The sequence below is a fragment of the Trachypithecus francoisi genome, unplaced genomic scaffold (assembly GCF_009764315.1).
Source record: "Trachypithecus francoisi isolate TF-2019V2 unplaced genomic scaffold, Tfra_2.0 Lachesis_group2, whole genome shotgun sequence".
Classification (NCBI taxonomy): Eukaryota; Metazoa; Chordata; class Mammalia; order Primates; family Cercopithecidae; genus Trachypithecus; species Trachypithecus francoisi.
In genome coordinates this window covers 35,274,731-35,418,909 of record NW_022681465.1, presented here as the reverse complement: position 1 = coordinate 35,418,909, position 144,179 = coordinate 35,274,731, and the positions used below count along the sequence as shown (strand labels likewise).

The 144,179-nt window shown below is 35.4% G+C and overlaps 1 protein-coding gene across 1 annotated transcript; it reads right to left on the bottom strand.

The window, feature by feature from the left end:
• Positions 1 to 26,891: 26,891 nt before the first annotated feature.
• Positions 26,892 to 130,608, bottom strand: ST8SIA4 (ST8 alpha-N-acetyl-neuraminide alpha-2,8-sialyltransferase 4). The gene is given in 6 exon segments (XM_033179027.1): positions 26,892 to 31,839; positions 77,887 to 78,180; positions 113,491 to 113,748; positions 122,898 to 123,029; positions 130,125 to 130,408; positions 130,410 to 130,608. Coding segments are annotated over 6 exon segments (1,365 nt in total). The 5' UTR covers positions 130,524 to 130,608; the 3' UTR covers positions 26,892 to 31,556.
• Between the last annotated feature and the right edge of the window lie 13,571 nt (positions 130,609 to 144,179).

The following is a 144,179-nucleotide window of genomic DNA, read 5'->3' as shown; positions in this document are numbered from 1 at the left end:
ATATTTAGGAGGTATTAAAAGTTTTAATGAATGATATTTCATTATCTGTAAGGACTGAAGAAAATAGATGGCTCTATATTTCGGTTGGGTGGATGATTATGCCATTTAAGATGGAAGCATTAAAAGAGGGAAAGGGATAGAAATGGGGTAAAATATTTAGCTTTGAATATGTTAAATTTGCCAATAGGCAGTTGTTCCTAGAGTCTTCAGTGAGGAGACTGGTTTGCGCTGAAAAACAGATTGTAAAGGTATAGGTATAAAGAGGCCACCACTAAAACCACACAAATGGAAGAGATTGCCCATAGAGAATATATAGCATGAGAAGAGGTGAAAGAGAGTAGCTTACCTGGATATAGTGCCTAGCAGTGAATCCTGTATGTGGTTGATATTCATCAAGTCAAAAATTAAACTTTGATAAAAAATGAATAAATCTTTTCGATTTTAGGGGTCTTCTCAGAGCAAAGATGGAGTTTTGTATACTAAAATGCTTAGTTTGGTGTCAGCATCTGATCTGATTTGGTCTATACCTGCAGTGTAGCAATTGGCTCATGATGGCCTGTCTCCTTGCGATGGCTTTAAGGGAAGGGCACTGTGAGACGTTCCTTATAAATTGGGCCACAAGATTCTGACAACAGAGACCACTAGAAGTTGTCACTCAGAGAAAAAAATGTCCTGTTAAAAATATAGACTTACCTTGGAGATGTTGCAGGTTTGGCTTCAAATCACCACAATAAAATGAGTCACACAAATTTTCTGATTTTCTAGTGCATATAAAAGTTATGTGTACACTACTTTTACTTAATAGACTATCCTGTTGTCTGGGGTGCCCCAACCCCTGGGCCTCGGACTGGTATCGGTCAGTGGCCTGTTAGGAACTGGGCTGCACATCAGGAGGTGAGCAGCAGGCAAGCAAGGATTATCATCTGGGCTCTGCCTCCTGTCAGATCAGTAACAGCATTAGATTCTCATAGGAGCATAAACCTATTGTGAACTGTGCATTCGAGGGATCTAGGTTGTTCGCTCCTTATGATATTCCAATGCCTCATATTCTGAGGTGAAACAGTTTCGTCACCACCCTACCATCAACCAATCCCCACCCCGTGCATGAAAATATTTTCTTACATGAAACTAGTCCCTGGTGCCAAAAAGGTTGGAGACCACTGCTGTAGTCTATTATGTGTGAAATAGCATTATGTCTTTAAAAATGTGTATACCTTACTTTAAAAATACTGTACTAAAAATGCTAATGATTATCTGAGCCTTCTGCGAGTCCTAATCTTTTACTTAGTGTGGGGTCCAGGGGAGGTCTTTTCTCTGTGTTAATGACTTCTGGTTAATCAGGATGATGGGTCCTGAAGGTTGGTGTGGCTGTGGCGATTTCTTAAAATAAGGTGACAATAAAGCCACATTTGACTCTTCCTTTCATGAAATATTTCTCATTAGCATGTTATTTTGCTTGATAGCATGCTATCCAATAGAAGAACTTCTAAATTTGAAATTTAGAGAATATCCTCTCTAAACCTGCCACTGCTTTATTGGTTACATTTAAATGATAATCCAAATCCTTTGTTGTCATTTCAACAATGTTCCCAGCATCTTCACTGGGAGTAGACTGCATCTTTGCTTTCTTTGCTCATCCATAAGCAACAACTTCTCTTCTGTTAACATATTATCAGGAGATTGTAGCAATTCAGTCATATCTTCAGGCCCCACTTTTAGTTCTATTTCTCTTGCTATTTTCATCACATTTGCACTTACTTCCTCCACTGAAGTCTTGAACCCCTCAAAATTATTCATGAAAGTTTAAATCAACTTCTTTCAAACCCCTATTAATGCTGATAATTTGACTTCCTATGAATCATGAGTGTTCTTAATGACATCTAGAATGGTGAATCCTTTCCAGAAAGTTTTCAATTTGCTCTGCCCAAAGCCATTAGAGGAGTCACTGTCTATGGAAGCTATAGGTTTACAAAATGTATTTCTTAACTAATAAAACTTGAAAGTCAAAATTACCATTTGATTCACAGGCTGTGGAACAGTGGTTGTGTTGGCAGCATAAAAACATTAATCTTATATATCTCCATCAGAGCTCTTTGATGACAAGATGAATTTTTAACAAGCAGTAATATGTATGATTTTTGAGACAAGGTCTTGCTCTGCTGCCCAGGTTGGAGTACGACATGATCACAACTTATTCCAGCCTTGAACTCCTGAGTTCAACCCATCCTCCTGTCTCATCCTGCCAAGTAGTTGGGACTACAGGCATGTGCCCCCATGCCTGGCTAATTTTTTAAATTTTTCTTCTAGGGAAGGAGTCTTATTATGTTGCTCAGGCTGATCTCGGACTCCTGGGCTCAAATGATCCTCCCAGTCAGCCTCCTAAAATGCTAGGATTACAGGTATAAGCAGTGGTATTTTTAAATAATTTTCTCCCTGAGCAGTAGGTCTCAATAGTGGGCTAAAAAATTGGTAGTAAACCAAATCCAGCAGTATATCAAAAAGCTTACCCAACATGATCAAATGGGCTTCATCCCAGGGACGCAAGACTGGTTCCACATACACAAATCAATAAACGTAATCCATCACATAAACAGAACCAACGACAAAAACCACACGATTATCTCAATAGATACAGAAAAGGTCTTTGACAAAATTCAACACTCCTTCATGCTCAAAACTCTCAATAAACTAGGTATTGATGGAACGTATCTCAAAATAATAAGAGCTATTTATGACAAACCCACAGCCAATATTATACTGAATGAGCAAAAACTGGAAGCATTCTCTTTGAAAACTGGCACAAGACAGGGATGCCCTGACTCACCACTCCTATTCAATATAGTATTGGAAGTTCTGGCCAGGGCGATCAGGCAAGAGAAAGAAATAAAGGGTATTCAAATAGGAAGAGAGGAAGTCAAATTGTCTCTGTTTGCAGATGACATGATTGTATATTTAGAAAACCCATCATCTCAGCCCAAAATCTCCTTAAGCTGATAAGCAACTTCAGCAAAGTCTCAGGATACAAAATCAATGTGAGAAAATCACAAGCATTTCTATAAACCAATAATAGAGAGTCAAATCATGAGGGAACTCCCATTCACAATTGCTACAAAGAGAAAAAGATACCTAGGAATCCAACTTACAAGGGATGTGAAGGACCTCTTCAAGGAGAACTACAAAGCACTGCTCAAGGAAATAAGAGAGGACAGAAACAAATGGAAAAACATTCCATGTTCATGGATAGGAAGACTCAATATTGTGAAAATGGCCATACTGCCCAAAGTAATTTATAGATTCAGTGCTATCCCCATCAAGCTACTGTTGACTTTCTTCACAGAATTAGAAAAAAACTTCTTTAAATTTCATATGGAGCCAAAAAAGAGCCCACATCACCAAGACAATCCTAAGCAAAAATAACAAAGCTGGATGCATCACACTACCTGACTTCAAACTATACTACAAAGCTATAGTAACCAAAACAGTACTGGTACAACACAGATATATAGACCAATGGAACAGAACAGAGGCCTCAGGAAAAACACTACACATCTGCAACCATCTGACCTTTGACAAACCTGACAAAAACAAGAAATGGGGAAATGCTTCCCTTTTTAATAAATGGTATTGGGAAAACAGGCTAGTCATGCACAGAAAACTGAAACTGGTCCCCTTCCTTATACCTTACATAAAAATTAACTCACGATGGATTACAGACTTAAATGTAAGAGCTAAACTCCCAAGAAGAAAACCAAGGCAAGACCATTCAGGACATAGGCATGGCCAAAGACTTCATGACTAAAACACAAAAAGCAATGGCAACAAAAGCCAAAATTGACAAATGGGATCTAATTAAACTACAGAGCTTCTTCACAGCAAAAGAAACTATCATCAGAGTGAACAAGCAACTTACAGCATGGGAGAACATTTTTGCAATCTATCCATCTGACAAAGGGCTAATAACTAGCATCTACGAGGAACTTAAACAAATTTACAAGAAAAAAACAAACAACCCTATCAAAAAGTGGGCGAAGGATATGAACAGACACTTCTCAAAAGAAGACATTTATGCGGCCAACAAACATATGAAAAAAAGCTCATCATCACTGGTCATAACAGAAATGCAAATTAAAGCCACAATGAGATACCTTCTGATGCCAGCTAGAATGGCAATCATTAAAAAGTCAGGAAACAACAGATGTGGAAAAATAGGAACACTTTTATACTGTTAGTGGGAGTGTCAATTAGTTCAACCATTGTGGAAGACAGTGTGGTGATTCCTCAAGGATCTAGAACCAGAAATATCATTTGGCCCAGCAATCCCATTACTGGGTATACACCCAAAGAATTATAAATCATTCTACTATAAAGACACATGCACACGTATATTTATTGCAGCACTGTTCACAATAGCAAAGACTTGGAACCAATCCAAATGCCCATGAATGATAGAGTGGGTAAAGAAAATGTGGCACCTGTATACCATGGAGCACTATGCAGTCATAAAAAAGGATGCATTCATGTCCATTGTAGGGAGATGGATGAAGCTGGAAACCATCATTCTCAGCAAACTAACACAAGAATAGAAAACCAAATACTGCATGTTCTCACTCATAAGTGGAAGTTGAACAATGAGAACACATGGACATAGAGAGGTGAACATCACATATCAGGACTGGTCGGGGGGTCGGGGGCTAGGGAAAGGATAGCGTTAGGAGAAATACCTAACGCAGGTGACGGGTTGATGGGTGCAGCAAACCACCATGGCACGTGTATACCTGTATAACAAACGTGCATGTTCTCTACATGTATCCCAGAAGTTAAAGTATAATAAAAATTAAAAAAAAAAATATTTAGCAAACTGGCTGGGCACAGTGGCTCATACCTGTAATCCCAGTCCTTTGGGAAAAGGCCGAGGCAGGCAGATTGCTTGAGCCCAGGAGTTCGAGCCTGGGCAACATGGTAAAACCTCATTTCTACAAAAAAATATAAAAATTAGCTGAGTATGGTGACATGTGACTGTAGTCCCAGCTATTCTGAAGGCTGAGGTAGGAGGATTGCTTGAGCCTGGGACACAGAGGTTGCAGTGAGTCAATTTTACACCTGGGCTGGGCAACAGAGCAAGACCTTGTCTCAAAAAAAAAAAAAAAAAAAAGAAAGAAACAAAAAAAAAAAAGAAAAAGGAATTAGTGAACCATGCTGTAAACAGATGTGCTGGCAACCAGACTTCAGTGCTCCATTTATAGAGCACAGGCAGAGTAGATTTAGCATCATTCTCAAGGGCTGTAGGATTTTTAGAATGGTAAATGAGTACTGGCTTCAACTTTAAGTCACCAGCTGTATTTGATCCTAACAAGAAAGCCTGTTTTTTCAAATCTTAAAGCCAGGCATTGATTTCTCCTCTCTAGCGATTGAAGTTCTAGATAGCAACTTCTATCAATAGAATACTATTATATCTACATTGTAAAGCTGTTGTTTAGTATAGCTACCTTCATCAATTATCTTAGTAAGAGCTTCTGGATAACTTGCTGCAGCTTATATGTCTGTACTTGTTACTTCATCTTGCACTTGTGTATTATAGAGATGGCTTTTTTCCTAAACCAACCTCTGCTATCTTCCATCTTTCCTTCTGCAACTTCCTCACATCTTTTATAGAGTTGAAGACAGTTAGGACCTTGGGTTGGATCAGGCTTTGACTTAAGAGAATGTTGTGGCTGGTTTGATCTATCCAGACCACACAAACTTTCTCCCTATACTCAATAAAGCTGTTTTGCTTTCTTATCATTTATGTGTTCACTGGAGTAGCACTTTTAATTTCCTTCACTAACTTTTCCTTTGCATTCACAACTTGGCTAATTGTTTGGTGTGTGAGACATAGCTTTCAGCTTATCTTGGCTTTTGACATGCCTTCCTCACTCAGTTTAATCATTTGTGGCTTTTGACTTAGAGTGAAACATCTGAAACTCTTCTTTTCACTTCAACACTCAGAAGTCATTGTAGGGTTATTATTTATTTATTTATTTATTTTTTTGAGATGGAGTCTCGCTGTGTCGCCCAAGCTGGAGTGCAGTGGCACAATCTCGGCTCACTGCAAACTCTTCTTCCTGGGTTCACGCCATTCTTCTGCCTCAGTCTCCTGAGTAGCTGGGACTACAGGCACCTGCCACCTCCCCCTGCTAGTTTTTTGTATTTTTTAGTAGAGACGGGGTTTCACTGTGTTAGCCAGGATGGTCTCAATCTCCTGACCTCGTGATCTTCCCGCCTTGGCCTCCCAAAGTGTTGGGATTACAGGCGTGAGCCAGCCACCGTGCCTGGCCTATTGTAGGGATATTAATTGACCTAATTTCAATATTGTTGTGGCTCAGGGAATAGTGAAGCCAGAGGAGAGAGAGAAAAGCTGGGGAACAACCATTAAGTGGAGCAGTAAGAATATATACTGCATCACAACATTTATCAACTAAACTTGCTTTCTTACATGGTGCAGTTTTTGGTGCCCCAAAACAATTATAATAGTTACATCGAAGATCACTGATCACAAATCACCATAACAAATATAATGATAAGTTTGAAATATTGCAAGAATTGCCAAAATTTGACATAGAAACATGAAGTGAGCATATGCTGTTGGAAAAATGGTGCCCACGGTTTCATTCCATATAGGGTTGTCACCCACCTTCAATTTGTAAAATAATTCAGTATCACACAATGCAATAAAATGAAGTGCAACAAAATCAGATATGCCTGTAATAAGCTTATAATTGACTTATTATAAACCTTTATAGGAGTTTAAGGAACATATGGATGCATGAGAAAACATATTTTTTGAATACCAGAATTCGTATAGAAGAAAAGTAGAAAGAAGAAATAATTCAAAAATTCATGAAAATAGAAGAACATTAAATTACGTGAGACAGAGATGAAAAGGTAAACGGTCCCTTAGACCTGAAATAAATGTTAATGATTGCATTTGAGGCTATTCATCTTCTAGTGTTATTGATACCATTATCATAACAACAAATCTTTCTTTAGTTCAAATCCAGTGCTTTATCGTACAATAATTTTAATCACAATTGTATTTCCTACAGATTAAAGTATTTAAAAATATTATAAATTAATCCATTTTAAAATGCTGTCACGTTTTATATGTCATTCCATGAAATATGTGGCCTCTTGGTTATCCCATCAGGGATAATCGCACCTTTCCTATGACTATATCTTTTCTGACTTGACTCCATGCAGCAGAAGACCTGCAAGAAACACTCTAACCCTAGAGCATGGATAAGCAGTGCGTTCTAAGACACATTGCCCACCGAAGGCAATCACTAAAATCACCTCGTCAGTATCTCTCAGACTCTCAGGTGCTCTGAAGTATAGTTTTGAAATAGTAGGTGACATGCTGCTGCTCATTGTGTTTTCACACAATGCAACCCTCGATCATGTTGTCACTTCACACAAACGGACTCAGATGGAGAGTATGATGACTTTTGCTGTGTTCTCAGAAATGAACAAAGACACTCACTCTGGGAGAGTCAGATCTTGAATTTTCTAACCTGTTTGAGCAATATTTCAGCTGGCTGCAAAGCTACCACATTCTACACACTTTCCAATTGCCTTTAGACTTGCTAAATGCATTTATAGAGTAGATCGAGCAGCAGAAAAAATATGGTAGATGAAGTGAAGTCTTTTTTACACTGACCCTTTTATGATTGTATTATAAAAAACCCAGTGTCAAAATAGATTGAGGGAGATTTATCTTTTAATGAAAATCGCCAGGAGGTTTGAAGTCAGATATTCTTATCTTATTCTCGTGCTCCAGTGCAGGACTCCTGTGCAGAGCTGACCTTGCAGTGCCATCCTAGAGGGAGCTATAATGATTACTATGGACTGACTTCCTTCACTTCAAAAGGGACACTTAAAAGAGACAATGAAGTCAGCATGCCTCCTTTAAGGTGCCATTGTCCAAGGTTGTGCCTGTCAGCTTTTCCGCAGAGGAAAGGACAGAAAAGTTCAGGGGGATTGTCTGCAGCAGAAAAGAGCAAGCTCTCAGGACATTATTAGAAAGGTGACCTTAACTGCTCCAGGGGCCACCCGTAGCACTTAGGTAGTGGCTTTAGAGGTTATGTTAACTGAAGGTTAGAGGTTGGGTTGGTCTGTCTGTATCTGAGACCTCAGACCACATTCCAGCTGCCAGGGCACTGAACAGAACCCTGATGCTGCAGCTGCCAGGGCTCAGTATTACAGAGCACTGCGAATGCTTCTTCCTGCTGTTGCTGCAGCCTCCCCACATCTGAAATGGGCTCTCAGAAACCTATTTAGTATGAGAATAATTTTGCCAATTGTTTCTTGTCTTTGTTTTTCTTTTTACATAAACCAGTGGGGAAATAATACTTGTATGCTTCTTTTCGTTTTTAGTTCTTTCCTACAGAAATTTCAAAGGTCAGTGATGATGCGTAATTTTTCATGTGTCTGTTGGCTGCGTCAGAGAAATGCAAATCAAAACCACAATGAGACACCATCTCACACCAGTTAGAATGGTGATCATTAAAAAGTCAGGAAACAAGTGCTGGAGAGGATGTGGAGAAATAGGAACACTTTTACGTTGTTGGTGAGACTGTAAACTAGCTCAACCATTGTGGAAGACAGTGTGACGATTCCTTATGGATCTAGAACTAGAAATACCATTTGACCCAGCCATCCCATTACTGGGTATATACCCAAAGGATTATAAATCATGCTGCTGTAAAGACACATACACATGTATGTTTACTGCGGCACTATTCACAATAGCAAAGACTTGGAACCAACCCAAATGTCCATCAATGATAGATTGAATTAAGAAAATGTGGCACATATACACCATGGAATACTATGCAGCCATAAAAAAGGATGAGTTTGTGTCCTTTGTAGGGACGTGGATGAAGCTGGAAATCATCATTCTGAGCAAACTATCGCAAGAACAGAAAAACCAAACACTGCATGTTCTCACTCATAGGTGAGAATTGAACAATGAGAATACTTGGACACAGGAAGGGGAACATCACACACTGGGGCCTGTCGTGGGGTTGGGGGAGGGGGGAGGGATAGCATTAGGAGATATGCCTAATGTAAATGACGAGTTAATGGGTATAGCACACCAACATGGCACATGTATACATATGTAACAAACTTGCACGTTGTGCACATGTACCCTAGAACTTAAAGTATAATTTTAAAAAAAGAAATTTCAAAGGTCATAACAGATAAGAGGGTGGAGTTAGTGTTGGGAGGAATGAATATTGAGGTAAGAAAAAAAAGTAGACAAGGGAATAGTATTTAACAAAAGATTGTTGTCAGTCAGCATTTCCACAAATACCTGTAAAAAGATCACACAAGGGATACAGTAATGAGAATTTAATGTCAAAATAATTGTAATTTTATGCCTAAATGGAGTCAACATGACAGAAGATTCTCTTAATCTTCATTAGAAATAGATGGGGGCATTTCAGTTTTTTCCCCCAAGCTGCATAGCTCCTGGCATAATCACTTTCCAAAACAATAGATAATAGAAAGACATGACTGCTGCATCATATGTTGTGGAGAACATAAACAGCATTCAACTGATTTCTTAACCTCCTGAACTAGAGCAGCATCTCAGTCTAGCTGGTAGTAATTAAAATTCCATCTACCTGAATGGAAGGTTTTACTTTTTATGTGTATCATTGTATAATCACCTTACTGTGAATGAATTCCATGTGCAAATGGAAAAGTAAGCTTAAAGAACTGATTTGTATAAATGCTTTTTATCCATATTCTTTTTTTTTTTTTTTTCTGAGACAGAGTCTCACTCTGTCACCCGGCCTGGAGGGCAGTGGTGGGATGAACTCTGCTCACTGCAAGCTCCATCTCCTGGGTTCACGCCATTCTCAGCCTCCCGAGTAGCTGAGACTACAGGTGCCGGCCACCATGCCCAGCTAATTTTTGTGTTTTTAGTAGAGACGGGATTTCACCGTGTTAGCCAGGATGGTGTTGATCTCCTGACCTCGTGATCCACCCGCCTCGGCCTCCCAAAGTGATGGGATTACAGACATGAGCCACCGCTCCCGGCCACTTTTTATCCATACTCTTAAGTGAAAGTCTTAATGAAATTGTATGCTGCTTAGCTTTTTAAAGATTTTTGTAAATTGGTGAAACAAATATATCTGCAATATAGATATGCTTATCTAGCACTTACTTATTATACTAAACTCTACCCACTGTCTCTACTGCTGCCTTCCTTCTTTTAATGATTTACACAACCACTTAGAATCCAGTCAGGGATGCCTGAATACGCTTGATTAAATTTTAACTGTTCTTCACTCACTGGAAACTTTGTCAGACCCTCCCTCAAAACCTACTGGAGCCTCCCTGAAAGTGAATCCTGTCTGAACAAAAAGTTTCTCAGAAAACCTTAAAAAGAAATTTTCATTTATCTTTCTTACCTTTTATTTTTCCTTACTCCAAGACACCACTCTAACTTAAATTCGGTTGTGCTATGGAGATTATGTTCATAACTGGACCTGATTGAAAATGTTTACATGTATCCATGTTACTTGAAAACACAGGGAGAGCTTCAATAGTAAAAACTTAAGAATCATAATAATATAATTAAAGTTAGAAAAGGAACTAGCCAAAACCATCAGTGTGGACACTGGCTTGGATACATGTGTAAGCTGTGAAGCACAGCACACTTTCTGTCAGTCTGAGAAACATACTTCTCTTCTATCCTTTAGTAGAATGCCTGGTAAAAAAGCTAGAAGACTCCTATGTTGAAAAGGTCCTTAGAGAAGCATATCTGACAATATGAAAGAAGGCAAAACAGACTTGCTCAAAAGGTAACCAAAATTCATTTGTCTTATTTGTGTGCTGAAGTTCTGGAACCTAAGACCAGAAAGTCTGTAGTTGTTGTTTATTGTTTTGTTTGCTAAGGTGACTCATGATAAGTCAAACTGACTAGTTGGTACCATGAGGCCATTAAGAATCTTTAACACAGGCCGGGTGCGGTGGCTCAAGCCTGTAATCCCAGCACTTTGGGAGGCCGAGACGGGCGGATCACGAGGTCAGGAGATCGAGACCATCCTGGCTAACACAGTGAAACCCCGTCTCTACTAAAAAAAAATACAAAGAACTAGCCGGGCGAGGTGGCGGATGCCTGTAGTCCTAGCTACGCGGGAGGCTGAGGCAGGAGAATGGCGTGAACCCGGGAGGCGGAGTTTGCAGTGAGCTGAGATCCAGCCACTGCACTCCAGCCTGGGTGACAGAGCAAGACTCCGTCTCAAAAAACAAAAACAAAAACAAAAAACAAAAAACAACAACAACAAAAAAGAATCTTTGACACAGATGAGCCATTTTTAACCTTACATTAAAAGAATGAATAAGTGAATAAATGAATGATTCTTTGAATTTAATTTATGGTTGTGATCACAGTGTCAGACATTTTTGAAAATACAATGGATTAATCCAACATGTTTAAATTGAAAGCCTTAGATACTTTTGGAATGAATGTTGCCCTGAATTTCAATGTATAAAATTAATAAGTTTAGTCATGGAGAATGGGCTTGTTTAATTAGACATGTTTTCCACTTTAATCCCTTTATCAACTATCAAAATTATGGACCTGAATATCATGCTTGTCCTGAGTCTTCAAATGTTTTGAAAATCTTTCTTTCTCTCAAAAACTAGTTTTTGAGCACCTATTATATATCAGATAATGTTTAAAATGCCAAGGATAATGCAGAGACTAAGATCAAGACTTCCTGCTTTCTCAAAGCTAACATTCTAGTAAAGGAAAATAGCCAATGAATAAGAAGTAAGTAATGTATAGATACCCAATAGTGATGAGTGTTAGGAGAAAAAATCAAGCAAGAAAGGGAGGTGTATTTAACTTTAATATAATGTAGCTAGGAAAGCCCACTGAGAATGTGAAGTATCAGGGAGGAAGATGAAGAAGAAGTGAGCCCTGAGATATCCACGAGTAGAAGGAACACTGAGGAGAGAGTTCATCAGAACAAAGGCTCTGAGGCAGAACCATGACTGACATGTCACAACAGCAGGGAAGCCAGTGGACTGGAGGGGAAGGAGAAAAAGCAGCATGTGAGTGCGTCAGCGTGCTGCAAATTCTGTTGGGCCACTCTTAGGACTGAATTTATGTCTGAGTGAGATAACAAAGGGGGTATATTACCTTCAAAATTTTCACTACTTTGATATATATATTTTCTCTTAATATTAAGATTCATTTGACAGCTACTCTTTTGAGCTTTTCAAAACAAGTCTAATCCCTGTAACTTCAGCTTCCTCCCCGCACCAAGAAAGAGGGGTTTTATTGTATTTTGTCACATAACTGTCCATATTGTCAAAATGCATTGAGGAGTATGAACATGTCGTGAAGAGCATGTGAATGAAAACAATGTACGTGAGGTCTAAATTGGACTCAGAAGACCTAGATGTTTTTCTCACCTTGACAATCATTTTGAAAATCTCAAAGTGGGCTAATTTGTGCAGTAGGCTGATAACAAGAGTAGGGTAAAGCGGAGTGTGAAGGCCAATATCTATGTGACCATCCAGGTATTTTTTTCCCACAGCCAGAACTGGGGTTCGCCAACTGGAGTCTGACCCTTGAGGAAAATCTAGAGACCAAGGAGAGGGAGTACTAACTTAGCAGCAACAGCTCAGAACAAGAAGACCAGCACTTCCTGCCTTCTGATCCCTAGAAGTCTGGATTTTATAACTAGGCACTGCTGGGGCCTCTGTGTACTGATGCAGTTACAAGGTTCGTATAGACAAGTGATGGCGGCGGCCCCTCAGGAGCAGCCAGTTGCAGTAGGAGAGTCACAGTCAGGGCTGTGTGTTCCATGGAGTCAATGGGGCAGGAGCCTCGCCCCCTACTGAGTTGGTGGGGTGGTAGCTCTACATTTCCTAGTGCAGCTGCAGCCACCCAGAGGCAGCTCTGGACCTGGGCATCCCTGCACTTTTGGGGTTCTGGGAAGCCCTACTTCCCCAATCGTCTTGGAAGTGCCTGCTCCCACTCCTCCCTCCTCCTGCTCCAATTTCAGAGCAAAGTGGAGGCTGAGCCCAGGTGCTGTCGCAGCCTGGCCAGATGCGTGCCCTGACACATTCAGGGTGCCCTGACACTCAATGGCCCTGATGCTTCAACTTGCTCTGGACTTTGGGTGCCAATGAGCACAGAAGGGAGGCCAAGGGGACACTGAGGGCAGCTTGGCATGGGCCTATAGGCACCTCTTGTCATGAACAGCCTGGGCACTATAGATGGCGTGTTGATAGCAGCAGGAGGAAGACAGTATCCTGGGCTGAAAGGGATGGGTCCCTGATGAAACTCCATGGTCAAGCCAGGGATGACCCAAAGCCTGGGGGCCAGGCTATCAGTTGTGGGTGGTGTCCACCACGGCCCAGAGTGAGAACTTGTGGTGTTTTTCCAGGCCCACACATGGCTGCCCATAGAACAATCAGCAGGCACTTCTTCCTTTCTGAGCCCATAAAAACCCCAGACTCAGCCAGACTCCAACAAATGTTGGGACTATCAGCTGTGAGAAAAAGCTACCCACTTCAGGTCTCCTGGACTCATCAGGATGACCTGCCTGTAGAAAGGTGCTACCCGGTGTGGGTCTTCTGAGAGCTGTTCTGTTGCTCAATAAAGCTCCTCTCTACCTTGCTCATCCTGCAGGTGTCCACATACTTAATTTTTCCTAGACATAGGATAAGGATTTGGGACCCACCTAATGGTGGGACTGAAAGAGCTGTAACACAAACAGGGCGGAAACACCCCCTCCTACCCTGATTTTCTATGCTTCAGGCAATGAAAAGGAGAGAAGAGCTGAGCCCATAATTCTGGGATCCCCGACCTAAGTCTGTGACACAGTGTAACACCCTCTTTGGGGCTCTGCATTTCCTGGCATCTCTGAGATTTCGGGCACCATTGTGTTCCCTTTAACCAGATGCTGGTGCCCACAACAGAAGCCTCTTGTGTATGCTTGTGTAGAGTATGTCTACTCTAGCTTTGGTCTTGCACAGAACCAACAGCTGTGCCAGCACCTGGAGCTGCCTGCCCCACCACAGCCAGTGTGCCTGGCTGTGCACAGTGGCCAGATCCTGCATTCGTTCACCCACCCCTCACCACTCTGCACCTGGCTAGCCCTTGGCAGGTGTGGGGTCCAGGCTGATAGTGCAAGCCAAGTGCAGCCTGCAAGACCAAGTGGGTGGGATGAGTCCAGTGGGCCTGAGCAAAACTTGGGCATAGGAACCACGGGCCAGAGAAGTTTTCCACCTGGAAAAGTGATGCCCTAAGGATCCTGAGACACAAGCAGCACTCTGATTTCAGAGATGTTAAAATATTGTGCTTTGAAATTGATTAAAACACAGTAATTAAATAATTCATTCATTTAATACTACAAAGGACCTACTATGTGCTAGGTACTGTGAGAGGCCTCTATTAATAACAGGTTGAACTGATAAAATAAAATTTGTCTCTATTATTTTAATAATTTTATGAAATCAATAGACAAACAAGTAATAATAACAAAATTTGGATGGTGCTGTGATGGGGGAATGTAGATTGATGACTGAACTGAGAACCAAGTGATATAGATACCACCCAGATAATATGTAGTGAAAATGGGATATCATATACTCAACTGAAAGTAATAAACCAGAGATAATAGAAAATGGACAATGCACATAGGAAACTAACAAAATGTAGTATGGCTAGAATACACTCTTTAGCCTTGATGGGGCCCAGGGCATACTACCCCAAACTATGGCATATTGGTACTTGACAATATAGAAGCAGAAGGAAGGTCACTGTCACCTTCCCCTCGTACTTCTTCCCTGCAGCTGACCACAAAATCTAGGAAGACCATTCCGTGACTTTCTCTTACCATTTTCCCTGTGGCAGGTTACAAAACCCTTATTTAAAAGGTACCCTCCTATACCTAGAAATAAGGAACATTCTTATGTCTGAAGACACAGAAAAACACAGATAAGGATCCAAACAGGTCTTTCTAAAATCCCCCCAGTTTAATACTATTGGTTCATACCCCATTTGTCCAATCATAGTTCCCTGTCACTGCTTTATCAAGCCCAAGCATAAAAACATACAAGTTTCCCTGTTTCTTTCTGGCTTCATTTTCTTATGAAGCCTCCTGTGTCATGTGGAAAGTATATTAAAGAAGTTAATATGCTTTTCCCTTATTTGTTTGCCTTTTGTTAAAGGGGTCTCAGCCATGACCTAATAATGGGTGAGAAAAATAATTCTTTCTTTTCCCTACAGCCTATGAAGTTTAAGCATCAAGAAATGTGATTAAAGAGACAAAAAAAAAGAAGTTCTTGAAGCGTTGATGAGCAAAGATTAACAGAAAAGTACATTTAGATCCATAATAGCTATCATTTAATACACTAAGAGTCCAAATCACCCTGAGTGCACCTTCTCCTTGTGATACCCTCTTTCCTTTGGAGAAAATGGAATTACATGTTTGTGGTGAGAGAAAATGTTTACCTAGAGAATCAACCTGTAATTAACTGAACTTTTTGACTTGAGACATACAGGTGTGCACTGGGAATGCATCTTGACACATGCAGAGAAACTGACTTTACATCTGGAAAGCTGAGGGCAGGATATTGTCTAATGATTCTTTCATTTAAGTATCCCAACCAAAATAATTTTAAAATTTATATTCATAAAATGAAATACAAAATAGTAGTGAAAAAGTATCAAATAGTGCTACTTGTATCAACACCAATATGGCCTACAAACATCCACTTTTGTTGAGCTTAAAGCCATGCAAAATGAGCTGCATATCATTTAATAATGTAAACATGTGGTAAAATTATTACGGAAAACCAAGGATTATGTATTCTATTTGTTATGAATAAATGTTAATGTATATGTCAAGTTTTCTGTATTCTATTTGTTATGAGAAACTAGTTCCTTTACACCATTCCCAATATCTAGTCCACTCAGCACATCACACAATTCTTCTCACTGCTAAGATTATTTTCTATTAATCATGGTATCTTATCATATCTAAGTGTCAATATGAGGGCATTATTACTCTCTCCAGGTAACAGATGATGAAAATCAGAAATTTCACAGCAAATGAGTAAAGGAGCTAGGACCAGACCAGGCCTGTAGCCCTGGGGCTCTTTCCCATATAGATGTAACCTGATTGTTGACTGTGAAGGTCCCTCCACAATTTATCAAAGAAGGAATGTTTTAGGCTGTCCTGTCCAAGTCAATAGTCATTAGTCTTCTGTTGCTCTTGAACACATTAAATGTGGCTCAGGAGAATCCAGGAACTCAATAAGTTGAGAAGCATCAGCCCATGTGTCAGACTCATATTTTTTTTTCCCAACCAGGGTCCTGATTTTGACATAACAAGCTCCTTTGGTTAAGGATTTTACCTTCTTTGGAGGTGGACTACTCTGTCATTCTTACAATTAGGTTTTAGTCCTGGTCCTCAGCTGTCTATATCTTCCCACTGCAGAAGAACGTGTTTGTGTGAGCTCTCAAAGAACCCTTTTATCATTCCTATGACTTTTAAACTACCTATTAATTGGAAGTATCTTTTCCTAGAGCATCAATTATTGTGCTTAACAAGAGTCATTCAATCCTATTGTTCTTATAATCACCATTTTCCCTGTACCTGTTACATGACACCACTAGTATCATCTAAATTCACTGGATGAGAGTTGTAACAATTAAACATCAATGCATGCAAGTAGATACCTGTGCTCTACCTACCAACAGTGATGAAATGAATTCCTAATTTTCAACTAGGTGGCATCTCATTGCTTGATTCCTCTGCCACCTCTAACACCAAGTGTCACAGGTTGAATTCTCTTGGAGCAGACATTGAAATGCAGTTTTGTAAGTTGCGTATTTATCAGGTGTGAATATCTGTGAACTAGGGAGAGAGAAAGAATGTTTTGACAAGGTAAAAAGTCAAACTGTACTGCAGACCCTCAGAGAGCCCCAGAAGCATGGGGGCAGGGACCCTAGAATGTGTAGAGTTCCTCATCGATTATGTTTGTTTTCATTGTCTGTTTCCTCAGACATAGAAAGAGGCATATTACTCAGAGGGCCACTGGATTTTGAAGGCAGCCTACAATGGACTTAGAAAAATTACTCTGACTCATATGACAGAAGACAGAAGATTCTGTGGCAGGTCTAGGCTGCAGTAGAAGCTGACCCTACCGCTTTGGCCTTATGATTAGATAAGATGATGCTTGACATTTTTGTAGTAATTAGGTATTCTGTGTCGATTTTCTGAAATACTCCAGTTGGAATGTCCCACCATAAATCCCTAGTGTTTTGGAGTCAGAGTTGTGTCTTATTGGGGAGATAACGACTTGCAGTTTGAGAAGCAACTCTGGGAATACTGATGGACTTTGGTAAAGACTGAATGGCTGTGCTTGGGATTTCAAGGGATTATGCAGCTAATACTGCCCACCATGAGCTGGGGACTATCAGATACTCTGAGTAATAAGATCATACAACAGCAATCGTATGTAGGATGAAAACCAGTATAGAATCCCTGTTAGTCAATTTGGGTTGTTGTAACAAAATGCCATAAACTCAGTAGCTTATGAAAAAGAGAAATTTATTTCTCACAGTTCTGAGACTCAGAAGTCCAAGATTACGGTGCTAGTAAAATTGGTGTGGTAAGAGCCCACTTACTGGTTCATGGACAGCCTCTTTTTGCTATGTACTCATAAGAAGTTAACAAACCCTCTTTGGCTTCTTTTTTAAGGGCACTGATCCCATTTATGTCCATTGCCCTCATAACCCAAATACTTCCAAAATAGCCCACCTTATAATAACATCACCTGAAAGGTTAGAATTTTTAAACTATGATTTTTGAGGAACACAAATACTCAGATTATAGCAGGACCTTATTTCATCTAGGGTATATAACTAAGTTATACAAATAGGTGGCCTAAAATCCAATGTAAACTACTTCTAGTGAATCATTGTTTATCTTAGTTCACTTCTATGGCCTTCTAGGGAGCTCCCTATGACCAAGTGGTAGAGATGGAAAATTCGGGTCTAGTTCTCAGAGGGGTCAGCTCAATAGATGATGTGACCTAAATATGTACTGCTACTGTACTTAAGCCCATCCCAGGTGTGTTCCTATAGGACAGCGGTGAGGGGATATCCTTCCAGGATGCAGAGTTAGGAGTAATATCTTTGATCATTCGCTTTGGTATCAAAATGGCAAATGATTTCTACTAGTTGAATTGGGACCTAAACATACAGAAAATGGGAATAAAAGGAAGTTGGGAATATTATAAGCAGTTGATTATGGGGAGAGGGTTCAAAGTTTGTGAATTACTGTGTGTTTCATTGATACCTAAAAGAGAGCTTCTATCACAGAGGAGAATCTCAACCAGTAGGTGAATAGAATGGCTTGTCCTGCCGATGTCATTTGACTTGTTTCTCAGCTGCCATGGTGTTTGTACTATGGGCCATTTATGGTGGCAGAAATGGAACTATGTAGGTGCCCAACAGTATGGGTTCCTTCTCACTAAGGCTGATTAGCTACTGCCATTGCTGATTGGACAACATGTCAAAGACAGTAACCAATGTGGACCCCTAAAATGCTACCAGCTCAAGTTGAATAATTTGGAGGCATGTTGAAATGAGACAAGTGCAATTCTATTGCACTCTTTAAACCCTGGAGAAGGCAGTAATTTAGTCTTATTAAATTGATATAATTAAGTCTGGATATGGATTTGCTTTCTTATATACAGTACTTCTTCCAACCTTGTCATCCAGGCTCTTACAAAATCACTAATTCATTGGAATGGGATGCTGAACAATTTTTTTTTTTTTCAGACTAACAATTTCCTAGCAAACAAGGTAAGGCATTAAGTGCATTACCATGGAATCCACTTCTCTCAGTACATAGCTTATTACCACAAAGCGCCAACATAATACAATGGAATGACCTGTCAACTGTTTTGCAGAATGACAGGTCAGGGGCAAGACACCATGCAGGTTTGGGAGGCTGTCCTCTAAAATGGGTTATACACATTAAACTAATAGCTAATATATGATGCAGTGTCCCCAATATCTAGAATCCCAGTTCCATAACCAAGAGGTAAAAGTACAATTACTCCTGTTAATCCACTTTGGAACTTTGAATTTTCTTTATTCATAATTCAGGAAGTGGTACATCAGAAGTTCTGGTTTCTAATGGAGGAATGTTTCTTCCAAGAGACACAATGAAGTTTCCACTCAACTTGAAGCTAAACAACTACTTTATTAAATTGGGCTCCTCATCACAGTGAACCAATAGACAAGGAAAAGGGTTACTATGCTGGTAGGAGTGATTGACATTGGTTATGACAAAGAGTTAGAGTTTATGCTATACAACGCAAGTAAAGGAGGCTAAGTTTGGGACCAGAAAAGTCATCAAGTGTCTTTTGGTGCTTCAATGCCTAGAAATAAATCTGAATGGACAATTTCAGCAATCAAGTTCACCACATAAAAGTCAATTAAGTGCTCACACTCCTTGGAGTAAAAGTTTGGGTCGTCCCTTAGTTAACAAACCCACATTAGCTGAAGTGAGGGGGCCCTAAAATGAGTAATGGGAGGAGTTGATAAATATCAATCCTCCTGGAATGATTTACAGATAGAGGGGCTACAGTTTCCAAACTAACCCTTTTATATAAAGTCTTCCACAAATTTGGCAGCCTTCTAACAATTTGGAGAGTTGGCTATGAACTAGAGTTAATGGAGTACATGAGCCTATGCAAGAGACGCACTAGAAAGACTGTGTTAAACATCTAACACACTATCTCACTTCCTCTCTGCTTCACCCATGATTCCAGTCATGAATTCAGCAAAGAATATTTTGCATACAATGCCTCATGTTAAGCACTACCTTTCTTGATACTGCAAGTGCTTTTCTGGCATATGCTATGAGTAACTTGTGGGAGCTAGCTTAGAATTCACAAGCACATCCCAGGAGTTCAGGGAGTTAATGACTCACAGGGAAACTCTGCGTAGCAAATGGGGTCTGATGGAGAATAACTTCTTTCTTTCACCTCTTGAATCCTGAGACTCTTACCTTAAGGCCCCTCAGATAGTTCAAGTGAGATTGAGCTCCCATTATTCACAGAAACGGCCGATCTGAAACATATCTTTATACAGGCTTTCACTCCTTTTCTGTCATACTTTTCTTGATTCTTCGCTTCTGCTTCCTAGGAACATTTGCCCAATAAACTATTTGCGTTAAAATTCCCTTGAGCCATGTTTTAAGGGGACCTAGACTAAGACATGCATATGCACGTTGTTGTATGACTAGACTCCTTGTTTTTATTATTATCTCCAGGGTGTCCCTACATCTTTCAAAAGCATCAGAATAGATACGACCTCTAGAGGTGTGGAGATTTAAAAAACAAGGCTAAAATATCTTCCCCCAAACATAGTATTTTAGAGGAGGACATAATAGAGGAGCCTATGGAGGAGCCTAGTCATTGAGTGAAAAGTAATATTAAAAGTTTCAAATTGTATATCATGAAAATTTTGGCAGGTGGATTTTCAGATTCTGAGATCACTCAAAAATCAAACTTTAAAATTAGGATAATTTGGAAACATATATTAAAGTAACTAAAATCACTTTTAATTCATTATTTAGAATCAAGTCGGAGACATTTTCTTTTATGATGCATTCACTCAAGCTGGAAACATAGAGAAAGTATTAAGAGTAATATTTGCAAGTGAAGGATTTCATAAAGTAAATAATTTCAGGAAGTCTGCAGTTACTTGGCATTGGTAGTAAGTGCATGCTTTATGGTATGCTTTAATTTTATTTAAATTTGTAGTTCAAAAGTTAACCTGGAGAAGTATGATCAGGATGTGGGGAGCTCAGAGAATTTTATAACTTCCATATGCAGGTATTGTTAGGTATTTCAATTTTCTAGGACAATAGTTAGCTTCTATCAAACTCTACTGTTTAGATTACTAAAAACAAACAAACAAGAAAAGTAGCTGCCTTTTGTTATTTTGGTGTTCTGTCTTAAATGAATATTGTTTATTTTATTAATTAAATATCCCTTGTCTTGATTTTACCACTGACTACAAACCATGTCCAACTCTGCCCATGTCCTGTGCTCAGGACATTTGAAGTTTGCAGAGGATGTGCAAGGACAATTTATTTAAAAAGAGTGGTGTTCTGGCCGGGCGCGGTGGCTCAAGCCTGTAATCCCAGCACTTTGGGAGGCCGAGGCGGGCGGATCACGAGGTCAGGAGATCGAGACCATCCTGGCTAACACGGTGAAACCCCGTCTCTATTAAAAAATACAAAAAACTAGCCGGGCGAGGTGGCGGGTGCCTGTAGTCCCAGCTACTCGGGAGGCTGAGGCAGGAGAATGGCGTAAACCCGGGAGGCGGAGCTTGCAGTGAGCTGAGATCCGGCCACTGGACTCCAGCCTGGGCGACAGAGCGAGACTCTGTCTCAAAAAAAAAAAAAAAAAAAGAGTGGTGTTCTTCCACCAGGCTCCATTCTTTCCTGAAATTCTTCTGCTCCATGTCCTGCCTAATCAACTGCTGCTCTCATAGATGATCAGAGTTCCTGTGTTGCTTGTCGTATTAGTGTGTTCTCATACTGCTATAAGGACATACCTGAGACTGGGTAACTTATAAAGGAGAGAGATTTGATTCATGGTTCAGCATGTCCAGGGAGGGGGACCCCTCAAGAAACTTATAGTCATTGGTGGAAGGGGAAGCAGACATGTCCTTCTTCACATGGCAGCAGCAAGGAGACATATGGGAGCTGAGCAAGGGGGAAAGGTTCTTATAAAAGCATCATAACTTGTGAGAACTTAATCACTATCATGAGAATGGCATGGGGAAAACCACCCCCTTAATTCAATTATCTCCCACCAGGTCCCTCCGACGACACGTGGGGATTTTCGGAACTACAATTCAAGATGAGATTCAGGTGCAGGCACAGCCAAACCATATGACTTGTCATTCAAATAACTGATATAAAGCTGCACAGATGTAAAAATTGCTAGCTCTTCACAGGTGCACATTGTCAACACTGAAAAACGGTTGTCAAACTGAATGAAAGATGTTCTTTAAAACTCAGTTTAATAGCCACTGGTCAGAAGACGCTTTCTTGATGATCCATTTCTATAGGCCAAGATCAATGTCCCTCATCCACAAACCTCCTTGAGGCTCCCCTATCTCTTTGGGCATACTATGAGTAGAATACTTGACAACAAATGATATCATTTATTTTCTTCTGTGCTGATTCTGTTTAAATCTTGATAACCATGGAGAAAGGTATTCCTCCATGTTTAACAGAGTGACAAGTAGTTACTATTACTTTATAAATGCTGAATAAATGTAACCATCTTATACGATGAAGTATTTCGAGATTTTTATATGCCATCAAGATTTACAAATGCATACATATTAAATGAGTTTATAAACTCATATAAAAATGTGCTTTTAAGATCTACAGTATTAAATAAATTTACCACAAATAAATGCTGAGTCTTTCAATAAAAAAGCAGGACTAGAGCAATTAATGCAGATAATGATGAGAACAGCACAAGAGAACACTAAATCAAATTATACCAATGAGCATAGAAAAGCAGAAAGGATGTTTATTTTTCTTGCTCTAAACTTTATATTTTACTGTTGAAGAGCTCAGTAAATGAGATCTTAAAGTAAAATAAGTCCCATTTATATAAGAAGAAAAATCTTGACCCATTAGGAGAGCCTTTAAGAACATTTCTATGTATATGAACATGGTAAATATAAAACAGTTGAGCCTTCATCTACTGTGTTATTGCTCTATACCTGGGAGACAAATGATCTATTTGAACAGAATAGCCTTATATCCAACCATAAAGATCAGCTAACAAAATCCAAAGCAGAACAACTCCAGTGGTAGTGATCTTTCCTGGAAAACATCTGCTGCCAGCTGAGTGTGTTTACATTTTGGCAGCATTGGCAGATGTGCTCATAGTCAGCCCATCTGTGTGGTGCCCAGAGGCTGGAGCCAAGGAAGCTGGGCTGGACAGACAACAGAGAATGAGCTTACTATAATATCCTGACTTGTTCTAGAAAATGCAAATTAGTACCTCATAGCACTTTGTTTCTTCCTGTTCTACAAAAAAGGCCTGAAAGTTAACTGATTTGTACGTATGGCCTAGAATGAGCAACAGCTTTTAATTGTCCGACTGCTCTTAGGAATGTAATCATGTAGGTGTGTGATCAATATTTTAGAAAAGAGAGTAATAATTTCTGTGAAAAATAATTTAAGAAATGTTTAGAGAATAAATAAATATATAAATTTAAACATTATTCATATTTGAAAATATTAAAAATATGTAGTAGGTGAGAAAACACTGAATAAGTAAAAACTTTTACTGTGAAACTCTTACTTGTTCTCTCTTCTTGTATTGTTTATTACATTTGTTACCATTTGTTACATTCAGAAGTGTTATCCAAAGTATGTTTCAGAAAATAATTTCATAGCCAATAGAAGTACTTATAAAAGGATATATGGCTTTTAAAACAATAGAATTTCTATATTGCAGGTTCTCAGCTTTTTTATGATGTTAAATTATATTCTCAGTCCCCAACTAGGGAATCTATTGAGTTGTCTTTTACTCAACATATTTTTGTGGAACACATTCTGGACTAGAATTCTTTTGTGTTTATTTGAGTAATTCTACTTTGGTAATTGAATCCGAAATCAGCAATCTGGAAGCAAAAAGTAAATAAGTAAAGAGTTATTTTCATATTGGTATTCATGTTTTACATAATTTCTTTATTGAGATTCTAGAAATTAAGCAACTAAGTGACTGAAATATTTTATCTTTTAAAAACAGGTTAAACTAGTTTTATTCTTTTTTTTTTTTTTTTTTTTTTGAGACGGAGTCTCCCTCTGTCGCCCAGGCTGGGGTGCAGTGGTGCGATCTCGGCTCACTGCAAGCTCCGCCTCCCGGGTTCACCCCATTCTCCTGCCTCAGCCTCCCGAGTAGCTGGGACTACAGGCGCCCGCCGCCACGCCAGGCTAATTCTTTTTTTGTTTTTGTTTTTGTTTTGTAGAGACAGGGTTTCACCGTGTTAGTCAGGATGGTCTCGATTTGCTCACCTCGTGATCCGCCTGCCTCGGCCTCCCAAAGTGCTGGGATTACAGGCGTGAGCCACCGTGCCCGGCCACTAGTTTTCTTTTTCTTTTTTTTTTTTTGAGACAGAGTCTCGCTCTGTCGCCCAGGCTGGAGTGCAGTGGCCGGATCTCAGCTCACTGCAAACTCCGCCTCCTGGGTTCACGCCATTCTCCTGCCTCAGCCTCCCGAGTAGCTGGGACTACAGGCGCCCGCTACCACGCCTGGCTAATTTTTTTTTTGTATTTTTAGTAGAGACGGGGTTTCACCGTGTTAGCCAGGATTTTATTCTTATGTCTGATATATATTTTTTTCTTCTCATGGGCTCATGCACAATGAAGCCAGTTTATAGAGCAAATAATTAAGCTGCCACCTTAATTTGGAGATTAAGTTACTCCTATCCCCAGGAAGAGAGATAAATTAGTAAACAAAACAAAACACAACAAAAACAATATCAAATAGGTTAGTTTAGCTATCTGTACCTATTTGCAGAAGTTCAACTTTAAGAGATTTTTATAAACAGTTGCTAATGGAGATGAATAAAACATTTAAATTCAATCAAAATGTTTACATAGGAAGTTCATATTTAGACTTTAAAATAACTGTAATGTAATAAATTCTGTGATACATAAAGTCAGATTTGAACATAAAGGTAATCCAGCTTGCATGAAAAAAACATAACAAGAAGAGTCAGAAGCAAGAATTTGCAGTTTTTACCTAGCACCATTCAGGGGAAAGACACTGACCTGGAAATCAAGATACTCTTATTATTAGAAATGATTGTCCTATTGGGGGCAGGAATCAGTAATTAGACCTTCCCAAAGTCTAAATTATGTATTATTTCTACATACTTACTTATGTTTTTGATCTGTACTCATTAAATAGTCATCTATTTTGCAAACTGTTTCCCAAAGAACTTCTTGGCAACTAAGGAAAGGCAGCATCAAAACGTGATGGTTAGGGAGGTGGACATTGAAGTTAGTGGTGTCAAGTCCTTGTTTTCTCATTTTTGAGCTATGTAATCTTGAGCACATCACATGACCTCTCCCTTAACCTTATCTATGAAATTATAATATTTGCAGAATCCATTTCATAGACTTGTTATTAGGATTAAATCAGTTAATACACATTAAGTGTTAAAAACTATGTTTGGCCCAGAGTAAGGACAATTTAAGTCTTGATAACATGTGAAGGGGGAGATTTAAATGGCTGATACATTTTTTGGGTTACTATGAGTGCATATTCAATCTATTTTACAGTAACATTATAGGCCCTGGTGAATTGGATTGATTTGATTCAGTAATCCATAGCTAATAAAGCTTGTTCAAAAACTTAGAGGAATGTACACTTTAATAAAGTATATGGAAAGCCCGTACATATCCAAATGTTCATCTTGACACCTGTTTTTTACAATGTAGCATGTAATATAAGGAAAGGTGTGAATATGGTAATCTATATTTATATCATAAATTGTATAAAACATTATAGATACTTTATTATAAGGTAAATAAAAATGTATGCTCAGTTTTTAATTCTGGGAAAAGGTTTGTAAAAATAGTGTATTTTGGAATTTCTTAAAATAAGTATTAAATATGCAAAAATTTGATACATTTTAATATTCTTGGTTAGGAAAATTTAAATCATTTTCTTTATTTGGAGACTTCTTGGTTTGTAATATACTACTATCCCTTATTAATTCCTGAGAGTATTGTGGAATTATGTGAGAACACATCATTCCTTTGCAGAGCATGCTGAACAGCAATGTTTCTCAGAATTTTGAAAAGGACTGGGCTGTAATATAAAATAATAAGTGTAAAGAGAGGGATTATAGCAAATCATCCACCATTTCAGGCAAAACCATACCTAAACCTATTTTTAAATCATAAGCATTTAAAAATAATATTTGAGAGTAGGAATAAATTATTTGTAAATACTGCCTTTTAGAAAATTGCTTCAGGCATCAAAACTCATACTACAATCCTGAAAGCTCTTCCATAGCATCAAAAATGGAGTTCCACATGATGAGGTCTGATTATACCCCCCAAAGTAGCTAAGAATAACCCATTATATATGAATCTTTGGAAAAGGTAATTATGCAAATATAAATAACATCTATATGTACTAATTATTTTCAGTGCTTCATTGTTGGTCTCCAGTAAATGTTTCAAAATTGCAGAATGCTACAGTGGTTTCTTAAAATTTCTGTTAAATGTTTCTGCGGAAATCAATACAGAATCTGAAAACAGACTTGCAAGTTATAGAAAGCCATGAAAAAAGATTTAAGCATGTAGTTTTTCGGAATCATCTCCTGGAAGGCAAATTGCAAACAATATTAAGTGGATCAAATAGCAGTCGAAATACTAAATCAAAAATCTGTCATAGAATGTGCAGTGTGTACGAAGTCATTGTAGCTAAAATAATCCACTAACATTAGTCAGTGGGAGTGTGAATTGGATATAAATGACTGTCACTTGTGAAAACTTTATTCCCTCAACCACAAACAGAATGTACTACACAAAATATTGTTAAAGATTTCCTAATAGTCATGGAGTTTTTGACATTGCTCATATTCCCATGTATACACTTAAAAATAAATAGTTTGCCTAATTGCCAACCACTAGGGCTAAGGGGAGTGGAAAACCAAAGCACTAACCAAAGCTTGTTAAAAGTGATCACTTAACATTAACGTACAAAGTATAACCAAGGGCTTGGATATATGAGATAAGAGAAGCAGAGAAAAAAAGGGATTTAATTTATTTTACAATTTTACAAATGATAAAACAATAATACCCGGTTGCTACACACAAACAATAAGAAAACAATGTTGAACAGAATGAACTTGACAGAATAAACCTCATCTTTCAATTCCACAAATTCTATAAGAAATACTCAGTAGCAATTATTGTGTGCAGCAATGCTATCTCTGTAAACTCTTTTTGTTCCTGCTATTTACATTTCAAACACTTGTGCTTTTGCCTACACAAAGAAATGTTTTTTATTAAAAGGTGCTACTTAAATGAAAATCACAAGGCCTAGAGCCACAATCTGAAAACTGTAATTTGAATACATGGCTAGCTTGAAGGCTTTACTTTTCTTCTTTCTTATTATTTTTAAGATTTGGACATACTAGACTCTTACTGTAACTCTACATATGAACGACATAGAATTCAGTTATAAAGTAGATACCTCTTAAAGCAGGTTAGTAACTGAAGTCTCAAAAGAACTTCTTTATTCTAAAGTGGCCTTACTTATCTCCAGGGTAGTTCACAGTGCAGACCCTGAAGATGTTAGCATAACACAAATCTAGTGTGTACATATTACAGACTCAGTGTGTATAAACACATATACACATATATAACATTGTATATATGTATCACACATGTCTATTTGTACTATATAGGTATATCTATAGCACATATATAATAAAATATCTATTTCTAGGTGGGTTTCATTTGGATTTTCTTTCATCAAATACAAATAATAACCCTCACTCAATTTTTAAAACGTTGGGATATTGATAATGTTTGATGGGAAAACTTTCAAACTTGTAGAGATAACAACTAACTATACACAACTCTTCCCATACCCCTTCCACAATTACATATACTCCCTACAAAAACCACATGAAAACAACTCTTTTATGAACCAAGTATCACGTTATATGCATTATGTCTAACTGACTCAATTAGAAATAAATTAATTTGTTCATCCTTTTTCTGTATAGTAGCTGAATAACTAATTGGTATGTACACTACCCCTAGCATTACTTAAATAAATTGCTTTTGTAAGCATATATGTAGAAATTACCATTAGTAATTGATATACAATTCATATGGTATACAATACATGAAGACATTTGAATGCCCAGCACCTTCTTTCAGATAGAAAAACTTCCGCAGTAGTTTTATCAGTCCTGTGGGCTGAATCATTAGATTTGCCCAGAAAATCTATTACTTGCTCACTTTTTATTTCAGCAACTTAACATTAATTACAGCACAGGCTGAGTGACAATGATGAAAATGTTTCCATGGTCTATTCACGTCAACAGCACAATAACAACCATGTTCTGTAAAGGACAGGAGTATTTCACAATCAGCTGCCTGAGCATTGCCAGGTACAGGGTTAAATAGTAAAAAATAAATTAAAATATTAAAATTGTGAATATATGATATTTTCAAAATAAAAAACCTCCACTTATTTCAAGTATGCTTTTATAATTTGATTTGGTTATGATCCTTTATGCTCTGCTATTGGTTAAATCTCAACTCTTTTTCTTATTCTTGCCATTAGCCTTCATTGATCTTGCTCTGTTCCTATAAAAAGGCCACAGTAGACAGTGAAAGCGGGAGGGCAGATGGAAAGGTATACAACAAGGAATGAAATGGACTTGTACGGTTTGTCTTCTTTGAACCCTAAATACCTTTAACTGAATTCATTCTTGACTATTGAAAGTTCCCTGAGATGAACAAAAGTAGTCTCAGTTGATACTGAAGCCCTTTTTTTCATGCTGAATATTTTTGGAAGTGGGCAATGTATTTAGGGAACACAAAGGATACAGTGACAAAGCAATGTGAAAAAGCTAAAAAGGCACTACTCAATACATCTATGAGATAAACATCAATGCACAGAACAATTAATGGCTGAGATATGTATGCTGTGGCCTTAACATTGTTTAAATGCATTTGTTGAAAATATACTAAAAATGGTCTGACTGCGGTGGCTCACACCTGTAATCCCAGCACTTTGGGAGGCTGAGGTGGGTGGATCACTTGCAGTCAGGAGTTCAAGATCAGCCTGGCCAACATGGTGAAACTTCATCTCTACTATACAAAATTAGCCAAGTGTGGTTATGTGCGCCTGTAATCCCAGCTACTCAGGAGGCTGAGGCACGAGAATCACTTGAACCTGGGAGGTGTACACTGCAGTGAGCTGAGATGGTATCACTGCACTCCAGCCTGTGTGACAGAGTGAGACTCCATTTCCAGAAAGAAAAAAAAAGAAAGAAAGAAAGAAAGAAAGAAAATATGCTAAAAATGGCAAGGTACCTTGCTGCTGCTTTTTTAAGACATATTTTAAGTGCCCAGATGGATTTTACCTATAAGATATTTGCTTGTGACTTCTAGATTTCTGTTGAATTTAAATTAAAGGCTACTTGAACAGCTTATCATTTGCAAGTAGTCCAAATTTAGATTTTATAAATCACTTTCAATTTGTTAAGTAAACCAGACTTTTCAACTTTACATTCAAAACATGTATCTATTCTCTTATAATTTCCAATAGATAAGAGGCTTAATTATAAAAGTACATTAATGTTCCATTCATTTTTAGTTATCAGTCTCCTATATGCATTAGATTTCACTTACTTAGAGACACATACATTCTCAAAAGATGTAACATTCTATATCCCAAGGTTTTACTATATTTTTAAAAGATGACATCTCATTAAAAATATTGAGAACTGTACTACTGTGAATATCCTTTTCCATGGTAACACACACACACACTTCATGTTTTTTATTCATTTCTCAGACTGTTTTCCCTAAGAAACAAAACATATATATTCCCCGTGCATTTCTTCTTTCCTCAAATTGCCTCCCCAAGAAATAAGAAATCAAAGTAGAAGTGAGAATGCAGTGCTTCTGCTTTCTAAAGAAACACTCCACTATCGTAAGTTACTAGAAAACTGGCCTACTGGTCAATTCTGTTATACATTAAAATTTTTTATATTACTTTATTAATAATTTCATGTGTTTCTTGAAGAACACATGTGATATTGTGACTAAATTTAACTACAGAAAATTTTGGTCAATTAAATTCATTTTAAATGCCAAATATTGACACACAATTTCATTGTTAAACCTCTTGAAATTAATCATCTCTGCTTTGAAAACAATACTCTATTAATAATGTTATTTCTGCACTAAGAAATTTAACAGTAATATATGAAGCATTTCCATATTTCTATTTGAATAACAAGGGGAATATCAAAGAACTGGACGTCACATTTCAGCTATATCAATCTAATGTTTATTCTAAAGGGCAAAATGCTTCCACAAAATTATTACGTAATGCAAAAGATGTGAAAAACATTTCAAATGAAAATAAAGCATGAGTTTGGAAATTTAAAAATATTTAGAGACAACTTTCACATTAATAGCAAAATAATATATTCATGTTAATAATATATTATTTTCATGAAAGAAAAATGGTTTGCTGTGTAGAAACGCAAGCGTAATCTTTGGTACCAAAGATCTTTTTTTCTTTCTTTTTTTTTTATTCGGCCTATTTTACCATCTCTGATGACATGGAACATCTTTCCTTTAGAATGGCCTAATATTACATAGTGGTTCACTTTAGCTGGTACCTTCTACACCATTGGAAAATAATATGGAGGTTTAGAGTTGTGCAAAATAAAACTTTTTAGAAAGTCGGCCGGGTGCAGTGGCTCACGCCTGTAATCCCAGCACTTTGGAAAGCCGAGGTGGGCAGATCACGAGGTCAGGAGATCTAGAGACAATCCTGGCTAACATAGTGAAACCCCGTCTCTACTAAAAATACAAAAAATTAGCCGGGCGTGGTGGCAGGCGCCTGTAGTCCCAGCTACTCAGGAGGCTGAGGTCAGAGAATGGCGTGAACTCGGGAGGCGGAGCTTGCAGTGAGCTGAGATCACACCACTGCACTCCAGCCTGGGCGACAGAGCCAGACTCCATCTCAAAAAAAAAAAAAAAAAAAAAAAAAAAGTTTGTGTGATAGCTTTTAAAAAGTATAAGAACTTTAAAAATAATTACTTAAAGTTTCTTTCCTCATTCATATGTATCTCAGAAAGGATTTCTAAGCACCCCAATACCCAAAACAAAAGAGATTCCAGAAGACAAACAAAAACATAAGTTAAAACATAAAATTCATGATCAGACTCAGAGTCCTGACTGAAGGCATTTACTTGAGTTGTTTAATCTTATGGATTTCATTGCTCAAACTGCTTCCATCTTGGTTTCTGCTGATAAGGATGGTTTAATTTCCCAAGGTCTGAGTTATGTTCCTGGGGTTCCTCTTCTAATGTGCTTGGCGTTGCTGTGGGCAGCCTGACAGTGATAAACATATTTGCTTTATTAACTAATGATGAGTGCACTGTTGGATCTTGTAAACACTACTGATTATACATTCAAACTGTATTCTTAGTGGAAGTGGCACTTACTAGGACCCTTGAAGTCAAAATATTTAATTTTTAGAGCACTTTGCAGGTATTTCATCAGCTGGTAGTCGATTTCTCATGAACGTCCTCTATTCACCTTTCAGTTAATTGGTGGATGCTGAAACCCAGCCGTGTTTTGGATCCTATTTTCAAATCTCCGGAAGCATCTTCAGAAAAGAAGTGCATATTGTTTGTTTCAAAATGTGCTTTATTGCTTTACACACTTTCCTGTTGTCAGTTTTAGAGCTCCTCTATTATGTAGCACATTTAATGTTTTGAATTCCAATGGCATTCTGTGAGGGCTTGCATTGGAAAAGTACCTATATTTTAAGTCATCATAATAATGATATTTGACCGCTTTTCCATTTAAATCCTTAGGGAATGGCCAGAATCCATACAGGTGAATTTCATCACAGAATCTTGTGGCAAGTGTATACATGAGGAGACCTGTGCTGGGTCTTTTGATAGGAACTTTGTTGGTCAGCCAGTAACTGGAAAAACAAAAAACAAAATCAAGAAGAGAAGAATTTAGAGAAACAGAGCATATCCTACAGCAAGCATACAATGCAGAAAACTTAAAAGGTATCTTTATGAATAATATTTTAAAGAATTACTGAAGAAATATTTCTAAACATTTAGAAAATTTGATACTTTTATTTTATTTTTTCTTTAACCTTTATTTTCTTTCTTATTCTTGAGGTCATATAAATACCCAGGGGACCTGGAATGTAGGTGAATATTACTCTAGAACCTCACCTTTGAAATGAATCAATATCAAACATTTATATAATATGCAGAGTAAAATCTTCTCAAAAGGGACTAAATATGACTGCAGGAGTCGTGGTAATTGGGTAGAGATTAAATAATCTTCCTAGAAAAAAATAGTTTGAAACTATGCCTATAGATTTTCAAAATGTATGATATTGCAATTAAAATTCCAAAGAAATAAATGCTTTATCTATGTTATATCAACTGATTTATTCAGCTCTAATTTTCCAAGTCACAATTTACTGAAGCAAATTAGAAGCCTTACTTCCACTCATAAATAAAAAAGGTTGTAGAATAATTGATAGTTTTCCACATACACAATTCAACATTTTGTTAAATAGATAAAATATATTTCGATGCTGATAAGTACTTTACAGGTAATAAAGTACTTCAAAATGTTCAAATCCATAATTGCTGTCAAACATTCGTGTGAAAAGCACCAAAACTCACATCTCTGGAAGAAAGGAGACTTCCAATATTTCTTGGCATACTCATTTCCTTAAGGACAATGATGTTTTTTGAAAACAGCTGAGTGTAGATTTTTCTCTTACTTTCAAAGTTGTCCAATTATAAACACAAAAACTTAATAAGTTTAAAAATTATTTTGTTTTTGCTCTTGTCTTCTATCTGGAGAGATATGTACTCTGCCATCCAGATGTAAGGGAAATATGTTAGATCCTGTTTGTTGCTGTATTTAATAAACTTGCTTTAGATTTCACGTATTATTTTCTTTTTCTCTAAAACTTTTATAGAGCTTTCCAGGGGAGATAAAATATATCTAGAGTACTGAGTATGAAAAAAACTTAAAGTGATATGTTACTTCATTTCCTTAAATAAATTTATACTTTCAAACTTCACTGGAAACATCCAAAACAGGGAAAATATACCTCGCCATAATAATTCTGTATTTTGGTTTTCATTTTCTCCCTTCTCTGAATCAGGAATGGCCTTACACATATTCGATTTTTCTCATTTACTGAAGGCCGTGGGCTAAATATTTTGAGCTGTATGAAATGTGTTTTGAGCCATTTATTATCACAATTGTTTTGAGAATGTCTGTAATCAGTAAAGAAGATTTTATAAGAAATTTTCAGAGAAGAACATCTAGGAATTTTCTCATAACTCAGAGTAACTTAATGAGCAAAACCATAACTTGTACACTATTAACATAATGAAGAAACCACAGAGAGTGACTCTATGCAAGGAGCATAGTCAAACTTCTTTGAAGACTTTGAAGCAACTATGATACGGCCTGAAGCTTACTGGACTCGGAGAAAACAAGTGTTTTTTTAACACGAAATAATGATCATAGGAAAGTATTGTGAATGTGATCTTATGTGAAAGTATTGTGAACGTGTATGTTTACAGAGGTTAGGTGATGGAGTTGGTTAGTTAAAAAAAATCTATCTGTTTATAAATTTTTAAAGTAAGCCAAGCAAATTCAAATTCAGCCAAAAAGAAAAGAGTATTTCCATTAGGCAAAGTCAATGATTAGCAATAATTTGGCAGTATGAGGTTCATGGTGAATTATTTCTAAAGTGAGAAAAATGCTGCTATATTACTTGTATGAAACTCCAAACTTCTTACTATCAATGAATGCTTTCCATTTCCTAATTCTGGAGAGATTTCCTCAAGGTTCATGTAACTATGGTTGCTCATTGACAAATGCCAAAGCAATTTCTACACGCAATACAAATAAGTAACTACAATGTTAGAAATGCTGAAGACAAAATTATTTTCTTTCAAATGGTGTCAGAGATGAGCAATCACTCAACCTTTTTTGATTCAGGGCATCTTATGAGATACCACAAATAGAATATCACTGAAGTGTCTTGAAAATGAAACTGTGATTGTGAAGCATCTTATTTGAAAATAATGGGTAGAGTGGCTTTAAAAACTTTCTGTGGTCTTGTTCTAGATAAATTAATCTATGCAGTTAAAATACTGAATTAATTTAGTTTTAAAAATGCTAACAGAAAAATAAACTTTGCGATATTTCGTTTGCAACAATTTGAATAATCTCAAAGAAAAATATACCATCAATATTTCAGGACATTTTTGAAGAAACAACATAAAATAAATGCCAATTACCCTATTGATTTCTAAAAAGTGTCACAGAAAAATACACCTTAATAAATGACATCAATATGTAACAGATAAGTTGAAAAATACCTTAAGTCAGGCAATAAGTAATAACTTTCTAAAAATTTAAAAACACAGAACTGATCAAATACAGTCAATAAGACTATATTTTGTGTTTATTATCAACCTAATGTTGTGTTTGAAATTATGTAGGCCAATCTAAATTATTGCAATTCAGTATTAAACCAGTAACAAATTCCACTGTGAAAAGAACAAAAATAGATATTCTTTTAAATTCTGTTAGCATATTTGGTTAGATAACAATTATCAGCATTAAAAGCTAGAGCCCAGACTACAATTTTGAAATCCATACCTGAATGTATCCACCTATATACAATTTGATATTTGAAAACTGCAAATTCTTATGGAGTCTATCAAAAAGAGATAGAATATTAACTTGTGTTTCATCCTCATTAGGAAAAATAATCAATTGAAAATAATGCATTATAAAATAATGGAATAGTCACACTGTTTCAATATAACATGTTCTAATTTTTATCCCAAATATACATGTTATAGTTTAAAATTTAGCAAAATTTTAAATTCAACCAATAATTTAATTTGCATACACGTATTTCTTTCTATGTAAATTGATGTTTTTTGTGTGTTACCAAATCAATGTAAGCTCCTCATAGAAAATTTGAAGGAAAAAAAAATCTGAGTAAGAAAAATATTACCTATAATCCATACACATAAAGATAATTACTGCTATAATATGCGACATTCTTTTGCTTCTCTGGTTGATTTGGATCTTAATATATGTTACATTCATACATAGACACACACAAATTATTTTTCATCAGAGAGGCTTTGTTTTATTTTTAATATTATTAATTTCCTTTCATTCTTCCTTTCTTCCTTCTTTCCTTCCTTCCCTCTTTTCTTCTTTCTTTCCTTCCCTTTTGTTTTATGATTATACTTTCTTCTGTTGTATGAAACATTCACTCTGGACTTTATGTGTAAATAGAACATTTATAACTTTTTAATAAATTTGGTAGCCTCTGTAGATCTCACTACTCTCTCACATACAAAACAGAGCATGAAAGCTCTGTTTTGGCTAAGTGAGGTGTCTTATATACTCTTGCTCCAATATGGTAGTTCCATTTCTTACGTCAAAGACACTCAAAATTTGTAATGTCTCTACCAACCAAATCAGTGTGCTATAGAAGGCTATATTTATAGTCAGTAGATGCAGCTTTGAATCTGTGATATGTTTATAAGTACTTGAGAAAGCTGCTTCCCTTCGTTGGAGCCCAGTTAACAATATTTAACATAAAAGGTTGTGATGCTATAAAAGAGACAGTAAAGGTAAAAGAACATAAAGCTTGACATACAATAAGTAATACTACTTGGCTCTCAACATATCCCAAAACAATCATTCTTCAGTCCCACTCACAAATCCCACTTCTCTCTTGGAAACTTCTGTGACTACTTATTGGCTGGACAATTGTGGTCACGTCATTTAACCTCAATGGACATATTTCCTTAATTGTGAAACAAACATTTAATTCTATGGCTTTAGGGTTTCCTCTATAAAATTCGATTGCAGTTTCAAATCTTCTCTCTCCATGAAATTGTGTGAAACACTCTTATTCCTTGTCTCCTTTCTCCTCACAATTTTGTTCCCTTTCCTTCCTTCAGGTTGTAGTACATTGCGGAGAAAAGAAGGTACCTAATAAACGCTTACTGATTTTAAATCCAGTAATATTTTAGATTGTATCTCATAATAATAGCAGATGATAATCACCTGAGGAGTCAAAATACCTGATTATTTCTAGCAACCACAGTTCTAGAACAACAATGTTATAATTAACAAACATTGATACTAAGGAGAGCTCATATTCAATATATTGACAAACAAGGAAAATTAGTTTGTGTTTATATTTAAATAAAGAAGTCTAGATGTTTAGAAGTATAGCATTGGTGCAAAAGTAATTGTGGTTTTTGCTATTGAAAGTAATGGTAAAAACTGCAATTAATTTTATACCAACCTAATAATGATAGTTTTTTTCCTCTTAAAATGTTAGTCTTCCTCCAAAAATCAAATGTGACAATTTCTAGAAGAATTTGAATATCAAGGATGGAATTTCACTGTGCCAACAGTTGTAATTTAATGTTATATTATAAACAAAGTTTCCATTAATGAGCCCAGAAATTCTTCTATGTGGAATGTGAGATGAAGTGTATAACAAAATATACCTTTATATTCTTAATTCAGGAGCTCCTCTATTTCTCCTCTCATATTTATCTTCCAATAACTGAGATGTGTGCTTGATTCCACTGGAAGACTATATCATGGGTTAAAAAAATGGTTTTTGGTTCTTCTAGTCTACAGTAATTTGAGATATTATAAAATAATTGGCTTTTTTTTTTTGGAGACAGAATCTCGCTCTGTCACCCAGGCTGGAGTGCAATGGTGCGATCTTGGCTCACTGCAATCTCCGCCTCCCGTGTTCAAAGGATTCTCCTGCCTTAGTCTCCCAAGTAACTGGGATTACAGACACCCACTGCTACACCCAGCTAATTTTTTTTTTTTTCTGTATTTTTAGTAGAGACTGGGTTTCATCATGTTAGCCAGGCTGGTCTCAAATTCCTGATCTCATGATCCGCCTGCCTCAGCATCCCAAAGTGCTGGGATTACAGGCATGAGCCACCCTGCCTGGCCAAATAATTGGCTTTCTATTAGTAATCTTTGCAGGACATATCTGCACATTCTCAACTCTAGAGTCACATCAGAAAGCTAACAGAGACCATTTATGATGATATTATTTTTTCCCATCAAAAATCATGCATGGAACAATAAATAAATGTATGTTTTTTTGAGATTCCGTCATTCACATTTGTCAATATGTCCATTCATTCTTATGAGGAGTATATGTGTGTCAACTCTATAACATGGAACTTAAAGCAGTCATCCTGGACATATTGAAAAGGAATATCTGCTGTTTTCTTCCCTACTGTTAAAATAGTCCTTTCATTGTATTCTAGTCTGCAGTATATTATGTAAAGCACAAGCAGGTTAATTTTGTTTTGAAATTATTTTGGCACAGTTCATGATACTTTTTAAGATTATGAAATGGCTTGTGCTGTCAGATAAAGCAGGGTTGATAGTAAATTCTTTAAATAAAAGTAGAACTTCCAGCACTGAACTTGCTGAAAATAATTCACTCTGCCATGAAGTAATCCTTATAGTATGCCAGACAGACAATAAGTGATAGATCTTAGATCTTGTTCTAATGTGTGTAAATAAAGGGACAGACAGACATATTTAACATCATTTGGCAAGCTAAGTGTACACCTAGGGGTAAAAAGATAAGCAATTGTTAAGAGGTAGCAATAAGAATAATTTATTGAGAGTATATAATGGACCAGAAACAGTGTAAAGAGCTTTATATATGGTCCTTTTTCATTTAATCCTTGCCAAAAACCTGTGAGTAGATGTTATGTCATATATGAGGACACTGAGGTTTGGTGGTGACGGGAAAGAAAGGCTAAATAATCAGTTTAAAGTCACAGAAATTGTAGGTGACAGGACCAAGATTTAAGCTCACATATACCTGGCTATAACTATTTTAATTTTAACTTTAAAAAATTGTTTTCTTTAGCTACTTAAGAGCATTCAGCTTGGAATAGCAAGTTCTTAGGATCCTTTCCAACATGGAGTTAATTGGTGGAAAAAGTAAATAATGATCTGTATGGTGTTATGGTGATTAACAGGCCAGTATCAATAGTGATTTTTTTGTATGTATGAAGCTTTTTGGAAATTTTTTTCAAAGGTAAATAAAAGAGGACTAGTATAAAGGACCCACTTTTCCCATGTACTCTCAAAAGTGCTTGAAGTCAGAAGACAATTTTGTACTTTCACGATATATTTTACTTAACCACATTGCAAATGACAAAGGCAATGACATTGTGCCAAAGGGTAAGAATTTCCTTGCAGAGTTTTATGATGCTTCTGAAGGTATTTTGAAGTATCATTAAAATGAAAGCAGAAGTCTGTAGCTTTAAGAGGTCAATTGTTAATATTTTTTTCTATGTGCCCTTTGTATTCAGAGCTCTGTGTCAAGTAGCTGAGAAAGAGAAAGTAGAAAATATTTTCTACAGAAGCTCTTCATAGTATACATACAGAGAATACTTTATCACACTTTATAAGCTTAATTCATCAGAGGCATAAATGACTCATGGCATGAGGAAAGGAATGGGGATACTACTTTATGCTCAATGATCACTAAATTCTATTCAGTACCAATGTATGTTATCTGACATCTATCAGAGAAACAAGGCTTTGCCCTTAGCTCTGAATTTCACCCCTCTTCTTTTTATCTGTCTATGCACATTGTCACATCAAGTATGGATACAATGTTAAGAAATTCTAGATCTACCTATATTATGTTGGTTCAGCCAAATGTCTCATATTTAATGAATACACAACTCCCATTATTGTGATATTAGTAATTTTACTCCATATAGTTTCAAACCACTTTCACATGATCCTCATAAAATATTACAATATACGCAATAGAATATATTATCATCCCTACTTCATAGAGGATGCAGTTATGGCTCAATAAGTAAAATAGCTTATCCACTTTTGCTCAGCCAACAAGCTGTACATTGGTATGTTGGTGAATGTTTAAAGCAGGCACTGGGTGTCGGGAGACAGTTCAATGATATATAGCATTTGTCAGTTTCTGTGGTGTAAATATTACCATCATGGCTGATTTCAAGCTACCAACCTGACATCAGTGAACACTAAATTGGGAAGAGATGGTGCAATGAGATCTTACAAGCCACTACAAGCAAGCTCCAGCATGCTGCAGATTGCAGAAGAGAGAGAAAATATTCCTTCTGACCTGTAGTTTCATGAGTTTTGACCAAGAAAATTCAATTTAAAAAGTTACTTAGAAATATTTCCAGGTATCAGTTGTTTATTCCATTTGTGAGGAGAGAAAATAGAGTAAACCATTTATTAAGAGAGAAAGTGGAGTAAGGAAGCTATCTTTGTAAAGATAGCTTAATTACCTATTAATATAAATGTTTAACATTATCTAATAAAAATAGAAACAGAAGAGATAAATGATGTTTTTATTTTAAACTCATATTCAACACAATACTTGATACACAGTTGGTACTTAATGCATGCTTATTTAATTTATTCTTGCTGGCATTTTAGAGAATCGTAGTGTTAATAAAACAGCATTCTCATGACTTGCTAATCCCTGAGTTACAATATTCAATGGTTTGAAAGTATTGGAAAAACTGAAGTCCGGCTTTGATGTACCTTTGTTAATGATGTGATCTTGTTCAAATGATTTAAACATATTTGGACTCAGTTTACTCACCAACAAAATGAGGATCTTAATATGGTTTCACTATATCTAAAACTTTCACTTCGATATGGTCAAAAGCAGTAGGAAATTCACAATAAGGAACAAGAGAGCTCATTCAACTATAGCAGTAGTCTAACCTTTACATCTTGCTGGCAGATACTAACTACCCCTACTTTATCTAACATAGCATGCAGCATTTCTCTTTAACCGCATTATGGAGCTATTTGATAAGATCATCCCTATTGAAAAACTTACAATATAATTTCTGTAATACTAGTAATTAGGGGTCATATAATCTTTTCTCCTAACAAATTCATAATTGTGCTTCTTTCAAATTTATTTATTCATTTTAATTGACATATAAAATTGTATTTGTTTTATAAAACATGATGTTTTCATATTGTTTGATTATCTGAAAGTTATAAAATGACCCATTACAATTTAAAAGCTAAAGCTAATGTAAGAGAATTAAGTCACAGGAAAATGGAATCCTGATGAAAATTGAGAAAAATTAAACAAAATTAACCATAGAGAATACTCTAGACTTTACCATGTCAGATTGTTGAATGGAATTAAAATATATGTCTCCCAAACTACATATATGATTCAACTAATCATATGAGGGCTAGATTTTGGTGAAGAAGAATTTTAAAAATAACCATCATATAAGATAAGGATTATAACTTCATTTAGTAAAATATATTTTGGGAGTTGTCAAAGATAATGTTTAAAATCTTGAGCTGGCAAATTGGAGGTAGAGTAAAATATGAAACAGATGTCAAACCACAGATGTTAATGGCCTTTTCTTTAAATCCATTACTATTTCAATGACCTTCTCTTTTAATCCTTCTGAGAAAAAACTGAAACTCATAACCTAAACTTCCACAATGAAGAAGTGGTGACATACAAAAAGTGAAATACTAGAAAAATAGAAAAGGGACGGTCTTCTGAAGCATGATGAAGGAGTTAAATTAGGTTAACATTTAAGTGCTCTTATGAGATCAGGTTACTGTTTGAAAATCAAAAACCATGGAAACTGTACATTTTTCTTAGTAAGATTGAAAGGAAACAGTGCAATAATTAATCACAGGACATGGAATCCTACAAAAAAAAAAAAAAGCATTAACATACAAGGGGTGGTAGTGGTGTAGGTAATCCTAAAGCTCAGTAAAAACGGGTTAGATAGGGCAGACGATAATGATCTAGGTGTTTATCCATGCACATTTTTTCTTTACATTAACATGGAGTCCGAGGAGGCACTTAGAGAATATACTTCCATAATCCTCAGCTTATATGAGGTTGGTTTTCCAATAAAAGTTAATTTTACTATGACAATAAAACATAAACAACTCTTCTAATGATCTGATGATCTTATTTTAGCTTGATTTGGACTGTTTACAAATGGATATGCTCAGTTTACATCAATAAGTCAGGTGACATTAACCTCTCCGATAGTTGTGCTAAAATCAATTTCAAGAAAAGTAAGGACCAATAAATGTGATCTATATTCCATTGAATACTGTAACATTCTTGCTATCAAAGTACACTAACTAAACATCAGTCAAAGATCAGAGTTCTCAAATCTCAGCAAATGAATAGAATTAAGATAGCCATAAGCAAATTTGAAGTGGTTCCTAAAAACATTCCCAGCAAGTATCAAACTAATAGCATTTGGGGAGGTTAGTCAAATATAAATCTTTATTCTTTATTTTTATTCCTGCCATAAAGGGCAGATACTGTAGGAGCTGCCCATTTAGATAATTACCTTGTCCCTGGCATAAACTGAACACTCAAATAAGGGCTTTCCATGAGCGTATAAGAAAGGGAACTTCCCAGCTGAGGAAAGCCTCCATGAAGGAATAATGCTAAGACAATGTCAAGGTGGTAGACTTTGGGTTTTGAATTATATTACAAAGCCACTGTTTTAATTCTGCTCCACAAAATTAGAGAAAAACTTTCAACTTTTAGCCCTGAAACTTTAAAGGGCTATAAGATGCTATGAAATATGTTTCATTAGTCAAATATCGATAAATACCTGGATTGTTTTTCCCGTCCACATGTTAATCCCTATTTGGTGAAATGTCAATCTATTCAAACCATTTGTTAATTTTCCTCCCTTTACTTTATGTTTGAGTCAACGGTGATACCTTCAACACATTTTAGGCAGAATCACTTAGTTTATAAATTGCATTTATAAAATGATTGCAGAAATCAAGAACATTAATATAGAGAAAGTTTCTAAAATAATGTTAATGTTCCTATTGAACAACTTCGGTACAGTGAAAAATCCTAGGACTTAGATTGGAGTCAGCCGTCAGAGTGTAAGCTCTAAGCCTTGGCTAGTCCTTGTCATGTCTGTGTTTCAGATTCCTGATCTCTAAATTTGGGCAAGAACCTCTTCCCTTTAGGAATGCTGAAAGAATTGAATGATATCATACAAATAATAGTTCACTGTAAATTACGTATCAATATGTAAATGAAATGTAATATATTATGTCGAAGCAATCACATTAACAAAGTCGGGTCATATTACCTATGTACAAGTGTTAGAACCAGAGCAACTCCATCTTGAATAGGAGCTCGGTGAAATAAGACTGAGACCTACTGGGCTACATTCCTAGACGATTAGGCATTCTAAGTCACAGGATGAGACAGAAAGTCAACACAAGACACAGATCATAAAACCCTTGCTGATAAAACAGTTTGCAGTAAAGAAACCAGGTAAAACCCACCAAAACCTGTAATTCCAGCACTTTGGGAGGCCGAGGCGGTCATATTACGAGGTCAGGAAATCGAGAGCATCCTGGCTAACACGTGAAACCCCGTCTCTATTAAAAATACAAAACATTAACTGGGCGTGGTGGCGGGTGCCTGTAGTCCCAGCTACTCAGGAGGCTGAGGCGGGAGAATGGCGTGAACCCGGGAGGACGAGCTTGTAATGAGCCGAGATGGCGCCACTGTAGTGCAGCCTCGGGCGACAGAGGGAGACTCCGTCTCAAAAAAAAAAAAAACACCCAAACCTCTGGTCATTCTCACTGCTACACTCCCACAAAGGCCATGGCAGTTTACAAATGCCATGACAATGTCAGGAAGTTACCCCATATGGTCTAAAAAGGGAAGATATGAATAATCCACCCCTTATTTAGCATATAATCAAGAAATAAAAAAGAAGGGCAATCAGCAGCCCTTGGGGCTGCTCTGTCTATGAAGTAGCTATTCTTATATTGCTTTACTTTCTTAATAAACTTGCTTTAACTTTACAGACTTGCCATGAATTCTTTCTTATGTGAGATCCAAGAACCCTCTCTTGGGGTCTAGATGGGGTCCCCTTTCCAGTAATACATGCTCATATAACAGTCAACTAACAAATTTAAGTTCAGTTTCATTTAACTCTTATTTTCGTTTAAATAATTTAACAAATTAGTGCCTGAATTATACAACCAGGACTTGAAAATTATCCAGTAAAACAAAACAAAACAAATGAAGAAACAAAAAACTCCAACAGTTACTTTTTTTTGGACTTGATAAATTTTAGAAAGCAGTGAAAAATGATCATGTGATATCTGTCTAGGATGTGGACTATGCAATTCAACTCAATATAGCAATCATGAAATTCATTTAAATTTAGAGGCACTGCCTAAGACAAACATTTATTCATACAATTTGTTTTCTTTCTGTTACACTGGTATAATAGAAATTCAAGAATGAGAGCCACAAAGTTTTTTTACCGACACTTTGAATAAGAATATAAGTTGATAGAGATAATTAACTGAGACTTTATAACAATAAACTTGAAGAAAGTTATATTTAACTTTCTTTACAATGAAAATGTGATTGAAATGGCTTTTTGTTGTTGTTGTTGTTCAAGAGGAATATTTCCATAATAAAGCCTCTCAAATCACTTGTTTGATTGATGATTGGTTCTACTTGGGCAAAAAATCTGAAGAAAGGCAATCTGTGGGAGTTAGTTTACCAAGAAGTATACAGTGTTCTTGACCATCTGTTTCTCTTTCAGTACATTCACATAATATTGTTTTGTATGATGACTCAAATTTCATGTATAAACTGCTAGAATGCATGTAATACATATAGAGTGCAGAAGGCAAGAGAAGAATCTAGGGTATATACAGGTTCATAAAGAATGTATAGAGTACTAGAGTATAAACTGCATTAAAATATTGGGGAAAGATTAAGTTTAAAATATTAAGAAACCAGGCCGGGCGCGGTGGCTCAAGCCTGTAATCCCAGCACTTTGGGAGGCCGAGACGGGCGGATCACGAGGTCAGGAGATCGAGACCATCCTGGCTAACACGGTGAAACCCCGTCTCTACTAAAAATACAAAAACTAGCCGGGCGAGGTGGCAGGCGCCTGTAGTCCCAGCTACTAGGGAGGCTGAGGCAGGAGAATGGCGTAAACCCAGGAGGCGGAGCTTGCAGTGAGCTGAGATCTGGCCACTGCACTCCAGTCCGGGCGACAGAGCGAGACTCCGCCTCAAAAAAAAAAAAAAAAAAATTAAGAAACCTCACATTGAATCTCTAGTGGGGTTACTTAACTAAAAGAAAACTGAGATATCTCAGCTGCTATCTTAATTCATTCTTTGGAAGAAGGCTACAAATCCATAAAATTTATGGGAACTCTTTAAGGGATATCCAGAGGATCCTACATTTTGAACAGACATGAAAAAAAAAAAAAGCCTTTTTATTTTTGGTCTAACGATTGTGTATCAAAGCAAACTCAGGAACTAAGGAACTCTGTTATAGATCTAAGGAATTTTAAATTACAGCATCTAAAAAGGAAAAAAAAAGGGGGGGAGGGGGGCAAGGTAAGTCATCCCATTCATTTCTTTAACCAAATAAGAAAGTACACCTAATGGGTTCCTCCAATGGCTGCCTACACAAAAGACTTAGTAAATAAGATCTTTAGGCCAGGCACAATGGCTCATGCCTGCAATCACATCACTTTAGAAGGTCAAGGTGGGAGGGTCATGGAGGCCAAAGGTGTGAGGCCAGCCTGGGCAACATAGAAAGACCCTGTCTTTACAAAAAAGAAACATAGCCAGCAGTAGTGGCATACCCCTGAAGTCTTAGTTATTAGAGAGGTAGAGGTGGGAGGATAACTTGGGCCCAGAAAATTGGGGTTATGGTGAGTTATTATCATGCCACTGCATTCCAGCCTGGGTGACAGTATGAGACTCTGTCTCTAAGAAAAGTAATAAAAATAAGAGATTTTACCAGATTATTAGAACCAGTGATTATTCACTGTCAGAGAAACATATAGATTCCTAGAGTGGGAGATAAGTAGAAGTATAATAAATACAGTTGTTTTGATTGGGTTCAAATCATATTATTTAATTTATTTTGCAATTCCAAATATTACTAAAGTAGACATGAGATTTCATATTTATTTATTTATTTATTTTGGAGGCAAGGGTTAAAGAAACTTTGAGGATGGTCTATGATTCTACTGAATTATATTTTATATATTAACATCAAGCTTTCTATATCAGTGATGTTGAAATTAAGTAATGAGCACAGAAATAAGAAGCGCATTAGTGTCTGTCTTGGATTGTTCACATTTTTGTTATCAAATTCTGTCTGTAACATATAAAGTTTTCAAATTTGCAAGTATTCAATAATTCAGATTTATTCCAGACCAACTGCCAATCAGATTGTTCTCATAGACTTTAAAGAAAGCGAAGGATACTCAGTATGATTGCTCTTTCTACTGCAAGAATTATCAGGTCAGAAACAAGCTCTGAAAGTACAGGACCATGACTGAACTCTGGACATTAAGTGGCATTTTAGGTCTTGCCATTGGCTATTGTAAGGAAAATATATATTATTTATGAATAGGATATCAATGCATAAATAAATTTACCTTTTCTAGCCATATAATTAAGGTCTGTCTTAGGTAGATATTTTTGTCATTATTTACCTAACCTGTAGCTTGTAGAGAGATTATTCACCTAATTTGTAGCCTGTAGAGAGCTTAACCTAACACTGAATTGCCAGTAATGCTTAATTTGACTTGCTTATATTAGGGTCAAAAAATATAATTATAATTTATATAATTACATAAAATAAAATTCAGCAGAGCAAACACATCCTTGTCAAGGGCATAGCTCATTTCTTTCTCTTTTAACATTTCACCAGCACTTACTGTATTCCCAGAATTCCAGTTCTTTTGAAGAATATTCTTACTGGATAGAAACACAGGTAACCTGATGAACTTTTGGTTGGTTTGGAGCAACTTAATTTTTTTTTTTTTTATGATGTGGTTCTATAGAATAAAGAAATTGGAACTATGTAGCAATGCTAAGTAATGATCTTCCAGTTTTTTTTGCCACACACCCTGGCCAGTTCCCCTATTCGTTGTTTCTTGTCTATATTTAAGAGCTGACTACATACGCCAATGTGGGAAAACATTGCTCCTTTTCAAACAGAAGTTCTACTTAAGTTTCAATTTCCACTTGATTCATCAAAACAAAGCTGGTTCAGAAAGGGGAAAAATTACAAATTGCTTACATCTGTTCGATGTAAAACATTATTCATAATCTGCCAGTGATGATGGCTAAGCCATCTGGGGAATATGATAGGCACTTGGGGCCAAAGGAAAAAAAAAAAAAATCACAGTCCAATGAAGAAGTGACAATGTGAAGGTCTGAAGGTTATGCTGTAATCCAGTTACGGCTTTCGGGTATTTTGGGATATGCAAGTTCTAAATTTACACGTAAATAAACTAGAAACTCTTCTATACTTAACATTTTCACATAACAAGTTTGAATATACTTGTTAAAGTAATGAATTATTAAAATCAAGAGTTTCTGAAAAAAACAAGTGAAACAAATTGTTACAGGGTATCATTAGGTAATATATCATTTAATTATAATAAATAAAGTAAATATCCACATGAGTATCCTATTCAGAATAGTTATATAACATGTATAGTTAGATGTGTATATTATATTTATACAAACAATTATATATAATGCATTAATACATCAAATCATATCTGTAAATGTATATAACACACATGTAAATATATATATTCAGTCTGCTATTCAGATATATATATGTACACACACACACATCTCATAGGGAGGAAATTTCCTCCCCAAGTTTTTATTACCACCTATTTGGGCACAACTGTGGGGTGATATATGTTAATTCCTCATTAGAAAAACACTTATAAAGTAACTAATTATATTTACTGGGCTTCTCCTGACACTAATGGTACAAGTTAGAAATTTTGAAGTGATATTATAAACGTGTTGCTAGCACTATACATTTGACAGAATGTTGAAGAGAATAAGTTCAATATCAATAAATAAATATAAAATAACTTAAATCTACATTGTAAAAACATCTCTTTTTCAGATGAGTCATTGAAGTAGCTTGGATAATCTATAACAATTTTGTCTTCATTGAGGAAAAAGAACAACAACTGGATATCTTAACTCTGTATGGCTTACAAATGTTCCCTGCCCCTCTCAGATATAAACTAAGAGAATATGGCTTCAGAAAATGCTCAGCAATCAGAGATGAGAAGAGGTACTGGGGTCACTTGCATACATCTGCATATTTACTATGGACCATCCTGCTGATAAAACTCACATTCAAATATGACTAGAGCTGCTGTGCATTTGTATTCATTCCACCATGGAAACAGTTTGAATGCTTTTCTCTGGAGACTTATGTATCTCAGTGACAGCTGCATTGCCACAATATGCTGAAGTGGCTCATCTTGACAGGTCATATCCTGGATTTCACATTCTGAATGGCAGCTGGGATGGCAGAGTGTTTTTTCACAGTAGGTGGGCCTTGTATTTAATCAGGCCCTCCCTGACTTCAGAGACAAACAGCACGTGTGGCCACAGGCAACTCAAAGAAATCCAGGATTTACCTTTGTCACTCTAGTTCCTCCCTAAAGAGCATTGACATTCACAGCAACGATCTGCAGCTCTACAAGAACAGGGCAAAGTGCATTTTAAGATCATGGATTTCCTATGTTTTATTGTAGGACTTTGCCCTGATGCCATGTGCAACATCAGTACTGTACACTGTTGATAAACACTGGTTAAGTAATTCAAATTTTGAACTGAAATCTATCTCTGTATCCATTTATCTATGCATATACAGAATGTATGTACTGAAGTAAAAATAAAACACTCTAATTTACAGTTCTGGGACATCTCACTAATCAGAGCAAACCTGTGATTGCAACTACAAAACATGAGTCCACTACCATTCACTGGAAAAGTAAATTACCTGTCCTGGGAGAGCCTGGGGTTCTGGGGGAGTTTTCACTTCTTGGGTTCATTACATACTGGGGCCCACATAAACCAACCACCATGTAAAACCCTAATTAGCTGATGAGCAATAAATTGATACGTGCTGAAATGAGGAACATTTCTGTCAGCCTTTCAGAGTTCCTCTTTTGTGCCAGTCAAGAGCTTTCCAAAACATTCACTCACAGCAGCCTGAGAAAGCAACTTTCCGGTATTCCTTAGGGTCAGTGTGCTTTTTGCAGGCTCCAAGCTCCACGTTTCCTTCTCTGAGACCTCAAAAAGCAATACCTCTTTGCAAATCCCTGAAAGTGGCTCATTATGGATCAAAAGCTTTTCCGTTAGATGGAAACATAGGTTGGATTTAAGATTTCTAATCACATCTTTGCTAAAAGTCTCCTCTCAGGCCAAAAGTTGATTTTGCTCTAGATTCCTCACTCGTGGACCCCATAGGGTCATCTCTAGGGCTACTTCCCTTGCCTAAACCTGCACTTTGCCTCTGGAAAATTTAGGTAGAAAGGTTTTAGAATTCTAGAAGAGGATCAGAAGATTGCGTGGGATGTGGAAGATCTTTAGTCTTGAACAAGCATTGGTTCAAGTCAAAAGAGGTAAACTACTATTCCTTAATTAAGCAAGGGAAGAGTTCCGTTTTCTTCAATGGCCCACATTCCTGGGAAATTTTCTTAGCAGGTCTGAGACTGAGAAGAATTTTCATTAGCTTAATTATTACAGCCAGGAAAAGAACAAAACCTTGTCAAATGACTCACTATGAAATAACTATGAATTCTGACGCAGGCAATTACCTATAAACTATGAATATTCTGTGCATAGGAGCATCAGTGTGTATTCACGCTTGCTCTCACCTCACTGGCATGCTCTGCTCTCTTGGGCTAATTGCCAAGAGAATCCCAGTGAACAGCACCCCGTGAGCCCCTACAGAACTGTGTGAGCCATGTAGTCTTCCCCAGCACTCTCTCTCCCTTCAAAATAATTATCTATTGGTTTGATCACTAAAGATTCTTTGTCTTTTGGTCTCTCATGGCTTAGAAATTTAAACTCAACCCTTTTTCAAATACAAGCACCTATATATTTTTTGATCTGTTTTTTCCCGTCACTCCTCCCAACTATTACCTAAATGCTTTGATAAATCTTTTCATTTACTTGAACTTTTTTCCTTTGTCTGAATTCTATTTTAGAGTAATGAAGTAAAGGTTGAAAAAATAGGATATTGACAGTGATATATCTATAATGAGGAAAGGAAAGTCATAAGTTAAAGAGAAAGTAGACATAATAAATTACTTGTTGTGTATAATCTCTGAAATCCTCGAACATGTTCAGATCCTTTAGAATTACTACAACATTTCTACCTAGCAACATACTCTTCTGTAAGGAAAAACGATCTTTCCAAAGCACAATTAAACAATATAAAGAGATAAGAAGTCTTTAATTATTATTTATGCTTCATTTTTAGAGTATAGTCATGTTATTTTTGCAATCTTTGGTCACAAATGTGCCACACTGAAGATAAAATACTTATGTGGCTCACTCTAAGACTTTAGGAATCACTTATAAAACTGTTGAAGATCTGTTACAAGGGACAAGTAAGTGAAAGGGAATATTTACAAGACATTCTGTGCAATAATTACAGGTGCAGACTCTGGAACCAGACTGATGAGTTTCAAAGCCCAGTGCTACCACTTACTATGTGAGCTTGTATAAGTTATTTGACTTCATTGTGCTTTATTTCATAGTCAATAAAATGGGAATAATATTTACCTTATAGAGTTGTTATGGAGACCAAATAAAGTAAAATTTGTAAAGTGCTTCAAGTAATGCCTAGCACATAATTAGTACTGTAGTATTTATTGTTGAATAAAACACCCAATAGTTTCTTATTTGGATTTCAAATTTTTAAAGCCCACTCCATTTCTAAGTTAGAAACTGCCATATGCAGCAAATATCCGTATACATCAAACATTTTATTCTTCTGAATTCAAAATACCTCTAGAAACCCTTGACAGACTTATTTTATGTCTTATAATATTTCTGGGTGGTAATACATTGTAATAACTTTATGAGTTCAGGCAAGCAGTCAAGGACACATCAAGAATGGTATGGCAATTGATTATTGCATAACTTAAAGATATTCTTTCTAATGGTTGCATTATATTTGTCTATGTCTGTGTATGTATGTGTGTGCATAAATGTACAAATACACAAGAAACATGTGCAAGTACAACTCAACTTAATTTTTAAAGGATACAAGCAAATAATTTCTATAGGAGATTCAGTAATCATATCTATTTATGTAACTGTACTTGCATATGACTTCAGATATAAATATTATGTTTTATTATGTTTACTTAGAATTGGTAAAGCACAGTATAACCAATGCATTCTTAAAATTAGACCTATAGCTTCTCAAAATAAATCCTATTACACCTACATATAGGACTTACAATAAATATCCAGTGACAACTCTCTTCAAAAATATTAATTGAAATTGAAATAACTGGTTTGCAAGAGGTAATTAATTACATTATATAATTATATTTATCTATCTAAATTAACTTTTGGAATTATTTCTTTTTTCATTATTGCTTCTGTTCTCCATTGACCACTTAATTTTGAGGAACTACTGTTCTCCAGGTACTTGACTCGCGAACAAGCCCAGACAAGAAAAAACATAGTCCTTACCCCGGGATGACTGACAGTCTCTATTCCATAACTAAGGCCCAGGGACCCGTTTACCAGACCACAAAAGGACTGTATAAAATGCCTTGCAGGTGCCACAGCAAGACAATCTCCAAAATGTAACTATAAAAAATACTAAAATTATACCTTGAGACATAAAACATTTATCAGTTCTAAAACTTCTCATCTGGATTCTTAACAAGATTTTTAAAAATTCTTTTGGAGGCACAGTTCTTTTCATCTTAAAAAAAGACTTATAAAACCTACTTCTGATGATTCAATGATCAAATAAACGTTCAATAAATGGAATTATTATTACAACCATTGTTTTTCTTTCATGCAGAGACACAACTCTTCTTCAGCATACTTTCTCATCTCCATCCTGTTTCATGATATTAGTTTTTCTTTCGTTCTCCACTGTCTCTGCTCCACTGAAATGTTGTCCATCAGGCCCAATGCATAGAGCTAAAATGCCCCTGTATGAGTGGGTCTGATTATCTCTGAGGGTCAGGGGGCTCAAAACAAAAATATTTTTTAAAAAATTTTCCTTATCTAACTCTTGAACTAACTTTTCTACAGTTGGTTTGCGTTATGGGGAGAGGGGCTGGAAAGGTGACACAGGAATTGAGAAATGATGGGAATCTACATATTGTATGCAAGTCAAAAATACTTGAGTATACTCCCAGTCTCTAGAACCATAACTTTATTTAAAATATTGGTTCTAGGAAATATTTAGAAGGAAGGAACTTACCTATGAATTCCAAAGAGAATCTAGTTTAGTTTAAATGCTATTTTTAATCTTTATCTACATAGATACTAAATATCAGTAACAAAAAGTTCGTATTTGGATGGATTAAGTGTGCTCCGCTCATTGACACTTAAAGCAGGAGCTTTGATACAAATCAGTTCACGCTTCAGGTTTTATTTAATTATTTATATTTATTTTAGTTAAATTCATATGGGTTAGTTTTTCTTTTGGAGGTTCTATTGGGGCACCACAGTGCTTGCAATTATAACTAAGATGTGATACTGTATATCTGGGACATATGCCTGAGGGAAGCCTTCTCAATTTCTAAAAAAAAATTGAAGATATTTTTGTATCACAGATGTTTTTTTATTGAAGATATTTCAGTATCACAGATGTTTCATTTTCAAACATGCTTTGGACCACAGAAACTGCAATGATAAGAAGAGAAATTTGCTATGCCCATAAATGAAATGAAGGAGATTGTCCTTATTTTCAAAGTATGACTCTCTCTTTTTGAGTTAATGTAGGTTACTGCACTAAAATGTATTGCAGCATTCTAAAAACATAATTTTAATACAACCCTAGCTAACTTCCACATATATCTCTTTCTTTATCTTCTTGTTTTCATTAGTCTGCCTTAGATCATCATTAGTTTGCACAAAGTGTAACAAATTAACCTCTAAAATGTTCTTATAAGCTCCTGTTACATCATTGGAGACCATCTAGAAACTTACACCAACCCAAGTCTTCAGGACATTTTCTTATTGTTCTTACTTGGCTCTAACTTATCTACTCTACTGCTTTTGCTTCTCTTCCCCTCTCTGTGTCAAGTTTCATCTACCTTACTACTCTACCACCTTCCATTGAGAAAATCCAATCCACTCTTACAGGCCGTAAATGCCTCCTTTTAATGAAGTATCTCATGATTGACCCCAAGAAAAGTAATTCTTTCCTTTATAGCATGTTGTTGTGTTCATTCATTCATTCAGTCTTTAGTCAGGTAATAGATATTGTGCTATAAATTCAAATGTGAATCAGGCAAACTCTGTACCCTCATATCACATGTAGGTTGCATTTGGCATAAGTTTTATAAATTCTTATTGGTTAACATGTTATTTTGCAGGAAACATTGTGAACTCTTTGAGGACAGAGATTAAACTAACTGATTGTTACATGCCTGGTGACTAGCACAGAGTCTTGCATGTAGAGGAAGACAATAAATCTTCGTTAAAGTGAAGTAAATTCCTAACCTTCTTGCTGAGTTCAAATTCATGATTGATGACACACAGGGTTTTTGTATTATTTCAACGATTGTAAGTTGGTCTCTAAAATTATTTTACTCAATTGATTCGGCTGTAAAATGAATACCTAGCATAATAAATCAAAATTTTTGTGCATTTTTATTGTACAAGGCAGTATGGAATTGAGAGGAAGCAGGAAACGTACAGATGATGGAACCAAGCTACTTGGATCCCAGCCTTGAATTTTACTGGTTATGTTAACTTGGGCAAGTTACTTAACTAATTCATTCCTCAGTTTTCTTAAGGGGAAAATAGGAGTAATAACAAACCTACGTCAAAAGGGCTGTTTACACAGTGTGAAAATCACTTGTAATAATGATTAGCACATAGTGTTACATGGGTGTTAACTAATATTACACAACAAAAAGGCATCTTGTTTTGCACATGTACTTTTCTCTGCCTGAAACATATTTTCCTATTCTTGGCATTAGCTAGAATATCAATTTCATCAGCAGGTCTTTTTCTTTTAATCAGTCCCCTAACTCAGTTTTGCTAGAAGGGATTCTCCAAGAGCATCCACTCCTCACTCATCTTGCACTTATCATACTGTACTATAATTTCCTAGTAATGATTTAATTATCCAAGTGAGGTAAGAACTGTATCTACTTAATCCAAATGTGTACCCCAGATATGGCAAAATGCCTGGCACTTAGAATATGTTCAATAAATATTTGTTGAATAAGTAAATGAAATAATTAAAGGATATTGAAGAGATTGGGTTATCATCTTAATCAAATGAGTGCTAATATAATAATCGAAAGACATTATTTCTATAAAATTCCATCTAAAAATAGATGCACTTATATATACACACATATAATGTATATGGATATGTACTACTGAGGTCCATTTTAAATAGAATTAGACAGGTAGAAGAATAAAAGAATAATAAAACATAGAACGCTTTAGTGACAAAAGGAATTGTAGGGCATAGAGAGCAGAATGCTTAGAAATTAGAAATTAGCATTTAGTAAAACTTTAAATATTAAATACGGTGATCTCATAACTATTTAACTCACATTAAAAAGAAATGTCTTCAGCTATGATAATGCCTATAATTTGGTATTTAATGGGGACATTAAAATATAATTGCTAAAATGTATTATTATGGTATTTATTTTATCTTGACAGTTTTGAGTTTCTAAAGCTTTAATATTGTTTATTATTTTTTCTCTTAAGTTGTCACTACTGATCAAATTGATTCAGTGAAATAATTTGGATCTATGTCCCTAGGAAATATCATGTTGAGATGTCATCCTCAATATTGGATGTGGGGCCTTGTGAGCAGTGATTGGATCATGTGGGTGGATCTTTTATGGCTTGATGCTGTCCTCGCAATGGTGAATGGGTTCTCACAAGATATGATTGTTTAAAAGCGTGTACCATCTCCCAGCTCTTTTCTCTTGCTCCTGCTCTCTCCATGTGAGAGCCTGCCCCACTTTGCCTTTTGTCATGATTGTAAGCTTGCTGATGCCTCCCCAGAAGCCAAGCAGATGCTGGTGCTGTGATTCTTATACAGCCAGTAGAACCATGAACCAATTAAATCCCTTTTGTTTTTAAATTACCCAGCCTTAGCCGGGGTCTGTAGCTCAAGCCTGTAATCCCAGCACTTTGGGAGGCCGAGGCGGGCGGATCACGAGGTCAGGACATCCAGACCATGCTGGCTAACACGGTGAAACGCCGTCTCTACTAAAAAATACAAAAACCTAGCCGGGCGAGGTGGTGGGTGCCTGAAGTCCCAGCTACTCGGGAGGCTGAGGCAGGAGAATGGTGTAAACCCCGGAGACGGAGCTTGCAGTGAGCTGAGATCCGGCCACTGCACTCCAGCCTGGGTGACAGAGCGAGACTCCGTCTCAAAATAAATAAATAAATAAATAAATAAATAACACAGCCTCAGTTATCTTTTTATGGCAACATAAGAAATGGCCTAACACATCCAGCCTTCTTGGATTATTGTTTTTTCGAAATATAAAACATGTGTGAAATGAAAAACAAACAAGGAACTAGGGCTGAGATGTCTTCCAGCTTATATTCTTGTTATTATAGATGTAGCATTTTTATATCCCAGAAAATATGTTAATTTGTTCTTTCTCTGTTTGTAAACAAAATTTTCAATCACAAATGCTAAAGCTACCCACGAGTTTAGATCTATTAGTAAATGGCACATGATTAGCTATACAGTGACACTTCTCCCTTGAATTATCATATGGAGGGTTAATCAATTTTTCATGGAATTGTGAGACATTCTGACAGCCAGGAATGATTCTCTACTTATTTTGAAAGAGGTTGTCATTTTTTCTAACACAAACAAATTAAAGTTATACTCACATGAAAGTAGGTAAATGAGTAGGAAAATGCATGAGAAAAACCATTAAATTTTTAAAAACCTTTTTTTTCAGCCCAAGTAAATGTGGCTACTTGAAATTTGAAAATATGCAATGCTATTAAAGAAAAACATTGAAAAGTTAACTTCTTACAGTATTGCTATTACTGATGGTTAAAATAAGGTTCTCCACTAATTCATATTCATTCATACCAAATTTTTCATCCGAGATTGTACTTGTCACTCCTGTAAAAAGCTTAAGATGAAGTTTAAAATATAAAAACATCATTATAGGTGCTGTGGTTGCCAATTATTGTTTCAGAAATAGCATAGTGAAGTCAAAAGATATTTACCAATAATTGATATACAGCTATTTCAACTGCCAAGTTTGGAATGGACCCATCCCCACTTTGGAGGATACATCGGACATATTCATTCATTATTAATATTCACCAGAATAGAAAGATAACCATCAGTTGGCTTCATTCTAAATTGAGAGAGATATAGATGTAAAAAGGAAGATAAACACAGATATTTTGAGTAGAGTATTTTCTGAAATCAAGGTAGGGCATAATAAGATGTGATCACTAGGTCTCCTATTTTTCTAACCAAAATTCATTTATGTATTTCAAGACACTTTATTAGAACAACTGTGATTAATTTAAATAAACCTGCAGAAAGGGAAGAGTTGTCTGGAAAGAGAGAAATATCTTGAGAGAGAAATGAGCTTTGCTTAATTACCCAAAGGAGAATTTGCTGAATCTATTTTTCAGTGATGTATTAATTAGAGATAAGCCTTGTTTAGCACTTATAATGTGCCAGGCACTGTTCTAAGCGCTTTGCATATAACTCAAATGATTTCTCAGTAGCCCTGAGTAGACACTGTTAATAATCTTATTTTACAGATGAGGAATGATAATAACTAACTGGCACAAAGTCATGGAGCTAGTAAAATGTGGAACTGGGAATTACAAAGTAATCTGGCTCCAGAGTCTGTGCCCCTAAAGACCACGTTGAGCTGGATCTCTAGTATTACCATTAATTTGGCCATGCCATTTTTACATGGATTAAATTAATTTCAAATATTAAAATTAAATTGTTAAAAACATAAGATGTGATAGAGGGTTGAATGCTGCATTCATTTTTTTTTTTTTGCATTGTTCTGAGATTTGTCATTAGGTATGGTAGACTACTAATGGATAAAAATACATAGAAAAGAAGAAACCTAAAATTGAATGTAGAAAGGAAGGTTCACATGTTTTCTCAGCTAAATATATGGTACTCCTTACTAAGTATAACCTAAAAATAATTAACTTTCACTTTTCTACAGCAAATGTTAAATCCCACGTTGACTTCTCCAACTTGGCAAATTAAAGTTATCATTTCAAAACTTCCAGGTGGACAAATATTTTTAAAATAAAACGAAATTTAAACAATAAACTTGAATTATTCATAATTTTTAAATTCTAAAAGCATTATTTTATCATTTCCAGATTCAATTTTTTACTTAGGTTTGGTGGAAAACACTGACTGAGACTTGGAAAAAAATAAAATCCATCAGAGAAAATTGTTACTGTTTCGTACTGACGTTAAAATATAATACTTTGGAGACTTACTTTCCAATTTTCAGGTTAAAATATTCCCACGTCACTTATCACTATTGACTTTACTCATAGGAACTCTAAAGGAAGTCTAGGGAATTTTCTCATTAGTGCTAAAACACACATACACACAAACACACACACACACACACAGACCGTAATACCTAAGATACCATTCTGATCATTAGCTCTACTTTCCACTTGCAAAACCTGAGTCATCAATAAGTGTCACAAGTGCTTTAGGGAGCCAGTATTGAACTGGTTTCCGAGACAGAGAGAGAGAGAGAGAGAGCGAGGGAGAGAGAGAGAGAGAGAGAGAGAGAATAGATAGTAGATAGATGGGTAGATAGCTAAATAGTAGAGAGATCTAGAATTGATTGTCTACTGCAGCTTTATTTTCCATACCCATACTCTCTCATTAAATTTGTGAAAGAACATGGAAGAAAATAATAAGACATTTTAAATCTCAGTCTCATGTCATCATTTCCGCTCCAAATTCTTTCTCAAGAATAATTCTAGAATACTTGAGTACAGACTATTTTACTTTTCTCTTATGCCCTTTTCTATTTTTATACACTGTTCACTTCAAATTCAAAGTCCTCTCTCCAAATCGTTGGGCAAAAGGATGATTTCCTTTACATTATAGGTGAGGAACTATAAACAGCAGAGGACAGATTTCAACAACTGTTCCAAGTGAATTTCCCAGCACACACACACTCACACACGCGCACACACTTATCCATTTTGCCAGTCTTTTCATAGACAATAAGTAAAGTCATTGGGATGTATAAGTTCTGTGAGCAGCAGAAATCTTTTACTAGTATTTAATACTATTTGAATATTTTTCAGCAAATTTTATCTTTCTTTGCTTTAAGTCAAATGTTACATTTATCTGTCATTTTATGGATTTTTTTTTTTCATACAGACAGGACAGTTAATGGAAACAAATGATGCAGATTCTCTATCTGTAACATTTAATAGTTCTGTAGCACTGGGCAAGTCTCCTTCCAGCAAAAAGGGTGAAATATTTTAGATGCAGTGGTTGCAATAGAATGACATTCAACCATAAGAATGAATTTAAGAGGTTTTAAATGAAACATCTGCCGTTTTATTTTGCTCATTTAGTAGCACAAAATCATAGTCTTTTGAGAAAACCATTATGCTCAATATTAAATTGAGAAAGCTAGAAATTAAGATAACCTGTATATTCTTAGGTACTGTTGCAAAATATTTGGTTGTAATTCTCTTTAGTGGTGAGATTCCTTTTTTTATGGAATGATGGAGACATTATATTTCAATTCTTAATTTAAAAGCTCTATAAGTCAATCACTGAGAGGTACAGTAAAACATCATAGGTGAAAGGAGGTTTTCCCCCTAAAAACTTGAGCATACTTTACACCCAAATACCTTATTTCTATTTAAAAATTAGTCATAATCTGTATTAATAGTTTAATAAAATCCTGCATTACAGTTCTGGAATTAGGAATAGAATTGAATGCATAATAACCTGAATATACATACTAACTGAAATATGTATACACACACAAATATACACATACATATATATACACACATATACTCAAATGTGCATATATACATACGTGTATATGTAATATTTGTCATATTTTAATCATGTATTATCAAGAATTAAATCTTATTTCTGTTTCTTGTATAAAACTTATATCACAAATTCTAAAGGAAATGATATAATTTTACTTCCTCAGATAAGCAGCAATCACTTTACTAATATCATCTCATTTTCAGGCTAAGTAATTAAGAAATCAATTTTTCCAATTATGTAAGTAAACATATTTTTTACCTGTGAGAATCAATGTCGTAACTACCAAGTTTCCAGAATAAAATGAAAAGATTTAAATAATGTCAAAATGCTTTTAAGCATATATAATAGAGAAATTAGAATATATATACTGTGCTATGTCATTACTATTGGATTTTTTTTTACGTTTTAGACAAAGAATGAAAATTAAGAAAAATAATAATAGATTTAGAGTAAATATCCATTTCTGACACACACCATAAAATCTGAATGCTATTCAAAAGCATTTAGCCAATCCAAACTCAATAGCAGGATGAAGAACTTAAATACTTTTTCTCTGTCCGAAACATTTAGAGACTCCACTTTAGGGACTATTATATAAAGTATCCATTACACATGCTGATATTTGATTAGTATAATAAACCAGAAGCGATGAAGTCTATAAAAGCTATTGACTTTGTGTTTACAGATATCACTGTTGCCAGTGCAATTGCATTGGCCAATCTAAACTATGATGACAGTTAAAATTTAAATAAAATATTCTAATACATGAGATAGACATTTCTGATAGAGTTGCCAATGTGATAGAAATGATTTCATTTAATAAGCCTGAATGTTAATAGCTGTAGTTTTCTTCACTCAATTTACACAAGAATCTCCTTGAATCATATGTCCGTTCTGGAGTGCTGGAGCTGGCCCTTATTGATTCACAGAGCCACAGTGAATTTTTTTTTTTTTTTTTTGGAATTTTGTGAGCTGTTTGTCATCTTCTCATTAGTCTGAAACTGGACATGGTGGGAGTATTTACATTATGAAAATCAGCAAATGCTATAAATCCAGTTTGTTTTCCCAGAGAGTTTGTTGTTAAACATTTACTAACACACACTGCCTGAAAGGAATCTCTACTGGTGAGATGTTGCCTCCTTTTTTGCAACTATTTCAGATTTGGTTTCCTAAACTTATGCCAAAAGATGTATATTTGAGACCAACCTATTGTACATGTCGTCTTAGTCAGTCACTTAATCTGTCCAAGAATGTCTTAATGTCATTATTTTTAAATGAGATATTCATTGGAAAATATGCAGTCTTCTCCACTTCTAAGAGTGTCTGAATCAATTACCATATATGTTTATACTTCATTCTACCCTCAAAAGGCAGAATAATGAAGCAAATGGTTAGAGAGCTGATTAAAGCCAGAAACTAGGATGAGTGAATCAGGCTTGTTATCACGATGAACGAGACAAAGCGGTACATGGGACTGTGAAGGACAGGATATCAGTGACTAGAGTATAGAAGACAGCACAATTTAGCTCTGCCTCACCATAATCATGAAGAAATAGAGATCTAGGACAGACAGATATTCTGATTTTTAAAAGAATCACCAGCTATTGAAATGTATTTTGAAAAATCTCATGATAATTAGATGTTGACAGTTAATTTCATTTTTAAATATTTGTGTTATTAAGCAGGTCAGTAGGCCAAGTCACATTGTGAGTTATGAGTCTGCTACCTCTCTTGTACAACCAGAAAAAGGAACAGAAATTACACTATGGTGTTTCTGTAAGATAAATGAAAGAAATCAGAGATTTTAATGAAGGCCAATGTTACATTACTTAGATTGCTAACAAATACACATCAAATAACATAACCAAAATACATCTTGGCCAGAAGTAACATGTAAATTATATATTTTTTTCATTCCAGTCAAAACATTAGGAACTGATTAAATTTGGAGCACTAGAGAAAAAAAAAGCTATTAAATTAAAAATCAAATTGAAAGTCACTGTATTACAAGTATTTACTTATTTATCTATAAGAATATAATTAATTTAATCTGAATTTATAATGAAAATGTTTCTGTGAATTCCAGAGACTCACTGTAAGTCATCAACACTGTAGATACTTAGAAGCTATTCTCTGGCAGTTTCTTCTGCTATAACTTCATGAATATTTGCTTTGAATAGACTAGTAAATATGTACAAGAGAAAATAAAATTGTTACTGGGTAATTTCAGCAAATCATAAAATGGTGGCATTCAGTTTCCAACACTATGACATCCACATTATAAACTTCCTAGCAAAATTATTTAAGCCATAGTGACAAAACTTGCACTAAAAACAGAACATTACTTTTTTTTTTCTTTTTTGTAGAGATGAGGGATTGTTATGATGAAAAGTCTGATTTCAAACTTCTGGCCTCAAGCAATCCTCCTACCTTAGCCTCCCAAAGAGATGAAATTACAGGCATGAGCCACCACACTCGCCTTTTAAAAAATGTTTCTATAAACTTTCGCCAACTTACAATATGTAAAAAATTATATTTAGTTATGAAATGAATTTCACTTGTTTTCTGGGTAACTACATATTGCAAGATTTCATATCTTGTTTCAAATTTCATTTAAACTAAAATATTTCAAATGTACATAGTTTGAGCCTTATAAATAATATGGCACACCATCAATCAATTTGCCAGAAAAGATCTTGATTTTGCTCTGCAGATGTCAGCTGAAAGCCTGAGCAGATAAATGAACTTAAATTTAATGAAATGCTTCAAAGCTCAGCTATAGAATTTATGCTCTCTTTGTTAAATTGAAAAAAACAACCATTGAAATTCTATTTTAGAATTATTTGAAAACTTGGGTCCGAAGTTTGAGCTTTGAATCCTCAGCTACAAAGGCAGTTAATTTAGTTGTTTCCTCTTCTTGTCTATGAAAAATCATCTTCTCTTTATCTCTGGCCAGGAAACACAAGACAGAACTGCTCAAGATCTGTGATAACTTATATAAATAGAAAGCACTCACTTTCTGAATATTATTTTGGGAATACACACAAGGGTCTCTAAATCAATAGGTGTTATTATATTGAAAAAACATACATCAAAAAGAAATGATAACATGGCCCAAATATTGCCATGCTATTATAAAGATAAACTGTCTATAGTGAGATTGGTCGAAAGAGAGCTGCTCCTGGAATTAGCAACTCTAACTGTACCACTAACTGAGTGCCTATTTTTGAGCAAATGAGACTCTGAGCTGCAACAGTCTCCTTTATAAAATAAGGAATTTAACTGGATTATGTCAAAAGATCATGAAAATATTTTCCATATGTAAGCATTAGCTACATATAATATATGCATATATTTAAATAAAAATACATACTTTTAATATTTTCAATTCATACAGAGTATTTTTTTAAACTATTCCTGATCCCAAACTTTTATATTATGTCATATCTTCTTTGGTCTTATCAGTGAGACACAGCAACATTGTCGAATACCTGAAAGGAGAATTTTCAAATGTGTTTAGATTTTTCCAAGTTATTATAAATTTCCTTTCACCCTTTCCTTTTAACATTTTAGAGTATTTTCTACTTATTTTAAGGAAGATTGTAGTGCTAATTTAAAGAAATCCAGAGCAGAGAATACATACAGTTGTTTGATTAAATATTTGTGTGTGTCTGTGTGTGTATATATATATATATATGCCTGTATATACATGCATAGGCACATGGCTATTTTAGAGTTTTCTTTAGGGTACAAGTTGGGGAATTCTCAAGGAGACTATGAAACTAGTTTTCAACGTGTTGTTCTAATGGACTAAAAAACAAGCTATGAAAATGTTCCCTAATATCATCATCAGCTTGGTTAGAAAATCCCCAATCATACCTAAATATTAAAAGGGTCAGAACATTGAGCCAGTTGGAAAATTCCCCCAAGCAGTTCATTTCATCATGACTCACAATGCTTGAATAAAGAAAAGTCATTTCTTAACACACAAGTTACTGTAGAGGAAGGTGAATGCCGATACTATCTCCTGACTAACTTGGGCAGCATAACATTTTTGGAGCTTTTTGCCTTCCATAGAGTCTTTTCCAGTCAGCCCACATTCTCTCTCATAGCATTCTTGTCTCTAGATTACTTAAGAATGTAAGAAAAAAAAAGTCCCCAAAGTTTTCTTATTACATGTATTCCAAACAATAAAAACGAACGAAAATAGTTTGTTTTGTTTTTAAAAAAAATTGTTTCTGTGTGTTTTATTCTCTAGTAAGTATCCCTTTCCCTGGCCCCCACCTAATCCATTTGCAATCACAGTATGCCTCCTCATTATCACACTCAGTGTCACAGTAAGACATCCAAAAGCTTATTTCCTGTGCATACCAAGTTAAATGAGAAAGCCAAAACAAGGGAAATGCAAAACCTACTGTACATCATGATAAAGAAAGAAGAGAGGTTCACAAATCTATTTGGAAAGTATTTTTGTTGTCATGTTGGTAATTTCTAAACAGGTTACTGATTTCAATAGTTGCATAGCTGTTTACTCTTATTACCTTCCATGCCCTTCTAGAATAAAGTTGAGTATGTAAAATTATGGTTGGGAACCTGATGCTTTGTGGAAACTGGAATTTTTGTAAATTGGGATCAATACAAATTTTTATTCAAACCATAGGTATTGGAGTCATTATGTTTATTTCTTTCAAAAGAGTTATGCAGTATATAGCTGAGGCAGGAGGATAGGGTCTGGAGGCAGGGAACATAAGGTCAATTCACATTCCAATTGACTCCTTAGAACTAAATCAAATGGAAACACTTTAGCTATGACAAAAAATATCATCTTCATTTACACAGGGCATACAACAAGTGACCAATGGAAACCTCTAGAGGATATTTAAACAATAGAAAATTTGGTAACCCAGTTATTGAGCGCCTATGCTTGGGCCCGCTCTCATCCTGTGGCGTGCACTTTCACTTTCAATAATTCTCTGCTTTTGTTGCTTCATTCATTCCTTGCTTTGTTTGTGTGTTTTGTCCAATTATTTGTTCAAGACATCAAAATCCTAGACACCCTCCACTGATGACACAGTTCTGACACAATTTGTGGATAGACATTATTGTAAACTCTTAGTCTATACTTTTAGCTGATCTTTAATACTGTTTGGAATCTCTTCTGTGAATCTCTAATCAGTGACTAATTACATGTCCCATCCAGGCATTTGCCAGATCCCTTGATCTAGCATTCCAAAACTACTTTGTCACTTCCCTGTGTAACCTTGTTGACTACCAAGCTGGTTTTGTTGCTTGAGGAAGCCCCTGCTTTGTTTTCTTTTTTGCAGCTTCAGACCTAGCCCAGTACAGCACAGCACTCTATACGTGTTTACAGAAGGAATTTAGTGATATAGCAGGAACACTTCTATTCATATTTTCAAAACGTTGTGGAATTGTGTGATTTCAAATATTTTACTGCTTCAATAGACTATTTTAATGAAAAATATCTGTATTTCACTTTTATTCTGTCTGATAGGAATTTGTAACGTGTACATTTCTAAAATATTTGTATTTATATATTCTGTGTTATTTCTCATAAAATAATTAGCTTATTAATTTTGAAACTGACAGCAGTTCTGGTGTATGCATCTGTTCCACAGAAAACAGAAAGAGAAGAAATAATTGTGAGCTAAGCAAACAACAAAATTTTAGCAGTATTGATTCTTCCTGGTAGTGACGTTTATTAATGGAGACTTGCTGATGGATTATTTGATTATAGCACAGATGGATTCCACAAAGTATCAAGTTCCTCAAAAAAAAAAAAGTTGACTATTAAGCAAAAACAAAGATGAAAATGTTGATACAGTGTCCACATCCCCCCTCAATACCATCCCCAGTTTTTATTATTTTTAGTTATGGACTATTAACATTTATAATGACTGTACAATTCTTTCAAGCAGTATTGAGAAACATATATTTTGGTGTAAGATTAGCTTGCCATATTGTAGATTTTACATATGCCTATAAAATAGTTTTTGCAAAAAGTTCACTGAATTCTATTGAGAGGAATAAGGTCATCATTTGAATAAAATGCAGAATCAGAACTTTAACTGCAAGTAATGATTTTACTTTAAGATTCACCAGTGAAAAGAAAAAAAAGTTTATATCAGATCAAATTATCAAATATATTAAGTGTAAAGTAGAATCCGTGCCATGCTAGATTATGTTATGATACATCCAGTCACATGATTCTTTTAGCACTTAATTTCATCCAAGTTTGTAACTGGTGCAAATATTGTTGAGTATCTAAAACAAGGAAGCTTTAATGCTGAACTCAGTTGCTTGATGCTATAGCTTAATGAACATTGATAAAGTTTGCTGAAATTTGTATAAAGGCCAAGGAAGCTCCTATTATAAAGGCCAATAATTTTTAAGGGAAATCCATTTAAGCTATTTATCTAATATTCCTTATTACTTTATTATATCATCACTTTATTATTTTGTTTATTTTTTAAAGAAATACAGTTTTCCACTGATTTTACTATCTCTAGAGTGACATCAAAAGGCAATATTTTCTTTAGGAGTGTACTTTAAATGACAAATTAGAGAATGGGATGGGCAATATAGACCATACTTTCATTATGAAAATAATTTGATGTTGACAATCAAAGTTTATACTGTCTGAAACAAAATCAGTTTATTCTTAGTTAGAAAAAAGATAGCAACTGCCAGCACAATCTCCCTCTGCAACATATTCTATTCAACTGTCAACATGGTCACTGGAAGATGGTTTGGAAGCTAAAAGTGGAAGCAAGTAAGAACTGAGTGTTTATAATTGAGTTCTTAAGATGCTAGCATTTGACTTGTATTCTCACCAGGAAAACTTAACCAGAGGATATAGCTAAACAATATCGTTGCTGAATAAATGAAGTCTGGTGTTGAAAACTCATGTAAAAATTAAAAAAGCAGCAAGCATTTACACAATGCAGAGCAATGATTTGTCACCTACAATTTTTTGTTACCAAGCTTAACTATGATGCCTAACCATGATCCACCTGAATGAAGATGCAGTGTGTGCGTTATCATGAGGAATGGAAGTCAGCCATACTGCTGCGCCAACATATTTCCCACTTCTTGCTCTGCAAATTCCCAAAGTGTGTTCATAGGGCCCTTATAAATCCCTTCTTTTAATCTCAAGAACTTATTTGCCCCAAGAATGAATTAGCTATCGGTTATTTACACCTTACTTGGTATTTAAGCATTTTATTATCTCTCTCCAATATTTGAAGTTTAGGTGGTGCTCATTGAGATGTAAAGCTTTTCAAGTTATAGTGAAGTAAGGTCTTAAGAGGGATAGAAGTTCTTCATGGAATGTACAAAAATGGTACCATCTGGATGGCTCCCTAATTTACCAACAATAGGCACAATGTTGCACTAGAAGGCCAGAGTTCCTAAGATATGATGGCAAGTATCCCTCCTTAAGAACTGAGGAAATATTTTATAGTTTTGCTTTCACTTATGCTCCTCAGGTGACAGCCCCAGCATAAGACCATCTGGAGGAAATAGTGTGTAAGAATTTGCATCTTATATAATGTGATTTGATTGATCTCTAAAGAAACTATTGAACAATATTTCCCACATATGTCAACCACCATGTGTTATGTTTAAATATAATCTTCAGAAAACCATACTCAATCATAAATGTACTATCTTGAAGGGAGAGCACATTCACCTACTAACACATAAACAAGAAATCTCATTCAACAGACTAGTAGGGAACACAGAATAACCCTGGCTATTTGGGATGCACATTGATGTGAGGAGGCTGCCAGAGGTATCAGAATCAGGCCATTGCATTTTGATTTTACTTCCTGCACTGGTTACTGGTCTTCACTAGGGCTGTATTTTGTGATTCTTCTCTTGTAGGTCTGAATATTCTTTTTGACTTATTTTACCCATGGAATGTGAAAAAGTAAATGGCTTATTTTTGAGAAGTCAGTCACAGGTGTTAGGCTCAAACTGGAAACTAAGAAACAAAACTTCCAGCTTGCCTCTGGTGAATGTGGCTCCAATACTTGGCTTTATGTAATCAAGTCACTGAAAATGATTGTTAAAGCCACTTTAAAAATATTTTTATAGCTAAAGCCTTTAAACTTATTCTGCTACAATGTATGTACTCATCCAGGTTGGGGGGTAAGATTTTAGAGCAAAGAGAAAAAGAAGCAGAAATGACTCTTTCTTTGATCTCTTACCAATAGGAACCTGGTGTGGCACACTAGTCTCTGAAAAAGTTGGCAGAATGTACCAATATCTTGTTTCCTACATGGCAATTCTAGTGGTCAAGCCCCAAGTCTTTTGCCTTATTCTCTAACTTATTTCTTGTATGTTGAGCTGGCTTAACCAATGGCAATAGCCATAATTTGGAAGTTGTGGCCTGAGGCTGTGATTATACGATCAACCACATGAGACACTAGAGTTAGTTAACTGACCATGATCAATCACATAGAAACAAAAGACCTAATCTAAACTATTACACTAAAGCTAAAGTACACTTGTATCATTTCAAGAAGATAAGAACCTGTAACGTTTTCAAAGATTTATGGGAAACTTGATTAGATAACTTTTACCCACAAACTCAGGAAGTAGTTGGTTGTGTTCACTGTCTAAAAATTTATATTTGCATTTAACTTTAAATTCCCAAGTATTTAATATTTAATAGTTAAAATATATTATTTTACTATATATAAAAAATTTCTAAATGCAATAACTGACCAGTCATCTAGACTTAAATTAGAATAGCTTAATGCAAATTAACTCAGTATATATTTTGCATATTGATCAATGTTCTTTTCTTCTGAAAAGTTAAAGAAACAAGGGAATTTCTGAGGTTATTTTTGCACCTTCTATCACTCATTAAAAGATTGAGCCTTGAAAGTAAAAGGTAATAGAACAAATTATTGAGCTTTCCCTGTAGTTTGTGAATATAGCAGTAGAGCGCTTTGTTCTGATTATGAAATTTCCGTCCTAGAATTTATAAAATAATGACAATTAATTTATTTCCCCAGCTAAAATGTTTGAGTAACCATTTTTCCTCTATAGAGCACCATGATAAATTAATATTAAAAATTAATGGATTGATTTATTTATGCAGATTTTGAAAGATAACACCCAAGAGAAAACTGTTACTAAATTATAGATCTAGGGTACTTTTCTCAGGTGGCCAGGATGAATTTATAGATGGTCAGCCTGGATGCTTCCATACGTCATGCCTCATTATTATGATTCATTTACTTTTCTTATCAGAACTTGCTCTTCTATTTTTACCCTAACAAACACCACAGGCAGGTAAAATTTAGTAAGCATTAATTTCATAATTTAGTAGATTCAGGGCACAAGTTGATACATAGTTTGATTAATAATAAATTGCAGGAAAACAAACTATCCAGATTATGTCCTCACTATTTAGAATTCAAGCCTTCCTTCTTGAAAGTTTCCCTCTTCTTCATCATAATACTGCCTGGTGAAAATAATTTCTAGTGCTACCCAGATTGATGAAAAAACCTCTTCTTCAGTTCTGTTTGGTTCCCTGCTTATTTGAATTGCTCTAGAGAACTAACTGAACCAAATTGCAATGTCTAACTTCAGCACAACTTTGCACATTTTTATTCTCCACCCCTTTGCACATATGCCCCAACCTCCACTGTAACATATACTGGGAATTCATGTTTCTTTTAGTTACAGAGATGAATAAGTCAATATTTGCTATGAAAAAAATTAAAATAAACCTACAGAGTTGAAAGTAAACAATACTCATACATTTTGAAGAATGTTCCAAAAGAGAAGAGAATACAGAGAGCAGAAACACAGGTCAATCTCACCAAAAGGAACAAGAGTGAGAAATGACGCCCAATTGAAACTTACCTTTAAATTGAGACTTGAAGGAATAAAAAATGATCTATGTGAAGAAGAGAGAAAAATACACACCAAGAAGGAAAGCCAAAATATGCCAATGTCACAGGGGTGCTATGAAACCTTAACTACTCTTCCAAAGAAATTCTAGACATTTTGCAAAGCCTTTTAGTCTCAATGAGAGATAACCAGAACTGGGAAGCATATTGGTCAGGGGCAGAATGAAAGCTGTTTTCCATAGGTTCCAATTTGAGCTACACACTTGGGAATATCTTCTCACACATAAACTATTTTTACTTCCACATTACACAATGCAATATGAATAATGGGATGGGCTAGGAAATAACATTGTGACTGAAGGGTAACCAGATTAAAATATCAGGAAACACTGAAGTTCCAGAAGTGTGCATATCAGAGTCCATCAGTAAGGAAAGAAATATCCTTTCATGGAAATCTCCTTTGGTTTAAAATACCTAATATGCAGCATCTAGCTACTCAAAAACATTAAACTAGGACACATGTTTTATAAAGAAATATTACAGCTGTGTTGCTCATAGGTCAAAATAGAAACCATATGGAAATATTTTTAGCCTAAGACTAATTTTAAAACAAGTAAGCCATTTTCAGAAAGCACTTGGAGTGAATATTCTCTTTTCAAAGTTGTTTTTTAAAATTGCATTTCCTTATGTGACTTGAATTGATTGAACACTCCAAAACAATCCATTAGAATGACTAATAAACTCAATTTCCTGAGGTCTATTGATGATGTATTTTAGCCTATAGTTTTGCTAAAGACTGTTGGGAGACTGGTCTGATTCAAATTCTTCTACAAACCCATGACAGTCACATGAAGCTATCCTGCAGAAGATCATCTTCATTTTATATAGACTTTAACGCTTACATTCATTTAAAATGAATTTTTGCATCTGAAAGATGAGTGCAGCAACTAACATTTGAGAAACGATATTTTTGTTAGTCTTAATGCTGAAAAAAAGTTGATGGATGATGTGTGAAAATATAATCTGTTTATTTGTTAGAAACCATAAAAATATTCTACCAAAGCAACTAATATGTACTTTCATTCTTTTAATAACCATTAAATATTTTTCAACAGAGTGAAAACTACCCAGATGAGAAGTTAGAGAGATATGTCACTTGATATCTGTAAGACATATTTTTCCCCCTTATATTTAGCTAAGAATTATGGTATTGATCATCGTCCCGTAAAGTGTGGGCACACATAGTTTAGGAAGGTATGCCAAAATAAAATATCAATGTTCTAGCAAAACCCTGGGAACCCTGGGAGGGTACATTAAGTGATATCCTCTTCTTCACCGTAATTTTATTTAATAAAATTAATGAAGCAAAAAAGATACTGCATATAAAGTACGTAAATCAATTAGACTATTATCTTATATTCTGAATGAGGAAATAATTCAAGAGTTATTTAGTCACTTAAAGTAATAATGTAAACAATACCTACTTAAACACAAAAGATGAAATTACTAGAAATAAATTCAAGATGGCATGTCAAACACCAACAACAGAAATATAAAAGGGGGGATTTTTACTATATATTAAGCATGGAAAAACTGATTTCTGAAAATCCTAAGTGACTACAGTTGAATAAGATTTAGTTATGTACCATTATTACAAGAAAATCAATATATTATTGGCACTATGTTTGACATACAAAATGTCTAACAAAGTAACTTGCAAAGAATAATAAACATATATGAGTATACTATTACATATTATATAATTATATAAAATATATATTTGTATATTTTATACTTTGTTAGTATGTGTAAATTATATACCGTATATCTATCTATCTATGCCATGTGTGTATATATACAAAGAATATAAACATATACACACAGAGTATATATACTCTGTATAGCATATATAGAGACAGAGAAACAGCAAGAAAATATATAGAATTACACATAATATATTGATATATGTGTTTTGTGTGTGTTTACAAAGAAAGCATATCAAGAATACATATAGACTATATATGTGAAGTCTGTACAGTGTATGTCTATAGATATAATAGTAAATATGTATGTATACCAATTTTATTTTTCATATATAAATACTAGTTCAGAAATAGGTTTTCCACAATTGACATTTATCAAAAAAGTTATGAATTTTTAAAAAATTAATAATTGCAGAAATCAAACAAAGGGCAAATTCAGCAATAAACATGTCTGTCTGTTCTTTTTATATAATATTTACCTAGGTATATATACATGCTTATATATATATGAATGTGTATCTATGTGTGCCTATGTGTGTATATATATTTCTTATATATTTCAAATATATATATTTCTTATATATATATTTCTTTTGCTGTCAAGTAAACATTTAGATGATGGTGGGTTAACTTAATTGTGGTGTTGAAACATGTAAAGAATAAATATCAAGAGAAAATGACTTTAAAGAAGAAATATTTTAGAAAGCTCTCTTCATTATGATTATCAAAAATTTAATGAACCTCTTTAGGAAGTTACAGAGAAGACATTCCTGAGAATGTTTAATTAAGGACAAGAGGTTTTTTGGTGACAGTTTGAATATTCCCATGTGTAAGGACAAAGTTCAGAACCAGTGATTCTTAGAGCCCAAAGGAATCTATACGATTCTTTACATCAATACGTATATTTTAATGGTTATAAATCTGACCCTAAAGGAATTAAACAGTCTTGTCTAAAGTCAGAATAGGAAAGGTTTGTTTTCGTCTTCCTTGGAAATCAAATTTCTGCATAATTCTTCAAAATTCTCTAAGTCAGTGTTCTTAGTTAGAATTGTTCAAATCCTCTTTAAAATCAAGAACATTTTCACAGAACCTCCAAAATACATGTGTGAACTTGAATTTAAGAAACACTGCTGGCTGGGCGCAGTGGCTCATGCCTGTAACCCCCGCACTTTGGGAGGCCAAGGTGGATGGATCACCTGAGGTTAGGAGTTCGAGAGCAGCCTGGCCAACATGGTGAAACCCCATCTCTACTAAAAAAAAAAAAAAAAAAAAAAAAGATTAGTCGGGCGTGGTGTCGTATGCCTGTAGTAGCAGCAACTAGGGAGGCTGAGGCAGAAGAATTGCGTGAACCCAGCCAGGAGGCAAAGGTTGCAGTGACCCGATATTGTACCACTGCACTCCAGCCTGGGCATCAGAGCTAGACTCTGTCTCAAAAAAGAAACCAAAAAAACCAAAGATAAACAAAAAACAAACAAACAAAAAAAAACACTGTTGTAGGGCATGAGATGTTTACCAAGTATTTCAAATAAAAACAACAATTTTTAATTCCAGGTAAATCTAAGGCAGTTTATGTAGCCCATTTATCTTACACATACTCATGTGCTTCTCAATCAGTACAAAAGACTCTATTTTTTTTAAGTATACAGGTATGTTATGCATTCTCCACTAAAAGATAAATAACGAAAACCAAAAGTGTAAGGCTGGTGCAAAAGTAATCATGGTTTTTGCCATTATTTTCAATAGCAAAACCCACAACTACTTTTGCACCGAACTATACTACTCATTGAATCAAAAATTTAAAAATCTATATGAAATGAATTACCTTTAAAAATTTTTTGAGAGAGATGTAAGTTTAAAAATGGTAAATAACTTTGGAATTATTTATTATGATGGTGACATCACAGAATATTATATATATTTATCAGTGTCTTCTGTGAGTACTCAATCCAAGTGTTTATCTTGATTAACACAAAGTAGAAGCTTATTAATTTAATGAGAGGATAACCCCCATTATATTAAAACAAATTAGTACTTAAAATGTGGTGGCAAAAGAGTATATCTATATTACTTTTGTTATAGTAGAATTAAAAAAAAGTAAAAATTAAAAAAAAACAAAGGGGCCATCAGAATTTTTAAGATAATTGAATTAAGTATCTCATTTTTGGTTTAAATCTTTTAATAATAGTTCATAATAATTAGCAGGGGCCAAAGGATTCAAATGTAAATATTTTAACATTTTTTCCCCAGACTCGAATATCAACAGATCAAAAGCTTAAACCAATTAATGTTTAAAATAAAATATCTGAATATAGATAACATTTTCAGAAGGGAAAATATTATACAATATTCACTAGGTTTAAACCCATCCATACCTCTGTGTTTATTAAAATTCCCTTTTTTTGTGGGAAAAAAACGCATTCTAAATGAATGCATATTGTGTAGATGTGTATATATGTATGATGTATATATATAAGATATGAGTGTGTGTGTGTGTGTGTGTATATATATATATATATATATACAGACAAAAAAAACAGATGAATAAGAGCAATTTTGGGCCCAAAATTGCTCCATTCTTTATTTTAAAAAAATACAAAATGTTAATTTGAAAAATGCAGACTATATGGGGCTTCTGAAGAAATATCAATAAAAAAGTGGCAATCCCACACCAATTTTATGTTTTCATACATTCTCTGAATGTTGTTACTTCAGGATATTGTAATTGAAAAGGTAATATAAGACTAGTTTATATATAATTATTTGTTCAGAATTATTATTGTAAGCATACTTTTTGTTTTTTTTTTTTTTGAGATGGAATCTCACACTGTTGCCCAGGGTGGAGTGCAGTGGCATATCTCAACTCATTGCAATTTCTGCCTCCTGGTCTTAAGCGATTCTCCTGCCCCAGCTTCCCTAGTAGCTGGGATTACAGGCGTACACCACCATGCTTGGCTAATTTTTGTATTTTTTATTAGAGATGGGGCTTCTCCATGTTGGCCAGGCTGGTCTCAAACTCCTGACCTCAAGTGATCCACCTGCCTTGGCCTCCTAAAGTTCTGGGATTACAGGCATGAGCCACCATGCCTGGCCTATTGTGAGCATATATTAATTTTATATTTTAAAATACACTATTAGTTTATAAAATTAGCTAACCAGAATTGCATATTTACTTTCCTTTCCCTACCTCTCCTTTTTCCTATAATTTATTTTTAATAACAAAATAAAATTATGTATAACAAGAACAAATGAGAATACAAATGTCCATCAAACAAGATTGGTTAAATACATTATAGAAAAATATATGATGGAATATACTTTGCTATTTAAAAAAAAAGCTGTATTTATGTGTTGATGAGAAAATGTCATGTTAATTTAAAAAATAAAGTGCGAAAGAGTACATATCATTCGAGTTGTAGAGCTACCACAATAAATAAATATTTAGGCTTGTGCATATAAAACATAATTTTAAAATATGCTTCTCTATCTGTCTATATGTTTTTTGGAAAGATTCTTAAGAAATTGTCTGTCATAGTTCAATAGTGAAACTGAGGATACACTTTCTGTAATGTTTGTTTTTTTCCCATATTAAATGTAAGAAAATCAAGTATAATCATCCCACCAATGTAAAAACTACATTTGGTTATTACTAGTCAAATTAAAGCAACTGTAAAATAGGAATTTTTACCTGTCTCTAAGCGTTTTATAAAAATGTATTTTGAGCTATGTGTTAGATAATAATTTAAAATATTACATAAAACTGTCATTAATTTAAACAGGTTATTAAGATATTAAGTTGTATGTTAATAATTTTCTTAGCTGGATAGAAATAAGAAGCTTTTATTTTATATTTTGTAGTCAAATTTTTAAACGACTTTGAAGACCCCAAATCCCCTCTTCATGCTTACTATCTTATTTGCTCCAATCGTTTTTTTTTTTTTTTTTTTTTTGAGACAGAGAATCACCGTGTCACCCAGGCTGGAGTGCAGTAGCATGAGCTCGGCTCACTGCAACCTCTGCCTCTCTGGGTTCAAGCGATTCTCCTGCCTCAGCCTGCCACATAGCGGGGACTACAGGTGTGTGCCACCACATCTGTCTAATTTTTGTATTTTTAGTAGAGGCACTGTTTTGCCATGTTGGCCGGGCTCGTCTCGAACTCCTGACCTCAGGTAATCTACCCACCTTGGCCTCCCAAAGTATTGGGATCACAGGCAAGAGCCACTGCACTGGGCCCAAAATTACTCCTTTCTTTATTTAAAAAAAAAAAAAATACAAAATGTTAATTTGAAAAATGCAGACCAAGTGGGGCTTCTGAAGAAATACCAATAAAAAAGTGGCAATCCCACACCGATTTTATGTTTTCATACATTCTCTTAAACTTGTAATGTATATGTCTGATTTGTCCCCATTAGATTACTCTTTTACTATTTTGCAAGATTCTTTTTAAATTATGAATCTATCTATATAACTTTCCTTTTGTCTTACTGAATATGGTTTCAGAAGAATTACAATACATTAAAACAATACTTAAGAGTATCTGAATTTTGTGACTGACGGCTTCATTTTTAGAGCTTATAGAAAAATCTAAAATTAAATAGGATTTTAAAAATTAGTAAGGAATCACAGTTTTTAGAAGGCAAAATGATTAAGTAATGATGTCTGACCGTATGAAAACTATCTAAATGATCTTCATTGTGTTCAGGAATCTTGTTTTACAAATCACTTAAACTTTTTATTTGTAATTGTAGTACTTGGAAGAGCCTTCACATTTTAACATTATGACTATACACACCCTAAATTCTGCATCTTGGGTGCTTTAATTGCTCATGAGAGTCAACCAAGTCCAGTAATCAACAGAGGATTTGAAACTCCTTATTTTGCTGAACTGTATCAACCACAGGGTTTCAGAGAGGTAAGTCAAAGGAGATGTAAAACAATTACTTAAAGAATAGTTCTTTGGGGAGTTTGCCCTTGCTTTCATATCACATAAATCGTTTTTGTTTCATCAGTGCTCATACTTCCTTATTTTCATTTACAGTTCCAGTAGAAAGTACATACATTATGTCAAAACACCATCTTGCATACATCAATGTACTAGTTTCAATAAAATCCATAAATGAAGTTGCCTTTCACACGTACACCATGTGTACAAATTTCCATTCTATTAGAAAAGTCACAAGACTCTCTAGAGCTCCTTTTATTATCCTTGGCCACAGTTTAGAACTCAATACTTTGACCCTTTAAGAGGGTATATGTAGATTTGTGATAAGGAAGGTGGAGAGAGAAGTTATTTCTATAGAATTCAAAATCAGTTTAGAAAATATATCTAATTCACAGTAACCAAAAAAAGCATACCATTCCTTTCACCAGTGGTAAGAAATTTGGCTTTGTTGCTCTTTGGAATAAAATGCTTAGGAATTAGTGAAGTAGTTTATATTTATAATGGTTATAAAAGTGAATATGACAAAACATAGGAGTCTTATTAAATTATTGAAAGAATCTGCAATTTTTACCTTTAAAATATATGTAAAAACCCATGTGTATTCACTGTTAATCATATATAACACTATCTGGATTCTAACTTATTGATAATGCACTATTGCAGTCACTCCTCTTATTTCATGCTTCGGTTTTGGTATTGGATTGAGAAATATAAACCAAAATCTAGGAAACAAAGGTACTAATTCAGAGTAATCTTAAGTTTTCTCATTAGTTTTCCATAGTCAGGGACTACTTACTTCAGAGTATTTCTTACTAAAACTTAATTTGTTATCACTGGAGTGAGTGTGTGTGTGTGTGTGTGTTTAAGATGAAAAAGTTATCTTTTTAAGGTGTTTTTCAGAATAACATGATACCCAAACAGACAAAAACAGACATGTTCTTAACACAATGCACTGTAATGTTACACTTTCTTAAAATGTACTTTTTTTAAGTCAAATTGTAATTACCAGGGATATTTGTAAATTAGAAAGAAAAAAAAACCAGTTACTTATCTAAATGCACGTATTTTTATCTTACTTTGTTGAAACTTCCTGTCAAACACCAAGAGAATGTGTGTTGAATAACCATGATCTAATTATAAGAACGCAATTTAGGCAGGGCGTGGTGGCTCACGCTTGTAATCCCAGCATTTTGGGAGGCAGAGGCGGGCGGATCACGAGGTCAGGAGATCGAGACCATCCTGGCTAACACGGTGAAACCCCGTCTCTACTAAAAATACAAAAACTTAACTGGGCGTAGTTCCAGCTACGCCCTAGGCTGAGGCAGGAGAATGACGTGAACCCGGGAGGTGGAGCTGGCAATGAGCCGAGATCGCGCCACTGCACTCCAGCCTGGGCGACAGAGTGAGATTCCGTCTCAAAAAAAAAAAAAAAAGCAACGCAATTCTGTGCAGAATAATACAATACAAGAAACTATCTAGAGATTTAAACAGGAAATGGTAAATCCTTGCAGGAAATTGTCTCAGGAACAAAACAAAAACACCTTAGCCCAGTTCCTGTTACAGTATAAGAAACTATTTTTAAGTCTGGGCTTGGAAACCTGTTTTTTTCAGGACTTGTATCCATTGTATTTAATTGGCCCGCTGAACTTGCCCTTCCTTCCCAAGTCCACTGCTTCTGTCTTACATCCTTATTATCTTATAAGTAAATTGATCAAAAGCCTAATTCGTTTTTATGCTTCTAGCATTTTTCTTGTCCTCGCCAAATAAATGTCTGCAGTTACAAGATTTCTTATTAAATTCAGACATCTAACTGTGCTTCCTACAGCATAAACTGAATTCCCTTCTCAACCACATCCCAAGTTATTTTCCAACCTTGTATTTCAGTGTTCCACAACAGGCTCCATTATTCCATATGTTTACTGTGCACTTCATCATTTCCTTGACCTGGTACCTTCTAATAATGCAAGAGCATTTCTTTCTGTTTGGTTTTCTTATTCTCTTTCTTTTATCCCTCTGGCAATTGCTCTTCTGTTTTTTTTGGTTTTTTTTTTTTTTTTTTTTTTTGAGACGGAGTCTCACTCTGTCGCCCAGGTTGGAGTGCAGTGGCCGGATCTCAGCTCACTGCAAGCTCCGCCTCCCGGTTTTATGCCATTTTCCTGCCTCAGCCTCCCGAGTAGCTGGGACTACAGGCGCCCGCCACCTCGCCCGGGTAGTTTTTTGTATTTTTTAGTAGAGACGGGGTGTCAGCCAGGATGGTCTTGATCTCCTGACCTCGTGATCCGCCCGTCTCGGCCTCCCAAAGTGCTGGGATTACAAGCTATTCTGTTTTTAAAGTTCAGTTCAAATGTTTGGTCCACTTTCCACGTGCCTTTGTGAACCTGAGTGACAAATTATACACCTCTGACAATATATTCCCCTATTAGGCCGCTGGTGAATTGTATATGCCTCTGTTTGTACCATAAAGCCTATGCATTTTTTAAAGTTAGTGGTCAGCTCTTCATTTTTGAAGCTACAGTATCTGACACTCAGTACACTTCCAGTAAAAAAACATAATTTCTCATCTGTGGTTCATCTTCTTTACATACTTATATGTGTGCATGAGTGAATTTGGCCTTTTGGTCATTTGTCACTTTTAAGCAAGAGTTTATATTTTAATGCTTTTTTTCTGAACTTGTATTAATAAAAGGGAAATGTTGGCTTAATTCATTAAAACAGCATCTGTGACTTTGTGGGGAAGCATTAAGGCATTTTATCTCAGCCAGCCTCCTTTCTCACTAGTAGGCCTCTTGGCTACAGATGGGACTTAATTGCTCCTTAAATATATCTAACATTTATGCTTACATAATATTGCCCACTAGCCATTCAGTACTTCTGTTGTAGTTTCCTTACACAAAACCCATTAATTTTACTATGAATTCTTATTACTTTTTAGTTCTAAAAATAAAAAAAAATAGTAGTTTGTTCATGAGCAGACATACATAAGTGCCAGGTTCAACAATTTGCTTTTCCAAAAAAGATGAATTAAAATCATATCATATGTAAATAAACTTCAAGTCTGTAAATACAGTAACCATTAAAAAATAATGGAAACATATATCCATTTGGAGATTTTACTGAAGCTTATTCTTGTCTAGGGAAAATGTTTAGTTATATGTGTTCCACTGTGCCAAGGACAAACTGATCCTTTCCAGTCACTTACCCTCTGACAGCATGAATAAGTCTCAATGATGGATAGGCAGTTCGCACTTTCAGTTTATTCTTTAGGATTAATGCATTAACCCACTCCACGTGCTTCTCTCCTCCTTTGACCATGAAAGCAGGAATCCAAAGGACACTGTCATTCAGCATGGAAAGTCTATGCACAAATTTTTCTCTGTCACTCTCATTCCGAAAGCCTCCAAATGCTCTTTGTACAACTGATGGATTCATGGTAATAAAATCTGATTTAGTTCCCACATCTGCAGCAAATTCCACCACAGGAGCTAGATTACACCTGAAGAGGAAAAAATTAATGGGACAAATGAAAAAAAAGAAATATTCACTGGTAAAATGATGTTCTTGAAAAGAAGAATGGGAAATGAGCATTTTTTTAACCATGTGAAAAGAAAACCAAAAGATCATCTACTTGGTAAGACTGCATTTTCAATAAGTCTCCACACGTGTAGGAACACTGCTTGCAATAAAAAAGTGCACTCCCAGTACAGGGCTCAAAATGCCACTTGTGTGAATTCAACCTGTTGTCTAAGAATACCCTTTGCTATTATCTTCATAAAACTACACAATTTGAACTTGTAATCAGAGAATTTATGACGGTAAATTCACAAGGGTTCCTTGGCCATTCAGTAGGCAATTTAAACCACATGCTGCTCTACAAGTAAATAAAACACATTGGACTTGACATTCTAATCTGCACCACTTGTAAAACTTAAGTCATTTCAACAACTTTGTAAGTCTAAGGAGATAAAGTTGACTTTACTTATACTCTGAGGTTAGGGGAAAAGTACAATTCCTTATAGTGTCTTACACAAACATATTTACAATTGTTTTCTATAGGTCTAAATGGGGAAGAAAAATAAGAAGAGTGGAGATATCATATTTAATGTGACTTTCTGGAGTTTTAGGTAACACAGAAAAACTCTTACTATAAGATCAAATATCAGCCTTCCTATTATTTTAGGACCTCCTCAAAATATCTGTTTTCCCTTTTTGGACGTATGCATCCCTGGGGAATGCATATGTAGGGAAAGAACAGAATATGTTGTACTGCTTTCTCCACTAGAGCCATAAGGTTTTGAAAAGAGCTTGGGCCTGATGTTATTCATATAACCTGATTCTATTCTTATATTAGAAGAAAGCTTTGAAAAGCACCTTGAATATGGCCTTTAACCAATTTCTGTTGCTTCTTTGATCGGTCACATAGACTTTTTTATACTTGATTTTAAAAATAACTTCATTAAAAAATTATTTTAACTTGCTTTTAAAAAGGTAGGTTTTAGTTGACAAAAGAAAAACTAGATTTTGATAAACAAGAGTTTACCGTATTGGGAAAAAGTTGTTTGAATCAATTCAATCAAACCTTTCATGAAAATATGAAACTATTTTTAATACTTTTATCAGCCTTTCAAGGGACATGATTTTCTTTTTCTGCATTTTTGAGTGTTTGGTCACATTATGAAAGTTCCTTACATTTCTTTTCCTTGTGTACTTTGTCACATTAATTGAATTATTAAACATTTTAATTAAAAAGTCAAATATGTGTTCTGATATTAAAAATACTGTCTTATATATCGTTCCTTATCTCTCTTAATTAACATATCTTATTACTTCCTAGATCTCTGACAATATTTAGCTATAACAACAAATATATTTCATCTCAAATTCTATGTTATTTAGAGTTAGCTACTGAGGGAAAAATATTAACACAATAATATTATTTAGAAAGTATAGGTTAAAGATTATTATCTTTTCAGTTTAGGTATCTTTAATTACATTCACTATATTATATGACAGAGTACATATTCGTTTCTATTCATGATTCATACCATTAATTGTGATTAGATATTATTCATTCTCATTATGGTAAGAACATTACAAACAGGACTACCTAGAAAAGATTTTCTGATGTGAATACTTGTCAAAGTGAACACCTTCTTGTGGAACTCAAGGAAGATCAAGGACTTGATTATTTTAAAATCCTAAAATGTGCTCTACACAAATATTAAAAGTATCTAAAATCTTAATGAAGCTAGTTATAACACGAATTTGGAAACTGTGGGGAAATTATATTCTGGACATCATTATTACTGACACTTGTTTAGGTAAAATAGTGAGAATACTTGTAACATTACAATGAACATGTTCCTGTTGGGGAAATGGCTTTGGATATTTTTTCCACTATAACAAACCCTCAGTAATTGTTTTCAGAGGATTCCAATTGTAGAAAAATCAGTATTTATACTTTATTTTCACTATAATAGTAAAACTAGCAAAAATCAATCCAATTAAATAGAATAAAAATGATATATTCTGCTGAATTATTCCTTCAGGAAAAAATCACTCAATTACTCTATACTTTTTCTTGTCATATATTTAAACATCCCACCCCCTATTCATATTTTCCAATACCCACTCTTGATTTTCTGGCCATGAATTTCTCAAGAGGTGGTAAGATGCTGATGAATTAAAGCTGAAGGGTGAAAGATAAATGCTTTTCACTTTGAAAGCAAAAAGAAGCTAATGGAATAAGAATATTTATGGAGAATAGGATTGGTTTAGGAAACAAACCAACATATTTGATTTAATTAATGAATTCTAAATGAATATGGTGCTAACTAAAAGAGCAACTGGAGATCAAAGAGTAACAAATCCATGTACAGAGTCTTGAGGATCTGAGCAGCACCACATCAGACTTTGTCAGGGATAGTAACTGAGGTACAGAAAATAACAAGACAGAAGACACTTCATAAAATATAACCATTTCTGGATTTAGGAATCCAGCTTGTTCATTTTCCTGGGGAAGAATCCATTTTCCCTGGAAAGTAGAGTAATACAATGTTCCATGTTGCTGGTAAATTAAAAACTCTGTGGTTGAGTCAGAGTTTTAGTCATAGAATTAGCTGAATGCCACATATTTAAAAGAAGGCATTAAAAAATCAAAAATAACCAAATAGCTGTGATGCACTTCAGCAATTCGGTAGACTTGTTTTGAGCATCCAAACACTACTAGCAGAAAAACTGCTGACTGAGCAGGATTATGAATATATTTGGAATCACAAAATTTTCATTTTTCTTTTTAAAAAATTCATTAGAGGCTATAATATTCAAAATTAGCCAGAATGTGTCTCATTTATGAGTAATACATGATACTCATGTTACTCCTAATCTCATAAAACAGAAGAGTGGCCAATTTTAAAATGGTGGATTTTGGTGAGTCAAAATTGTTGAGTGCATATAAACATTTAATAGAGTCAAACAATATTCTCTTTACCCAAATTAAATTTTTGTGCACATTTTATATTTGACATGTTGAAAACATATACACAGAATTAGCTGTATTAACAATACTCTTTATTTACTCTAAACTTTCCAGTTCTCAATTTATTTGTGTTTATTCTCCAATATTGATTAAACACCTACAGGAATGCAGCTAACTCCACTGTATTCTAGGCCTCTGAATTTTCTTCCATGATGACTTCTCATCCCTATATGCAGAATTGAAGTTACTTTCATGTTAATTTAAAAGTTATATAAAATATTTATTTTAGGATTCAAAGGGAATAAATGTTTATTTCATATATGAGCACCTCAAGATTATAGAATTCCCTAGCAAAAAATCTCTCTTGGATTGGCCATTATTCTCTGCAGTTCCCTTAAATGATAGTTCAGTAATATATGCAACTGGGAGATCCCACTTTGATTTATTCAACAGGCATTTATTGAGAGTTTGTTTTGCAAACAGTACTCTAGAAGCTCAGAAATCTTTTTCTAGCTATTTAGTTATTTATGTTATTTAATAATGACATAATCTATCCAAAATATATTCTTCACAGATATTATTAGTAGTTTTAATAAGTTAATGCTCATTAATTAGCAAAATATTTTTAAATTCTACAACGTGTTTTATGTATCTGTGCTAGGTATAGAACTCATCATTCAAAACTGGAGTAAATATGGTGTAAAACATGGTGTTCTGTGATAATTGGAGGTTGTCGCTTACATCCTTTCACACAAAACAGATTAAAAAGAAAACAATTCTAGGTGTATTACAGACCAAATTTTCCCCACCTTTTAAAATATTCAGACAAATTACAAATACATAATTATCATCCTTTGTCTTTTTTGGCCAGTCCCACTGTATTGCTTCCTGTGCTAACTGACATCCCTCAGCCAAAGCATTATTACCTATGGAAACACCTTTGTCAATCCACTGTGAAATAGGAACCAATGTCTTCTCTTTTCTCCTCCTAGAGAAAGCTTGTTGATCCTGTTTGCTCCCATCTTGCTTCTCAGCTTGAGGAGCAAATGGAGCAACAACAACAAAAATCTGTTAGCTATCTTTTCTTAGACTTTCTGATTACTTTATCAAAATTCCTAGGGAAAGTTGGCACATGTGACCTATCAGTCTCTTTGACTTTCCTGTCATGAAGGTTGTGGGCTCCACATAGACTTCAAACCATTCATTTTGCTTTGAGGTAAAAAGTAGTATTAACTTCATTTTTAGATGAGAAACTAAGGCTAAAGTGGTTGAGAAACATGTCCAAGGGCATATAGGTTATAAAGGAAAAAGCACCATCTAGTTTGTAATCAATCCAGGACAGGGGTTTTAACTGACATTATTGTACATATGATTTCTTTCAGAAATATGATAAATGTCTATAAATTAATCCTTCACACAAACCTTCCTGTAGAAGAAAGAATGTTTTATCATTTAGCCCTAGCTTTATAGCTCAGATTCCTAGGACTCCGGTATATTATTCAAGGCCATTCAACCATGACCTTTCCCAAATTTTGAGCAGTTATTAAACAAAAGGTTTTAAACATCTAAAACATAAGCATAATATCTATACCTCAGATCTCTTGATAGACAAGATTTCAAAATGTTACTAGAAAGTATTAAATAACTAATTGATAAGACTTTTGAAATACTAACCATAGGATTAAAAGTTGACTTTCCTGTGGTATACCATAATGTAGTAAGCAAAATATAAGAAATAAAGTTGAAATATCACCTTGAACATTTGCATTTCAGTATGCTGAATAGGCACACAAAATACACACATATACACACACACCACATTTTAAGCTTTTGACAATGCCAATTGATGAAATTCTTAACTTGATAGAAATACAAACAATACACATCATGAAAATAATGAAATGACTAAACAGAAGAGGAAATTTTTCACAAACCCAGATTCGTTAACATTACTGGCAAGGGTGGGAAGAACAGTGTCATAATTTCTAGAGAAATTTACAGAATGAAAATATAATCAAATTCCTTCTACCAAACAAAGATCTGAACACCAAGAAATATGTTAGACTGTGTCATTCCCACATTTCTGTGAAAACAAAAATGAAAACATCAGTCAAATTTGCTATAACTGCACAGATATTACAGAATAGCTTAGATTTTGGAGGGGACAGAAAAGGGAACAATGCCAAGGAAAAATATATAGTTTAATTTAAATAAAAATGTTAAATATATACCTCATATTTATCCAAATTTGGCTTAAACTTTGAGAAATAAAAGATACTTAGCTTCATTTCTATTCTTAGCTATCTGGTCATCAATAACCATGTAGGCAATGGAGACCTAAAATGTGGGCAATGGAGTTCACATCAAACAAGTTACTTAACTTCTCTAAGCTTATAGCTCTTTTTTTTCACTTTTTCCTTTATTCAAGTATAAGTGACAAATAAAAATATTTCAGAGATTCAAATTTTTCTATAAATCAGGTTAACTGATTTATAGAAAACTGTAACTGTACTGGGAAAATTAAATTAAACAAAATATTTGAAATTCTTCTCAAAATTCCCTTGCCCTGAATGGATAGAACATACTCTTTCTTTTTGCAATGTATTATGATCATAAATCTTTGGAAATGCACGCAGGTAAGTTAAAGGCATGTCAAATAAGATCTTTCTGAGCAACAGCATAAGGAAGCCCAGACTTCATTTATAACACATTTAGTAAGCCATTTTGACTGAAATTTACTTTTGATCCCCTGGGAATTGAGACTTGAATTACTGATGGGGCCAGACTGCAAACATTTTAAATATTAGATGAAACAAATTTGACTCCATAGGGAGTGTGGAAACTTTAAAACCCATAGACATGGTCAATTGTACTTAAAAAGAGGAATATGACTCAAGTGTTCAGGAGAATAAGGCCTCCCAGTTAGAATTCTTTTTTTCTTTTTTATTATACTTTAAGTTCTAGGGTACATGTGCATAACGTGCAGGTTTGTTACATATGTATACTTGTGCCATGTTGGTGTGCTGCACCCATCAACTCGTCATTTACATCAGGTATAACTCCCAATGCAATCCCTCCCTCCTCTCCCCTCCCCGTGATAGGCCCCAGTGTGTGATGTTCCCCTTCCCGAGTCCAAGTGATCTCATTGTTCAGTTCCCACCTATGAGTGAGAACATGCGGTGTTTGCTTTTCTGTTCTTGTGATAGTTTGCTGAGAATGATGGTTTCCAGCTGCATCCATGTCCCTACAAAGGACACAAACTCATCCTTTTTTATGGCTGCATAGTATTCCATGGTGTATATGTGCCACATGTTCTTAATCCAGTCTGTCACTGATGGACATTTGGGTTGATTCCAAGTCTTTGCTATTGTGAATAGTGCCGCAATAAACATACGTGTGCATGTGTCTTTATAGCAGCATGATTTATAATCCCAGTTAGAATTTCATAGTAGCATAATTCACATAGAAGGTAATAAAAATCTTTTATTATTGCTCTAAGAAGAATACTTACGTTTTACAATATTTATTTATTTATTTATTTTGAGATGGAGCCTCCCACTGTCACCCCGGTTGGAGTGCAGTGGCGCAATATTGGCTCAGGGCAACCTCTGCCTCCCAGGTTCAAGCAATTCTCCTGCTTCAGCCACCCAAGTATTACAGGTGCCCGCCACCACACCCAGCTATGTTTTTTTATTTTATTTTTTATTTTTAGTAGAGACGGGATTTCACTATGTTGGTCATGCTGGTCTTAAACTCCTGACCTCAGGTGATCCGCCCACCTCTGCCTCCCAAGTAGTTGGGATTACAGGCATGAGCTACCCCACCTGGCTGAATATCTAGCTTGTATTGAACATTTGTGATGTGCCAGGAAGCATTCTCTGTGCTTTGCATGTAATGTATGTGACTCTCACAATAAACCAATGAGATAGTCACTATTGCTGTTTTCCAATGATGAGGAAACTGAGTTGCAAGAAATATGTCCAAGATTACATAGTTTGTAAGTAGTGGAGGCAGATTTTAAGTTCATGCTCTTAAATATTGTGTACTATTTAATCCCCAAGAATGGAAAGGAAGCAAAAAATAAATACAAAGAACTTGGTCACAAGTTCAGTTGTATATGTGAAGGTGATATGGCTATGACTTCCATCACCTTGTTGAACCTTATGTTGGGTCTGAAAGTCTGATTGGCTAAAGTAAAGGTTTCATCTTTCCTCAGTCTTCTGTAAACACTCCTACCCAAAGGTAGGGTCTTGGGTGGGAGAGGGGATGACAATCCCAGGGTGCAGAAAGTCACGGCCTGGTAGGAATATACAGAAGGTTGTGATCCTCTGAAAAGCCACCAAAGAAAACAGACATAGGAAAGAATGTGAAGGAAAATAAAATGTTGATTCTGAGATTTCCTACTATGTAAGTGTGGAAAAAAGGTTAGGTAATTAATAGTAGATGTGCACACACTAAAGGAGGGAGGGAAGAAGGAAGCAAGGAAGAAAGAAGAAAAATGACCCACTTCTGAGATGCCATTTAAAAGTACAGTACTAAAATTCAGAACACATGAATTCAAATCAAGACTCTTTACAATAAAACCAGTGGCTTGTATTCTCTTTCCGAAACTAAAAAGTGGTTCTATGTGAAAATGAGAAGTAAAAACCACTCATTGGGTTTAATTTTAAAATAAATATATTGAAATGTGTAAATTTTTATCTTCTTTCTTCAAGAGATTTACATCTTATAAGAAATATGCCCAGTATGAAAAACTACACCTAAACAAATGCTATTGTTGAAAGAAAAAAATCTTTCGCACTGGAACTCAAGTCTCAAAATAAATAATAAGAGGATACTGGAAGCATTATCTCAAAATATTATGAGATCGCTAAAATGCTATTAGTATCTTTGATTTATTTAAACGTAATATAAAATCACAATTATCTTCTCTGATGTAAAGCAATGGATTAAACTAAGACCTAAAATTAGAGAGTTATCCCAGGACTTCAGCTAAGGACAAACGGCAAGGACAGCTCTCTCTTACACTGTCTTTATTAACTTCAGCATACCAACAGAAAAGAATCTGTAAAATCAGGAAAGGTGCTTGTAGTCAGAGTGCTTCCTTGTGAATCCACATTTTAAATCAAACTACTACTTCTTGTCGAAGTAATTTAAATATGACATATTAATTTCACCATTTATCACAGACCATTAAGAATCAGCATGTGATTGTTTTCTTTTTTTCATGAAAGTGAATATGAATGTATTTATGGTAGTCGACTAAAATATATTTGAATCATAAATACGTTTCTTAAAATTGCACATAGAATTAATACTAGGTATACCCTCAAGATTCTGCCTTTGTAATTAAAAAGAGGTGTAATTTTTATTTGCCTGAAGGAATGCAGGGAAAAACTATGAGTTGTTGAAAGATTCCCTGTGTATTAAGAAATAAAATTTTGAGAAAAGTTTGTAATTAGGATATTTAAAATTAGGGATTGGGGAACCAAGTGAGAATTCTCAAGATACATGTATCATGACACATTCTTGCCAAAATAATCAAGAAAACTACTCCATTGGTCTGTGGTTGCAGCAGTTACTACTGTTTAACAAAAGAACTGATTCAGCATAGTACTTAAGTCCTTTAAAATTATGTTGCACACTTAAAAGAAGGAAGCAACGTTTGCTATGGTTGATATTGTAATCACCTATGATAGAAAACTAAGGTAGAAAACCTATAGTTTTTCCCTTCACAATTCATGCTGTTGATAAAGTATGTACAATGGGTACATTAAAGGGGTTGTAGGAAAAATATCTAACTCTTAGTGATTATACCATCAAATTGCCACAGAAATGTCACTTTGACATTTAACTTTCTTGTTTAAATAAACAAAAAACCTTAATAACATATTCACTTGTCATTCTTATAAATATCTTTTTGAAAGTATAACCCAAGGTTGAAAATTATTTTTAACTTATTATATATTATTTATTCAACACTGAGTCCCAAAAAGACAGTTGGTTTGATGCTCAAAATGTGTGGGCATTCTAATACCAATAAAGCATTGGGAAAAATACCATGAGTGTATAAAAATGAATGTTTCAATTTCTGGTATCATAAGGTATGCCAAGACAATTTCACATTTATTACACCATACTTATTCTAAGGGGATCATTCTCAAGCTCTGTTTTAACAGGTTTGCCATGAATCATCAGAGGGCTATCAGTGGAAGTAGGGTTTGACTTAGCTGTAATGCCTGATCCCCATAATGTTCTTATCCTCTGTATCTGATTCATTACAAAGCCCTAAAAATTCCTCTCAGAATTTCCCCTGAATATATTTCCTCTTCTATGTTCTTACTGATACATTCTCAGCTGAGGCACCACCATGTTTCTTTGAACTAGTATTGTAGTAATGTCCTTATTATTTTTCAAACAGTTAACTAGATTCATTGGTAGATGATGAATTAATTGTGTGTTCATTGATTGCTAATTTTGAAAGAGTAAAAAAGGATAGAATGGATTATAACAGAAAATGACAGTGTTCCTTGAACATCACTTTAAGAAAATTTGTTGAAGACTTCCATATATGTGTGCATGGTTAGTAGCCATAGTCGGGAAAACAATACGAGGAGTAAATCATGATATAAAATCGATTCTATTACTAACCATCTTTGTGAAAAGATATTAAAAGACACTGCTCTAACCAGTTGCTTGCCACAAGGACTGTCAACTTTATCAATTCTCTGTTTCAGAGATAGTGTTTTGATGTTTACAATGTACATTTAATCATGTTATGAACCTAACCAAACATCTTCAGTAGTTTCAGTCAAGATTCCTAATTGGATCTTCCACAACTATTCCCTCCCCTACTCAGAATTTTTGTTTTATACATCCTATTGCCTATCTTAGATTCAAATATTATCAGACTCCCTATGTCTTTGTTTAATTGTATTCCTTTATTTATGTTGATGTCTCTGCCTGAAACTACCTCCCTCCCTAAGACACCCTAGCCCTAAGCCTGAAAAAGTCGTATTTGTTCTTAAAAACCAATGATTAATATCCATTTCAATGCTTTACCTAATTTCCCAGGCCAAATTGATTGTTTCCACTACTCTGGTGTAAAAGTACTTACCCTTATCTATATTCTACTGTATATTAAACTCTGACATATGTTGTTACTTGTCCAGGGATTGACATCTTTAATAAGTTAGTAAAGCTACACATAATAATAATGAGAACTTATGTCCTGCCTTTGCCTTATCATCAGTGGCTAGTTCTGTGAGTACCTTTAATAAAGCAATTTGGACATTGTTAGTGTAACAATTTATTTCCTTCATCAGAGTGTGATCATCTGAAAAGTCAAAACTTGCTCTTTATATTTGTATCTGAACTTTCTGATAAAGCACTGAATGAAGAAGTGGAGAACAATTATAAGGAAGGAGAAAGTTATAATTACACACAACTGGAAACAATAGGCACTGACAAGTATATCTGTGTTTGGCTTTGGACTACATTTATTTACCTATGTCTTATTTACAGATAAATATGATAGTTGAAAAATAACAAGTACTTTAAACCAAAAACTGTAGCTGTATTTTGAAAATCCGTGGAAGGATAGATCTACTGACCATTTGCTAATGTCCATTTCATGTCAAAGAGGAATGATAACGATAATATTTCACATTAATAGCAATCATACCATCGACACTAGGTGTTATCATCTTACTTTCTGCTACGATCTGAATGTCATCACTTTTTTCTTCCTCTAATATCTTCCTCATTTAGGGTGCCTTCTCTTTCATATACTTTTTTATCTGTTTATTATTATGGTCTTTCCAAGTGTTAATATGCTCATGTTTCTATACTTCTCAGTATTTTTCTCTTCTGTTTATAACAATGACAACAAAACTCAAACAAACAAACAAACAAACAAAAAAGCAAACCAACATAACAAGAAACTCCAACGGTCCCTCTTGGACTATAAGATTCCATGCAAATTCTTAACATGATGTAATGATCCTTCATCACTTAAAGTCAGCACGTCTTGGCATTTTCCCTTGAATGTTCATTATGAACCTAACAAGAGGGTGGTCTCAAATTCTGTCTTATCTTTTATTATTATTATTATATTTTAAGTTCTAGGGTAGACGTGCACAACATGCAGGTTTGTTACATATGTATACATGTGCCATGTTGGTGAGCTGTACCCATTAACTCGTCATTTACTTTAGGGATTTTTCCTAATGCTCTCCCTCCCCCTCCCACACCATGACTGGCCCTGGTGTGTGATGCTCCCTACCCTGTGTCCAAGTGTTCTCATTGTTCAATTCCCGCTTATGAGTGAGAACATGCAGTGTTTGGTTTTCTGTCCGTGTGATAGTTTGCTCAGAATGATGGTTTCCAGTTTCATCCATGTCCCTACAAAGGACATGAACTCATCCTATTTTATGACTGCGTAATATTCCATGGTGTATATGTGCCACATTTTCTTAATCCTGTCTATCATTGATGGACATTTGGGTTGGTTCCAAGTCTTTGCTATTGTGAATAGTCTTATCTTAAGATCATGGAAAGTATTTGTCTGTGTGCTTACAGGTCCCATTGCCTCAGATTCCTCTTCTTCACATTTTGAATAATCATTCAGATGTACAATGATTTAATTTTATTTATAAGGCTTTGGAAGACATCATTAACTTGATTTTTGGAAAAGCTGTTTTCAGTTTACATTTCCAAATGCATTTTACGGGAGTGCCAACATCAATGTAACTTTTCACTGACTAGTAAACATTTTAAAAATCTTTGTTAGACTTACACATATGAAAAATTGTTTACAATCTTTGCTTTAGAAAATGGGTGAAAATTTAAAACGTTTTAAAATTTTAGATAGTTTATGGTCATCATTTCCATTTTTTAAAATTTTTACTTGTAGATAAAATAATGTCTGTGTGAGGAGTAATATAATTAGAAATAAAGAGCTGTACCTCTCATCACAACTTATATTTCATATTTCATGTGTAGTTTTAAGTTAAATTTTAAACATCATAATTAGAACAACATATAAATCATATTTCTACATATAACACAAATTTTGCACTTAAAATCAATGAACAAAAATCACAATTTAGTTTTATACAAATTATAAAATTTCATAGATCAAAAACATGAACAAGTTATTAAGCAAAAGTACTGGAGAAAATGTGTGTAGCAAATATTAGATAAGCAATGTTACTATTCCTAAACTATAAGTGGTTTTTTTTTTAGTAATAATTTTTCAAAAAATCATTCTAGTGCCCTAGACTTGGCTCTGTATTATGGACTTAGTTGTTCGCTATTTGCTGTTTGAGTTAAGGAAATACATATCCTCTGTGAGATAGAAGGATAAAGCCTTAAGGCCTGATCTTAGTTATTTCTTGCCTTCTGCTAGCTTTTGAATGTGTTTGCTCTTGCTTCTCTAGTTCTTTTAATTGTGATGTTAGGGTGTCAGTTTTAGATCTTTCCAGCTTTCTCTTGTGGGCATTTAGTGCTATAAATTTCCCTCTACACACTGCTTTAAATGTGTCCCAGAGATTCTGGTATGTTGTGTCTTTGTTCTCATTGGTTTCAAAGAATATCTTTATTTCTGCCTTCATTTCGTTATGTACCCAGTAGTCATTCAGGAGCAGGTTGTTCAGTTTCCATGTAGTTGAGAGATTTTGATTGATTTTCTTAGTCCTGAGTTCTAGTTTGATTGCACTGTGGTCTGAGAGACAGTTTGTTATAATTTCTGCTCTTTTACATTTGCTGAGGAGTGCTTTACTTCCAGCCACATGGTCAATTTTAGAATAGGTGTGATGTGGTGCTGAGAAGAATGTATTTGGAGTGGAGAGTTCTGTAGATGTGTATTAGGTCCGCTTGGTGCAGAGTTGAGTTCAATTCCTGGATATCCTTGTTAACTTTCTGTCTCGTTGATCTGTCTAATGTTGACAGTGGGGTGTTGAAGTCTCCCATTATTATTGTGTGGGAGTCTAAGTCTCTTTGTAAGTCTCTAAGGACTTGCTTTATGGATCTGGGTGCTCCTGTATTGGGTGCATATATATTTAGGATAGTTAGCTCTTCCTGTTGAATTGATCCCTTTACCCTTATGTAATGGCCTTCTTTGTCTCTTTTGATCTTTGATGGTTTAAAGTCTGTTTTATCAGAGACTAGTATTGCAACTCCTCCTTTTTTTTTTTTTTTGTTCTCCATTTGCTTGGTAGATTTTCCTCCATCCCTTTATTTTGAGCCTATTTGTGTCTCTGCATGTGAGATGGGTCTCCTGAATACAGCAAATTGATGGGTCTTGACTCTTTATCCAATTTGCCAGTCTGTCTCTTTTAATTGGACCATTTAGTCCATTTACATTTAAGTTAAATATTGTTATGCGTGAACTTGATCCTGTCATTGTGATATTAGCTGGTTATTTTGCACATTAGTTGTTGCAGTTTCTTCCTAGCCTCGATGGTCTTTACATTTTGGCATGTTTTTGCAATGGCTGGGAAAATGTTGTTCCTTTCCATGTTTAGTGCTTCCTTCAGGATCTCTTGTAGGCCAGGCCTGGTGGTGACAAAATCTCTAAGCATTTGCTTGTCTGTAAAGAATTTTATTTCTCCTTCTAAGATCAGAGCAGAACTGAAGGAGATAGAGACACAAAAATCCCTCCAAAAAAATCAATGAATCCAGGAGCCGGTTTTTTGAAAAGATCAACAAAATTGATAGACCACTAGCAAGACTAATAAAGAAGAAAAGAGAGAAGAACCAAACAAATGCAATAAAAAATGGTAAAGGGGATATCACCACTGACCCCACAGAAATACAAACTACCATCAGAGAATACTATAAACACCTCTACGCAAATCAACTAGAAAACCTAGAAGAAATGGATAATTTCCTGGCCACTTTCACTCTCTGAAGACTAAACCAGGAAGAAGCTGAATCCCTGAATAGACCAATAGCAGGCTCTGAAATTGAGGCGATAATTAATAGCCTATCAACCAAAAAAAGTCCAGGACCAGATGGATTCACAGCCGAATTCTACTAAAGGTACAAGGAGGAGCTGGTATCCTTCCTTCTAAAACTATTCCAATCAATAGAAAAAGAGGGAATCCTCCCTAACTCATTTTATGAGGCCAACATCATCCTGATACCAAAGCCTGGCAGAGACACAACAAAAAAAGAGAATTTTAGACCAATATCCCTGATGAATATCGATGCAAAAATCCTCAATAAAATACTGGCAAACCAAATCCAGCAGCACATCAAAAAGCTTATCCATCATGATCAAGGGGGCTTCATCCCTGGGATGCAAGGCTGGTTCAACATACGCAAATCAATAAATGTAATCCAGCATATAAACAGAACCAAAGACAAAAACCACATGATTATCTCAATAGATGCAGAAAAGGTCTTTGACAAAATTCAACAGCCCTTCATGCTGAAAACTCTCAATAAATTCGGTATTGATGGAACATATCTCAAAATAATAAGAGCTATTTATGACAAACTCACAGCCAATATCATACTGAATGGGCAAAAACTGGAAAACTTCCCTTTGAAAACTGGCACAAGACAGGGATGCCCTCTCTCACCACTCCTATTCAACATAGTGTTGGAAGCTCTGGCTAGGGCAATCAGGCAAGAGAAAGAAATAATGGGTATTCAATTAGGAAAAAAAGAAATTAAATTCTCCCTGTTTGCAGATGATATAATTGTATATTCAGAAAACCCCATTGTCTCAGCCCAAAATCTCTTTAAGCCGATAAGCAACGCAACTTCAGCAAAGTCTTGGGATACAAAATCAATGTGTAAAAATAACAAGCATTCTTATACACCAGTAACAGACAAACAGAGAGCCAAATCATGAATGAACTTCCATTCACAATAGCTTCAAAGAGAATAAAATACCTAGGAATCCAACTTACAAGGGATGTAAAGGACCTCTTCAAGGAGAACTACAAACCACTGCTCAGTGAAATCAAAGAGGACACAAACAAATGGAAGAACATACCATGCTCATGGATAGGAAGAATCAATATCGTGAAAATGGCCATACTGCCCAAGGTAATTTATAGATTCAGTGTCATCCCCCTAAGCTACCAATGAGTTTCTTCACAAATTGGAAAAAACTGCTTTAAAGTTCATGTGGAACCAAAAAAGAGCCTACATTGCCAAGACAATCCTAAGCCAAAAGAACAAAGCTGGAGGCATCACGCTACCTGACTTCAAACTATACTACAAGGCTACAGTAACCAAAACAGCATGGTACTGGTACCAAAACAGACATATAGACCAATGTAACAGAACAGAGTCCTCAGAAATAATACCACACATCTACAGCCATCTGATCTTTGACTAACCTGAGAAAAACAAGAAATGGGGAAAGGATTCCCTATTTAATAAATGCTGCTGTGAAAATTGGCTAGCCATAAGTAGAAAGCTGAAACTGGATCCTTTCCTTACTCCTTATATGAAAATTAATTCAAGATGGATTAGAGACTTAAATGTTAGACCTACTACCATAAAAAAACCTAGAATAAAACCTAGGTAATACCATTCAGGACATAGGCATGGGCAAGGACTTCATGTCTAAAACACCAAAAGCAATGGCAACAAAAGCTAAAATTGACAAATGGGATCTAATTAAACTAAAGCACTTCTGCACAGCAAAAGAAACTACCATCAGAGTGAACAGGCAACCTACAGAATGGGAGAAAATGTTTGCAATCTACTCATCTGACAAAGGGCTAATATCCAGAACCTACAAAGAACTCAAAGAAATTTACCAGAAAAAAATAAAGAACCCCATCAAAAAGTGGGCAAAGGATATGAACAGACATTTCTCAAAAGAAGACATACCTACAGTCAACAGATACATAAAAAAGGTGCTTGTCATCACTGGCCATCAGAGAAATGCAAATCAAAACCACAATGAGATACCATTTCACACCAGTTAGAATGACAATCATTAAAAAGTCAGGAAACAACAGGTGCTGGAGAGGATGTGGAGAAATACGAACACTTTTACACTGTTGGTGGGATTGTAAGCTGGTTCAACCATTGTGGAAAACAGTATGGTGATTCCTCAAGGATCTAGAAGTAGAAATACCATATGACCCAGCCATCCCATTACTGGGTATATACCCAAAGGATTATAAATCATGCTGCTATAAAGACACATGCACACGTATGTTTATTGCAGCACTATTCACAATAGCAAAGACTTAGAATCATCCCAAATGTCCATCAGTGACAGACTGGATTAAGAAAATGTGGCACATATACACCATGGAATACTATGCAGCCATAAAAAAGGATGAGTTTGTGTCCCTTGTAGGGACATGGATGCAGCTGGAAACCATCATTCTCAGCAAACTATCAAAAGAACAGAAAACCAAACACCACATGTTCTCACTCATAGGTGGGAACTGAACAATGAGATTACCTGGACTCTGGAAGGGGAACATCACACACCAGGGCCTATTACGGGGAGGGGGAAGCGGGGAGGGATGGCACTGGGAGTTATATCTGATGTAAATGATGAATTGATGGGTGCTGACGAGTTGATGGGTGCAGCACACCAACATGGCACAAGTATACATATGTAACAAACCTGCACATTGTGCACATGTACCATAGAACTTGAAGTATAATAAAAAAAAAAAATTAAAAAAAGCCTTAAGGCCATTCATTGTGAACATGTAGAAAAAGAAAAGATATTTTTTCTGTTTCAGAAAGGTCTATTTTCTTGTAAAAGAGTTAGCATTCAAAGAAGGTCAAGAAGGTGATTTAAAGCTTGCTGTAAATTATCCACCAGTGGAGAATAAAGAATTGATTGAGGTATAAAAATGCATTGTACCAGGGAAAGTTTGTCTTCTTATTCATATCAGACAATGATAATTTGCATCTCTAGTTATCAGGCTTCCCTTTTAGCCACGGCTGTTAGAAAATGCAGTGCCAATTTTAAGTTTTACCTATGACAATGAACTCAAACAAGATGTCCTTTAGCATCACTCATTATCAGTTTCATTTTACAGTTTGTGCTTTTCTTTACTATGTTCTCATCTGATAAGTGAGAAAATCACTCTGCTGTTAACCGGCCTATTATTATTGACCTCACTGAACAGTGAAAATACTGATGGTTTTCTAATATTACATTTATAGTAATTAATAGGAACCCAGGTTTTCTGATTCCTAATCTTTAGAACATTTCACTGTACCACTCTTCATAGTTCCATATTTTCTTGTAAAGGTTTAAATTATCTTTATATATGCTTTCTCTTATGTACTAATGTTGAAATTCAGTGTGTTAAAAATTCTGGCAGCAGATACAAACCAAAATTTTCTCAACTCCTACATTAATTTTCTCATTCATTTATCCATTCAATAAATAAATTCTATATACCTCAATGTATCAGGTTTTTCTTAGCAGTTATATTCTTTTTTGAAAAAAATGTATTCACTCTTTATTTCTTGTTCATAATTGACACATAATAATCCTATATATTTACAGGGTACAGTGTAATGTTTCAATGCCTGTGTAGGTTATATAATGATCAAATCAAAGTAATTACCGTATTCATCAGTTTAAACATTTTTTTCATTTCTTTCTGGTGATAACATTCAAAAAGTTTTCCTGTACCTATCTTGAAATATACAATACATTGTAACTTTCTATAGTCATCCTACTGTGTAATAGACACCGTAATTTATCCTTTTTGTCTGATAGGATTTAGCTGTCTCCCAACTCAAATCTCATCTTGAATTGTAGTTCTCATAACCCTCAGGTGTCATGAGAGGAACCAGATAGAGATAGTTGATTCATGGAGGGAGTTTCCTTCATCCTGTTCTTATGATAGTGAGTGACTTCTCAAGAGATCTGATGGTTTTATAAGGGGCTTCCCTCTTTGCTGGGCACTCATTCTTTCCTGCCACCCTGTGAAGGGGTGCTTTCCACCATTACTGTAAGTTTCCTGAGGCCTGCCAACCATTCGGAATTGTGAGTCAAGACTCTTTTCTTTATAAATTAGCCAGTCTTGGGTATTTACTTATTAGTAACGTGAGAATGGACTAAACTGTCTAACTGTAATTTTGTACCTGTTGACCAACCTCAGTGTACCAATCTTGGTGCTAGGCCCTAAAGATATAGGCTAAAAAAAAATCAGACATAGTGGGAGATCCAACGTGCCTAAGGCATATTGTTTAGGCCAGCACATCTCAAACCTTAATGCACATAAGAATCACCTGGGCACTGTAATCAAATGCACACGCTGACTCAGCAGACCAGGTGCAAGTTCTGACATTCTGTAGTTCTAACAAGCTTCCAGGTGATAATGCTGGTCATCTAAGACCACACTTTGAGTAGCAAGGATTTACTTACATAAATACGTACACAATTAAGTGGCCCTCTCAATTGATATCTTATTGTTGTTTTTGTTTTATAAGGAAAAAATATGTACCAAGAAGAAATTAGGAGGAAAGCAGTCAAGGAGAGCAAAAGTTGCAGGAAAGGGACTGAAGATGTTGGTTAAGAAATTAAAAAGGAGTAAATAGAAGATAGTGATTTAATCTAGAGGGAAGATGACAGAATGGAGAAAAGGTAAGCAGAAAAAAATAAGTAAATAAAGAAACTTAAGTTAGAAATTCCAATTAATTAGCCAAAAGTGGCAAAAGAAAGTGTTTTGTAGCTCTTAATTGATATCTGACTAACTATCTCTAGAAAGACTCACTACCTCTAGCATCTTTGTTTAAACAAAGTAAGGAGTGGTATTTGATGGTTAAAGAATATTAGGTGCCAATTGCAATTGTTAATCATTGCCTCCCTCAGAGTCCACCATGTAACACCAAAGACCATGCAGCGCCAGATTTTCTTGTTACCAAGGGGAAATAAGGTTTCTTTTCTGTGAGGAACCAGTACTGAAGTGCTGCTTGAGAGTTTCTACAATCCACAGCTAGCCCAGAAAAAGGAAAGAATTTACCACCACTTTTCCAACAATGGTGGGGAAAAAGGAGACTAGGAGTGATGAAATGAGACTTTGCTCTTTGCCATCACTCAAAATCACTATTAGGAAATATATGAATATTTTTTATTGAAAACCACTGTTGTGAAATTATTGAGTATAGCTAATACAAATATTAGAATATGCTTTTTTGTAGATACTCATGAGAGTAGATTATGTAAAAACTTGGAAGATAACTAGAGAAAAAATTTAAAAGCACTTTAAGGATTACTTTGCAAAATTCAAAACAATTTTCACAACCAACAAATTAAATTCCTTAATGTAAGATAGGCACTATTACATTAATTTCAAAACTACTCAAAGAGAAAGAACCTAAGAAAAGTTTCAAAAGACAATTTATACAGATTGTATGAGGGAATCTTTCTAAACTTGTTTTTCTTTACCTGTGGTGATATATAAATGATATATGCAATCTTTCAAACTCTCAATTCTTGAAATTTTACGGCACACTTTTCGATAAATAAGTATACATGGTGGGGATAAACTTGAGGCAAGGATTTTGTAGGACACCATCATGGCTCACTGTAGCCTCAACCTCCTGGGGTCAAGTGGTCCTCTCACCTCAGTCTCCCGAGTAGCTGAGACTACAGGCACATACCACTACACCTGGCTAATTTTTAAATTTTTTGTAGAGATGGAGTTTCATCGTGTTGCCAAGGCTGGTCTCAAACTTCTGGAATCAAGCAACCTTCCCACCTAGGCCTCAGAAAGTGCTGGGATAACAGGTATGAGCCACTGTGCCCAGCTTCTATCTGTTATCTCTGTTTATCATCTATCTATCTCTATGTTTATATTTAGCACATTAGACAATCCAAGTGCAAAATTTAAAAAATTATATCAATTGGACAATTTCTCTAATGCTTACCAGTTTTTATTTAACTTAATAAAGATTCTACTCTTATCATTATTCCACTTTTTGTGGCATTAAAAAGGGTTATTTAAGTTAAATTCAGCTCAGATATGGTAATAGACTATCCCATGAACTGTATGTAAAATCTCAAAGTGGGTCAAAGTATTCTACAGTACAGGTATGGTAGAAACCGCCATGGTTTTAGTCAGTTGAATATTTTTCAGCCCCTTATGATGATGACTGAATCTGTTAATAGTTAATCATACACGGTGTGTAGATGTTGGCGGTGTTCTGGTTGGTCTGTAGCAGAATGTCAGACAGCTTATGGCACTTAACTAAAACTTTAAAGTTACTAATGATTTCTTCTTAAAATTTATTATGTGTGATATCTAAAGATTAGTAACCTAATTAGTTATCCTGAAATATCTCAAAGACTTCAGATAAAGTTCTGAGTGAGAACACCTCATTCAGCATTGGAAGCATACCTTAACTTCTGTTTCAAACATTCTATTAGTCCCTCTGCATTACTGGAAATAATAAACCTGGCCATAGTCAAATATTTTAAATGTGTTATGTGTCCTTGGAGACTCTGAATTGTAGTGATTATTTCTTACCTGACACAGCACCAGCTGTCCTTTAAGCAAAGACTTGGAATCAACCCAAATGTCCATCTGTGACAGACTGGATTAAGAAAATGTGGCACATATACACCATGGAATACTATGCAGCCATCAAAAAGGATGAGTTTGCATCCTTTGTAGGGACATGGATGCAGCTGGAAACCATCATTCTTAGCAAACTATCACAAGAAGAGAAAACCAAACACCACATGTTCTCACTCATAGGTGGGAACTGAACAATGAGATCACTTGGACTCGGGAAGGGGAACATCACACACTGGGGCCTATCATGGGGAGGGGGGAGGAGGGAGGGATTGCATTGGGGAGTTATACATGATATAAACGTTATGCACATGTACCCTAGAACTTAAAGTATAATAAAAAAAAATAAATACATTTAAAAAAAAAATTTTTACTTTATAAACCTTTACAGAAAAAGTTTGCCAATAGCTGAGCTAAAGCATTAACTAACTTTAAATATACATATATGATCATTTTACAGATACATATTGACTTATAACACTTGTTTGACCATGGTAATTAATTGTATCTTAAATTTTTAAATAAAGTTATTTGCAGGGATTTAAAAAAAAAAAAAGAATGAATGTATAAAAAAATAAAAATAAAAAAGAAACACTCTCCAGTGTACCTAAGATAATATTTTCAAAACATTTTTAAAAGATTCCGATCTGAAAATCTTTCAATGTGGTGTTTTTAAAGATAATATTCTACTGCTAAATGTATGTTTAACAGATGCTTGTGTTTGACTTTGTCCCCTATTAAGGTGTAGTCATTTACAAATGTTTTGATGCATTCATTGTATTGGTAGCTGGACATCTTCTGTGTTATATAACCAGATAGGGTAAATGTAATACTCTTGAACAATATAACATAAGAAATCTCATTGCTATTATAGTTTCTCTAGAGTTGATTTTTTGCTCTTGACTTTGTATAATAGATTTTGTTTTACATTCTTATTTATATAACTTTGTTGTAAAATTCTAGATCCTTTGAATTAGAATACTCATAATATGAGTATCTTGCAAGATAGCGTAGCTAATTTCATAACTTTTTAGGAGGTTTTGTTTTGTATTAAGGATGACCTCTGGAAGAACATATTTAACGTGTTAATTAATACCTTAAAAGTCCCCTGAAAGTAATAGATAAATTAAATGAGAAGAGTCCTCATGGCAAAAAACAAAAAGAATGAATGTAGATGTTCATTTCTGTAATTGGGCACTGTTCATGACTGGCTCTTGGTTGGTACTCATGAAATTTTATTGTATAGATAAAATAATGTAACAAGTGTTAGTGCCTTTGATAAAATAAACTTAGTGTTTATCTTTTAGCAGGTAATTTTATCTTTAAATGTTTACAAGAAAAATATATGACCAATGTATTTCAGTTGATAGACTTTTCATTAATATGGACTCTGGTTGAGACAAATTTTAGGGAACTAGTTCTAGAGGTTCCTAAATTTACTAATGTTAAAAGTAGTAGTATCAAGTAGTGTTTTAGTGTTTTACAATTTTAAAATCACATATATTTTACCTTCTTCTGCACACATCATTACTATTGCTATTAGAAGGGTAGCATTAGTCAACTGATTATTTGGAATTTTTCTCTTATTAGGTTAATAAAACAAATATATAAAACCTAAAACTATACTCCTCTGTACTTAATAATACCAGAAATACAGATGTTATTTGAAGGATAAAAGAAATTATCCCAGAGATGAAAAAGAGAATATGAGAGATTGAATTATATATGTAAATGAACATTCTTTTGTACAGAATCCCATAGGGGAAAATCATCATTTTCTGCAGTTTTAAGATAGCGCATTGAGAGTATTCAGAATTCCTATCAATCTTTGAAGAGATAGGTCTAAGGAATAATATCAGAACAGTATTTTCTCTTATGCTCCCATTTGCTTGTTTTCTCAAGCAGGTGAGAAATGGTGTATAAATGGCACATCAATGCCCAACAAAATTTGTCAAAATTTTGCTCGTCTGGAATCATATGATTAAATCTTAATATTACAAGGATGTTATCATTTTTTACAAACCTTTCTTATAAGAGCGGACTGTAGGACAAGAAGATATCTTTAACCTAGTCAATGACTGACTTCCTTTGTTTTTCTATCTTAGCCAGTCTTCTTTCCTTGAAACATGGCATTTGCTATTTAAGGAATCTCGTAAAAACACTAGGTGTTTTTAGGGTTTCACATATAAAAGCATTGATAGCAGTGTATTTAAAATTCTTATGTAAATTGTGGTTTTAGACATTTTTGTTAAGAAATAAGAATTTTACTCTTATGATTATTTTTCTGTTATTTAGGGATATATGTTCATGAGACCTAAATTTTAGAAATTAGTTCAATGTTGAGTCACTCAGTAGGCAATGAAAATTGAGTTTTAATTTATTTTCCTATTTTTATCTGTTTTTTTTTTTTTTAACTTTAAGCATCATGTAATGATATTGACCAGGACTCCCTTTTTTTGAAATACCCCACTAAAACCATTATTTAACCTAATTGATTAATTAATGATAAAAACATCCACTAAGAGACTATCTTGGTTTATAAAGTTAGAGGTCAACTTGAGTATAATACCTGGGTAGATCTTAGCCTTAAGGAGTTACTGCCCTAATTAGTGACCACTGCAAGTAGACCAAGTATAATTTATCTCTCCCTCTCTCTTTCAACAAACTTACTATGTTAAAGGAAAAGTAAGAAACAAAAAACTGGAAACACAGACTATAAAACCAACCATCCAACAAATCAATTGGATCTACCGCTACGCAGATATATACACATCTCCCGGATAATAAAAAATTCTAGAGATCCTAAAAATTACTACTAAAATTTTGTAATAATTTTAACCAGTTCAATGTGGCTAGGAAACTATTTGAAGAAAGAATAATTAGGATTGATTAAATTTGAAGCAAAAATTCTCCGTACCTTCTATGGTAGAGGAGACACATTTGTAGTAACAAAGGGCTACACACACACTTGGGGAAGGAAATGTATTTGTTACACAAATAATGAGTCAGAAGGCAGCAAGAAGAACAAGAGTTGTAAGGAAGAATGGAAGTCTGGTATGACAACAGATCATTGAAGATCTCATGTCCACAATGAAGTAACTGGTTTGTTTATGTTCATAAGTCAGATTAGAATTTTGTATTTTCAAGGGTTATTACAAATCGAAGAATATTAAGAGATAGCACAATATGACCTTCAAAATAGAAAATAGATATCATACTACGGGAAAAGGTAGTACCAGAAGAAATAATCCAAAGTCTATTGGTTGAACACTTACACACGATTTTGGAGAGCTTCTATTCTTAAAATTATTACGAAAATAGTCTTTGATTTTTGTTTCATATACTTTATATTTAAATTACTTATGGTCACACTCTCCACCTATCAATTACAAATTTGCATTTGTGAGCTGAAATTAACTGCTGTCTTTGGGAAAACTGGTTGGCATTGGATTCTGTTTTACTCTTCCGTCTTTACTATGCCTCAAATAATGACTTGATTTTGGATATTCAAATGACTATTAATGAACCTTTGAAAAGGATCTAACTTACAGGGAGTTTAGGCGCTGGGAGAGTTTGGTTCATCATTAATATTGCCAGACATATCACCTCATTTTTCGGCTTGATGGTTTGAAGAATATATTCTTAGGAGTGGCCTAATAAATAAAATGAGATAAATGAGGTTGCATGCCTCTTGACAAGAAGTGACAATCTTTATTCAGAAGTGACAAAGTTATTTATTTATTTATTTATTTTTTAATGGGGTTTCACTCTTGTTACTTGGCTGGAGTACAAGGGTGCAAGGGAGTGATCACTGATCGCAGCATCAGTCTTCCGGGTTCAAGAGATTCTCCTACCTCAGCCTCCCAAGTAGCTAGGATTACAGGCATGCACCACCATACCTAGCTAATTTTGTATTTTTAGAAGAGATGTGATTTCTCCATGTTGGTCAGGCTGAGGTTGGTCTCGAACTCCCGACCTCAGGTGATCCGCCTGCCTCAGCCTCCCAAAGTGCTGGGATTACAGACATGAGCCAGTGTGCCGGGCTGCAAAGTTTTTATTCCCAGGCATTACTTTTGCTCATTTTTTGTTCGTAATGATGACTCTTAAGTGCTAATTGAACTTTGATGCAAACACCAACTACTTAATAATGACCAACTATCAGTGTTTTGCTTATTGCTTCCTACAATAAAGGAATATATTTTTCAGCTCATAGATATTGAGAAAAGTTTTCAAATATCTCCACAATTAAACACTGTAGAATACAGTAAGTGATCACATACAATTTCATAATAAAATGATAAAATTAAACTCAAGGGAATGAATTTCTCAACTAGCTATTAAGTAACAAAAGATGATTTTTCTGTAGATATTGTTTCTAAAATGTAGATACATTCGAAAATGTTTATTAGCAAATCTGATTTTTTGTGGTAAATCAGAAATTTTGTTGTAGAATATCGTAGATTAGATTATGTGGTAGGCAGTACCACATGTTTTGCTTGGTGAGATGGAGAGACAAAATGCAAACAACAGATGACAAATCTGTAATCCCTTACTCCGTGAAAGACAGTATAGCCCTAGCAAATAATTCAATCTACAACATTTTAACCTCTATTTTGGGAAAGTAGTAAAAATATAGAAAAAATCAAAAATGATCATGGTGATAATGTCTGTGCCTTCGTTAAGATGCTTGCCTTTACCTTTCTGTACTTCTTGATAAGACCAGAATACAATTATGAACTTGAATTCGTCACTAAATAGTTCTTTTAAGATAATCATAGCTGCTAAAAATATCAAGAGACTCCTAAACTCCTAGTTCTAAATGTACTCTGCCATTTACTAATTTTCAAGCACAATTCAGTAAGTTCTATGGCTATTCAACTCATTTCTACATTGCAAGTTTATAGAGAAAGGTTTAGAATTTTTTCTTGAAAGTTAAACTCATAAATTTTGAATTTATATAGCCCAATTTATTTGCCCTCAAGTTTATTATCATCTTTAAATATAATATAAAGGAATGTTTTATCTTTAAAGAAATAATAGAGATGTTGTGTCTTTAAAGGAATAATATAATAGAGATGACAATAATTTAGAAAAACGGAACTAGTTACAAAAAGATTTCAGATGTGCACACGTAAAGTAGCCTCTACACCACAACATTTCTCTAGGTTGTAAGACACTGAGTTTATGTAAATTCAACTTCATGCCAATTGTTTCATAAGATACATTCTATACATTTGGAATTATAACTATATACTGTAAGTTTAAAAATATCTTAATACAAGAAAATGAAGAGGCACGCAAAGCAGAGATCCTCATGTCTTACTTGGTGAGATGGTGGGCTAAAAGGCAAGCAACAGATGCCAAATATATATTACTCCATGAAAGACAGAGTAAGATAGCTTCTGCATTTACTGTAGGAAGAATTTGCATCCTGCTCTGAAAGTTGGTCACCTAAGGTTTTAGAGGAGATGATGACTAGATGGGCTGTAGTTTTGGATGAGATGATGTGACAGCCACTCATCCCAGACAACCAAGTACATTATTATGGTAATAATGAAGTTTATATGAGGGATTATCATTCATGCAAGGTGGAATGGATGATGGAAGACCCTGATAGAACACTTTTCTCGCTCCTGTCCCTCCCTCTCTCCTTTACTTCCTTCCTCCTTCCCTCTCTTTCTTCTTTTCTTTCTTACTACATGCCTTCTTGCTTACCTCTAGCAAATATTGATGGAATATATAAATATGTCAGACTTTTTGCCAGGGTCTGAGATTAAAAAATGATTACATGCAGACAAAACTTGTCTTGCATATTCTAGTTGAAAAGATAAACAATAAAGAAATAAACATGCAATGCAAAAATAAATACATAAATGGAAGGGTAAAGAGACAGTGAGAAAGATGATGACAGTGGTAGGAGGTGTTTCTGACATTACAGTCAGGGAAGACTTGCAGAGGATATTCTGTACAAGCATAGACCCTCATCCTTTCCCCCAAATGAGCGGTAAAACCACCCATAGGTATGTGGGAAAGAGGATTTCAGGGAAAATGACTGGCAGGAACATCGTCTGTCCCTGAAGCTTCAGATTACCTCATTTATTGTTACTGGCAAGATATTAGTACTTTATGGAGTGTGGTAAGAAGCTGCTTTATGATAAAGAGTGACTTTGGCTTTGGGGACAGGGAGCAAGAATGCAACCAGGCACATCAGTTAAGGAATTATTGGAGAGTTCTAATCAAGAGATGATGTTGGCTTTTACCAGGGTGACAGCAGTGGACATTATGAGAAATCATTTGACTCCTGATATATTTTGAAGGTAATATCTATAGAATTTGCTGATTAATTGGTGATATAATGCTAAGAAGAAAAAGGAGTCAAGGCACTTTTATACTAATTTCAATTTTTCTCATTCATATTTACCATACAATAATTAAATACGATATTTGTATGTGCCTGTGGGTGTGTATATGCATCTGACACTCTAAGATTTAGTTATGTGAGTTAGATATACATAAAACACATATATCTACAATCACTAAACTTCTACCTTATAGTGAATTAAGTGTCAACTCCCCATATATATGCTTTTCAAAGATGCAGATTCTTGCTCCACTCTAAAATTTCTGATTTTGTATGCAGGTAAGACTCATGTTAGGAAAGTCACCAACAGTGGGAGGTAGACTGAAGTAGGTCGTAGATTTACAGAAATGCGTTTGAAAAATTCACAGTGATGTTCCAAAGTCAAAAATATAAATTAAAACTACAGCAAGCTTATCTTGTTTTTTAAGTTCATCAACTCTGTTTGAATTGTCAAAGAACTCTTGTATTACAAAGTATAGAGATAAGTCTACTTTGAATTGAGAAAGTTAGTATTTTGTGTGGCATATATTCTTATATAATACCTCTCATTTTAGTTCATCTGAGGTCATCTGTTCTCTGGGAAGAGAAAGCACCTGGAAACTACCAATAAGAGAAAATTCTAGTTTGTTAACTATTTCAACATTATTCTCAAAGCTTTAAAAGAATTTTTTTACACTAGTTAATATTACTAGTTATCTAGGCAAGGAATTTTACCTTTTTTTTATTTATTTTTTATTTTTTTATTATACTTTAAGTTCTAGGTACATGTGCATGACGTTTATATCATGTATAACTCCCCAATGCAATCCCTCCCTCCTCCCCCCTCCCCATGATAGACCCCAGTGTGTGATGTTCCCCTTCCCGAGTCCAAGTGATCTCATTGTTCAGTTCCACCTATGAGTGAGAACATGCGGTGTTTGGTTTTCTCTTCTTGTGATAGTTTGCTAAGAATGATGGTTTCCAGCTGCATCCATGTCCCTACAAAGGATGCAAATTCATCCTTTTTATGGCTGCATAGTATTCCATGGTGTATATGTGCCACATTTTCTTAATCCAGTCTGTCACAGATGGACATTTGGGTTGATTCCAAGTCTTTGCTATTGTGAATAGTGCCGCAATAAACATACGTGTGCATGTGTCTTTGTAATACAGTAATTTATAATCCTTTGGGTATATACCCAGTAGTGGGATGGCTGGGTCATATGGTACATCTAGTTCTAGATCCTTGAGGAATCGCCATACTGTTTTCCATAATGGTTGAACTAGTTTACAATCCCACCAACAGTGTAAAAGTGTTCCTATTTCTCCACATCCTCTCCAACACCTGTTGTTTCCTGACTTCTTAATGATTGCCATTCTAACTGGTGTGAGATGGTATCTCATTGTAGTTTTGATTTGCATTTCTCTGATGGCGAGTGATGATGAGCATTTTTTCATGTGTCTGTTGGCTGTATGGATGTCTTCTTTTGAGAAATGTCTGTTCATATCCTTTGCCCACTTTTTGATGGGGTTGTTTGTTTTTTTCTTGTATATTTGTTTGAGTTCTGCTAGCTAGACTAATAAAGAAGAAAAGAGAGAAGAATCAAATAGACGCAATAAAAATGATAAAGGGGATATCACCACCGACCCCTCAGAAATACAAAAACCATCAGAGAATACTATAAATGCCTCTACGCAAATCAACTAGAAAATCTAGAAGAAATGGATAATTTCCTGGACACTTACACTCTCCCAAGACTAAACCAGGAAGAAGTTGAATCCTGAATAGACCAATAGCAGGCTCTGAAATTGAGGCAACAATTAATAGCCTACCCACAAAAAAAGTCCAGGACCAGGGATTCAGAGCTGAATTCTACCAGAGGTACAAGGAGGAGCTGGTACCATTCCTTCTGAAACTATTTCAATCAATAGAAAAAGAGGGAATCCTCCCTAACTCTTTTTATGAGGCCAACATCATCCTGATACCAAAGCCTGGCAGAGACACAACAAAAAAGAGAATTTTAGACCAATATCCCTGATGAACATCGATGCAAAAATCCTCAATAAAATACTGGCAAACCGGATTCAGCAGCACATCAAAAAGCTTATCCACCATGATCAAGTGGGCTTCATCCCTGGGATGCAAGGCTGGTTCAACATTCGCAAATCAATAAACGTAATCCAGCATATAAACAGAACCAAAGACAAGAACCACATAATTATCTCAATAGATGCAGAAAAGGCTTTTGACAAAATTCAACAGCCCTTATGCTAAAAACGCTCAATAAATTTGGTATTGATGGAACGTACCTCAAAATAATAAGAGCTATTTATGACAAACCCACAGCTAATATCATACTGAATGGGCAAAAACTGGAAAAATTCCCTTTGAAAACTGGCACAAGACAGGGATGCCCTCTCTCACCACTCCTATTCAACATAGTGTTGGAAGTTCTGGCTAGGGCAATCAGGCAAGAGAAAGAAATCAAGGGTATCCAGTTAGGAAAAGAAGAAGTCAAATTGTCCCTGTTTGCAGATGACATGATTGTATATTTAGAAAACCCCATCGTCTCAGCCCAAAATCTCTTAAGCTGATAAGCAACTTCAGCAAAGTCTCAGGATACAAAATTAATGTGCAAAAATCACAAGCATTCTTATACCCAGTAACAGACAACAGAGAGCCAAATCAGGAATGAACTTCCATTCACAATTGCTTCAAAGAGAATAAAATACCTAGGAATCCAGCTTACAAGGGATGTAAAGGACCTCTTCAAGGAGAACTACAAACCACTGCTCAGTGAAATCAAAGAGGACACAACAAATGGAGAACATACCATGCTCATGGATAGGAAGAATCAATATCGTGAAAATGGCCATACTGCCCAAGGTGATTTATAGATTCAATGCCATCCCCATCAAGCTACCAATGACTTCTTCACAGAATTGGAAAAAATGGCTTTAAAGTTCATATGGAACCAAAAAAGAGCCCGCATTGCCAAGACAATCCTAAGTCAAAAGGACAAAGCTGGAGGCGTCACGCTACTGACTTCAAACTATACTACAAGGCTACAGTAACCAAAACAGCATGGTACTGGTACCAAAACAGAGATATAGACCAATGGAACAGAACAGAGTCCTCAGAAATAATACCACACATCTACAGCCATCTGATCTTTGACAAACCTGAGAGAAACAAGAATGGGGAAAGGATCCCTATTTAATAAATGGTGCTGGGAAAATTGGCTAGCCATAAGTAGAAAGCTGAAACTGGATCTTTCCTTACCCCTTATACGAAAATTAATTCAAGATGGATTAGAGACTTAAATGTTAGACCTAATACCATAAAAAACCTAGAAGAAAATCTAGGTAGTACCATCAGGACATAGGCATGGGCAAGGACTTCATGTCTAAAACACCAAAAGCAACGGCAGCAAAAGCAAAAATTGACACATGGGATCTAATTAAATAAAGAGCTTTTGCACAGCTAAAGAAACTACCATCAGAGTGAACAGGCAACCTACAGAATGGGAAAAAATTTTTGCAACTACTCATCTGACAAAGGGCTAATATCCAGAATCTACAAAGAACTCAAACAAATATACAAGAATTTTACCTTTTAAAGTTTGGATGTATATATATTTTATAATACTCATGAAATTTGAAAGAAAGTAAAGCATACATTGCACACAGAAAAAGTATAAGGTCAAAATACAACTGTTGACTCAATGAGGTTCTCACTTGTTATAGTTTAGCTGGGCCCCCACCCAAATCCCATCTTGAATTGTATTCCCATAATTCCCATGTGTTGTTGGAGGGTCCTGGTGGTAGATAATTTGAATCATGGGGGTGGTTTCACCCACAATGTTCTCATGGCAGTGAGCAAGTCTCATGAGATCTAATGGTTTTATCAGGGGTTTCCACTTTTGCATCTTCCCCAGTTTTTCTTGCCGCCACCATGTAAGAAGGGCCTTTCACCTCCACCTCCCGCCATGATTCTGAGGTCTTTCCAGCCATGTGGAATTGTAAGTCCAATTAAACCTCTTTTTCTTCCCAGTCTTGGGTATATCTTTATCAGCAGCATGAATACAAACTAATACAGTAAATTAGGACCAGTAGAGTGGGGTATTTCTGAAAAAAATACCCAAAAATGTGAAAGCGACTTTGGAACTGTGTAACAAGCAGAGGTTGGAACAGTTTGGAGGGCTCAGAACAAGACAGGAAAATGTGGGAAAGTTTGAAACTTCCTAGAGACTTGTGGAATGGCATTGACCAAAAGCTGATAGCAATATGGTTAGTAAGGTCCAGGCTGAGGTGATCTCAGATGGAGATGAGGAACTTGTTGGGAACTGGAACAAAGGTGACTCTTTTTATGTTTTAGCAAAAAGACTGGTGACATTTTGCCCCTGCGCTAGAGATTCATGGAACTTTGAACTTGAGAGAAATGATTTAGGGTATCTGGCAGAAGAAATTTCTAAGTAGTAAAGCATTCAGGAGGTGACATGGGTGGTGTTAAAGGCACTCAGTTTTACAAGGGAAACTGAATAAAATAAAAGTTTGGAAAATTTGCAGCCTGACAATGTGATAGAAAAGAAAAACCCATTTTCTGGGGAGAAATTCAAGCTGGCTGCAGAATTTTTCATAAGTAATGAGGAGCTGAATGTTAATCCCTAAGACAATGGGGAAAATGTCTCCAAGGCATGTCAGAGGTCTTCACAGCAGCCCCTCCCATCACAGACCTGGAGACCTACGAGAAAATGGTTTCATGGGCTGGGCTCAGGATCCCTGTATGCAGCCTAGGGACTTGGTGCACTGCATCCCAGTTGCTCCAGCCATGGCTGAAAGGGGCCAATGTAGAGCTCAGGCTGTGGCTTCAGAGGGTGTAAGCCCCAAGCCTTTGCAGCTCCCGTTTGGTGTTGAGCCTGTGAGTGCACAGAACTCAAGAATTCTGGTTTGGGAACCTGGGCCTAGATTTCTGAAAATGTATGGAAATGCCTAGATGCCTAGGCAGAAGTTTGCTGCAGGAGTGGGGTGCTCATGGATAACCTCTGCAAGGGCAGTGTGAAAGGGAAATGTGAGGTTGGAGCACCCACCCCCCCCCCACAGTCCCTACTGGGGCACTGCCTAGCGGAGCTGTGAGAAGAGGGCCACCATCCTTCAGACCCCAGAATGGTAGATCCACAGACAGCTTGCACCGTTTACCTGGAAAAACTGCACTCAATGCTAGCACGTGAAAGAAACTAGATGGGAGGCTATATCCTTCAAAGCCACAGGGACGGAGCTGCCCAAGACCATGGGAAACCCGCTCTTGCATCAGCATGACCTAGACATGAGACTTGGCATCAAAGGAGATCATTTTGGAGCTTTAAAATTTGACTGCCCCACTGGATTTTGGGCTGGCATGGGCTCTGTAACCTTTTTGTTTCGGCCAATTTCTCCCATTTAGAATGGCTGTATTTACCCAATAACTGTACTCCCATCGTATCTAGGAACTAGCTTGCTTTTGATTTTACAGGCTCATAGGCAGAAGGGACTTGTCTTGTCTGAGATGGAACTTTGGACTGTGGACTTTTGGGTTAATTCTGAAATGAGTCAAGACTTTGGGGGACTGTTGGGAAGGCGTGACTGGTTTTGAAATGTGAGGACGTGAGATTTGGAGGGGCTGGGGTGGAATGATATGGTTTGGCTGTGTCCCCACCTAAATCTCATCTCAAATTGTACTCCCATAATCCCCGTGTATTGTAGGAGGGACTGGTGGGAGATAATTTGAATAATGGGGACAGTTTTCCCCATACTGTTCTCGTGGTAGTGAATAAGTCTTACGAGATCGGATGGGTTTATCAGGGGTTTCTGCTTTTGCATCTCCCTCATTTTCTCTTGCTGCTGCCATGTAAGAAGTGCCTTTTACCTCCCACCATGATTCTGAAGCCTCCCAGCCATGTGGAACTGTAAGTCCAATTCAACGTCTTTTTCTTCCCAGTCTCAGGTATGCCCTTATAAGCAGCATGAAAACGGACCACTTAAGGAAGTGCTAACGATATTCTGCTGGAAAATTAGATCTGTTGATTGACAATAGAGGACAAGAAACTAAGAACAGACATTCAAATCCATTTGATAGTTAGCAAATAAGGTAGATAAAGAATCTAGGAGTCACAGAATATGGGGTAAAAACAGTTAAACCAGTTTACTGAACATCACTGGAGTTGGGTTACTATAGGAATGATCAAAGAATATTCCAAATTGAAGTTGGAGTGCATTAATATACAGCAGATTATAGGATTTTAAATCTAAAAAGTAGGCATGAAATTAGGTGCCTAAAACATAAAAGGAAGAGAAAGTATATGTACAATATCAAGTTCTAGGCATTTTGCTGAAGTAGCACCAGAGTAGCTTAGTAGTGATCTAAATGCCCAGTAGTCCATAGTAGAATTGTGAAAGCAATACTATCAAGTGGCCAGTTGTTGCTTGGCCAGTGAAAGAGAAAATAGTCTTCAATTTTAGAATAAGAGGGGTGGACAGAAAGATTTTTTGAGATCAGAATTTTATTCACAGGTTGACTACATCCCAGAAATCTGGAAACCTATAGGCTTGCCATAGCCAATTATAGGTAAGTGAGATATAGTGCAGGCTGCATAACTTCTAGAAATTGAAGGCAGGAAAAGTGAAAATGAGAGGTGGTAGTATAAAGCAAGGTTGGCCACCAGCCACTCTTAAGACAGAGAAAGAGTGTAGGAACCTACTTATTGGACACACAATTCCACGTGAGATAAGAACTCAGTAGTTTAGGAATTGGAATAATGCAAAATCCCAGTTAATAGAAACTGGAGTAACAAAGCCAGATCAGAAAGCAATAAGCAAATGACTAAACTTTGGGGACTACTGCCATCAGGCCTCTAACATTACCCACATGCAAAAGCAGTCTTCATTTCGGAGTCACAGCTGGGGCTAAATCTAACAACTTGGCCCCCAGTGTCAAAGTTTAGAGGGACGCAGAAATAAAAAGTCATTTAGACTCTATTTTCCTTCAGTATTATCACCTTTTAAAATTCCCTATTGTGATTGCTGAAATCCTTACATTGCAACAATTTTGATTATGCCTTGACATCGTTACTTCTTTATTTTACCTGCCTTATGATTTAGTCACATCAGAAATTCTAGAGGTCTTACATTTTTTCACAGCTATACTTCGCATAGACTTCAACATTTGAAGCTCCTGATTTCCACTTCCATTGCCATTCCCTCATCAAATTTTTTCATCCTCTTTCTATACAGTTGTCTTTGTTTATATCTACTTGTTCACAAGGTTTCTCTCATAGTCTAATTAGTTTAAGATTTCGAGCTTTAAAAGGCTAAATTGATTTCACATTAATCTCTGACCCTGCACCCAAGAGAGAAAAGGAAAGATAATAAGGAAAAATGTTTGCAGTTTTATTTGCTGTTATACATTTTCTTCACTTGATAATGCTTGGGTATAATGATTTTTCATGACTTTTTTTTTAAAGTAGTTGCCTATTTATGATTTAATACATACATAATTAGTTATCTTGCCTTTTAAGGCTTTATTTCAAAAATATTCAAAAAATATTCAAAATATTCAAAAATAATGTATTCCAGCATATCTTCAAGAGACTGTGTTTTTCAACATGTCAACTCAGCATACTTTCCTTCTATCTTTAAATTGTACTCTTTCATATTTCAATATCCATGTTTCATTCATTTAGCTAATTTTTCTAAGGAACTAAAACAATCCAAAAAAACTGTACAGATATAAAAATTGACCATTAAAAACTGCTTACATTTATGATGTGATTATAATTCCATTTCTAGTGTTGTTTTTTCAGTTAATAGATTAATCAAACACACAATTCATCAAATGTCTTTTAACCATTAATGAAAAACAAACATGCATGCTTAATTATGTAAGAAAACCACAAAACTCAAATATACTAACATACACAAATATCACATATAAAGAGAAATTAAAGAACTATGGCTCAGGATATCAAATATAAACTTGTTAAGCTATGTTCTTTCTACCTCTTAGATAATTATTAATAAAAAGTAACATTAACATAAATCTATTACATCATTCCATAGTAATATTGATAATCTTTATACACCAAATACAATCACACAAAACTATAGAATATGAAGAAGAGGTACTAAGAAAAAAGTTTATGTGGAATATTAAATTTAATAAAATTGCCATTTGCCTCCCCCCTCACCAAAAAAAGCTGTGTGAATCTTGTTGCTGTGATGAGATCACTTTTTCTTCAACTATGCGATAATTATAATATTCTCTTCCAGAGTAAATGTAATTTAAATGTTACACAGAAAAGGATATCATAGACATATATTTGTTTGAGCTTTTAGTAGTACTTTAAAAATTTTCTAACAGTTTTCTATCCCCAAGTAAAGTGTCTTTGAAAAACTTACAATCTCAAAAAACAGAAGAAAACTCACCTTATTACAAAATTGTGACTGTCAATCTCCTTTCCACATTCACTGTCTAGCAGAATGCCAGAATTTCCAACAACAGCACAGGTCTTAAACCTGCGATTCTTCATTGGTGAAACTTCAGGTAGGAGGCTATGTAGATCATGAGAAATATTTAATGTCCGGCGCCTATCAAGCACATAGTGTATGACATCACCAGGCTTAAAACTGCTCTTGACCACTGAGACATCTCGTTCTGCATCTAAGAAACGAAGTATGTTCTTCCTGTGTTTGAAATACAAGCAAAGTTTTTATATTACCATCAGCATATCCAAGAACTGGTGGTGTCATTTAAAAAGTAACATAAGAAAAAATACAAATTGGCAAACTATTAATCTTAGATTACTAAACTGGTAAGCTATGAATCTTAAGTGGTGATTAAACCAATGAATTAAGTCGATTCTATAAGAAATAAAATTTTAAAAATCATTTTCACAGATTCTTCATGACTGTGTACATAGATACAGTATATACATCTATTTGTGGAGTTATAAAGAGTACTCCAATTATCAAAATATATAGAAAAATTGGTTTATTAAGTAGAACACAGATGCCATGACTTGACTGAATAATTATTCTGCTAGCTTCAGCCTATTTTGATAGGCATAAATGTTGTTTAATATCATCTAGTTAAGGTGGAGAGAAATAATTTGAGATTGTTTTTGATTGTATCACAGCTAATGCTATTAAAAGGAATGAACTTCTCAAACTTATATACATTTATACATATAATATGTATATTATAATTATCTAAAGAAGAATTAAAATTATAGCAATAAATATATATGCAACTTTTTCTCTAAGATCAAGAGTCCGGGAAGATGGATACTTCAAAGACAGAATGAATGGATAGAACCTTGGACTGTGTGTGGCAGAGGCAGCTAATTGTTCCTTAGTTTCCTTTCTTCTCTCTTTCCTTCTAATATTTGAACCTTCTAAGTTTTACCTGGTCACATGGATGCTCAGCTAGAATATTTGCAAGTCTCAAAACCCAAGTAGAGCTCAGCTGGGTCATGCAAGTTCGTTTTCTTAATTAAATAGGATATGAGTGGATCATGTGAGTTTATGTGAGAAATAAGGAAATTTCCTACTTGTTTGGCCACTAAATTTTAAGGTTACTTTTTTGATCGATACTTAGCCTAGCCCATACCTAATACATAAATTGATAACAGATTGAGAGCTACATGAACATAATATATGCATATGCTTAGGTAGATGATGGAAAATGATTTTATATACATATACACACACACAAATATATATATACACACTATATATGTATAATTATTATACTATACACATATATAGGTGGCTGGAAAACTGATGATCCTTGGCATGATATAGAAAAGCACCTGATACAAATGCTGTCTGCAATAATTGGGAAGTTGTGCCATACATCTAATAAATATGTTGGTCTTGGATAATTGTTTAAAATGTGTCTGTATGTTGGTTTATGTTAGTTTCTCCTTTTAGCAAGGCACTAAAAGAGGTGAAGTCAGGCATAAAATAGCCAACTAACTTGCAGGCTGAGATAAAAGAGAATACATATCTAGCAGTGCCTGTAATCTGAACTGTGTGAGAGTCTATTGATTGGGACCTTTTAAATGTTTCTTTAACCCCAATCAGCAAGAGATACCACTATAAACTGGAGCCATCCTGGCAACAAAAGGGATATTGCCTTCCCATATAAGTCCATAGATTCAAATGACTTAAGGGTAGCTGCCATTACATTGAGAGGAGGGAAGGATAGGTCAGAGTACTTAGAGGAGAGTTCGAAGGCTTAAGAACAGTGAGCAGAAGAAATCACTGGATGAGGTTATTTATACCTGGAACTAACAAGAAGGGAAGAATCCGGGACCCTAGTAGGTTTTAAGGAAAAAAATATATGTGTGTATATATATGTATACATGTGTATATGTGTGTATATATATATATATATATATATGGCTTTAACATCTGAGCTCTAGAGAAACATAAATCAACAAAATCTAATGCTTAATATGCATGCTTTACCAGTACAAGTTTTCCTAGTATGTGGTCAAGTTATTACCTGATATTCAAAGCAAGGGGTTGTGTTTAGCTCAAATTATGAACCTGGCCTATAAAAGTCTGGAATTGTTTGATTCTAGGGGTATCCAACATAATAGGGGATATACAACATAATAACAGCAAGAAACAACTTAAGAAAACTCTACACCTAGGTTGGAAATTGGATATTATTTACTAAAGTGTTGTTAGTGCAAGCTTGTATTTTCAAAGTAATAACAATAATGGCATTATTTTAACATTTAAGATACGATGGACAGATTTTTCCTGTAGTGCTCTTACTTTTTAAGTTCATCACAATTGGTAAATTTTATTACTGAGAGCAGAATATAACCTATCCCTTGACTTCATCAAAAGAGTAATTCTCTAACTCAGAAGGCATAAGCATGATTAGCAAAGAAGGGAGGAAAGTAACTCATATCTTTTCTTTTGTTGTCTTTGTTTTTATTTGCTCTAAATAGGTTCCAGTTTAATATTTGTTCTAATTAGAAAACCAAGTGATTGAAAAACTCTGCTCTGATTTTATAAACAAGAAATATGTTCACCAGCTAGTTGAAAAAATAATTTTATGATTTTTTCCCAATATTCTGAATATCAGGTTAAAAGCAGTAGAATTTGTACAGGAAAGCCTATATAATGCTCTACAAATGAAATCACAAAATTTGATAGAAATACCACTGACACACCATAACAGTTTATCTTAACAAAGTCCAGGTTATATAAGAAGATAATTATATTTTAAATAAACAACCCTAGGGCTTATGCATTATAGAAACTGGAAAAATGTTTATGTCAAGCACTTAATGATTTTTCACAAAAGTTAACAACTAGCACCAAAAGTGTCAATATGCAGAGACTTTTGTATATGTTTATTGAATACCACTTATTTGTCTGGTGAATAATTAATATCTGACACCTGTACTTCAACAGAAATTTCTCATTTCCTGTGAAAACGACAAGGCTGGCTCTAAAATAGAGACTACACGGATGTGGTTAAATCATCAAGCTAGATGGTGTTATCGTTTTTCTTTGAATATAATTTAAATGGGTTGCTGTAGAGCTATTTGAAGATGTACACTCCCAAGTGCAAGCTTGCAGTGAGTAGATTAGTGGTCCTGGTGTGAAAAAAGACTCTGTAGCTTGGAAATCCAAACTGGAAAATCTATCTTATTTGGTCAAAAAAGTTAACACTTACATGCTAGTCAACTAACATCAAAAGGGACTTTCCAATAACAGCACCTTTGCTGTGTTATAGACAAGTTAGTTGCAAAAATAATGTAAAACATGTCTTCTAAGTTCCTGAGTATAATTAAATCTCTTTATTTTATTACTCTTAGGGAAAAATGATTTAAAAGGGGTACTATAAGAGTTAAGCAAAGTTTTGAAAGACATCATATTGTCTAACTCTTAGAAGAAACCAATGCTTAATAAGATAAATAATTACTAAATGCAGATTTTAATTACGTGTTTTTCCAAGGTTGTTATAGGCTCGGCAGTATTTTTTTCAATTGAAGCAGTAAAAATAGTAAAAGTGATTTCAAAACAAAAATGACTACCAACTCACATAGACTAATCAAAATATAAAAACACAAAAAGTTTAGGCAAAAGTCATAATTCGCTATTTTACAAAGTAAAAAGTAAAAGAGGTAAACTTTAGCGACTCTGGGTTTGTTTTTTTTTCTTCTTCTTCTTCTTATTCCCGAACCAAACTTTTAGTTTCTGTTTTAGGTCTTCTACATATGGGAAGTTATCTGAGTTAAGATTCCTTTTGTAGGATCCAAGAAATACTGAAAGTAATTGCTATGAGTGAATAATATTATGACTTAAGTGCTTAATAATTTCTGGAAACGGCGAGAAAAGGTTAGCTTTTTATCTCCTAGTGAAAACAGTTTTTAGACTGTAGATGTAATGCAGAATTAAAAGCTTTGTGAATTTGCTAAGTCTAGTTGTTGTTCAGACTAAACTATGAAAAAAATGCATTCAGATATAATTAGCTAAACGTCACTGGAAGCATAGAAAACTCCTGTATTTATACTGAACTGAAACAACACCATGTCACCAAGGAGAACATATATGCTTTGCTAAGAAGACAATTGATAGAAATTTTTGTTTAACTGCAGGTCAAACAAAATTATTAGAGAAATGAGAGAGGTAGAAAGAAAACTGGCTTTAATATCTACGCTCTATCTAGAGAAACATGAATCAACAAAAGCTAATGCTTAATATGCATGCTTTACAAGTTTTCCTGGTACGTGGTCAAGTTATTACCCGATATTCAAAGTAGGGGGTTGTGTTTTCTGTGCATGATTGAAAAGAACAGACAAACAACAAAAAAGACCCTTCACAGGTCTTTAACTGTCATTTTGTGATCATAATGCAACTTTTGAAGCTTCATAAGATAAGCAAACACCTAAATTGAGTAACTATTTTAACGTTAAAGATAACTGAAGGAATCTGAAAATGTGTTTCATTTTCAGTGAAACTAAGTATCTTAGTCATAGAAATTATTTATTGTTAGGCAATATCAGCCTTAAACTGAGAGGCTGGTTTGGACTGTTGAACTGACAACAAGTAGAGTTCTACACAGAAACTTTTAACTGAATTTTCAACTAGAACTTCCCTTTCAACATCACCTATCACTTGAAATAGCAACTGCAGAATCCCAGAAAATGAATTTACTAAACATTGTTTAGTAACAAGTTTTCACTTGTGAAAAGTTAAATATAGCTAAGCTATCACTAAGTGCCACTCTTCTCTGTAAGCTTCTTGGCAACAATAAGCACACAGTTGCAACTAAAATTTAATCTAAATGACATTGTTAACTACATCAGAAAATACTGTGTGACAAATCTTATAGGTGGAGTATATCACAAGTTGAGAAGCAAATTAGGCTATGATACATATATTAGGAATCAGTTTTTGCAAACTTTAGACACTGACTACTAGAAAAATCACTGTAAATTAAGTTAGTACTGACACAGTTTTCTAAAAGAAAATAAAAAGTAAAATTAAAAAATGCCAAGTGTTTCATTATGCCTACAAAAAAACAGAACACACATATTTTGTTTATTTGTTTAATTCAAAAGATTATTTTTGCAAGGCAACTTGCCTTAAAGCGCTGAAAAAATAAAACCTTTACCTGTACCTTGTTTAGGATTTCTAAGTCCTAGCAGTTATGGGAAAGCCATCTTAGTACCCTCAAAAAAAAAAAAAATCTTAAGCACAACAAATGACAAGGCAAAACTGTCCCATAATACTTGATGAAGAGTATTTTTAGTTTAATTTACACCCTAGACTGTCATTTGATATTTGGCCCAGCATTTGGTAATGTTGAAAGAAAAAATATCTTGTGTTATTTTAGAGCAAAGAAAATAATTTATTCCATAATGATAAATTTTAATAATATACATTTGGGTACTAAAATATATTCTTAACAAAAAAATTATTTATAAGGTCCTGATTCCTCAGTCAGGAGGTCTGGGTTTGAATCTTGACACTGCCATTAATAAGCTTTGTGACCCGAGATTAACGCTACTGGTAACTTATTGATCAAAGCCAGTGGAAGATGGTATACATATTGTATGTATACCTTTTTGTAAAGTACATCTAAGTATACAAAAGGAAATTTTTCTTGTCAGTTAAGCATCTATAAATTTCCAATTATGTTTAGTTAACCTGCAAATTTTATGTATTTCAGATCATTGATGTATCATGACATTAAGAGCTGAAATATTGTTTTCTAATTATGATGTGATAAAGCTGTCCTGATATGTACATTTGCACATTTCTATACATCTATAATTCATGTTTGCACTGTTTGAGGTTTCTAGTCAACATATAAAAAACAACAACAACAAAAAAGAAAATACATAATCTAAATATGGAAAAAAAGTCAAGTTGCAAGTGTTGGACCTGACTATATAATCTCTCAGTACAATGTTCACAGATTTATTCACAACATCGAATGGATCTTAAATATGTCATTTCTTAGCTTGTAATAATAAAGAACAAATTTTATCAATAATATCAAGCCTTAAAACTAAGATAATTATTTTGAGTGCAAAGTTATCTGTAGAATGCATAAATTCCATATATTTTGAATCCTCAAAGTACAATGAAGTAACACATGGAACCATCTCTCATAGACAAGTCCATAGAAGTACAGTTGTTTGATGAATACATATGAACCAATTCTTGGTGTGCTTATGAAAATAATATAAGGCATATGGGAATGAAGGGATTAGTAATAGGGATGAAAATCATATCTACAAATGTAAAAAAATATATACCAGGAACTATTTTCACATTTTAATATGTGGACAATTATTAGGAATATAATAAAAGTATTATAAGTTTAATAAGATTTTTAAATTTGAAAGATTTATTATCATAGTTGAATCTTGTAAGATAAAAAATAGTTGGAAATAATGTCTTTATGTTCTCACTCATAAGTGGGAGTTGAACAATGAGAACACATGGACACAGGGAGGGGACCATCACACACTTGGGCCTGTCATAAGGCGATGGACAAGGGGAGGGAGAGCATTGGGACAAATACTTTATGCATGCAGGGTTTAAAACCTAGATGATGGGTTGATAGGTGCAGCAAACCACCATGGCACATATATACCTATGTAACAAACCTGCATGTTCTGCACACATTCTGGAACTTAAATAAAAAATAAATTAAAATAAACAAAAATTTAAAAGTAGAATTTTGAAAACATTTTAAAAATCTACCCACAGCCAATCACTGACCCAAAGTGATATGGAAATTCTTAAATGTCAGAAAGGTGAGGAAGAAAATAATAATAATAATAATAATAATAGTAATAAATGGTCCATAATTAGTTTCCAATATGTCTTTTAAAAATATTTGCAAAAGCTAAGCCAACAGTCAGACACTTTCATATTCTAAATTTTTTGTTACAGGTGTCAAACTGATTAATACTCACTAGTCATTTCTGCTATTGCCAGTTCTGATTTTTATGAACTCTTTGTACATTGTACAATAATGGTTTTTCAAATTATCCTTTCCTTTCAAGGAAATGACAAACTTGTATGTATTATTCAACATTTGTTCATTGTTTTATTGTTTATTTCTTTAATCTGTTAAGGAGAACCACACAAAAATAGTACTAACATTTCATTCGTATTATCAGCTATTATAATTGAAAATAGATCACCCTCAAATACCTAAATGCAATGTTCATTGGTTTGTAAAGTTGTAATATGAATCTTCTGGGTCAACTTAGGTTTATTACCCTTCACTTGAATATGTTATTAACAGCAAAATGTATAAAGCCTCATGCATATTTATAGTATTTGATTTTTATATAGCTATTAGGAAAGGCATTACCAGATATAATAATTGAACTAGCGCCAATTACTTATTTAATTTACTTAATAGATTTTTTGTTATCTGACACATTATTTAGCATGGCTAGATAGGCTAGTTAAACTATTACAATATTTTATTTTACTTTCTTCCATCAGGTTTCTTTACCAGATCTCTGTAGCCTTATTTGGCCCCTTTCTTGCTAACCCATCCAATTTGAAAGTTATTTTTCTGCTTACAGATCAAATTTTTGCTATTTAATCACCTATCCCTCTCTTTTTCCAATGTACCTTCAAGAAACATGAACCTTCACACCATTCTAAACCAAAGTATATCTGTGTTTGTAACCCCACATCATCTCACATCTTGTGGCTTTTTCCTCATAATTATCTCATCTCTCACAGGGTTTCTAAATTCAAATATGAGGATAGGGATATGAAACAGAGAAGAATGCACTTGACAGGTATCATGAAAGATGTGAGCTCCAAGTATGAAAATGTCAAACTTGAGAGACCATGGTTAGGGTCAGCTTTAACCAGCTAAATGTTAGGAAGAGTACAGATTCAGAGTTTTCAAATCTTTCAATTTCTCAAGAGTTTATGGAAATCTGTACTTTTATTAAAAAACCTCCTGGCTTTTAATATTGGCTTTAAGGTTTCTTTTTTCTTTATCCAGTGGAAATAAATTTTGCTTGCTGGCCATATTTTACCCAGAAGTCATTGATTTATGAGCTCTATCATCAGACTCTACTTATCTATTCATTCTTGTAGGAGGCACATGAATATAGAAAGCTCCCACCAAACTAAAAGCAAATATACACCACTTGACATTGCCATGGTTTGTTTCCTGTTTCCCTTTCCAGTCAATTTCAAACCTTTAAACCAAAGTAGTAATACTATTCCTACATCTCCCTGATGCCCGTATTTTTAAAATTTCCAGACATTCGTTCAAGTAAATTTCAACATGCTGTAATTATCTTTGCTCCAAAACATTGTGTGAAATTTCTGTGCATACTCTAAAGATGAGTGTAATAGACTATTAGACTCTTCCTTCAAGTTTCTTATAATCTACACTAAAGGTGGGTATAATCCAAGAAATGAGTAGGTAGAAACCCACGAAAATTAATCAGCCCCTTATATCTTAGTCACTAAGCTACACCTATAAAATCTATGTGTTAATGCTAACTATTCATTGACTTTGAGATAATTTTATTATATAACAAATGTGTTCTTTCACACTTTTAGTGAGTTCTTGTTTACTGAAATGCTGATTCAAATGTACCAACCAATATAGTAATGCAATGTAACTATAGAGAAAAAACAATCTTCCTGTTTCCTCCATAATTGAGAAGGTGTGACCTTACCTTTCTTATTAGTAACATGTTTATATCAGAAGAAAATTACCTACTGGATAAATGTAGGCATGGAATATGATTTCAAGGGTGGGTTTCAGCTAAAATGACTAGTCTTACAAAGAAGTCAGTAATCTAGAAAGCTTATTTTCTGATTTTTATCCAATTATTAAAACATGAGCCCACACAGAAATACTCATTCACAGGATAAGACTAATTTATTAATAATCGTCAGCACAATAGGAGTGTAATAGGCTCAATTTTCAACTAGTTGAGAAAACCCAAAAGCAGAATGAAGACTCAATAGGGAAGTTAAAGATAATTCTTAAAATATATGCCCATCCTGAGTAATTGAGTGCAGTATGTTAAATATTAGTACTCTGATGAATATTTTATTCCACTAGTATAAAGACACTATATTCAAAACTCACATAGTCATCCTTAAATCTCTGACTATATAATGATTTCAGTTTTATGATTTCATATTCTTCAGTGAGCAACATTAAATAGAGCTGATTCATTCTTTTATTTAAGTATTCATACTTAAATCATAAATCAGGTGTTTAATATAAGTTTGCTAAGCCCAACATATTTGAGAACATGATGTGAAATTTATTATGCCTTAGTAAAGAAACTCACCTTATCTCTAGGACCAAAGAGAAATTGATTTTCCAACCTTCTACATTGTGCTGGAAGATTGAAGAGCCAGCCTTTCGAATGATTTTATCAGAGCTATTGACAAGTGACCGACTCAAAGACAATTCACCATCTCTGAAACAAAACAAAATTGCCAGCTTTGTGAAAGTAAGAAATATTTTGTCTATATAGCACAGTACACAATTTGAATTAATACTGGTGATGAATTTTAGATACCTTTTCCCCTACAAGTTAGAAGGAAATATGCAAGCATGATGAAAGGTGTTATAAGGATTAAGTGAATATGACTCTCAGAACAAGAATCTACAGGTAATATTTTTGAAATTAAACAATTTCTGAATAAAAAATGATATATATAGTACTTGAAGAAAAAAAATCACCAAATATAAAGACAGAATTACATAATTCAGCAATCTCTCCTCTGGGCATATACCCAAAGGAATTGAAATCAGTATGTCAAAGAGATGCTTGCAGTCCCAAGTTCATTGCAGCATTCTTCACAATAGCCAATATGTAGAAATAATATATGTGTCCATTAACAGAGGAATAGATAAATAAAATGTGGTATATATACCAATGGAGTACTATTCAGCCCTTAAAAAGTACAAAATCCTGCCATTTCTGCCAACATGAATGAACCTAGAGGACATTATGGGAAGTGAATAAGTCTAAAACAGAGAGACAAATACCTTATAATCTCACTTACATATTGATTCTAAAACAGTGGAACTCATGGAAGTAGAGAACAGAATATAGGGAAGAAGGAGTGGGGAATGGGGAGAAATTGGTCAACAGGTACAAAATTTCACAATTAGACACGAGGAATAAGTTCTGTTGCACAACACAGTGACTGTAGTTAATAATATTGTATTGTATATTTTTTTGTAGCTGCAGGAGATTTTAAATGTTCACACCACAAATAAATAACATGCTTTTGAGGTGATGGATATGCTAATTAGCCTGATCTTATCATTACACAGTGTATACTTGTATGGAAACTTCACATTGTATCCCATAAATATATACAATTATTATTTGGCAATTAAAATATGATAAAACAAATAAGCTCTGTTTTCTACTAGTCACTCACTAGCTCTGTTTAGACAACAGAGGCAGAATGTTTTGTCAGTGCTCCTCCATCTGTATAATTGTGATTCCTAAGACTGTAATTTCATTTTTACAGAAGGCATATATGCATAATAGAAGGGGCTTCTGTTTTGAAGCAAGAATAACTTGGAATATCAGGTGATCTGGGCATCTTTGTGACTCTATGACTTGCTTGAGTTCCTGGACTCTACTCTCTTTCTAAGCTACAGTGGTCTTACCTTACCTTGAAAATTACAATAACTTTATCTAATATACAATGGCTTTGTGAGGATCAAGCAAGGCTCTGCATGCAAAAGTAATTTTTCAAAAATTGCATCGATTTCAAAACATCTCAACAATGAGTCACTTCCCTGACAGTTGGTGGAGAGACAGAGATTCTGGTAGACAGAAAACTCATTCAGTAGCCATTGTTACTGGTATTTTCTCTTACATTAAAAAAAAAAAAAAAAAAAGCTACCTCTCTGCAACCAATAGTGTCAAGCTAGTATATCATGGGGCATGATACTAGTTGAGGTGGTGGTGGGAGTGATGATGCTGGCAGATACCTATAATAGCATGCATGCCATTAGAACATTTATAACTCAATAAATTCATTATTCAATGGACCATTTTCTTGTACTTTATAAATGTAAACCCAGACTCAGAAAATCAAAAAGCTACTTCTTACGGGATACCAATAGTAACCATAGCCCTTTGAATATCTGTATTTGTTTCTTTACATCACCTTTTACTTCTTAGAATGTCAAAATATAGTTAAAAAGTAACGACTATCTGCTGCATAACAAAGTCTAAATCTGTGGTTTTTTTACGCAATCCTCTCCTAGTATCAATGGAAACATTGCCTGTGTAACAGTTATTGGATGAGTTCTGTAATTGAAGCCTTATCGTTTGGTATTTTGGTTTGCATTCTTTTTTAAACATGTAGTTTAAATTTGAAGCAGTTCAAAGCATCATAGGCTGCTACTCCCTGTGAAATTCAGAATTCTATAAAAATTAATATCTTAAACTATCCTACTGATGAAAATGATACATTTGCATGCCTGTGCATGGCAAATAATTATTGCTTTACAGGGGGCATTTAGGATGCCAGAAAACACAGGGTGTGCTTTACTGACCATCGGCCTAGAAGTCAATTTTTATATTATATTTCTAATGATAATAACTACTTATGAATAAAAATGTGACTATACACAGAAGCTAACATTCACACTTTGGGAGATATGACTACATGGTTTCAGGTGCAAACTATCACTATTTCTGGGGATAAGAGACATTTCTAATCATCACCTTATTAATTGATGTATCAATGTCATCTTTTTCTAACCACAGATTGATATCATTATAATAATTATTTTCACCACCAATAAACTTTCATAGGAGAAATAAAAATATACATGGACTTGCACTCTTTAAAATGTGTGGAAAATCAGGGTATGGTGGGCAGTGCCTACTCAGGAGGCTGAGGTGGGAGGATTACTTGATCCTAGGAGTTAGAGACAAGTCTGAGTAACATCACAAGTCCCTGTCTCTAAAACCTAAATAATTAATTAAATAGATAATCTATAGATGCTTGCTTCATTGACATGTAAATACAGATACATTTTTACATGGCAGAATGTTTGCTATGATGTTTTCAGTTATTCCAAACCTTTTCAGAATATCCAAGATTTAAAAAGTTTAGATCAGTATTCTATGGATAAAATGCTACCATCTTACTCTGCTGTTTGAATTTCTTTCATTGAGCTGGTGATAAGCCAAATTTCAGACTTTTATCACTGGAAAGAATTTTGAATGAAAATATCTACAACTAGTCACACTTCTTATCTACTCAGTGTGGGAGAAGGCCACTCAGTACAATCTGAAGCTCTAGAGTAAATTTCTCTGTATAAAGTTAAATGGGTCCCATGGGATGTTTCACTCATGACCTTGGTAGCATTTTGTCTCAGAAAAGGCTCTTCCTTCCCATGAATGCGAAGCTCGAAGGATGTTGCCACCCCCCTACTTATTTCTCATTCCAGATCAGACATGACTTTTGAACAGCTGCATGGAAAACATTTATTGCATAGGATCATCTACAAGAAGATTCAATATGTACTTTTAAAAGGAAAAGAGCAAAACACATCAAAGAAATCACTCTACACAAATCAATATAATACAAAGGATCCCTGTTTATATGGAGCAAAGAAAAATTCACTAAGATAATCATCTATGTGATACCAGTGGCAGGAATTAATCACTTTTTAGGCAACCTAGTATCTACAAATATTTCCAGGCTTCACCACAATTTACTCTAATAGATTTGCAGTACGTAAGACATATGATTAATTTCACTTCATGGCATTAGGTCTCAAAAGCCCCGTATTCCACCCCATTGAAACTCTTCATGACTTGGCTTTTGAATGTATTTGTTCCCTTTGGACTAGGTTAAACTTCCTCTTTAATATAAAAATTTTAAGAAAAGAATTTGCATGAAACTAAGCCTGAACACACACAGCAGGCCATTTTGTATTTTCATTACCTAAGTGTCAAACAATTAAAAATAAAGGTGATAGGTTCTACCTTAATTTATTGCTTATGAGATTTATTAGAATTGTGAAATGTGAAACGTGAAGTAAAGTGCAAATTCTAGATTTCACGAGGTTATGTTTCAACCTAGAACAAACTAGAACTAACTTTGCTGTCAATGGTAATACTCTAAGTAAAAATACTTATTTCCACTTTCAATTTTATCATAGGTTTCAGAACTAATATTGTTGATTACTTAGTAACACAACCTAAAGTACATACTCAAATTATAAGGGAGATCTCTGGATAATAAGAAAAGTAAGTTAGTCTCATTTGTAGTCAACCAGAAAAATAGTGTGTAGCAAGTGCGTAGCAAGATTTAAGGACTAACAAAACAAATATTTATATGACATTAAAGTCTATGTTACACTTTCAAATATATTATCTCATTAAATGAGGATGCTTACATATTTTACCTGTGGGAGCCTTACATTAATACATTTCCAATTATACCCAAAAGAGCACAAAGAGCTAGTTAAGTCATAAGCCAACTGTGAGGTCTATTAAGAAAGAAAAGTTACTCAAGAACACACCACTTAATGCCTTCACTGCTCTTTGACTTAAACTTTATTAACTAATAGGCTTTCGTGGAAGGAAACGTGAATTTTAGATGTTCAGTAATCATTACTTGACCTATGCTGGCACAATTCCTTATATATATATTAAGAAAAAAAAAAAAAAAAAAAAAAAAAACATGCCACAGGTATTCCTTTGGAGATATGAGAGTGTGGATGGTTGGTGAAAAGGTTGTGCTGGTTCTCTATTTTTCCGTCTGCGTAGAATGATGCGACTATAGTAACTATAGATGGGACCTTCAGTTGGGGAGGAAGGGTTGAAAGGATAAAGGAACTGCCTGTGTATGGCAAAAATGGTAGCAGAAAAGCTAGATATGAATCTGGGGTGGTGACGCAAGATTCAAGGACTATGGAAGGCCCTTCTTTGAAACTGCTGCCAAGCCACAAGGCTCGCAGTGCCCCCCAAAGGCCAGAGACTGCCTTGGTTACCTCATTTGAATACTGGACTGGGATCTGGAGTCGAACCTCCATTCCAGTTTACTCAAAACTGGCCTCTCCACGTGGTTTGGGTAGAAAGAGAGTCAATGAGATGATTAGATCGTTTCATGAGTCAACTCCTCTACCAGAAGCTCTGTTTGGGAGTTGAAACGAAACAACGAGCTCGAGTCACAAGCTTTTCCACTGAACCTTTCATCCTGGAGAAAAAGGAACAGTGCTCAGGGAGCCTAGATGTCCTCGCATTGTTCCTGGAGCTCCAACTCCATCCACAGTCTCGGTCTCTCAGGAAGAGCCAAAGCAGCCAGGACGCTACAGGGCACGGGTGTAAGTGCGATGTTCGCGGTCAGCCCTCTGCCTCACCCCACCAGACTGCCATTGCGGGTTTTAATTAAGAAGGAGGAGCCACTTGCCAACTGAGCGTTGAAAGTGACTTTGGTGTGTGTAGGGGGGGGAGGGGGGAGGCGGGGAGGGACTAAAGGGGCCTGAGTCCTGCAATAAAGGCTTGCCCCTGTCTTCTCACTCATTCTTTCCCCCTCGCCGCCGGCGCTCGGGGAGCAGGGGATAGCCCCAGTGCGCGCCTCTCTTCCTGTTTGGTTAACTCAAGCGCCTGCCCCAACGCCTTCTCAGCCAAGCTGGGAGGAAACTGCCTCAGCTTGAAAAGGATGCGGGCAAAAGCCCAGCCCGGCTAGCTCAACTGCCGCGCCCGTGCCCACCTCCTCTTCCTTAACGCCTAGGGCTGCTTCCACCAGCCGGCGACGTCCAGGAAAGGCCACAGGAGAAATGACACCCGTGCAATGTGGAGTGTCCCGGCTCCACTTCCCCCGCAGGGATTCGAGGCGCGCTCCTTTTCCTGGCCACGTTTTAGGGAAGCTGGGAGACGGACACCTCGGCAGTATCTGGCCACCCTCTCCTCACTCGCCCCGCCCACTTCTGCTCTCCAGGGTCCGAGCCAAGGGCCCGAACCCTCGGAGCCCTAGTGAACCTTGGCCGCTTTGTCTGAGATCAGGCTTATCCTCCTAGCTCACTGCCCGGGAGGGAACAAAGAGCCTCGACCCTCACGTTCTAGTCTCTGTCTCTCATCGGAGCCCCACGCGCCCATTCATCACCTTTCTAAAGACCCCTTTGTCTGCCTGGCAAGCACAGGTCTGCAAGGGATGCCCACGCCCCTGCCCAAAGTCCTGCTTTTCTAACAATTGAGCCAGATTGGATATTCAAGCCACCCAGTCTTGTGTAAACGACCTCATACCGGTCTTTTTTACCCCCTCAGAATAGACCATGTTTAGATTCGTTGATGCATAACGACCATTCCAGTCCATTCCTTGCTAGCTTTTTCATTCTCTTCCAGTCCCCATTGACTGTGCTACTGTTATCCTGGTTTTCTACAGAATAGCAAGTCCTTCTGTAAGGATAAACCTGCATCTTGCTCACTTAAATAAATGCTTATTACCTAGGGAGCAGGAATATTAAGAAATGGAGTGCAGGAAGTTTAAGAGCATGTGTGTGTGTTAGCAGTCCCATCACACACACACACACAAACACACACACACAGACACACACACGCAAGGACTGTTTTCTTTGTTTTAATCAATGTCAGATAAAAATATAAACTGGGCAGGCATCTCTGATGGTGTGCAGCTTCTGATAGAGGACGCCTCCAAACCGGAACAAGGAGGACTTCCGAAACAGGACTTTGAATAGAGTTGACAATCGTGTTCACATCCTCAGAAAAAGGCTTCCAGGCTATGTCAGCAACACAAAGTTGCACCACCTCCTGGGTAAACTTCAAAGACACAGAGGCCAGCGGGTGGAAGGAAGTGTGATATTTAGAGAACTTAATGGGGCGGGGGAGAGTCTGAACTCATCTAGACAAACTAAAAAAAAAAAAAAAAAAAGCAGAAATATAGTCTGTGTGAAGCTACAGTACCCAGTTTCTTTCTAAAACTGTAACCATGACGCCCATGCGTTTTACCCATAGAAGAACAAATAAGGAAGTATTCTTAGTGGTACTGGAGTTTCTAACTCAAATTATAATACATTAGTCTACCCAACGTCAAAAAGAAAAAAAAAATAGAGAAACAGAGTATACCTATTTCCTGCTTTCTAAGCTTTAGCTTCAGCCCTTCAAGAAACCATCTATCTCCAGTATCTCCTTAGGTGATAGGACAGATAAAATAGGCAACCGTTTGGTGAATAAAGACATCTCTCTCTGTCCACAGATTAAAAGGACAAGGGCACACGTTCTTTGTTGACACTTCTGCAGTGACTTCTCCTTTGACGTGAGAGCACCCTGGGCCAACACAACTGTCACCACAACCGCACAGAGCAAGTTGAACTCATACTGGGAACAGCTTAGAGAAGCACGCACATCTCAACAACAGCCTTTGTTATTTAATTCATGACACTAACCACAGGCAAGCTCAAACAAACACACATGCTATCCTAACCACCATTCTACCCCCTAATATTCGCATTTCATTTATGGCTTGACTTTTTGTCATATCCTGAAATGAAGCTTTGCATTTACCCGATGAGTTGCGTCTCCTGGTGCTCCTCAGTTCTTGCTATTTCTTTTGTCTTATAAAAGATCAGGAGCAGACTTATTGTGCAGATCGTCCACCTCTTCCTAATGGAGCGCATCTTGGGTGCCCGGGAAAGTCCTGGTTGCCCCAGCTCCGGCACCTTCTCTTGATATAAAGACTCCGTTTTGGGGAGATAGTCGCGGGGGTGAAATCTGTAAAATGCGAGGAGAGCTTGGAGCTGGGATCCCAGGATCAGATCGCTGGGGTCTTCTGTGGCCGAGCTCCCTCTTGTCCTCCAGCGCTGCCCAGCGACCTCTCGCCTCGTTCGCGCCAGCTCTGCCAGGGTCACTCAGCGTCTCCTCCCTGGGGCTCAGTTTTCTTTTCAGATGAGACACCTTGTGCATTGGAGGTGGCGGCAGCTTCTGAAGCTGGGTTCGGGGGCGTCACTGGCCCTTCCCTCTTGCTAGGAGATAAACGCTGCGCAAAGCCAATCACCGGGCTAAGGGGGCGGAGGCTGCTTGGAGAGTAACGTCCCCGGCTCTGCCTGCTCTGTGCCGGGAGAGGAAGCTCACAGTGCTACGCGCCTGCGAGCTCGCGCACATACACATATACATACATACATACGCACACACACGTACACACAGAGCCACACATACTCTCCTGGGACATCAAAGCATCAGCTCTCTGGACCTGGGGGCTCCAAGATAGTCTATCCGCATCTAGGTGAGAGGGCACCTCGCCTGGGGACAGATTACAAAAGCGTCCCGCCCGAGGAATGCTTCAGGTAGAGCTAGGGGTGGATTGCAAGAGTAGTACCTTCTTTCAATCGCTTTTGCTAAACACACACCCTCACACGCAAAAACAAGCCCTCCGAGGTGGAGTGAAACGGGGTGCCGGGGTGCGGATGGCGTTGGAAGGAAGAAGACTTTTATTATTGCACCAGCAGCTCAATCTGGAAAGAGAGGCATGAACCTGTTAGGCGATCAGCCCACCCTGCATGGGTGGTGGACGACGACCCTGGCTCAGCATTCTGAAGGAAACAAGTGATGATAGGGTGTCATTAGAAATTTCATGGATATTTATGCTCCTCCCTTTAATTCTCATTTGGAAACTCCTCACGCAGAAGTCAAGGAAACTCCAGTCCCGCTTAAACTTCATTGCGGAGAAACAGGGTTCTGAAAAAAAAAAGCAGCTACCACGGACCACTCTTTTAAACGCAAATACACCCACACACATTCGGATACCAAGAAACGAAGGAAAGAAAGAAGGAAAGGAAAGGGAGGGGAGGAAGGAAGAACAAAGTCCTCTCCAAAAGTCTCAATTATATATACATATATATACAGCCTCTGATTGTCACCTCTCCTCTGTCCTACCATTTTTCGTACTTGTATTGGGTGTCAGGGACACTTTTCAAGAGTTCTGTGTTCGAGTGCTTACTTTGAGTACCTCTCCCCCAACCTTTGGTCCTTGCCCTCACTGGAAGAGATGCTTGCTACTCTGTTAGTATTACGCCTTGGTCCCGGTCTTTAATGTGGTCTGGTAGGTCGGGAGGCACGTCTAGCATGAGACAAGGTATTGGAAACAGGATTTCCCTCATCTGTATGAGCCCGTCCCCAGCTCTCTGGTCGCCAGAGTTTCTCTCTAGTTGAATTCCTTGTTCCTTCAGGTTGAACAGTAGCTTCAGCGGTCTTTCATGCTCAGAAATGATGAGGCCCAATTCCAATCTTCCCTCCCGCCGGAAGTAAGAAGGGGAATTCTGAGTTGCTTGTCGCCTGACAGCTCAAAATAGCAACGAAAACTGCCAGCATCTTTGCTTAAAAACCTGAAGTTCCCTCCAGTGTTTACCATACTTCCTCTAGAGTTTAGGAAGTTAAGAACTTGTGAGATCTTGAGTTTCCTCCTCGCAGCACAGCGAACGGGGTCGGGTATAAAAATGCTCCAAGGAGCAAGTAATTACGAACCTTTATTGACACTACAAGTGGCCTGCAGGGAGCATTTCGAGTTTATTGATGTCTAGGCAAATCTAGCCTGCATTAATGCATTTCCGTTGGACTGACTTCTGTTAGACTCACTTTTATTCTGGCAAAAACTGCCAGAAAAAAACAGCTTCTTATTCAAGTTAAAAGAGTTCGGGGGCTGAGGGCAGGGGTCGGGTGGGATAGGGATGCGTGGTGAGGATGCTAATTTATCAAGGATAAACTTTGATTTGTAAACAGTAGACAACTATATTTTAGATTATAAGTAAAACACCACTCTCTGTCAGGGATGGAGTAATAAGTATCATTTCATTAAACTACTTATTTCTTACGCAATTATTATGGGGCAGGCACTGTGTGAGGGGATGGGAGCACAAAGATGAACAAAACGTAGCATCTAGTCAGACATAAATCCTACTCACTCAAAGGGGGACATCTTTTAAAATAATAATTTACAGTATGGCACCATGAATCAGAGACATCATTTGAAATATACATGGTATCTGAGTAAGCTCCTGGGTTGAAGCACGTGGAGTGTTTAAGCCTTTTGAAGCCCCGAAGATGAGTTTCCTGGTGAAGGGAACACACAGACCCGTTTTCAAAGCTGACAAGGGATTAAGCCAAGCAGAGGGAGGATAGAACATTGCAAGTGGAAAGGGAGTATGCGCAACTCCAGAGAGGAATAAAACGCTGGTGCTTTGGGGCAACTTTGTAGTGGCTCAGTACTGTTAGAAGGGAAAGTGGTAAGGGAGAATGCTGGTCCAAAAGTTTAGGTGTGCTCATAATATTCTGTGGCTCCAGAGTATGGAGCTGTCTTCTCTAATGAGAAAGCCACAGAAAATCTTCAAGAGGAAAGTGAGTTTAATTTATGTATTAAGCTTTAAATTACATTAGGGGAAACTACTTACCTAGCCAAAACAGGAAACAACAACAACAACAAAAAAAAAAAAAAGGAAGGAAACTAAAACAACCGAGAACTAGTTATAGGAACACACAAGACAAATTTAAATGCCCAGAAGAAGAGTAAGTGAGCTCTCCAACCGTATAATGCTGCTGTTTCTGAATTTTTTAAGCACAGAACTTTTTATGTTAAGGTGAGCCGTTCTGAATGACTGATAACTGTTCAGCGAGACTCCAGGAATTCTTCTTCCCAAATTAAAGCAATTTAGTGTTTGGAGTGTAACTGAATGCCATTTGTTTAATATTGTTAGACTCATTAAATATATAGCCATTATAATTTACCAATTGAAAAGAAGCCATACAGGCCAACACTTAGACCAAAGTGAGAACAGTATGGTTTTTCTCGATATGTAAGTAGGTGCAAGAACTATAAATATTGGATAAAAAGTCTTGTCCACATAAGAAGTCTTTTGGAATTAACTTCTTCTATTAGAATGCTTAGTTTGATGTTCCTGAGCAAATAAGGTTGTTTCTAAATTTTCATTTGATCTTTGGATTGTAAGTTCTTCAATAAAGAGAATATATTTGTCTTTATTCAGCACAATTCTGCAATTATACAATAGCCTATAAATAAATAATGTGAGTAATGGCAGCTGGTTTTAAAATTCTACTTTATCCTTTGACTTAATGTAAATTCATATTTTCATTGCTGGCTGTATTCTCAAATCTAGTTGGCAAGAAATGAATAGATACGTGCAGTCTCATGGTGGAGTTTTTAATGACCCGTGACATTTTTAATAGACTATTTTTTTTTTTTTTAAATTAGGTGTATAGCAAAATTGAACAGAAAATACAGAGAGTTCCCATATAACTCTACTTTCTCCCCACACTTACAGCCTCCCTATCAACATTCCTCATCAGAGCAGTACATTTTTTTTTTTACATTCAATGAACCTACATGTATATACATTATCACCTACAGTACATGGTTCATATTAGGATTCATCCTTGGTGTTGTACATTTTATGGGTTTTGCCGAATATATACTGAACATATATTCACCATTATAGTATAATACAAATTAGTGTCACTGCCCTAAAAATCCACTGGAATCTGATTATTCATGCTTCTTTCTCACTGCCCCTCACCCCAGGCTCTGACTTCCCTAATATTTTTACTGTCTCCATAGTTTTGCCTTTTCAAGTGTCATACAGTTGGAATCATACAGTATGTAGCTTTTTGTGATTGGATTCTTTGACTTAGTAATATGCTTCATTTTTTCTTCTTGGCTAAAAAACAGATTTTTTTTTTTCATGGCTTGAAGGTTCATTTTATTTTAGCACTAAATAAAATTCACTAGAGGGATATACCAAAGTTTATCCATTCACTCACTGAAGGACATCTTTATTGCTTTCAAGTTTGGTCAATTATGAATAAGGCTGCTGTAAACATATGTGTACAGTTCTCCGTGTAGATGCAAAACTTTCAACCCATTTGGGTATATAGAAAGAAATAAGATTGTTGGATTATATGGTAAGAATATGTCTAGTTTTGTAAGACACTGCCCAAGTGGCTTCCAAGGTGCCTGCACAACTTTGCATTCCCATCAGCAATGAATGAGAGTCCTTGTTGCTTCATATCCTTGCCAACATTTGCTGTTGTATTGGTTTAGAGTTTGACCATTGTATTAGACTTGTAGTAGTTGTATCTTACCTATGTTACTGTTGTCTTAATTTGCAATTTCCTAATATTATATGCTGTTGAGCAATGTACACATGTTTATCTTCTTTGGTAAGTTGTGTGTTCAGAACTTTTGTTCAGGTTTTTAATCAGGTTGTTCATTTTTTTACTATTGAGTTTTAAGAGTTCTTTCTATATTGTGAATAACAGTTCTTTATCACATCTCTTTTTTGAAAATATTTTCTCTTAGTTTGTGGCTTGTCTTTTCATGCTCTTGACAGTTTCTTTCACAGAGCAAAGGGTTTTAATTTTAATGAAGTCCAACATATTAATTTTTATTTTATTGATGATTCCTTTGATGTTTATTTAAAATCTAAACCTAAGATAAACTAGATTTTTCAGATATGTTATCTTTTAGGCATTTTATCATTTTCTGTTTAGGTCTATAATCTGTTTTGAGTTGTTTTGAGAATCATGAAAAGTTTGTGTCTAGATTATTATTTTTTATCATGTCAATGTCTAATTGTTTCAGCACCATTTGTTGAAAAAGCTGTCTTCTCTCCATTGTATTGTCTTTGCTTCTTTGTCGAAGAAACAAAGGTTAAATATATTGGGTGGGTCTATTCTGGGCTTTCTATTCTGTTCTATTGATCTATTTGTCTACTCTTTCACCAATACCATACTCCCTTGACTGCTGGAGCTTTATAGTAAGTCTTGAAATAGGGTAGCATCAGTCTTCCAACTTTATTGTTTTCCTTTAATATTGTGTTAGCTCTTCTGGGTCTTTTGTCTCTCTATATAATCTTTGGAATGAGTTCGTTGTTATCCAAGAAAATCTTATTGGGATTTTCATTGAACTTTCACTGAATCTCTGTATCATGTTGGGAAGGAATGACATCTTGACAGTTTGAATATTTCTAGCTGTGAGTATGGGCTATCTCTCCATTTATTTAGCTGTTCTTTAATTTATTTCATTAGATTTTTTTTTTTTTTTTTTTTACCTTCCTCATGTGGATCTTAACATATTTAATTAGTTTTATACCTGAATATTTTATTGTTTGGCTAGTTAATGTAACTGACACTGTGTTTCATTTCAAATTCCAATTGCCCTTTGCAGGAACTCAGGGTATATATTTTTTTGATAATGGCAATGTTAAATAGTGTACATTTCAGAGTTTTTTTTTTTTTTTTTTTCAGAGAAAAAGAACCAATAATATTTGCATGGATAGTGAAAATGAGATTTATTTTAAGGAATAGACCTCATGATGTGTGGGCTGGCAATTCCAAAACCTGCAGAGAAGGCTGACAGGCTGGAGACCTAGGGAAGAGCTATCTTCATGTCTGAAGACAGTCTAGAGGCAGAATTCCCTCTTATTCAGGGTACATCAATCTGTTTTTAACTAAGACCATCAACTGATTGATTTAGGCCCACCCACATTATGGAGGTAAATCTACTTTACTGATAGTTTTAACTGATTTAAAGTTAATTTTATTTAAAAAATACTTTCACAGCAACATCTGGACTGGTGTTTGATTACATATCCGAGTACCATGGCCTAGCTAAGTTGACACCAAAAATTAAAAAGTTGAAAATTTTATCTGTGATTATATGATACAGTGAGGATTATTCATGCTTAGTTTTTACCTATGAATGAGGAAAAGCATATAAATGAGAAAACTGCTGTTAACCATTGAGCAATTGTTTCTCTTTCATTTCTTTCCAGACAAAACATCTAGTTTAAGTATTTGTTTCTAAATTAATTTTTATCTACATGAATTCCTATAAAATATTAATATTTTTCTGTATGTGTATTCACATACATTCTTCTTCTGTTACATTTTTTCATCCATAATAACCAGATATAATAAGCTTACAACAGAAAGATGACCTTGACATTAGGTAAAAGACAAAATCATGAATCTAGTACAATTTCTGAAAGAACAGAAAAATTCCATCATTGTCCTTATCAATTCCTCCTCATTGTTTTACCTGTGTAACTTAGAGCATTATCATTTGCATTTAGCACTCTGATCTCTCTTTAAACATGAATGTCCTTGCAAGAGGCAATTCTTAGGTAACATTAGTCAAATAGTCTTCAATTTGTAATATCCATTTCGAATGTCCTTTGAAAGAAATCTTTTAACTACTGTTGATCAAACATTCAATTTGTAATAAGCACTTCAATTGCTCACAATCCACATTTTAGTTGTTTATCTACAGTTATCTCCTTTAGTTATATAGTCCAGGTTAGCATTGTTTTATTTTCTACTGTATAGACCCCTAAAATGTTGTAAACAAACAAATAGACTACCCCATACATGTTTTGGGAAATCACAGATGTCCTGTTTTAACATCTAGCAATATATTGTCTTTTCTTTATTTTCTTTCTGCTGTGTTTTTCTGATCAAATGTGATAAGAGGAACTGTCTGGTAGGAACAGAGTAATCAGTAAACAAAATATCCCTCCAACCTGGTCTCCTATTGAAAAGTGGTCATTTACTAGGCAATCTTCTATGTCACTATCTCTAGGAAATTTATTGTTTGGAGTTGTAATTTCTTCATATTTGTGGGCTTTCTTTTTTTTTTGAGACGGAATCTCGCTCTGTCGCCCAGGCTGGAGTGCAGTGGCCGGATCTCAGCTCACTGCAAGCTCCGCCTCCCGGGTTCCCGCCATTCTCCTGCCTCAGCCTCCCGAGTAGCTGGGGCTACAGGCGCCCGCCACGTCGCCCGGCTAGTTTTTTGTATTTTTTAGTAGAGACGGGGTTTCACCGTGTTAGCCAGGATGGTCTCGATCTCCTGACCTCGTGATCCGCCCGTCTCAGCCTCCCAAAGTGCTGGGATTACAGGCTTGAGCCACCGCGCCCGGCCATTTGTGGGCTTTTTAAAAGTTCTCACTTGTATCTGGTTTAGCCAACTTATTTCACCTGTCATAGGATCTTTCCTCTCTCATATTGTCCAATCCAATCTCCCACTTAATTTCTTCATTAGAGTAACTCATCTTCCTTTTATTCTATTTTTAACCCTTCATAGTTAAAGCAAAAGAAGAAATAATGGTAAATATTATGCAAGGCTAAAAATTTATTTGTGTAAGTCTATGTCTTTTGAGATCTATACATCTACATAACAGCTTTTATAGTTCTAATAAAAACAGTGAGTATCACGGAAAAATTGCATCAAAGTACACATTATTACATGGAGCAGTTCTATGTACATTGAATTTTGTAAAGGAAATGACATTTTAAATATTCTTTTAGTATTTATTGTTTGAATGTTATAAAAATAACAATACTGAAATCATTAATAACTGCAGACTGAGTGATGGATATAGCCTGCAGAAGACTTTTGTTTCTTTGTAAATTGGGTTGAAATAAAACACACACACACACACACACACACACCACACACACACACACACTGCCAATACTTCAAATTGCTTTTCAGAAATATCATACAATTTGTTAATCCCAGACTTACCTACTCTAAGAGTAACAATTAGATGGAGTTGTGTAACAGTTGTGTCATCTTACTTTATCTTAAATTTTTGTTTATTCCAAAATTTTTATTCAGTGATTTGATTTACTTGGACCCTGCATGAATCTGAGTTTGCAATCCTTAAAGTGAATACTTCTATTATGATACACAAATTTCATAACTGACCTGCTTAATAGATTAAAATGTTAATAATCTTAGCATTTGTAAAGTGAATAGTTGAGGGAATAACTAAATAAAACTTGTATGAACTAGAGTTTGATGCCAACTCTAGAGATGCCTTATCAGTCAGCAGGAGAAAGTTGCTCTGGGAGAATGAATCAATAGACACTTATTGGAGGGAGCCTGTGGGAATACAAGAAAAATAATGAGTCTTATTCACATCTGACCTGTGCCTACCCAACATAATATAAATAATTGATCTCTCTCTGTATTTCCACAATTATAATTGCCTACATTTCACCAGAAAACTTTATGTCAATATCTAAGGATAGCATAGATATTGTGTTTAAGCACATTAGGCTTACGAATATCAAAGTTTATGCAAATTGTGACAGCTTATATTAGTTGCTGTCTGATTGTAATCCCATCAATAGAAAAAAACAAAGAAATACGTATTAAACTCTACCAAAAGATCCAAACTATCAGGATTTTTAATAACTTTTGTATGACCTACATGTAAAGCTATTTGCTTTGTGACTACATGTCTTACATGGGAACATGAAGAAGGTAACAGAGTGGATTTTTCCAATTATGTTTTTGGCAGATGAATAAACTTAAAGTGAGTTCTCAGGAATGAATTGATTATTGTAACTTTTTTAACGTGTAAAATTCTTGTGAACACTAACCTAGAACCTATAGAGATCTTGAATATGTAGTGTGTAGCTATTATTACAAACGGCTGCTGTATCTCTACTAAGGTGAGCAGAGAGGTTTGGAGAATTGATATTTATTTATTTATTTTTTTTTTGACGGTGTCTCGCTCTGTCGCCCAGGCTGGAGTGCAGTAGTGTGATCTCGGCTCACTGCAAGCTCCATTTCCTGGATTCAGCCATTCTCCTGCCTCAGCCTCCTGAATAGCTAGGACTACAGGCACCCACCACCACACCCAGCTAATTTTTTTTTTATTTTTAGTAGAGATGGGATTTCACCGTATTAGCCAGGATGGTCTCGATCTCCTGACCTCATGATTCCCCCTCCTTGGCCTCCCAAAGTGCTGGGATTACAGGCTTGAGCCAACACACCCGGCCGATGATTCTTGTTCATGGATGCTGAGATCTCTTTGAAGATGTAGTCACCTATAGGAAGCATCAAAAATAGCCTTATATCTGGAAATCTCTATGACAAATGGTAGAACCAGCCCAAATAGACACTTCAAACTAACAGTTGATTCAACGACCCACCTAATCAGGTGGCATATATGTTCACAATCTGTAGTCAAGGGGTTAAAGATGAGACTAAAACCCCAAAGAAGACTTTGGAAATCATGTATGTTTACCTGCTCTCTTTACATATAAAAAACTGAATTAGTATTAGCAAGTGATCTGCATTTGGTATTCATTCATTCATTAATCAAAAAATCTTTCTTGTGTACATGCTCTTTGCCAGGCATTATAATAGACACGAAGGATATAGCAGAATACAAAACAGAAAAACATCCTCCTCTTGAGGGCTATAATTTTTAGATGTAGAAAGGTATAATAAAAGGGAAAACATGGAGGTAATTATTGTGATTAGTGCCATGAGGGAACCAACAGGGCAATGTAACCGAGAGTAATAAAGGAGCTTTTCTTTGAATAGGATTTCCATCCAAGGGCTTTCCGAGGAGGTGACATTTGAATTGAGACCTGCAGAATAAGAGCTAGCTATGAACAGACTGGGGAAAGAGCCTTATAGTCTGAAAGAATAGAAAGTGCAAAGATCAGGACGTGGAAATTGTCTAGGCAGAAATGTCAGGAAATAAAGAATACAATGGAAGCCATTATATTGAGCACAATAAATTAAGAAAGATAGAACAGTATATAGGGATGGATTTATTGAAAGCAAATTTCTGAAATAATTATACCAAATTCTAAAACAGCATACTGATTTAAGACACGTAATATTATTTTTAGGAAGTGAAGAATTTAAAGAGAGTCCTGTCAATACGGTTATATGACTATTTTCAGTTAAGTTCAGTTGTATCGAGTTTAGACACAGAAAATGTATGTACTTGAGTTCAAGTAGTGAAGAGAAAACAAGAGTTGTAAGTGCTTAAAAACTCATGAGAATAAATATGAACCACCAAATAAATTTAAGACAGTAACAAAGAGAGTGAAAACAGAAAGGGAATCATGCATAAAGATAAAATCTAAAGCTCCCTGGGATGAAGTCTCAATTTTGAGATACTACCAGGGAAGCTGAGCTGAAAAGATGGGAGATATTTAGTAATACTGAGAAAGCGAGATGGTTACAACTTGGATTTCTGGGGGAAAATAAGTCACTGATGTACAAGAGTGTTTCCATGGGAACAGAAGACTAAATCAAGGTGAAACCAGATTTTGCTAGATGTGAGGGAGTAAAAAGATGGAGAGAGACTACGTTTTTGAAGAGCTCATCAATACAATTATTTAACTCACTAAGAATAATAATAAGTATGGATTACATGAGCTGTGCATGACTTTAATTTCTGGGGAAGAACAGGTTATCTGTAGATGACAGCATGAGGAGTAGTAGAGAAAAATACAACTGGTGGTATAATCTCCAAAGGACATGAAGAGATGTTTTGTATATGTAATGGAGAACCAAAAACATACCTTTCCTATTCCTGGCCATGACTTAGATGACATGACAAAGAAAAGCAGCCTTCACTTTGTAAGTTCATGCTGAAGTAAGAGAGATTTCTCCTCAAAGGCTCAGGAGTGATATTAAGTGGTGAGACTACTACTTTATTTAATCATGTGTTACTAAAACCAAAAGGCAAAGAAATCATACTTTTTAGTAACTTGGGATTGCAGAGTATTCTTATTTTTTATTAATGTGAATTTTAATAAATTTAAAATTGCTATTTTTGTTCAAGCAGCGAACTTTTTTACTCTTGACATGTCATTTAGGATGGATTCAAATTTGCAATTCAAATTTGTTGTTAAAATATTTCATCTTGATTTTTTTCTAACCTAGTATATGAATTTTATCAGTTGGCCTTATTGATAACAAACAACCCCCCAAATGACAGTGGCTACAACTGACATTGATTTATTGTTCCAGACAGATATCCATGGCTGTAGATCAACTTCTGTGGTTCTGTTCCCCTTGTCTTCTCACACTAGATTCCAGCCTCTTGAAGAAGTGGTCCTTATTTGGGACATCCAGCAAAAGAGACCTGTCAGAAACACTTGATGCCTTCTGAAGTTTTTTTTTTTTTTTTTCTTTTCTCAGATGTTTCTATATGTTACATTCCCTCATATTCCATTGGCTAAAGCTTGAAATGTGGCCAGGCCCTAAATCAATGGGACAATAACGTAGTACCTCTTTAAGGAGGGCTCTATATGCCACATGTTAATAAATGACTCAGGATAAAGCCCTTACTAGAAAGAGAACAGAACAAAAATTTAGCAGCAAAAATAAGGTCTACCACTGGAAGGTGGTACTGATCCCTCATACAAGTTATGAAAATGTGGTAGATAAACCATTGAAAGACTAATATTCAGGAGATAAATCCATACTTGTTAAAGAGACATGTATCTGTCATGAATAAAATCCAAATGCTGACAACGTCTTCAGGGTCCAACAGGAGAGGGGATTTAAGAAAAGAATAAATGTCAGGAATATTTTTTTCTGAAAAAGTCTAGAAAATAAAAACAAATGAAACAATGAGAATAATACCGTCAGAGAAAGTAGATGGATAGTTAGTATCTCTAAAATTCTGATAAGTTACAATTCTTTTGTGGTAAAATTTTCATGATCTGATGTCTGGCCACCAAATTTACTGACTAAGGTAGGTACATCATTCTATCATCACTCCACAACTGTTCCATATGACAAAGGGCAGACAGGTATTATTAAACTCATGAAACAAAGAGCATGTTTTATTCATCTCAGGACGAAGATGGTTCTGCCCGATGTCTAAGTGTATTTGAAGGCTGATGGCCAAAGCTCTCTTTCCATAAAAAAGTGCTGAACTAGGAGCTGCCAAAATGTATTTTCAAGTTTCTTTTCTATAGGATTACTGGTTTAATCTTAATACTTTCTGATTGACCTGCTTATTGTTTAGCTTTCTTAATCCATATAATCAGTTTACATTTATGTATTCACAGCATGAACCTATCCTGTCTCATATAACATTGTATCTCTGCTCTTTAGTTTTAAAATTTCTCCCTCAAAAAGCAACCATTATTGCCTGGTGTGGTGGCTCACATCTGTAATCCGAAGCCTGTAATCCCAGCACTTTGGGAGGCCGAGACAGGCAGATCACAAGGTCAGAAGATCAAGACCATCCTGGCCAACATGGTAAAACCCCGTCTCTACTAAAATACAAAAACACAAAAAACAAAACAAAACAAAAATTAGCCAGGTGTGGTGGAACACGCCTGTAGTCCCAACTACTTGGGAGGCTGAGGCAGGGGAATCGCTTGACCCTGGGAGGCGGAGGTTGCAGTGAGTAGAGATCCTGCAACTGCACTTCAGCTTGGAGACGGAGTGAGACTCCGTCTCAAACAAACAAACAAACAAACAAACAAACAAAAAAACAATTATTCCCACTCCTTTCCTAAAATTTAGAGGGTTCACCTTCCAGAGAACTGACATCTTATTTACATATTCCCAAATCTTCAATTTGGAGAAAACTTCCCCTTATTTATATCACCTCAATTAATTAGTAATTGTCTATATTTGAGAGATAGACTACAAAAAATATTGACTATCACATTAATAATCCAAAATGTCTTACTGATCAAGGCAGAAAGACTTAGAGACCAATGAGCTATGAGCATAAATGTGTTCACAAAGGTATGATTATGACTTTGGTTATCCTTTCTCATTGTCCACTCTAGACTTTAGCCAGAATCAATTTTTCCTTTTCTTTTTATTCAATTATACTTTCAATTCTAGGGTGCATGTGCACAATGTGCAGGTTTGTTACATATGTATACATGTGTCATGTGCTGTACCCATTAACTCGTCATTTGCATTAGGTATATCTTCTAATGTTATCCCTCTCCCCTCTCCCCCACCCCACAGCAGGCCACAGTGTGTGATGTTCCCCACCCTGTGTCTGTGTGTTCTCATTGTTCAGTTCCCACTTATGAGTGAACACATGCGGTGTTTGGTTTTCTGTCCTTGAGATAGTTTGCTCAGAATGTTGGTTTCCAGCTTCATCCAGGTCCCTGCAAAGGACATGAGTTCATCCATTTTTATGGTTGCATAGTATTCCATGGTGTATATGTGCCACATTTTCTTAATTCAGTCTATCACTGATGGAAAATGCGTTGTTTCCAAGTCTTTGCTATTGTGAATAGTGCTGCATTAAACATACATTTGCATGTGTCTTTATAGCAGCATGATTTATAATCCTTTGGGTATATAGGCAGTAACGGGATGACTAGGTCGAATGGTATTTCTAGTTCTAGATCCTTGAGGAATCACCATGCTGTCTTCCACAATGGTCGAACTAGTTTACAGTTCCACCAACAGTGTAAAAGGGTTCCCATTTCTCCACATCCTCTCCAGCACTTGTTGTTTCCTGACTTTTTAATGATCGCCATTCTAACTACTGTGAGATGGTATCTCATTATGGTTTTGATTTGCATTTCTCTGTTGGACAGTGATGATGAGCATTTTTTCATGTGTCTGTTGGTTGCATAAACATCTTCTTTTGAAAAGTGTCTTTTCATATCCTTTGACCACTTTTTGATGGGGTTGTTTGATTTTTTCTTGTAAATTTGTTTAAGTTCTTTGTAGAGTTTGGATATTAACCCTTTGTCAGATGGGTAGATTGCAACAATTTTCTCCTATACTGTAGGGTGGCTGTTCACTCT